The 121,896-nt window shown below is 36.8% G+C and overlaps 5 protein-coding genes and 1 long non-coding RNA gene across 16 annotated transcripts; 3 read left to right on the top strand and 3 right to left on the bottom strand.

The window, feature by feature from the left end:
• Nucleotides 1–21,588: 21,588 nt before the first annotated feature.
• LOC121734621 lies at nucleotides 21,589–37,351 on the bottom strand. The gene is made up of 3 exons (XR_006036765.1): nucleotides 37,279–37,351; nucleotides 27,773–27,774; nucleotides 21,589–21,599 (listed from the first exon to the last, which is right to left on the bottom strand). It is a non-coding gene; the product is annotated as an uncharacterized LOC121734621 (long non-coding RNA).
• On the top strand, nucleotides 32,454–42,394 carry LOC121734619. 8 transcript variants are annotated; one of them, XM_042125206.1, is made up of 7 exons: nucleotides 32,454–32,568; nucleotides 35,292–35,409; nucleotides 35,818–36,054; nucleotides 37,669–37,911; nucleotides 38,666–38,824; nucleotides 40,102–40,332; nucleotides 42,097–42,394. In XM_042125206.1, exons 2-7 carry the CDS (start codon nucleotides 35,319–35,321, stop codon nucleotides 42,108–42,110), a joined length of 975 nt encoding a protein of 324 aa, XP_041981140.1. In that variant the 5' UTR covers nucleotides 32,454–32,568; nucleotides 35,292–35,318; the 3' UTR covers nucleotides 42,111–42,394. The 8 variants fall into 8 exon arrangements, with proteins under 8 accessions (XP_041981140.1, XP_041981141.1, XP_041981138.1 ...); XM_042125207.1 differs by having other exon boundaries at nucleotides 40,102–40,207; nucleotides 42,097–42,392; XM_042125204.1 differs by lacking the exon at nucleotides 42,097–42,394 and adding an exon at nucleotides 40,649–40,745.
• Nucleotides 42,395–47,846: 5,452 nt separating this feature from the next.
• On the top strand, nucleotides 47,847–51,073 carry LOC121734579. Its single transcript, XM_042125155.1, has 3 exons — nucleotides 47,847–48,070; nucleotides 48,154–48,363; nucleotides 50,472–51,073. Exons 1-3 carry the CDS (start codon nucleotides 47,955–47,957, stop codon nucleotides 50,788–50,790), a joined length of 645 nt encoding a protein of 214 aa, XP_041981089.1. The 5' UTR covers nucleotides 47,847–47,954; the 3' UTR covers nucleotides 50,791–51,073.
• Nucleotides 50,804–62,274, bottom strand: LOC121734578 (serine/threonine-protein phosphatase PP1-beta catalytic subunit). 2 transcript variants are annotated; one of them, XM_042125153.1, is made up of 8 exons: nucleotides 62,188–62,266; nucleotides 61,733–61,798; nucleotides 61,089–61,220; nucleotides 58,888–59,103; nucleotides 57,227–57,418; nucleotides 53,049–53,200; nucleotides 52,428–52,562; nucleotides 50,804–52,213 (listed from the first exon to the last, which is right to left on the bottom strand). In XM_042125153.1, exons 1-8 carry the CDS (start codon nucleotides 62,234–62,236, stop codon nucleotides 52,115–52,117), a joined length of 1,041 nt encoding a protein of 346 aa, XP_041981087.1. In that variant the 5' UTR covers nucleotides 62,237–62,266; the 3' UTR covers nucleotides 50,804–52,114. The 2 variants fall into 2 exon arrangements, with proteins under 2 accessions (XP_041981087.1, XP_041981088.1); XM_042125154.1 differs by lacking the exon at nucleotides 61,733–61,798 and having other exon boundaries at nucleotides 62,188–62,274.
• A 1,011-nt stretch (nucleotides 62,275–63,285) lies between these two features.
• LOC121734577 (nuclear factor related to kappa-B-binding protein) lies at nucleotides 63,286–84,791 on the top strand. 3 transcript variants are annotated; one of them, XM_042125151.1, is made up of 24 exons: nucleotides 63,286–64,032; nucleotides 64,132–64,422; nucleotides 64,868–64,981; nucleotides 65,160–65,527; nucleotides 65,688–65,806; nucleotides 65,905–66,156; nucleotides 66,508–66,620; nucleotides 67,653–67,768; nucleotides 73,149–73,265; nucleotides 73,824–74,015; nucleotides 74,401–74,547; nucleotides 74,662–74,749; nucleotides 75,097–75,717; nucleotides 75,972–76,073; nucleotides 76,499–76,591; nucleotides 77,078–77,177; nucleotides 77,699–77,760; nucleotides 77,992–78,915; nucleotides 79,505–79,627; nucleotides 80,411–80,489; nucleotides 80,800–80,855; nucleotides 81,119–81,169; nucleotides 83,149–83,284; nucleotides 83,322–84,791. In XM_042125151.1, the coding sequence occupies exons 1-23, from the start codon at nucleotides 63,595–63,597 to the stop codon at nucleotides 83,272–83,274; spliced, it is 4,692 nt and encodes a 1,563-aa protein (XP_041981085.1). In that variant the 5' UTR covers nucleotides 63,286–63,594; the 3' UTR covers nucleotides 83,275–83,284; nucleotides 83,322–84,791. The 3 variants fall into 3 exon arrangements, with proteins under 3 accessions (XP_041981085.1, XP_041981084.1, XP_041981086.1); XM_042125150.1 differs by having other exon boundaries at nucleotides 83,149–84,791; XM_042125152.1 differs by lacking the exon at nucleotides 81,119–81,169 and having other exon boundaries at nucleotides 83,149–84,791.
• Nucleotides 84,792–89,475: 4,684 nt separating this feature from the next.
• Nucleotides 89,476–97,181, bottom strand: LOC121734908. The gene is made up of 3 exons (XM_042125538.1): nucleotides 95,855–97,181; nucleotides 91,311–91,439; nucleotides 89,476–90,220 (listed from the first exon to the last, which is right to left on the bottom strand). Exons 1-3 carry the CDS (start codon nucleotides 96,869–96,871, stop codon nucleotides 90,146–90,148), a joined length of 1,221 nt encoding a protein of 406 aa, XP_041981472.1. The 5' UTR covers nucleotides 96,872–97,181; the 3' UTR covers nucleotides 89,476–90,145.
• Nucleotides 97,182–121,896: the final 24,715 nt, after the last annotated feature.

The raw sequence follows: 121,896 nt of genomic DNA, 5'->3' as shown, positions 1-121,896 counted from the left end.
TATCAAACAAATGTAGAGTCCATGAAATATTCATTCTTTAATGTGATGCATAAAAATACATCATTCTCAAAGATCGTACAAAACAGGTGCTACTCAACGAAACAAATGCAATTTGTAAGTGTTGATTTAATTGAAATAATTTATACATTCTTTATACGAATAAAAGTCACAATAAATATAAGCAGATGGCTCTTTCAATCTGGTAATTGGAACGCGCCAACTTATAAACGCATTGATTTATAGGTGTATATGATATCTCTATCGCAATTTCCTCGCAGGAAGCCACCGGAAGTGGTGGAATAGAGTCGTCAATATTGACATCTTCCGGGCAGCAATAAGCGCCCTGCTGACTGTTGTGGTGGAGCTGTCAACCATCAATTAATGAGCCATATACTGAGTAGACCACCTACGCTGTCCACGCGTGCGACAGATGGACACACGTCGGGGTAAGAAAGTTTTAGGAAAAGAGAAACCGGAATGCTTTGTCTTTAGGCTGCCTTCACATTAAGTCGAGTGGCTGCCGCACTACTTGCGACTTAATGTAAAGGCAGCCTTATGTATATAAATATATGGCCTACAATATATGATCCTTTAATATCAATACACAAATGAGAGGCCTCAGGAAGGACAGTCTATTGAAAAGAGTGCGAATGTCATATTTGTATGAATAACGGAAAAAGACAATTTTCTAACAGCTGTTCTACACAATTTGTTTTTTTTTGGCGATTGGCAGATGATAACATGAAACAAGAAAATGTACAATGTTTAATTTTACTACTTGGCTTACCTTAGAGTGAATGAAGTACCTAAGCTTCACTTACCCCGTCGGATCCTATATTAATAACAACTTATGCTATAAAGGATGGAATTAGTGGATTATTGAGCGAGGATTTCGACCACCGCGTTGTGGATGAGTCAGCAGAGTCTAATGGTCATTTAGTAGGGACATGATTAATAATCTTTATCATAACTCGCCCGAATCGAGCGCCCTGATAGCTCTATGATGAGAGGTGATTTTGAGGTACGTTTGGGGCGCTTTACAATTTGTAGCATTAATCACGAGGTAAAAAGACAATAACACGACTTATTCGGTTAGCATGTCCGTCGCAGTATTTATTAATGCCCTATTTATTTTAATAATACAACGTTAATGCAGTTTCTTAGTTTAGAAACTAATGTAATAGGTTTGAACAAGGAATTTTTCGAACCTATTAAGCAACAAAATTATATTCTCACAAAATTCCAATGTCATCGGTTTAAAATTTGATGACAAAATCGTTCGTTCATTTCCTATCAAACTACAAAATAGTTTGATAGGAAACGAACTGGATCGAAGAGGAACGAAACTGTATTATTGTTGCTTTAAAATAGTAAAATTGGGGTACAGTTAACCATTAGACATTTGAATTTGTAGTATATGGCCGAAGCAACTTCAATACTCAACAACCTATTGCCTAACCTAACCTGGCATGCTATTCACTTTACACAATTTCAGTAAATTGACTAGTCATTCTTATTTCAGTATAATTTTATCTAAGCGTATGGGCATATACCTAACTAACTACCGCACTCAGAGTGGAACATTAATTACTTAAATATAATTAATTTAAAATTTTGACATAAGTCCCATACATTATATGCCAAACTCTTCATTAAATTGAAGCTTAATCATAATTAAATGTATCTGAGTACGGCGGTTAGGTTATGAAGCGTTGAATTAAAAGTTACAGCTAGTATTTTCGCATTTTTTTACTTTTTACTTTAAAAGAAAAAACTTAACCAATGGAATAAACACAACGTCCAGTAATTGTCCATTCTCAAACTACATTGAAAGGAGATGGGATTGCCCCGGGGGTCCGCTGTCCGTGACAAACAAACTATTAGTGAACTTTACTTGTGTCTAGGTTGTCCTTTTGTTTAAAATTGATCGTTGTATCGTCTATATTGATCATTTTATTTAATACTTAATAACGTTAAGTATTTAATGCTCTACATAATGTTCTGTTCAATTAAGTATTTGACTGAGTAGATAGCTAAGCTTCTTATTGGTCTTTCAGGGTTATGTATAAATTGAATAATTATACCTATAGGAGACAATAATAAGGCCATGCTTTGAAAGCCATCTCTAAGCATTTTAGTAAAAAACCTTACATGTTTCTTGTTCACATTGAAATATTTTGTACTATTTATTAACCATAAAAAATAACAGCATTTAACAATTAAAAACATGTCATCCGTGTTTGTACACTAATCCTAATCCACATTTCTTTGAAAGTCGGAAGTTTCGCGTAGCGCGGCCATGTTTTAATTGGGACCATTATTGCCACCGGAATGGTGACCACTAAATGGATTTGGCCGGTGTATGGAATGTCCCATTGTCGTGTTGTCTGCCAGACACAGTGTCGCTGCTCAATGCGTGAAATTCGTTGGTGGCATTTCGGATGAATGCAATGATGTCCAAGCGATGTTATGAATGAAAAAATAAGAAATTAAAAAAAAACGAACATTTTCAGCTATGAGCGAGCTAATGATGATAAACAATGGCTAAGAACATTTTCGATCATGTCAGTTTAATAACAAAAAACTGACTGACAAGCACAGGCAGACAGGCTGCAGACACGTCCAAATTATAAGAAATTCAAACAAGTAAAATATTGTATTGCCTGTCCTTGAGAGTATTTTATGGCATGTTTCCGAAACCTTGTAATATTTAATTCATAGATTCTATTGAAGCCTTCGAGCTGGCTCGCATCGAGCCGGCTCGATGGAATTAAATAATATATCGATTTAGAGTAAAACTAGCGAGCAATGAATGTGGATGTTAAAGTGGCCGTGGTTTTTGCTCTACGTGATTGCTCGATCGAGCAAAACCGTATGTGAGTACTTAGCAGGCTCGTGTTTAATTATATAGGTATACCTACATATATTTTAAATTGTAATAATATAGATTGTATTTAGATAAGAAATAGCACTGATTTTATCTATTGTCAAGTACTTGTACAATATTTAAAGATAATAAATAATAATGATAAGGACGATTTAATGTCTATCTGTTGGTATTGTTCGATAACAATAAATTATTATCGACGTGATTAAAGCCTTATTATTATTACTGGCCCTATCAGCTAACTGCTACTATATCACGCTGTTCTAGGATTATTAGGAATAAACAGTCATTACTGTAGGTACCTATATGTGGTCCTACTTACCTACCTTGGTAGGGACATACATACATTTGATTGACATAAAAAGAATAAGCCTGTTTAGTAGACATTTGTAAAACGAATAACGAATATGATAGATATATTTAATTAAATAAATAAATAAAAAATAAAATATTTGCTAGTTTGTTCCTTTTCATTTCCACATCTTTACTATTATTATAAAAGCGAAAGTATGTCCTTCTATGTGTCTGTCTCTTCAAACCTTCTTTCATGAAATTATATAGATATAATACTTAAATTACCGAAATGGTACAGGATAATTTTAACCCCGAAAATGATAAGCGGTTCTTGCGCGATCAACTGTTATTTCAGTGCATCAAATTTGCAACATTTAGTTTTAAGTAAACCTAATCGCTCACAGTATCTTTCACTACTTATAAGCCTAAAATCGATTATTCCACGTATCGAATACAAAATAACTTACGTTTCTCGTAATATTTGAGACCACATAATGGTCAATCAGTTCTGATTCTCCTGAGGCGTTCATTCATAACTCTACAATAGATATTTTGCTTCACGCCGTAGTAGATCATAACGCAACTACTACCCGTGAAATTGGCAGACGGAAGTTTGTGCGGAGTCATTCATATTCATTCATTCATAAATCCAACATTCGCAGGTAGTATGTCATGAAATTGTATAATTTTTATTTGACTATTACTCATTATGCATATAGCTGGTATAAAGCCAAGTCAAATTATTATTTTAGGAGTTCGGACACTTTATCTGTCATAAAGAGATTAAAATAAAATCATCCGAGATACACAGACCATGTAATAAAAAGATTATTGTTTTGTAAACTTTAAGAGATCAATTTAACGCAAAAACACTACGAGAATCGTCTATAAAGTTTAATAGCTACTTTTTGGACAAGAAATTATGCAATAAACTTTAAATATTTTTATTTATATATTGTTACAGTAGGTTCATGTTGATTTCATATCAGTCATGTTTCAAAGTTGGCGGTGAACCATAATCAATATAATATTAATCTCTTTTATTTTGTATCAAACAGTTCACAGTCTTTTTGCTTTAGGTATACTGAAACCATTTTACGTTGTTCATACATCACAGTCCTTTAAAAAGTTTAAAAAAGTCAAGAATGGACTTCGGGAAACACCATAATCAAAATGATTCCACACATTTCGTTTTTCGCATACGCATTAAAACTAATAATAATAGTCAGTCTGGCCCCGTGCTAAGTAGGTACCTGAAGGACTTGTGTTACAGGTATCAGACAACGGAAATATATTTAATACTTTTATACTATACATATATTTAAGATTTTTATTATATTATACACATATTTAATACACCATCCATGACCCAGGAACTTTGAAAACTTTTTGTTCCCTCGGCGGGATTCGAACCCGTGATCCCCGGCTTGAGCTACCAAAAGCCCACCAACTGAGCCACAGAGAACGTCAAACTCTTTGTATACTTTTCACGAAAAGTTTGAATTATGCAGGTATGTCAAAATTTTCATTTAATTAAAGTTAAATAATGATCTCAGTGTGGCCGCAAGTAACGGTCAACATAAGCCAATCCAGATGTATTCCCCAAAAAAATGACTCATTCATTCTCACTTGTCTTGTCGGCAATTGTCTATACTATAGACTCTATAGTAACAATTCGTAGTACTTTAAGAAAAAAGTCCTTAAGTCAGGTAGTCCGGATGCGAATGTAAGTCCAGGCCGTTTCCCACGCTGGACACTCATTACTTTTATGAAGTGACGAACCCAACACTTGTGTCCTTTTGTTCTTTAAGATAAAGCTATTGTTGACAAAAGTGCACATGTTCAAATACTTTATTTGAATACGTTTTGGGTTTTTACCACTCTAAAGATACAATAAATTAGTTTTAAACAAAATGTTTGAGACAAAATCAGGGAAGGCATACTTCGTCGTTAACTAATATGGAAACTCGAGCAAACTATAGACATTAAGTTTCTTGCGGTTAAAAACAGCCACCCACGCCAAACTTTGAATTTTGGTTACAATATGTCACATTTCAAAATACTCTAGAACCACTGACCTCCATTATACAAGTTGTATAATGGAGGTCAGTGTCTAGAACTTAGAATGTACATAATATATGTTTTTGAAGTGAAAATTTCTTTAGCGGCGTTGAGCACTTTTGTGGGATGGGTAAAAACTGTGAAACTCACGTCAGATTCTCGTGCTGATCGAAAAACTGATCGATTTTTTTAAAATCGATTTTAATAAAAAATGGGTTAAAAAACTAATGCACAACGTTAATAATCAAGTTTTCACTTCAGCCGGCACTCCCGGAGTGCAACCCGTAGTTTTTTGTATATATATGCAGCAAAGTTGTTACCTACGATTTACGATTATGGCAAAGTTGCCATAAGGAGAATGTTCAGAATGTATTCTCAAATTGTAAAACTACCTCCGCAAATAGCAATACAAATTCGCCTAAAATAGCTTTTGGTCCAATTTTATAATAATTACAGTTTACACGTAAAAATTTACATAAAGTTATTAAACAATTGTTTTAATCATTAATTCATAATCTGTATGTATCGTTGAATAGAGATTATAATCGAGGCCAACCACATAATAAGAATTTTGCATCAAGAGTGGGTTTAAAAATATTATTGAAAACGGAAATAGTATAATAGTGTGTACGGAAATACTGCCCATACTTTTGTAACAACAGAAGTATGCTTGATGAATGAACTGACCACCCATTGAGTCGAATAAGTAGTGTATACTGTACGGCTACGAGAAAGTATTGAACATATTTAACGATATCTTAGCTAAACATCGGTACAGTGAAAAAATACGTTTAGTTTGCTTTGTATCAAGTAGTTTACTTTGCAAGAATGAGTTTGGTGTTGTTCTGAAAAGAAATATTAAAAGAAACTTACCTATTTGGCACAGTTGGGCAACAAACTTGTGAGTTATAATATTGTTAATAATTTTATGTAGCTAAATTGTAGAACACAGTTTGGATATTTACATTAGTTGGGACTTGGGACGTTTGTCTAATGTCTTTAGTCTTTACCCACTTGCCTCGTCATACAAAACTTCATGGCGCCTCACAATTCCAATCACAGATTTCATTCATCACACCTTCAAATCCAAGCATTATGGCCAGGCGTTACTCTGTAAAGGCGGTTATTATAAATCTTTGTATAAACCTCTATAAAGGTAAACAGTGGTTTTTTGTATACATGTTTGGGATAGCACTGACAGACAGACAAAGCGACAATGCCGGAGGTCCATGAATGGACCGCACACTCGGTACACGAGTGCTATAAATAATGGTCTACTCAAATTTGTCAGGAACAAAAATAACGCTACTGAACGATCCAAGTATCTAAGATGAGAAGAAACCTTTACTACTTATAGTACGAGAAGTAACCGCAAAGTGAATAAAACAATTATGCTTCATATTCAAAAATGGCAAAATTTTTATGTGTGAGTAACGTTGTATACTGGATTATAATAAAATAAATTCCATACAGTTTACTTTTCTAACTTATCAGACATGGATTGAAATGTTTTTTTTATTAACCATTGGTATTCCTTTCTAATACTTGAAACGTTATTGAAACTTGAGATTGCGCGTTTTATTTTTTTAAATCTTTGTCAGTCACTATTTGTGGAGTAACATGGACGCTATGTCACTAAGACTGGCCATAGACGGAGCGCAAGTCGGGACTGACTGTGGTAGTCTGGTAGAGCGATCGCGTTGAAATTTGCAACGACCGCTCAAGAACTGCTCGAGCGGTCCGTGTATTGCGGATATTAATTCAGTAGGAAAACTGCAGATCGCCGTGCAACGACCGCATTTTGCAGTCGGTTTCGACTGCAATGAGCACTTCATTCTTTAACTTATTCGATTCAAAGACAAAGGCTGAAATATTCTCGTAGCAGTGCTACGAACGTCTACGAAACGAGGCGTCTACGAAGTTTTTATCCATGTACGTCTCTGCCCATAATAAATTTGTAACTTCTAATAAATTTAGGAAGAGTGTTGTCGTGGACTCGTGTTATAAGAATACTAAGATACGAAAAAAGTATTTTATACTATTGCACTACAATAATAAAAAAATTATGATGTGTTTTGTCTTCCTGCTTAGTATTAATGAATTGCCTCTAAAGTGATTTGTATGTTTTTGTAATACGCAGAAAAGACACTGAGAAGTTTTTAACGCGTACAATGTATTTACTTTTTATATATACGAATATTAACCTTCGATAGACGAATCGCTATACAACAAATTTGCACGAAAATATAACTGTTCCGGAAGGTACACAGCCATATACAAAAACTAGTATCACTAATATTTCATAAATAGTAATAGTACATAAAAAATCAGCAGATGCAGCAGCCGATGATCACACCCACTCCTAAACGATGACTTCCCCGCCCACAGAGGGCGCTATACAAACTCGTCTATTGTACTTTTTGTATCTACTACATTTTTATAGAAACCACAGTCGTAAAAGTGATAATGGCCTTTTTTATAAAATTCCTAAAATTAAATTGCGAATAAGCTGTAGGATGAAATGTAATAAAGTGCACATAAATAATCGAAAATTAAAACGATAGTATGTAATAAAAACCTTTTATATCTCATATTAAAGTATTTTTAATACATACAACAAAAGTTTTGTGTTTATCTATAACTATTAAAAAAACATAAGAGTTATTTTACGTCAACGTTCGTCATTATATAATAAGAGATATTATAATGCATTAAGATAGACAATCGTCGAAGTAAGTATATAATCGTATATAATTATATATATGTAACAATCTGCTGATTGCTCGCTATCACACTGTAGGCACCTACTACACCCCACCCGAGACAAAAGACTGTCGTTTCTATTCGCAGCTACGTAGTATAGCGAAAATCTGGAGATACTTTATTCTTGCAAATATAGAAAATAGTTAACGTCATGAAACATAAAATCATGGTCACGTCCTACATTATTTCTATTGCAATAAAAGTGCGTATTATTTATAAGAGGTGTAAGGAAAGGACTATTTAGTTTAGTTTCAATGGTATGAATTTCTCATTTATTTTTGTTGTAGGTTCAAACAATTTACCAGTTACTATAATTATAGTTATTACTTTGTCATTGCTTCTCATTCATTGTAATGAATCATACCTAAAGAAATAAAGGAGTAAACCTTGATGATTGTCTGAAAAAGCTATTAGGTTCTCATTACCACAACTTCAAACGGCGTATCTGAAAATGTTGCGTATACTCTAACATCTGATCTTACAAAATCCCTGAAAATCCGCCTCGAGTAAATTGAAATCGGAAAGAGAAGGCATGCTCATTGTCTTTTGTTTCTCGTCACGGGTGCGACAGAGATAGGTATAGCTAAGTGAGAGCTCAATAACGAGGCTGCCAAGGGTATGTTTCAGGCTGTAGGCAATATGGGGAGATTTATGTAGAGGCTACAGAGCGTTAGACTTATTTTGCTTTGGAGCTGCTAATTTGGATCCTATGTGGCTGTAATAAGGATTCACCAGAGGTAGAATATCACTGAATGGTATGTATGTACGGGGAATACTTACGACGCTGATGCCACATCTCTGTCGTTCGCACCTTATTACTTTCTCGTAACTAGGAGGGAGGCTCTTTATTGCATTGAAAAGTTGAAAATGGTTTTGCATTTGCATTTACATTTTGTATTACATTTTCATTTTATAGCTTATTTGCTAATGCTATCATAAGAAGTATGCCAAATACCAATGATAAAGGTTGTTTATCAAAGGGAAGCGTGTATAATAGAGATTTGAATCAGAAGTTTCGAAATGTTAATGTCTAAGAGGTAGGTAAAGCTGATAGGCATGTAGTAAAGGGACCCCATGCCATTGAAACATATATTTTCTTCTTTACAAGCTTAATAGTGGGACTGGATTTTAAAATTATGTTCAGAATAAAATCGTACGTTTCATACCTAGCCTTACTCATTTTTAAAGAGGAACAAATTTATTTATTTATTCATTTCTATTATAATACCATACACAAATATTGTTTTAAATCAAATAGCACCCTCGAGCCGTCCTCCTCCGTCCTACCGGGTAATCCCCGAGCATCTATAACAAATTTAATATTTACTCTCACTGACTTATCCTTATAAATCGTCGACAATATTAAAACCACCATTACACTTTGATTGTCATGTCGCTGCCACCCCTACGCCATCACTGTGTGGCGCAAATTAAAAGAGTACGCTATTAAATGTTTAAAATATAATAATTTGTATGTTGATTATTTTTAGAATTGGAAAATGTATGATGAGAAAAGGGGATTGAATGATATCATCGAATTTAACATCTTATAACATCAAATGTAGTTTATATTCATAAAATGTACTAGACAGTTTTAATAATTCTTTACTACACTAAACTATACAAGCGTCAAAATAATTTTACAGAAAACGCCTTAGTAAAGTGTTGATTTCACAAATCTTGCAATCGGGTTGCAAAATTTTGAAATCGTCTATGTCGTAGCTTATATTTTTAAGAATCTTATCTGATGTGCTCTAAACATAACATTGGTAAGAAAATGGTATAACACTTCACGTTGCATAAACATAAAACCCTTTGTATAACAGGACGTGTGTGATCAGTCGACATTGATTTCAGGCGATTAGACCCTCAGTGTGTGTGCCGAAACTTCGAAGTCAACCTCAATCGCTATACTTTCCCAACTTGTACCACACAAAGCCCCAGCCCTACATAGCATGCGAGCCCATGCGCGGATTTACTGCTAAGCCGAATCTATGTCCGAGCTTGCCGCGTGTTTATTAACTTGTGTAACTCACTTTATTAACATTTTCACGCCTTATTATTGATTGAGATATACATAGGGCAGCACAATCTGTAGTTCAACTAAGACAACTTCCATGAGTTTACAACAAATTGAAAGAACCTATTTAAAAATTTTCATTTCATTTTAAAGTTTGTCAAATTAACCTAAAAAGTTTGTATGCCATTTTCTTAGCTGCGGTTACATTTTAAACGTTCAGTCTCCTATCTACCTACATAATATTTAAAATGTAACTGTTGACTCATTCTAGACATTGTCCAAAAACTTATTCCTATTCTGGTATATTTTAGTACGTTATAGGCCTGTCACAAAAAGTAACATATCCAGTAATACATGCGTACACTATTTACTTAGCAAGAATTGCGGGTATCAATTGTCGCCAGTTGTGGTAACACAATTAAGGATGGGCAGCGACAATGTCAGTCAAACTAACCGAGCCGGGGTGACACAGTAAGCCGCCTGATGGATGCCTTTAATATTGGCCTTATTTAAATTTTAAATACGAGCTATTGTTCGTCTTAGATACAGTTTTTATGTAGGAAAATGTATATAAGCGTCATTTGAGTAGAATAATAATGTTATAAATGCGAAAGTGTGTCTCTCTGTCTGTTTGCTTGTTACTTCTTGAACACTGAACCAATTTTATCGAGATATGGAGTATTTCTCAACCATTCACGCGTGATGCGATAAATGAAAGAAACTACAAACTTCACTTACGCAGATCTGGATTAAAGTTAATCTTGGGTTATAGAAGCTCTCGTTCGTTGTATTTCACGGGAGAGATCTTCGACTCACCAAAGATCTGGGTCAGTACACAACTTTTAACCTAGGTTCTTGCAAGTAGACCTAATAATATTACTTGTGTCCAAGTTAAGTAATACCATGAATAGTAAAGTCACTTCCACCACACGAACATATTGTCTGATCGCGTTATCTCAGCTAATATCTGTGTAAGTGAGACGCGAGGGTATATATTGCCCGATCACCGCCGCACCCCTGTTTTACTATTCATCGCTTTATTTAGCACCCCGCTCCGATACTAATGGACTTAAATATATTCCGGCTTGATCAGGTTTTGATTAAACTCTGACTGGGATTAGAAGAACGTGACGTTATTGAGCGGCAGTTAAGTACCCGGGTTTCTATTAATTTAGCTGTATTAAAGAAGTTTTAATACAGCATCTTTATTGTAATTTTGTCGAATTGGGCCTTTATAACTAGACTAGATAACCGCAACTCCGTCGCACCACGCGCGTTCGTTTATCGCGCGGGAACCATACTCAGGACTCAAAATATGTATCTCCTTTCAGGAAAATCGATTTAGCGGTTTGGGCGTGAAGAGGTAAGAGACAGAGAGACACACTTTTGTATGGATAGACTGGCATATTCTGTGAATGTCTCACAGAATATGCCAGTTGACCAACGACAGCGTATTTGTATTTTACTAAAAAAAAAACAAAAATACTTCAAGAAATACAGTTAATAGACACGGTAAGATTAATTATGTTGTTTCTATAAGACTAATGATCCAAAGTACGTGTGTCACAAAATTTTCTTAAAATCTTATCTCGTAGTTTAGACTAAAGTACAGATTTCTTGTTCATTTTCTTCAATTTCTACATAAAAATTAAACGTGTTATAATCTGGAGGCGAGCCAGTAAATAAGTTTATGATGTATGGTGTCATCGATTTTATTTTTAAACTATGTAGCTCTTTCTATCCGGCTCATAGCAGTCGAAATAAAACATAAAAATTCAATTAAAGATATACTCTACTTACTACTCTACTTTTAAATTATGGGCTTGGGTTACGTACTCCTAGACTCTAGAGTCCGTATTATAGCTTAACAAAGGCTTCTATAAAGCCTTCTAAAAGCTATTTAGAAGGATTTATAAAAGGCTAGATCAATAGAGTAAATAAAAAATCGGCCAAGTGCGAGTCGGACTCGCGCACGAAGGATTCCGTACCGATACAGAGCAAAAAATAGGCTAAAAATAGTGTTTTTTGTATGGGAAATTTAAATTTAAATTTTATTTTAATATTATTATTAAATATTAAAATACACATATAACAAAAGAATGTGTGAAAAATTCAAGTGCCTACCTCTTGCCATTATTGATATAGAGCGAAAATGGCCGAAAAAAATCACGATTGTTGTATAGGAGCCCCCCTTAAATATAAATTTTATTTTGTTTTCAGTGTTTGTTGTTATAGCGGCAACAAATATACACAATCTGTGAAAATTTCAGAAGTCTAGCTATATAATATAGCGGTTCTTGAGATACAGCCTGGAGACAGACAGACGGACAGACAACGAAGTCTTAGTAATAGGGTCCCGTTTTTACCCTTTGCGTACGGAACCCTAAAAAATACTTCTGTCTTTATTTCCTAAAAAGTGGTATTTTTTCTTCTGTACAGAAATATTTACTGGATAGGTTAGTTTCTATCCAACAATTATAAAAGATTTTAAGCTTAAAGTGATCACTCTATGAAATACAACTGTTTTTATGTAAACCACGTCTCAATCCCTCCTCGTAATTGGATTGCTGGTTTAACTACGCGTAAAACAATCCTAAAATCAGGAAAGTAGCAGGGTTGTTTTCGGGCTATTAATTTTGACAAAGCGCTCGGAAAAGGGTTTGGGCCGACATGTTGTGACATCATAATTCTCAACCGTTCGACTAGAACATCTGTAATTATTTTTCCGTACATTTGCATATTGTTAGAGGATTATTCGTCCGTGAAGCGATCTTGATCAGTTAGAATTTTGAGTTTTGAAGCTCCAGCTACAACTTAGAAGCTCTGACAACAGATTTGAAGCTCTGGCTACAGTTATTGAAGCTCTAACTACAGATTTGAAGCTCTAGCTACAGTTTTGCAGCTTTAGCTACAGTTTTGCAGCTCAGCTTAAAAGTCTAGTTTCTGCAGAAAGGAGCAACCGAAATCATTAAATTATGGTATAAACTATAAGTATTTATTAGTCGCACAACCATTTATTATCTAAATGTAAAATTGCATCTTTTATATTTTGAAATAGAGTTACTTAAATTTTCAGAAATATTAAGGTTTAATCATTTCTTATACACAATCATTTAACAACTTTGCCGCTTGAGTATAAAAGAACTTATCCTAGATCATCCTTCATGTCCGTTTTTGTAATTTTATTGGTAGTCATTAGATCCATAGTACGGATCTATGGAATCCATGGCTTTACAGAACATTGTAGATCGGAAGGAACACACGACATTCATCATCCAACAACAATTGAACAACAAGCATTATATTGCGTAATTTTATTAAAGATACAAAAGGATGTCACCGACAATCGGAACACCGGATGCGATCCGACTCGCCGACTCGCCGACACGACCGACAAACGATTTTTTACGCAATTTTTGCAACAAAGACGGATCTATTGGAGGTTTGTTAGCGCGGATGTTTCCACCCACAATTCTTCGGGTCATCGCTCAACATCGGAACTACCTTCGCCACAATGTAAGTAATATACAGTAGATTATAAGAGTAGCCCACTCGAATCGTGTTCGAAACACGCATGACTTAATAAGACAATATTGCCTATCGGATTCAGATTGCACGTTCGTAAAAAATATTATCTTTGATATGGCGAATTCCGTTCCAAGTACTCATCCAAGAATCTAGCATCATAATAGACCGATCAAATCAAGTGCACCAGCATATTATAGTGGTTTCAGATAACCTAAGAAGCAAAATTTTACTTCCCGAATCAGGCGTGGGCACCGAAATATCCAAACAATGGATCAAATCGCACAAGCATCTTGTCTGGACTGAGTTACTCGACTGTATGATATTCGTATTGTACCTTCCCTACAGTTATTTTGACTTTCTGACTCCTTTATGCCAACGAAATAAGGGTCACTCTACAGTCCTCGATGTACCATCACTTCGGATACAGTTGCGTATTGTGTGCACAGGTGGGAGTGTTTTGTAATAATTCGAGTGGAGATCCTAGTCTCGTTAATCATCGATCTTATTGACTTTGTGCTAAATAGGCTTATTGTAAAAGTTTGAGACTAGACGTCGTTGCGCTAATATTCGTTTATCGCGCGTGTAAAATACATTTTGCGGGACAAAAAGTCTATCCTTTTCCTTGAAAGTATCTTTGCAGAGTTAGAAACAGATAGACAAAGAGCTAACCTTTGAGATCAGTCATCGGTCACGCTTTAAGATTTTTTTTCTACATTACAGTACTTCATTATAATATTGTTTCTAAGTGAGGTACTTGAATATGCGAAGAACATTGACTAATAAATTTGATCCTTATACGATCCTACTGAGGTTTTATTCTTAATTAAGAAGAATAACGGCCATTTAAAGCATTAGACACACTGTTGACAAAGGCGTCGCAGTTACGACACTTTTATCACGAATCGTAATGCTAAACGCGCCAATTTCATAGTAAATTGCCTTGTAACCGAGTTTATTCGACCCCCAATTAACAGACGAGAGATTAAATCCCTCCAAATAATCTTATCCATTGCGGAGTTTGCATAAAGCTTCAAATTCGTCGTAGAGCACAAGTAGCGTTGTACCACGCTCAAATATTGGGGTTATAAATCTAAAGCACCCAATATAATTTAACAATAGGAACGTATTCGAACAATACGATGAGTTGTAACATTAATTTTGGACGGTAACATTACGTTAACGTCGGTAAACTTACTATATTTACTTAACATTAACGTTGTCAGCGAAAATCTATATTTTATACTCTTCTTTGTTATTGATTTACGCAATTTCTGCAAAAAAGACGGATCTTTTACTTTTTAGGGGTAAATCAAAATAAACGCGTTTCAGATTGCATCTACATCTATATCTTATATATAAAAATGGATTTTCAAATGTGTTAGTCGCGCTAAAACTCGAAAACGGCTGAACGGATTGGGCTGATTTTAGTCTTAAAATATTCGTAGAAGTCTAGGGAAGGTTTTAAAGTGACACGAAGTTCACCGGGACAGCTAGTCTTTTTATATATAATAATGGATTTCCAAATATGTTAGTCGCGCTAAAACTCGAAAACGGCTGAACGGATTAAAGTGACACGAAGTTCACCGGGACAGCTAGTATTATATAAAAATGGATTTTTAATTGTGTAAGTAAGCTAAAACTCGAAAACGGCTGAACGGATTGGGCTAATTTTAGTCTTAAAATATTTGTAGAAGTCCAGGGAAGGTTTTAAAGTGGCACGAAGTTCACTGGGACAGCTAGTTACATATACATATAATCAGTAATATTATACTAATAAATATTATTGCTTAAGATCAAATGAAGATATAAAGTAGCGCACAGCTTTTGATAAAACTGAAGGTACATTTACACGCGCTTACGGCAGTATTTACAATTTACATACATGCATAAAGCTACGCCATTTCATACTATGTTTCGTACGTGGTTGGTAAAATAGACGTGTATTGGCGTAGTTTGACTCACACATGAAAATTTGGCATTACATTGTTCATACTTCTGAGATACTTTTTATTTGGTCTCTCGTTTATACGAAAAAGTCAAAGATTCAACATTAAAAATCGCTGACCAAGTCAATGAATAGTTTGTATGACAAAAGAACGTCTTCTTTCAAGAGTTACGCCCTTCTGACCGGCCAGGACCAACAATAGAAGTAAAGGAAGGAAGTTGATCGTTGTCATTCGATTAGTATTGCATGCCGGCTCCCACAAAGACTCCTGGGGGATAATAAACAGGATTTATTAGATGAATATGGATCCTTAAAATTGATAAAAGATGGCTTATACTAAGCTAAAAATGCTGCGACTAAATAGTTTTTTTAATGGCTGCAAACAATAATATTTAACCAACATTTATTGAATCCACTTATGAGTTGTCTCTACAACAAATGAAATTGATATCGAAAACTATTTATAGGAAATGTAGGAAAAAACTTTCATAAAAAAAAATTTCAAACTCCTTAAAATTAATCTTCATAAATCTAAAAGCGGCAAATCTTTTTGTTGTAATCAGTATGAACCGGTTTTATATCACATATTCCAATCTTGTGAAATTACTCTTATAGACAAACATTACACGTTAATCGAAAATTATAAATTCTAACCAGAAAACTTAATTGTTTGTAAGCGATATGAAAAACGGTCGCTGTCACCTCCTATTACGAACGTACAGTCAACTGGGGTTCTTGGCTGTATTGAATATGCTAAATAGATGTTACGGTGTTTGATACAAAAAATATTATATTGAGGAACTTTTTTTTAAACTGTTGGTTAACGGGTAAACTAACTGCTGTCAAAAGTTAGAATAAACGTTTATCACACTTTTAATGTTAGAAAACTTTCTTGCACGTGAGATTTTAGAGCCTAGTGTGTAATGAATTACTGCACTTGTGATCGAAGCGACCATCGAGGTATGAGAATTGTGCACCAGATCTGTAAAACCAAGGCTCTCCATCCATCTATAGCGACAATGAACTGTTTTCGCTACCACCAAAAAGCTTAATTTAAAGGCATGAAGACAGTTACTAAAGATTAGATTAATCCAATTATAAATCAATCTGCAACGTATATAAGTATATAATAGTTTAGATGACTAGTAAAAAACTCTTTCATTGTATTGGCGATGATAATTTGTCACAGGGATGACTTCTAACCACCTGGTGTCCACGCGACCCTGTAAGTTCATTCCAAATAATTTTACCTTCGAGTTCTTTGAAATTGGTCCTTATGGCGTTAATAATAAGGTACTATTAAAGGCAAAATCGCTGAATGTAGTTTCCGCTTCACCTTTATCAACACGGTTGTTTAATTTACATTCTGTGCTCGCTAAAGCTCGTTTAAGATAGACGAATATGTGCAGATGTTCGGGAAAGATCTATAAAAAGAATTTTGATGACTTTATGATTGCCGAAAAATTCTTGTACGTCATTGGAAGCAACTATGTCAATACTTATTGGAAGATAATAATATATAATATCTGGGATCAAATGGAAAATACTTTTGAAATTCGAATTTGGCGAAACATACTTTCTAGTGCCTACATTAATTATAGTAGTGATCCTATTAATCATGGCGGTAATCACTAATCATTCATCATGGCACAACATAAACGCGTTTAAACGATATAAAAATATAGCCAGCCAAATTCAATACTTGAACCTAATTTTTGGAAAGAAGGTTAAAAAGGTGTGTTGTAACCACGTTGTAACTAATCTTCACAACATACATAACATTGTGAATTATAAAAGTGTGTTTATTGTTTGATCTGTTATAGTGAATGACTTTATTCAGGGCTCATTAGGTGGTTCCGCAGGGCGTAGGGAGCAGGGAGTGCCCTCAGCTAACGGCTTGGGATAAGGGATTAGGGAAGAAAACCGTGGAGACGATATTATATTTTTTGTTATAATATTTTAACGTTAAAAAAATATTTACGTTACTAAACTGGTTAAAAGTTTTTGTAACGTTTAAATGTAGTTATAATAACGATGGTATTATGCACTTTAGAAATATACGGTTACGGAGATACTGTTCAACAAAGTTTTAAATGATTTTTTAAAAAGACAGGATGATGTATACAGAAAAAAACCGAGGGTTCTCGATATAGCAATTCAAATTATGAAGGAAAGTCACCGTAAGCAACATGAAGAGCGTAAAGACTTAAATATTATTAACCTATCGACCTCTACGCCATGCGTAGCACTGTCGTAGGCCGTAGCATGTACCGACATTCTAACAACAATCACTTCCTACCATTATTATAAATGTGAAATTATGTGTCTATGTGTCTGTTTTCTTCAGTATTTTTTTCACTAATACACACAATAGAACGTATTACCTCCTCCTTTTTGGAAGTCGGTCAAAAAATTACTAAGATGTAGCTCTTACAGCGCGTAGCGGTCGGATACGCAACTAGTTTCATAATATTAGATTCGAGTTAAACAACTTTGGAAACAAAAGAAAAAAACTGTGTTGAGTCCTATGTTTATTTTGATTAGGTTATGAAAAATGGGAGGCGGAAGTGATCCATTCTGGCGGGAAACGGTGCGCCGGAAGTAGATTCGTCGACCGCGAATTTGTTGGCGCCACTGTAGCTTCACCGTATTAATCTTCAAAAATATTAGCTCATCTACATTATTGTATTGTTTTTAGTAATTCCAAAGTAGTTCCAACGTCAGTAAGTCGTCAGAGCAGTCAGTAAATTATTTCAGTCGAGTCAGTAAAATTACACTTTACTAAAACTAGAGATTTGGGGGGAACATAGAATAGCACTTTTTTAATTTGTGCCCATAACTTGTGCGCGATAACGAAAATTTTATAGTTAATAAACCATTAAAACACAATTTTAGAAAAAACATACAAAAACATAAAATTACTCTTTCACATGCCCGCCAAAAGTCCTTGTTTTTAGAGTATTAAAAAAAATAAGCAGTGTGCTGGATACGCAACGTAGCAAGTTTGAGCACAATTAATTTTACATTTTTATTCTTTTTTTGAAACACACTACAGAGGTCATACGGGATGTTTTAATTATCTGTTTAAGTAAGATCAGATTGTAGAGGGCGGCGGTGTCGCGGGTAATGGTGAGAACTGTAATTAGCACTGGGGTTCTGGGGCCCAGGGGCACGGGGGCGCGGGGCACAGGGGCGCGGGGCACAGGGCGCGAGAATTGTCTCCCCAACTATACTCGTGGGACCTATTAATTGCCGCTGTTTGTTTATGTCTGTTTGTCACTGTTAATTTAATGTACGGTAAAGGTGTTAAAATTTATATTTAAAATTTTTGTTACCATTTAAAATAATGTTTTTGTGCACACTGTATGAACATAAATAATTATGACATAGTGTGTCACGTACGTTATAGGCCTTAAAGTCATATAAAATAAAGACAGAAGTATTTTTTAGGGTTCCATACCCAAAGGGTAAAAACGTGACCCTATTACTAAGACTTCGTTGTCTGTCCGTCTGTCTGTCTGTCTGTCTGTTTGTCTGTCTGTTTGTCTGTCGCCAGGCTGTATCTCAAGAACCTTGTGTATATCTGTTGCCGCTATAACAACAAATACTAAAAACAAAATAATATTAATATTTAAGGGCTCCCATACAACAAACGTAATTTTTTTGGTCATGTTTGCTCGTAATCAATAATGATAACAGGTAGGCACTTGAAATTTCACAAAGGCCTTAAATATATTATGTGTACTTTAATAATTAATAATAATATTTAAAAAAAAAAACATTTTTTTTTGACGACCTCTGTGGCTCAGTGGTGAGCGCGTTGGTAGCTCAAGCCGGGGGTCGCGGGTACGAATCCCGCCGACGGAACAAAAAGTTTTCAATGTTCCCGGGTCTGGATGTGTATTAAATTTGTGTATGATATAATAAAAATTTTAAATATATGTATAGTATAAAAGTATTAAATATATTTCCGTTGTCTGGTACCTGTAACACAAGTCCTTTAGGTACTTAGCACGGGGCCAGACTGACGTGGTGTGAAGCGTCCATAGATATTATTATTATTATTATTATTATTATTATTATTATTTTTGGCCTATTTTTATTACCTAATCCTTATAAGTTTAGAAGTAACCGATTTTAAAATAATAAAATCTATAATAAAGTATTTGTTAATTGCTGTGTGAATCAATATTATTATGTTATATTCAAAGGTAAAATTTTATAAAGCACCCTTTAAATTTCGTATGTGTTCGCTTAATGTACACAAGTCAATTTATTTCAATTTACACGATGGGATTGTTTTGGCGGGCGAAAGCGACGTTTCCTGACTTCCGGGATGGAGCTTCCGCCACGGTCGCGACGCGTGCCGCGCCATCTTTGAATAATACCCTACAACAATTGACGTTTGCCGCTAAAAGACACCTAACCCTCATTTTATAAATTTGACCATTGGAATTACAACTCTAACTCCAAACAATAAAGTCCGCTTTAAGTTAACAGTGAAGCCATCACGTTAATGTTTAAATGAATAATAATGGTTCGTGTGATTGTTTTATCTTCGCACTAATGTTATTTTATAATTATCTGGAACATCGCCGAACACGGGGACGCGTGGCAAATGTGTTATTACCAATTTGAAAAGGTAATTTCCAGTAATCTACATCAGTGAGTGATTTTAAAAGCTTTGACTATATATAAACAACATTACTCATTCTTCCTGTCGTCGTATTGGTAGATAGTAGGTGCTTGGTGTACAGATTTTGTAGTTAGATACTTTTTTATAACTGAAATTTCATTTAGTTAGATACAATTCAATCAGACACAGCTCTGTGTTATAGAGATTTTTTCTGATGCCTATGAGTTTTAGGATTTTAGTGACTTACCAGACTGACTGCCTTATTAAGTTGTATAATCGGATTTCAATCATTAATTTTTTATATATAAATCGGTATAATATTGAGGTTATTTCTTATTGTCACAATTTGAAATAATTGCATATTAGATTCATCCTATATGTATATTGTATACCTGTATTGGATAAATCTGATGATCTATGTGATCGATAGATCCCACGAAGAATTCTATCATTCCAATTCACACGGTGTATCACACCAATTACATCGTCCATTACCGTAACAAATACAACAAACACCGCGCGCCCGCGGCGCTGCAAACATTGACGCACACACCCTGTATAGGGAACTGCATCTGTTTGCCAACACCCTGTGTTTATTCTAATATAAAATGTTATCATCCACTTTTCGTTATTATAAAGATAGAGATAGTTATAGGTTGCTGCGTCTCTTAATTTTAAGTTGAATTGGTTTTTCAAATTTATGGAAAACACAAATTTATTTAAGTTCAATTACTTTAAAAAGCTCTTTATATCTTTAAATGTGAATTGTTACACTATAATGTGCACAGTTTCGCCATAATTCCATTGGTGATGCAAACAACTTTTCTGTCTAACAAGTTGTTTAAGGGGACTTGCAGTGAGTATAACTCGAAGCGGAGAGCATTACTACAAAACTTTCGCATAACAATGTGTAATGTCGCCATTTGTATGCGCTAAGATGGCGGACCGGAAGCGGCAAACGTGTCCTGGCGGGGGGATGGCGAAACTTCGCTATTGTGGCGCCATCTACAGCTGTCCGCTCTGACGAACTTCCGGCCTCTCGTAGACAGTCTCAAACTGTCAAACTCGGCCCGGAAGCCTTGGGATTTCCTCGAGGGTCTTTCTTCATCCTATTGATAGATTTCTTGAACTGTAAAAATAGAAAAGTTGGATAAAACGAGGAAAAACTTGAATGTTGGTTTTCCACGTTGGCACATCATATAAAAATTAAGCAAACACGAACTTGTTGAAAGAATATTTGTCTAGAGGCCCCACTTTTTTGAGCCATGTTGGATAGCCAATAGCCACATTAGTTACCATAATAGAGGGGGGGGGGGGGCAAATCAATTATTTTTTTTTATAAGCTAGGTGCTTATAAAGAATAAAAAGTTAATAATTTTTAGTTGTAAAAATATTTTAAGTATTGCAAAAATTCGTTTTCTTAATTTTTAATTTTTATAGATAAAAGTATGTACTAGATAATATACTTAGTAGGGACTTCAACATGATCCAGCCCCCCCCCCCCCTCGGTACGCCCATGTCGTCATCTATCATGGACAATCATAGACTAAAGCCCTTTACACGTTTATAACCGCTTATATTGGACCATCGTGAGCCAAGTGGAGAGTTCGCAATCATGGTAGCAACTAGCAAAGGTTATTGCTTATCCATCAACGCAAAACATTAGAGTGGCCTTTACAACTCGTCCTAGAGTCGAATACATAGATATTCACTAATTGCATTACCAGCTACTGAGTCACAGTAGTTTCACAACTGAGACGATACGCCAACGATTAATGTCACGGTCACAATATCAATCTCACTTTCGCGAACCGTGAAACAGATGCTGGTAATTAAGAGGATACACCAGGGGCTAGAGAAATGAAAAAAAAGCACGTGTAATATCTATAGCTATCTCCCTTACCTCAAGCCTATACCGCAGAACGCGATAGAGACAACTGCAGAAAATCCAGAAAATCAACGATTCGTTGTCCCCTGATTCCTTCTCCAAAACTTAACCGATTTAAGTACTTTTTTCATTAAAGATTAAAAAAAGGCTTGATCTGTGTTCCTATGTTTTGCTTTTTTTTGTATAATCTAGCCAAATCTGTTTTCTGGACGTTTGAACACAGCGGAAAATCTGGCCATTTTTTTGGGTTTTTGAACGTTCATATCTTATTTAATAATTAAATTATGAAAAAAAAGAAAACATAGGGACATCGTATTAGTGGCCGTTGATATTCAGGAAAAAAATTATAACTCTACTAGCATTATCCAAGGAGGAAACAGGGGACAACGTTTGTATGGAAAAAAGGGCGGTGTGGACTCCTCTTAATTCACAAAACGAGGGAAAACGGCCTCTCCTTGAATGAATCCCTTGGTGAACTTGGTGGAACGCCAGAATGATGAATATTATGGATGGTTTTTCAACGTTAAAAATTCCTAGTAGGGTTCCGTGCCCAAAGGGTAAAGGCGGGACCCTATTACTCAGACTGCGCTAGTAGTCCGTTTGTCTTATACTAGGCTATAATCTAAAGAACCACGATAGCTCTTTCTGTTGCCGCTACAAAAATAAACACTAAAATTAACTGTACAAAAACGCTTCTTCTTGCCTTATAAAAAATTATACGGAACCCTTCGTGCGTGACAACTCGCACTAGGCCGATTTTATTTTGCAGATTGTTTCATGCTTACTTGGGCGGGGCTGTGCGTCAGAGATTTTCAATTTTTCACTGACAGTCGCGAAAACCACAGCGAAAACATCAATCAATAATAATGAATATACGTAGTCTTTACAGGATTCTTTTTTTTGTAAACAGTTCTTTCCCTCTTTCAAAATAACTCTAAACTCGTATTATATCACAGATTACTAAGTAGTTAATAGACACGTCAAGACATACGCTTACAAGGACTAAAATCCTTAACCCAATTATACAAATTCTTCCTTTTTTCCATAAGAAATTCACGAGCGAATCAAAGGAAATTGAAACGTATCGAAACATACAAAGCCGGTCGCATCATTTTAACCATTTTACGTGGGCGAGCTCTATTCGTAGCAAGGCCGGGCGATATAGTATTACAGTTTCGACGGCTAATAACGCTTGACCTCCAAACTATCAACTATTTACCCTTCGACATGTGCGCTCGTGGGTGTCTGAAGGAGGGTCACGTTATACTGGTCTTGTATATTATGTCTGCCTACGCATCACTGGGAAATAAACAGTTTCTCAGTATCCTATTATCCGGTACGTTAGGGCTAATTACACTCGACAATGTATTTTACAGACATAACATACTACGTCTCAACTACATTGTATTCAAGATATCTGATAGAATCCATAATAATGTACCTCCTTTCTACATTCAGATCCAATCAAGAAGAAGGTTTCTTGAGAAACAAATGCAATAGCACGAGATGTTGCCTATTATATATCTCTCAATTAATTAGTTTCCGGTGCAGCAAAGAATCCAAATAATATGTGCTAACACGCCAAAAAAATGCATATTTTTAAATGTTTTAGAGATGATAATAAAATTCACCAGTTAAAATTAGGTATGTTTGTTATTACAGAATATGAACATAAATATTATGTTTTACGCAAATACATATTTTGATGAAATTCCAAACACACTACGTAGTACAATATCCGGAGAAACGTCATACTTATTTATTTCTGTGCTATATAATAACGATTTGAGTTTTTGTCCCCATCTCCGTTTGCGCCAAGTGTCAGTTCAAAATATACTCACAAACTTTCGCTTTTATAATATTAGTTTAAAATGTGATAAACACAGAAGAATTCTTCCGATCTTACGAAAAAAATGATTAAAAAATGTTTATAAATGTTTAAAATATTTAAAATATTTATTTAAACAGTTAAACCCTTAAAAATATTTTTTTCGTAAGATTGAAGTAAGCGTAAACACTTATAAACATACACTTAGCATAGAGTAAAACATAGTAATAATTATTGTAAACAGCGTAGAAGTAAACTTTAATTGAAACAAAACATTGGAGAACCACTGTATATACGTAAAATTCTTCCAAGAATAGTATTAACTCGGCGCGACGTATGACGTAAGGACGCCATGTTTTGGCAAATATAAACAAACGAAGCAGACCATACAAGTACCGAGTTCATTGATGACTCCTGAGTTTATTATGGAAGCGTGTATGAGCCAGCTTTCGTCAGAGTGGCATTAAATTAGCAATAATTGAGCAGTTTTACCAGGTGGGATTGCGTCATTTCAGAGCATTCCGGTGTTTTAGTCTGATGACAAATCCATGCTATTTTCTTGCCTTTTTGAATAATGCTATGTTTTGCCATGTATGTAGTAATATGAACTTTTATATTAGAATTACTTTTTAGATATGGTTGTGAATCTAACGAGGTATGAATGTTTCTCAGTTTTCGTATAGTTTAAGGTCTGAAAGATCTTATCAGATAAATGCTATATTTATCTAATAAGATATTTTTTAAAGATAATCAAGTAATTTATGGTATTAGTAATTTACTAATAAAATAAGAGAGACACTCACAATGCATATTTCCCAAGATGTCAGACGAACATGGCAACTTATGAATAACCTGCTGAGTGCTGCGTTAATAGTTTTGTTTGAATGAACTACGAAGACTGATAGTATATCTATTTAAGTAGTTTGAAAATAAACATTTTTGTTATGTTTTTGTTAAAATCACTAGCTTCCTAATAAATATTTTTATTCCTTTCGATGTTTCAAATATTATCTAGTGTTCCGATATCTCAATGTGTATGTTAAATGTTTAAAGTGTAAGTCTAGACTCTAAGTACCATCGAGGAAATAGATTCCTATTTCCTAGGCAGTTGACAGACCAACGTCATTTGGTCGGATCTAGTCAATTCAAAGTCTGTCGGCTGGGTTTGACGTACTACGTAGGTCTCCCATCTGCCTAGCATTCAACTTCTCTGATAGTACCTCAAGAAAAACAAAACAACAAAACCAATACAATAGTAATTCATTATAATTTATAACAACTAACAACTTGGCAATGTAGCTCTCCAAAACAAATAATACAATTAGCCAAAGCGCAAGTTTTATTAGTTACAGTACTAATATATTTATTATATTGACTGCCGATATAAATTTAATTGAAAATGCATGTAGAATAATAATAAAATATATCATTAAGTTCCTTGCTGTCATCCATGCTCTATATAATATTATATAATAAAAGATAAAGATTATCATATAATAAGTTTAATATGTTCCTACCTGGAACTCAAAATAATTATCTTCATAATTTCATCAAATTCAAGATTCACTTAACTGTAAATAAATAACAGACAGTCGACAGATACACTTTCTCATTGAAATATTATAAAATTGAATTAACAATTTAGGGCACAAATCATAATCAAGACATAAGACAAATAAATAATTATAATTCATAGGAATGTGTCCCAAATTCAATTGGAATGTAGTACAATGTAAAACCTTGTTCCAAATGTTCACCCTTTTACACGCAAAAAAGCCGAATAAAAAAGAAAAATTCAGTTTATCGTTGCGAACATGTAAAAGTGGACTCTGTTGGGCAATTTTTTTTTAGCTGACTTACTCTACTGTATGTATATTATCGTAGCGAATAAAAACATAATGATGAATTAAACAAATCCTAAGTGGTTTCTGAAAGGAGATGATTCACGCAAACGAGCTGTGTGTGACCTGATTACGGGACCTTGTAATACTTGAGTTTACGTGTTCGCAATTACTGTTGTGTACTGCCAGCGTTCTCAATGGACGCTAAAATTGTTCTATTTATCTATTCTATCTATACAAAATACTAATTGACTTATAAATGCACAGGCTTTAGATAGAAAATTGAAATTTCGCACATGTATTCTTCTTATGAGGCATCCAATAAAAGAGGACTTTGCAAATTTTACCTCCTAGGGGCAGCTCTGGATTTGTTTATAGGCAGTATAGACCATGGCCTATGGACGGCAGCGTCCTATGTCGTCATAGGGGGGCGGCCGCGTCCTAGGATGGCGGCATAGTTCGTACATAGGGGCGGCAAAATTAAAGTGGCCTATACTCATAAAAATATATCCGGCCTGGAGCAAAAGCTAGTCTAAACTCCATAGTTTTACTCTTTAAATATACAATAACGAACGAAACCGCCAAGGTCTGGTTAAATCGGTCGTCAAATCCTTTCCTTTTTAACCGTAACCTTTGCGACTAAAATGAGTTGTTATATTTAAATTGATATCGCGCCAGAGTGAAATATTGTAAGTCAATGTGTACTATCAGAGAAGTTGATTCATAGGCACATGGCGGACCTACTAATGTTGGTCGTGTTATGTCCAACCCATAAAGTTAATATACCTAGCGGAATAGAGCAACTATCTCGAGCTGTCAAACGAAACCGAAATTGGATTCATCTGTGTGTAAAAATATTATGTGTACGTATACACTTACACAAGCATGATTGAACATGATTTCTATGAGATTAAATTGTCAACGTGCGGCACGTGCCGACTGGACGTCAAAAAAAGAGTGCTGCTGTAATGTATCACACGTCTCTTTTTACCACGCAGTGTTACTGATAGTGACATCTCTCTTGCTCAGGCCTTTATTTCTCTATTCCGCTAAGTATATTAACTTTATGGTAAAACCCAGCCGACAGATCACGACTTACATTGAATTGAAATAAGCCGACCAAATGACGTAGATCCGTCAAACGCCTATGAATAAATTTCTTCGACGGTACCGTGGGCTGAGCTGCATCAATGTCAGGAAAGCCAGGGATTACTGCGGTAATTATTAGCTGAATTTATTGCACGAAATAATTATAGCTCTATATCTTGTGGATTAGAATGCTGCCCGTAAATTTCGGGACACCTATTTATACATTTTATATACGCAAAATTTTAAATCTGATAAGAATTTCAAATGCAATGCGTATAGGCTTATTGTTCTAAGACTACTAAGGCCTGTTTCACCACTTCCTGATAAGTACAGTCTATCCACAACTTAACTTGACAGATAAAGTATGGATAATCTGTCAAATAAGTTGTGGATAGCCTATCCGGCACTTTATCAAGGAGTGGTGATATAGGCCCTAAGACTATTAACTTCTATCTATCTTTTAACTGAGGTTCTAGTCAGAATATTATTTTGTATGTATTATGTAATTTAGCAAATAATAAATATACAGGGTGTAACAATACTTGTGTAGAGTTGACTATGAAAGCAGCAGCGCTAAAAAAGCAACTTTTTTTAAACTTTTGTATGGGTAAAATCCATGGGCCGTTTGCCCATACGAATAACAATGAAAATTGCTTTCTCAGCGCTGGTAGTTTCACAGTGAACTCTATATAAGGAACACATACAAACGCTAAAATATTATCACTTAGTTTTGTTACACCCTGTATTATTTCAAATAGCCCATATCCTTCTTTTTTGGAAGTTGGTTAATAAAATAGAAATCTATGAATAAATACGAATTACTGGCATCATATCCTCTCAGAAATTAAAGAATCAAAAGCAAATACACATTCTTTGCACATTAATCCCGTTATAAATAAAACATTCATTTAGGCCAAGAAAAGTATTTGGAGCATTCATGACGCGGAATTAAGGCGTCACATCCTAACCCCCTGCGTCACCGGAACACCGACGTCTCTAAATCTGCCGATTGGCGAATCGGCTAAAATTATACATTACATAAGTAATCGTCAATCGACATAGTACGTTATTAATGTGTTTGGAATATAATCAAATGTTATGTTATAAATTAATTAGTTGCTGACATCTGTCTCAATTTAAAAGATTGATTGCGATCTGTAATTAGATTTTTATAGATATGTAACGTGACTGAGTCTTATTAGAAAATATTAAAACGTGACTATGTTACACAATATTCCAATAAGTAAGTAAAATAAATAATAAAATAAAAAATGTTTTATTTCTGAGTAAATTTGAATCAATTTTTTTCAGAATGTCTACCTGATGCCTACCACCGGTTCGGGAACTACCCCGGCGAGAAGAACCGGCGTAAGAAACTCGCACGGTTCCCACTTTTTACCAAAAAAGTGAGAGAAAAATTGTTCTTTTTAAAATGAAGTTTACAATTTTGTAACTTAATATTATATACAATGTCAACATACATAATTGTAAGTCATAATATAATAATGTAGAAGTAGCCTTGCAAGAAGCCATCCTACTACCAAGATGTGCCATCTTCTATGAAATCATTGACCTTATAATAAGCTTTGGCACACAAACGCTCTTTGACTACTTTTTTAAATTTATTGATGGAAAGATTTTGAACGTTTTCTGGGATTTTATTGTAAAGGCGTATAGATTGACCTTTAAAAGATTTACTGACTTTACTAAGTCTGATCACTGGCATATCCAGCTTGTGCTTATTTCTAGTATTTCTACAGTGAATGTCACTTTTAACTTTAAATTTATTTATATTTTTTCTAACATATATTAGGTATTTCTAATATTTTTTCGCATTGCTGATGGTTACAGTCGACGACAGATCCTAGGCACATTACTTTTGTACCTTATTAATTATTATCAAGTAAAGATCTAAAATCAATCAGGTCTCTCTTTCACGCCGAGCGACAGACCTGAGACAGGTCAATAAGCTGACACTTATTAGAAGATGAACCAGACTATTGTTGTTAAATAACGAAAAATACATTACAACCATGTATTGCAACTTTTAGTGAAGTCTTACGTAATCTACGTTACAAACTATGCCCACACAATTTTTTTTCAATTCGATATTTGTTATAACGAAAACAAACTAGGGACCGACCGAACTTTCGGTTTCGGTTTCGGTTTCGGCCAGTTTCGGCCAAAAAATCTAGTTTCGGCCTTAGTTTCGGTTTCGGCCAAAATATAGCCGAAACTTTCGGCCCCGCTGAAACTCATGCGTCGTTCGGTAAACTTCGCAATTAACTCGTGCTTACTTGCCAGCGAGGCCGCAGCTCAGTTCGTCACCATCTATTTAATCGTGTTTTGAGATTATGTTTTCCAGATTAGTCCCAAATTAAAAATGTTTCCCAAACAAACGATTTAGTAAATGCTATGATAAATCGATTATAATAATAATATTGTGTGTGAACTTTATTTACTCAAGAATTTTGTATGACTGTGAGATAATAGGATACATAATATATGTATTAGGATATATCTTGCGAGATTTGTCTAGTAAATTATCTCGCCTCACTCTTTTACTTTTATCGCGTGTTCTATTTAAATATTTAAAATTAACTTTTAACTTTGGACACGCAATCTCTTAGACCGTTCCTACCATGCTAGAATCTTATCTAGCCCACCTCTCCGTAAGCTTCACAATTGCGGCCTTTGGTATATTTTTCAGTTTTAGTGGCAAAACACCTTCTGGAGCAAATAAAAATGTGACGTCAACTGCAAGTTTGCTTAGAAATTTCGTTTTGAACTTCGACCACGGTCGTGTCCATGTTTACCATAAAAATAATATACTGCAATTAATTGTGTTTTCAGTAGTACGTCGTTAATGTCTAAGGGAGGATTTCACCAATCACGTAACTTCGTTTTATAAAACTTAGTTCTCATTAAACGCGTTCCTACGGGGATGTAAATCTCGTTTTGTTTCATATGGATTTCATACTATTCTCTTAATCGCGATTAATAAATCTAAGTTTATGTGACGTAACGCGATTATTTTAGATTGTTTTATAATTTTGGAGTCTAGCTACGTTATTTTATCAACAAAAGAGCAAGAAACGCTACATAAACTACTCAAACGCATCATTTTTTCGATTTGCCATGACACTACACTGACAGGACTTTAACGGCTTTTATGAAGTTTGACCGTACAAAATTGGACGTTCTGAAGATAAAACTCAGATTTGCTGTGAACGTTATGTTAGTGAAATGCAATTTAGCGTTATTCACGTGTTTATACGTTTAGAACCGATTTAGTGTACACTAAGCGCGTTCTATTTCTTAGGTGAAATTGCACCTAAATAAAATTACTTGAAATAACTTCTGCTCTTGTTTCTTAGGGTGATCCTTAGTAATAATACATTAAAAATTTTTCTTCTATGTTTTTCGATCTGTCTTGACACTACACTGACAGGCTTAAATGTGTTTTATGAAGTTAAGACTCGAATATTGGGCGTTCAGAAGATAAAAATCGGATTTGCTGTGAACGAGTTTAGTTTATATTGGTGAAATGCAATTGATATAAACGTGTTTATAAACACGTACGTTTCTAAACGTATACGTTTAGAACCGGTTTAGTGTGCGCTAAGCGCGTTCAATTTCTTTGATGAAATCACACCTACTTGGAATCATATTAAATAATAACGGAATTTAAAGTTTCTAGGAAACATAATATTCGAGTCTATGATTAATAATATTTATTTTAAGAAATATCGCAAAAAGTAAAAAATTCTATGTGGTACTTTTTCTTTAGTTTAAAAAGTTGTGATTTATGTTAAAAATCAATAAATTTCAGTAAATAATCGTAATTTCAAATGTTTTACCAAGTTTCGGTTTCGGTTTCGGTTTCGGTTTCGGTTTCGGCCGAAACTGAGAGTAAGGCCGAAAGTTCGGTTTCGGTTTCGGCTGAAAAATCAGTTTCGGTCGGACACTAACGAAAACTATTCGGGCTGATTGCTCACAATGATTAAACTTTTATAAATGTATAACACTTTGAAATATACCATACATTATACTTGTCAACAGACGTTGAAATTTTGAATGAAACAGCAAAAAAACCTGACAAACCTACAAGAAAAAAAAAAGTTTACACTAAAATGTCGCAGTTTATACTAGAGATATAAACTGCGAAATTTTAATTTGTTTTTTGTATGCCGGATGTTTGTGTGAGAGTGAAGGTCAAGTCTGTTAGTGAAGAATGATCTCCAGAACTTTATAATTAGCATTTGATACGAATGAGAACATTTCTTATTTGAATCGTTCTGCCAAAAATTGGCGTCTTTGTTCAGTGTTTGTTGCGATCTATTTTGTTTGTACACAAAAATACTGTATAGTATAAACTCTAACTTTATTTGTAATATTTGACACATTTTTATATTTCGCTTTCAAAAAGTCAAATAAATGTTAGTTACCTATTAAACTTGTTCAAAGGTACAGAAAATATAGATTGAAATAAAATAGAATATGTATACAGTTTTACAAACAAAACAGCAATAAATATCTGTCACACTCAGAAACGAATATTAATTACTTAACTGTAATTAAATGGAGATTTTGACATAAGCACCATACTTCAAATTCTTCATTAAATTAAAGTTTAATCATCATTAAAATATATCTCTGTGCCGCCGTAAGTAAGAATAAAACTTAAGTATTAAAACTTGTCTACGCGACTGCTACGCCGTAGCCCGTAGTCTCGTAGCATTGTCTACGCCGGAGGTCTACGCTCTGCGCAATAGAGCAGGCATTAAAATATAAACTTAAAAAAATTTAACCCTGAACAAAATATATCTTTCATTTTGTAAAACTAATGAAGGAAAAATCGTTAGAATACTTTTTTAAATGGCCTTTCATAGCGCTTTAGCGTCTTAACATTTTTTACGAACCAATTAATATGACGTGTTTTTTGAGTAAATAAGTTCACTACATTGAAATAGTTGTTTATATTCACGATTTTATGTTCACTCTTAATAATTTGGATATTATAATTTATGACTTTTGTATCAAATATGGGTGTCGCTCGATATAGAGAATTCTTAGATAAAACAGCAATTGAGGAACATGAATAACAAATCATACCTTCTATGACTATATGAAAGAAAAAAAAAATTAGCATTTTCTGGCTACACAATAAAGGATGCCAACAAGAACCATGGGCCAGCAACGTGGAATATCTAGATTAACTCACTACTGGAAAGCTAGATATTCAAGCATTTACGTATGATCTAGTGTCCATAACGTCACCTAAAACATATCAAACATGTAAATAAATGTCAGTCAAAAATAGTAATTGTTTGATATCAAGTAATACTTTCCAAAATGGTTCTTAAATATAGGGTGTGGCCACGTCATAAGAAGCGGTCGCGACTACCGCGGAAAGTGAATATTTTGCATTTGTTTTGAAGGGATTAAATTTCTGTAGATATGTGTTAAGGAGGCTGCTTTTTGACTAAGCAACAACATGGTTATACTATAAAATTGTACGTTACAACCAAATATTCTATTAAACTATAGGTAATACTAGTTGAACTGGTGAATCAAAGTCGTTGTCAAACAAGGCTACCCAAAAAACGCGATCGCGCGACCGCAGTCTTCATGGCCGTATCCTACACGCGTTGGGCGGGGGCTCGGGCGGGGGCGGCCGGAGTTCCCGCCGCCCTGACGCTGGGCGCCGCAGTGCGCGCCCGCCCTGCCCCGACACTCAACGTCGGCTCGTCAGCGAAACAGCACCGCTATATAACGAATTCAATCGGTAAGAAGTGACCATAGTGCCCGTGATAGTGATAAAAGCCTCGCTCCGTAAGTCCGCTGCTAACGTAAGTTGCCTTTATGTTGGAAATATTAAAATGTGTCTGGTCTAGGCTCAATTTTCTGGCCTGAGTCTTCAATAACTATGTGCTAAAAGAAAGTTTTACATTTAAGTTTTATAGGGGTTTTATTTGGACAGGTTGTTGTATTAGTTTACAGCTTGTAGTAATAAATGATGTACGTAACAAGTATGACGTCACAGTACCTGTTATTTCACGCCAGCGGAGAAAAGATCGGTGAATCCGATACGAACGCTGAGTCTATTTCTGTCGTCGGCGCGCGCCAATTCGTCCCCGAATATTTCTGTGCCCGTTTCACAACACCTACTTTCTCAGGTGTGACATTGGCTATGACTAACTCTACTAAAATAGGTCATATTCACAAATAGTAGGAATATCGACATTGGCCTTTGTACTTGACCCTAATGTGCAGGTGTTCAAAATAAAATGTATCCTTGTTTACATAATGATACATTGTTAAAATTGTAATATTTTACTATCTTTTTAAAAATAAATCAATCAGAAAAAAAAGTCAGTAGTTATTTTAAAAAAAAAGTATATATTCAGCTACATAATATTATATTTAATGATTTTTTTGTAAAAATAACGATTTTAAACTTTCAATAAATAAATTACTTATCATATTTTGAGTAAATTATCAAGTTCATAAATATACTCTTGATATTCTACTGCTTTTCAGCTAATTGAATATTGATAGCTAAAGACACTTTTAAGTGACTTTAAAAACTCACTTTACAGTTAGCCATCATATTAAAAAACTTTGGTATATTTTCGTATATTTGTTACTGTAAATTCCTATAAGATAAGCCACATCGAGGCTTCAAATCACTTTAAATCATCTTCAATCACAACTTCAAACTTTGATCGATCGTTTGTATCGCTACCAATACAATTTAACGACGTAAAACGTTTAGCGAATACCAGAATGCCAAACACATATGTTATTCAGTGTTCTGGGTGTCCATTAGTAATATAAACATAATATTGTCTACTAATAGTAACTACTAAATTTTATAATAATAATGTACTATGTTTTGGTTTTAAAGTGGTACTGACAATATTGAAGGTACTTTAGAAAATCGTGTTTAAGGCTCTTGATATACCAAGCAAATATATACAAAAGCTTCATAAATATTACAAAACACACCTAACTACAAAAAAATTGCCTATGTTAGCTGGAATAATATTACAAATCTAGTGACACCTGATTCATTTAAATCGAATCAGTAGTTTAGGTGCAACGACGGAACGAACATACATAAATCCTATGTAGAATATTACCAAAAAATTTTTTTCTTGTTATGTCCGAATAGCTTCATGCCTGGTGATAAGTTCTAATGATTTTAATAATATGGTGAAGTTAGTACATACGTACTTTTCTTAGCTTTTAATACTTAACGAAGTATGTAACTGAAAAAGTAAATAAACAAACTACTTCTCAAATTACAACAATGTTTTCAGCAGACGGGCATTGTTTAAATTGTAATTAGATGACTGTCATGTGAGGTTACTCAGGCTACCCCAAACGAACTCATTGTACGCGGATTTGCCTGTAGCTTATAAATCCTGAAAAAAAAAACCGAAAATATTTGAAAATCGTCATTAAAAGCTATCGTTACTCAGAGAAAAACGCCAAGAGTTGCGTAATTGGGTAGCGTGCGAAACAAACTCGCAACAAGGTCGACATAACCAAAATAGCAAAGATCAGACACATTGGTAGAAACGGTCGTTTTCGAGTCGCTCTCGGCGGCTTGGGCTCGTGCCAAGACCATGGGCTATTCGAATAGCCAGCAACAGAGGCGGCTATTTGCAGCGGCGAGCACGCGTCATAACACTATTTACTCTTTTGTGTTTTATCACCTGTGCAAAAAGTAATGGGCCTCTAATCCATATCCACCATGTACCATCGAAGAAATTGATTCCTAGGCAGTTGACGGACCTACGACGTTTGTCGGATTATGTCAGTTCAATGATAGCTGTGATCTGTCGGCTGGCTTCGACAGAATGTTATCAATTAATTTCAATTTCATCGATGGTACCTTCCTAATACCTTCGCAGAGCGATAAATTCATATTAAAAGGTACACAAACAAAGTGAGGCCAGTACTCCATCTATTTATCAAAGTAAGCAACTGTGCGTACAAAGATGCAAAGTACCGTAGGTTGATGTGTGTGTGTAAAAGCGTGAAAAATTTTCGAAATCAGCTCGGTAACTTTTTTTGTTGATTTGAACCGACCTCAGAAAAAAAATGTTCTGAACATATTTTATTTGATCTGAGGCTTAAACTGGCCCCAAAAATTGTCAAAATATCCAACTACACTTAACATTTTCCATCCATCAAGGTATTTCCAGCCAATATAGGACTGGCCATTCTTACACCTTTCCTTTCAATTCCTACCTGCCCTAGTAGACAAGTGGCAAGCGATTATCGTAAACGCTAACAAAATGTATGCGATTGGACATAAGCCATCGCTTCGCAAGCGAATACTAATGTTAAATCCCATACATTTTGTGGCGTTGGCGTTTACGATAATCGCTTGCGGCTTGTTTAGGCCCTGCAGGGCCTTCATAATTTCCAAGAATCAATTCACTTATCTTTCTACTGATTTATCAATCTGCAAATTTTAATTAAAACCAATTTTTACAGAAAACGAGCACGACATAGACAGTCAAAATGTTTAAAAGTCATTTAGAAATGATCGGCAGAAATGAGACGGCGTCGAAGAAAGCCAGATTTTGGCAATCCTTCGTCCGTTCTCTAAAAGGTAATATAGCATTTTTTAATTATTGTAATGTTCTCTACTATTAAATAAAATGCTTAATTAAATTAAACATCTATTATAACCGTAAATAAGGCATTAACAATACAACACCAAGCACTGGAACAGTAGCGCTGTTTGTCGAGTAGGTACCTATGTACACAAATTTCAACCACGATTTTTCTATGGGATCGCTTTACACAACTTGGAGTGAAGCTCCAATTTTCAAAGAAATGTACACAGACACGTCACCTCCAAAACATCTAAATTTATACAACTCGAAGACAAAACATTAAAAGTGTTTGCCATGGTAGAACAAGAGAACTGGAAGCCCTTTCCCAAGCAGTAGGACAGTATATAGGCTTAAAAAAAACATGCCAGCATCGCTACCTACTGACGCAATATTCCCAACAGGCTCAGAAGACATCAGGGCAGAGGAGCGCTACAGGCCGTCACGCCGCAGCGTGTTCCCCGAGCTGATGTCCACGTACCCCTACACCAAGTCTATCTACGACGACCCCATAGGCGCCGCCGAGAGGATCTCTGTCCCCGGCTACCGCTACCTGCCCGTCCACCGCGAGGTGTATGGCTACTCCCCGCGCCCCATCTACGCACACAACTACCCACGCTCCCTGGAGCGATACAGGCCAAGTTAGTTTCATAATTGTTACAACTTACAAGAAAATGTGCACTGGGCAAGCAGCTTGGTAAACTGAATCCGTAGGCTCCTTATTGAGTTTCATATTATTGAAGGATTTCCTTTTTCAAGCTGCTCGCCTAGAACATAATAGCATAATGTCAAGGCAAGGAGAAATCAAAGCTTTGAAAAATAGGAATTCCTCGCTCGCAAGCTTTTTGCATAGAGTGCAGACAGCGTAATGCTAACACGCGGACTAGAGATGTCATTTGAAAATAAACAGGTGTTGACAACATGATCTAGTTTTTTAGTTAACGCTTGGCAGGTGACGGCACAACTTGGCTTTGGCAAAACGCTGTAACCTTTCGCTGCGTCTCTCGAATACGCTATAATTATAGACCTGATAACGACAAATGATAATTTACATTACTTTTGAAGCTATGAAACATTTCATTCTGTATAAAGTTGGCCATCTGCTATGATTACCCAGTTTGCATCGTGCGACGATTTAACCCTCATCAGAAGAACCTTTCCGATGTAAATATTTGCATTTTATCTTAATTGTTTCAGCATAAGCCGGGGGAGTTTCGGACGCGAATAGTATCATATAGATTCATTCACTAATAAAGATTTATTGAATAATCAGCATCGTTAAATATTTGTCAAGTTTGTACCAGAATGTGAAACTAAGTTTTGTAACAATTTGTATACAGATTTTATAAATAAATTCTAAAGCTTATATTACGTGGAACCAGAGAGCGCTCGGAGATTTAATTCTGATGATTCGATCTACAAATTCATTTACAAGCTCTACATCTTCACATTGTCATTGACCGTGAAAGGACACCTTAGAAATTGTAGATTATGTGGTCTTTAGGAAGCATTTCACGCAGAATGCACATTCAATGTATGCTTGCTAAAGCCGATGTCCGTGCATGTAGTAAATAATAGAAATCACCTCTGATACATACCAACTTCACACTAAAATATCATCAATAATAATTTATCGACATCATGTATTAAATCTTCTTGCACTACCTGGGTACACTTTTTTAATTGTACAAACCCCAACCTTTGGAATACATTAACATTTTGAAGTCATTTTTGATCACGAGGTGAGTTCTATGAGAATATTATTTTACGAAATACTAAACTGCATTGCAACTAAAGCTTAAGATGCTACAAGCTCCTAACTAATTACTAACGTAACCCTGAGCGTCACTTTTCGATAATGTGACGAGGAATCTTGGAGACACCTTTGTAGTACTGCTTATGTCCTGTCTTGTATCACTGTACTCTTCGGTTCCCAGTCTATAAAAGAATGTCATCTACACAAAATATTTTGGTCTTAAAACAAACTCCTGTACATCGGACTTCCAAATAATAAAAATAATAAAAATGATCTATATCTATTGTTTTATCGTTCCGATGACGCGTTGATCTCTTAGGTACCATCGAAGAAATTGATTCCTAGGCAGTTGACGGACGGCTTATGTCAATTCAATGTTAGCTGTGATCTGTCGGATGGGTTTGACGCGATCAAATAACTTAGGTCCGCCATCTGCCTAGGAATCAACTTCTCTGACAGTACTATTGTTCTTCTCTACATGTCGGTATTGTTCTGACAGTCTACAACATCCCGAGGCGCGTGCGACGAGGCGTGGACCCGTTCGACGCGCACAAGGCGTGGCAGGACCACCTCGACCGGCTGGCCGCCATCGACCGCCTCTACCCCTCCCGCTACGGCCTCTACCTCCGTGACCGCGCCTACCCCATCACCGACTTCTCCGCCCCCATCACCAGCCCCATCTCGCCCAGGAGCCTCAAGGGAATCGAGTACGAGCCGGACAACAAGCCGCACTGGGGCTCAGGTAAATACTAGGATAGCTAGGTTAACCGTTCGGAGTTTACGCCGACAATACTTCGACACGGGCGATCATGTTATGATCTTCTGTCTTTTTTGTGTCTCGAAAAGACTGATCGTTGTTTGTGTAAATTTCGAATGGACTCAAGTGTAAATTCCAATTGAGTTGCAAGCTCGCTATCATTGCGTATTGGATTTTAACATGACCACCCGCCGGGGTCGACTCACTCCCAGATTCAGTTCGGTCTGAAACTCAGTGTGAGCGGCCCGCGAAATATATTTCATTTTGTAAAGACAATTAGACAATCTTGTTTTTACAAACTGAACCTACCTTATCGAGTTAATTATTGTTAAATCGTTCGTTTCGTTCTTAAAATTTGTATGATGTTTATTTGTTATGATGAAATATATTTTATTATATTGTTAAACGTATCTACGACTATACTAGTATATACCTGTATGTAACGACCGACATATCCCATATTTATAAATAGTACAAACGCAAACTAACCCAGTCATATTTTTATTAAAATATAAAAGACAAATCCGTGTTTTGATTTGTAGCTTAGTACCCTCCCACCATTATATAAGTAATCCGCCTTGATCGGACACCTAACGCTGACTCATCCGCAATCGGCGATAACAAATAGCATCGGTGCATGAACCGCATTGTACATAGCATCGGCGTCACATCATCCGTCGGGTCCCGGACCACGTCTAAGCTATTTCGCGTGGTATTGACACTGGTGTATGCCGTGAAGGACTGTCGAGGCTCTCGGACGAGTTCAGAAAGGACCCGTTTTTCGCGGAGGCCGAAAAGTGGGCCGGGTTCGATCGCTCGCTGCGAGGAAAATCCCCCACACCCGTCAAGCCGCGGATCAGTCCGCCCAGGGACTGCGAGATTGCCTTCGACGCAGACGGTAAGCTCTACCCACCGTGTAGACCCACCCGCCGTCTCTATTCTCTACCTTCGTGACTATCTATAGCCCTTTCGCCTATAAGCATATTTTCAAATTATATCATGAAACGAGCTAAAGAAAGCTAGAAAAGATTTCCGTGAAAGAGCTTATAAGGCAACTCTGTACACAGACGTATCGTACATTTCCGAGTTTATGTTGTAAATATGCATGGTGTGAATAACTATTAAAAATAATGTTTCTAATTCGACATCAAAATATATTTTGGACTATGCTACTTTTTTACATTGCCAAATTTCATTTGAATCTTTGTTACTTCTGCAAATTAAATTATGTAAGAAAGAAATAGACCTCCAAACGGCAAGTGAATTTTTTTGATTTAATTTTACAAAAACTGCATACTGAAAATCAATGTTATAATTTATAGATTTGTTAGCAAAAACGGTAAAAAGCAGTTTTAATTAAAATCGTTGAGTATATTTGTTTGTTTAATCAATATTACTGTACATAATAATATTATTTAAAATGTGAGCAGGGGGCAACTTTTTAAAATTATACTTCAGTAGAGCAGGTAGATTCGTCTTCAAAATTTACGTTTTGCTAATATTTTCCCAAACGCGTTGTGTGACCCCTGTTTCCATTTCTATTGACTTTGAAAATCAAGCAAAGTCTGTCCAAGCTTACTTTAGTTATTAATTAATAATTTCCTGTACCTAACAAAAGCAAACCTTTTTTGGCTTTTTAACACAAAATTGCTTTTATTGTAACACCTGTGAATATAATAATTTTAAGAATAACGTAACAATATTCTGAAAACGTAGATACCTACTTTTGTGCTAAGAATATTCTGTCAATCTTCCTACCTGTATTGATATTCTGGCAAAGTAATTATGTGCTGAGAATACTTAGATTACTCCTGTTTTGAAAATTTTCTGATAATGCGTTACTTTTGTGTTATGAAAATTCTGGCCATTTAAAACTGTGCTCAGAAAATTCTAGCAATGTGTGTGCTGAGAATATTCTGAAATTCAGACCGTAGAGTATTCTGGCATTGCGTTACTGTGTTGAGGATATTCTGTCAAAGTGAAACTGCGCTGAGAATATTCTCGCAATTTGATTCTGTGCTGAGAATATTCCGGCAATGTTATTCTGTGCTGAGAATATTCCGGCAATGCTATTCTGTGCTGAGAACATCTGGCCCTAGACTCTATTCCAGCAGGATGTTACTGTGTGAGAGTACTATCTATGTGTGGAGGTCTGTCAATGTGTTTCTGTGTTAGGTGCGCCGCTGTACAGTGCCGGCGGTCTGAGACGCAGGCCGTGGGCGGACATTTTCAACCCTAGCCCGTCTCTGCCGATCTCCGCGATCACTCGGGACCCCTTCTGGTACGACTGGCCGGAGTTGAAGCCCCTGGCCCGATGGGACCGCAGCCCCTCATACATTCGCGACTCGTACCTCTCGCCCGTCAAACGCACCTTCCTCTGGGACAAACACCCGATCAGACCCCTAGGTTAGTTGGCTCCTGTACTATTAGGGGAGGAGGGGGAATTGGTTCAGTATTTTTTTTTAATTGTTCGAATCGAACAAGGTTTACAGAATTGAACTGTCAAAATTATTTTTTTAGAAACTTGTATAAAGGTAAATATTTAGGAAATTATACAGTTTACATTTTTTAAAGGATTTGAAGGAATTCTATTAAGAAAATCATTTGGACTTTATATTCGTAAATTACCTATATGTACCAGACTTCTTATTTTTAAAAGGTCTCGTCTAAATTAGGTATATGTTTTTACCTAAAAATAATAATTTAATTCTGACTATGGCAGATCTAATGCTGAGTGATTTAACAGTGGATGATATAAGCAAGACTATGCCATTTATCCGTAGTCTATAAAACCAGGTATTTTCTCTATAGGTAATAAGAAACAGACCACTGTAATATTACCCTCCCTTTTTATGCATTTTGTCTCCTTTTTTAAATTTAGAGACTTGCGCCTGGGGGTTCTGTTACTCATTCATTTGTGCCATTGTCCTTTTTTTCTATTATTCTTAGGGTACATTCACACAGAATCGATACGCGAAGCGACGATTTGTGATAGCGATACAAAATTATAATGACAATTGACATCAAGCTTTACGTCATTTTGATTTTGTATTGTTTTATGCATTGTCGATTTGCACCTCATTTCGGTGTGTCTGACCCTTATTTGGTATCATGATCAGAATCATCATGTTGTTGTCCGTCAGTCTCGTAGTTAGAGCTGTAGCTAGTACAATCAGTTCATGCACCTACTAAAGTCCGGTCACGCAACAGAGAGATTCGTCTATTGACCTTATCTGCTCTCTTACATTCGCTACTTGTACTATTATCCATTCTGTGCATTCGTACAAAATTATCGCTTTTCCACGTATTTTATTTGACAATATTTTTGAGAGCGGATGAGACAAGCAGCCTGGTCAATAACCGAATTTATTTCTATTAATTGTCAACCGGACTATATTACAATGCAGCGCATTTTTAGTTAGATCCCTGTGAAAGTTTTCATCGAATGAATGGTTTCAGTTTTCACAAAGATTTTCACGCATGAAAGTCCTGTGTGCATTATATTTACCCACTATATTTTAGCTTTAAGTACTTATTACAATATACATGAGTCTACAGAATTATATCTATCAAGTACGATATATTTTACTGCCCTATAGTTTATACGATCTAAATTCTGATGAATTTACTACAGAAATAATAATGAACAACGAACATTTTGAAAGGTTTATGGTGAACATATTTTTGTAGGAGTTAACATTTGTATGGCATAAATGATTTACCAACTTACCGAGACAAGCGCGGTGTTTTTAATGCTGCCATACAAATTATTGCTATACAAATTGCTTTATCAACCAGCAGATGAATTAGTAACAAAACACGCACGTTTATCAAAAGCGTTTTCAGATAAAAGAAAATAAGTACCATCGAGGAAGTTGATTCCTATGCAATTGACAGACCAACGTTATTTGGTCGAATATGTCAATTCAATGTTAATTGTGATCTGTCAGCTGGGTTTGACGTAACGCGACCAAACTACTTAGGTCCCCGATTTGCATAGGAATCAACTTCTCTGATAGTACATCAGAATTCATTATTCATATCGATTACCTTCTTTTCAAATAAGTAAGATCTTCAAACAGTCGATTCAAAACGACACTGCCTGGACATATTTTTAACACAAAAAAAAGATATTTCTTTATTTACATAACTATTTATTTATTTTTTCAGCGGCGGCCTACTAAGAAGCCTGACACCGATTCGTGTATTTTAATCTAATAAAGTGCCTAAAAACATTTATTTTGCATCTCTATTTATGACTATGTTAAAAATATGTTATTGAACTTTTATTTTATACAAGTTGAACAAAATCTGGTAGATATTTAAAACTATCTACATTTGATTATCGTCGGGAAGACTGGACAAACATAGTCACTGCCACCAAAATGAACTTTGTTATCAGATATTTTTCGTTTTTATTATTAAAATAATTTTTATGTACTCTAAAACTACCAAAAAAAGAATAAAATATTAAAAAGCGCTCGTCTTTTATTTTCGCCAACAAGGTAGCATTAGGTACCTACTCAAATAAGATTATCTACATTCGTCTTCTTATAGACGGTAATTCTTATTTAGGTATCTGATCTTGATCACAGGGGACATGACCCCCCCTCAAAACCTAAGGTCAAAATCTATATAATACTAGCTGTCCCGGCAAAGTTTGTTTTGCTGTGTAAAGTATTTCGCCCATATTATTTTATTGAAGTGACTAAATAAGTATGGCACCATGGGCCATGGCAACGACCATCTCGGCTATCCCGTCGCACAAACAATGGTCGCCGTCAGTCTTGAGTTATAATAATTTACTATTATTTATTGAACTTATCAATATAAAAAGTAGCCAGTAGCCGATTCTCAGACCTACTGAATATGCATATAAAATTTGGTAAAAATCAGTAAAGCCGATTCGGAGGAGTACGGTAGTCGGTAACTAACATTGTGACACGAGAATTTTATAATTATATAAGAAGATAAGTACATAATATTATTTGTGACTAGCTGTCCCGGTGAACTTCGTGTCACTTTAAAACCTTCCCTGGACTTCTACGAATATTTTAAGACTAAAATCAGCCCAATCCGTTCAGCCGTTTTCGAGTTTTAGCGCGACTAACACATTTGAAAATCCATTTTTATATATAAGAAGATTCGGATAATGATGGAGGATCGACTCACGGCGCCCGTATTGCCTTTCCACGGCGCACCAGGGCGCCGCGGCGCACACTTTGGGAACCCCTGCCCTAAACAACACAAGTCTACGTAAGTAACCAATAATTGCTAAGTACCATACGCTACTGCTGATATCCCTACGCAGTATGCTGTGGGTAGGTATAACATAAAAAGATACAGTATTTGACAGAAACAGCAATAGAGCGAGATGCAATATAACGCACTGTCGTGTGGCGGATGAGACAGTAAATCGGTTCGCCGCTGTTTCGCAGTTCGCAGCGTCGGTGGACTAGAGGCGTATGTGGAAGCTTATTTGGGGTAAACTAAACATCCCCCTATCTTAATCTGACAGATCCGATGACATATTTTCAATACCCACTTGAAAACAACTTTTTTTAAACCCAATCCCCTCCTGGGCTCCCCTACTATTAATGAAAACTCAAAATCCGGATACGATATTAACAGCTCGACAAGGAAGGCTTTAAACTTTAAGGTTTGAATGAATGTGGCGAGAAAAGGAACTAACGTTGCCATCATCCAAAAACGTAATTTTTTACAGTTCTCCCTTACCAGCAGCGCCCCGTCCACGTTCATTTAAATTTTAAAGCCTTGGAGCACTTTACAATACATACTTATTTGCTTACTGCAGTGCATTTGTAGTAAACAATCCGGAGTCTTTAATTTGTTCATCAATCATCAACTTCTATATTTGGCACCTGCCAGTCTCTTATTTCTTTGAATATCATTGAAAAGCCTCGAAACAGTGGGATCGTATTTATTTCCCCATGGCCATTTATAACAGCTGTTGCCGCTATTATAACAACAAATACTAAAAACAATAATATGTAGCCGTGTTCGTTTCATTTTTTCGCAGTTTGGCAGCTGACTAGCTTGCTACATATACCTATTATTCTGTGCAGCTGACTGTCAACTTCTGGAGTGTCATGTTCTAACAATTTCTGTCAGATTATAGAACATGACACTCACACTAGCCGTGTTCGTTTCATTTTTTCGCAGTTTGGCAGCTGACTGTCAACTTCATAATTGAGTGTCATGTTCAATAAAATCCTAACAATTTCTGTCAGAAGTCAGAACTGTTAGGACGTTATTGAACATGACCAATGATGAAAAACTCAAAGCAGATATGTTACTACCGCGCGCGTTGTGAAGATTCAAATACGGCCCAATTGGGCCGTCTGTTGTTTAGTCTGCATCGAGCGCAGTCACGAACGTGCTGTGTCTTGTCTTAACTAAATAAATTGAAAATGACATCGTGCGTGTATCGAAAATGTATGTTACATGTCAATTATGACTCGAAAGTAAACAAAACACATGGAATCTCTTACCACATGTCTTGATTGCAATAAATACCTCGATTATTTACATTTTCAATTATTTTTTCGAACAATCTGGAAAAAATCGAATTTTCGTCATAGCTCAGGCGAAGAAAGAGACAGCGATAAGATTCGAAGTTTAAAAATAGAACTGTCTCTTTTATGTAAATGGTTTTTCGTATCTTTTGTTTCACTTATCTGTCAAATTTGTCAATGTTTGCAATTTTGAATTTGAAAATTGTTCGGAAGATTTATAAGCCAGAAAATTCACTCAAAATAGTATGGACGTAACATATCTGTATAAGTAGAATATCATTGAACATGACACTCAATTATGAAGTTGACAGTCAGCTGCCAAACTGCGAAAAAATGAAACGAACACGGCTATAGACACTAATTTTTAACTTTGAGCATGCGCAATGTACATTGAAAAACGAAACGAACACGACTAAAATAAAATTAATATTTAAGGTTGGCTCTCATACAACAAACGTGATTTTTTTGGCCTTTTTTGTTCGTGATCCATAATGGTAACATGTAGATGCTTGCCACAAAATCCTTTGTTATAATTATAATATTATAATATGTGCTTTAATATTTAATGCAGGCATGGGCGTACCCAGGTTGTGGGCCAGGGGGGAGGGGGGGGGGGGGGGCAAATTACCCAGATTCTGGGCCAAGGGGGGGCAAATTACGCAGATTCTGGGCCGGGGGGGGCAAATTAGATTTTTGTAAGCTAGGTGTTTATAAAGAATAAAAAATTAATAATTTTTAGTTGTAAAAATATTGCAAATGGCAAAAAATCGTTTTATTATTTTTAATTTTTATAGATGAAAGTACTAAATAATATACTTAGTAGGGACGTCAACATGATCCAGGGGGGGGGGGCAGCTGCCCCCCCCTGCCCCCCCCTCGGTACGCCCATGGGTACGCCCATGGGTACGCCCATGAATGCTGGGCTTCAAATACCGGTATTTTTTCATAACGTTATTGCTTCAAGGGCATAGTTAACGGTATGAAAATTTACCTGATACTAGAAATAACAGTAAAAATTGGAATTAATACCGGTAAATGTTATAACGGTAAATAGGATTTATAACGGTAAATATATGTTCTTTGATAACGTTACCTTTTGTAAAATAAGTACTTAATTTAATCAGTCAATTCAGTATGCAGTATGCACAAAATTAAACTAGACGTGTCTGGTGACAAGTAGGTATATATTTTAGGAAAAATGACGTCTAATGAGAATTACATGGTCAGTAGTCAACTAGTAGTAAAGTAGTTCAGTGCTCAGTATCTTTGTTCAAATATTACTAATTTATGGTTTGTATAGTAAATTATTGTATTGTCAGCACGTGCACCGTGCGCTGACTGCCGGACGGACTCTGTTGTTTTGCAGACGATGGGGCAAGGTGGTACACAAAGCACGTTGGAGATAGAGAGAATAGAGCTAGCTGCCGCCTCGCGCCGCCGCGCCGTCTGCGTTACTGTACTACATGTAAACTGGTTTGTGTGATCCACGGCGGGCAGCCACGGATATGCCGCGCCGCCAGAGCCTGCCGGGGACCTGCGGAGCGGTCTTTTTGTCCTTGGTGTGCGTTGGTAATACATATTGTAGGATTCCCTTTGTGCTATCGTTCGCGGCGAAATTGATCGGTCCGCCCCACCCCGTCATGTGCAAAGCGCCTATGATCCGACGGGCTACGCTCCTTAAAATATTCTGCGTGTACAAACCTACTTATATACACCTACATATTTTGTAAATGCTATCATATAATTTTGTGCTTCCTTTTTTAAATGTGTTGATATTTTTTAAGTACAGTCTACAAAATATATATGTATTAAACTTAGAATTATAGTAATAAATACTAGATTATTACTAGAATTCTAAGTTTAATACATATATATTTTGTAGAATAGCCAATCCCCCGAATCCGCCACAATTAAAACAAGTAAATAAATAAGTACGGACATAGGTACCTTGCATAATTTTCTGCATTCATTGACTAAACAAATTGCAGCACCATCTTGACTTGTTAAGTCAAAGTTTTTTTTAATGAAAATAAGGGGGCAAACGAGCAAACGGGTCACCTGATGGAAAGCAACTTCCGTCGCCCACGGACACTCGCAGCATCAGAAGAGCTGCAGGTGCGTTGCCAGCCTTTTAAGAGGGAATAGGAGAGAAGGGAAGGAAATAGGGAGGGGATTATGCCTCCGGTAAACTCACTCACTCGGCGAAACACAGCGCAAGCGCTGTTTCACGGCGGTTTTCTATGAGAACGTGGTATTTCTCCGGTCGAGCCAGCCCATTCGTGCCGAAGCATGGCTCCCCCACGTATATAAAAACTGGTGCTTGGAAGTCGGAAGTTGGGCTGCGAGTGAGATTTGGTGCACGACGCATACCGCATACCAGAAAATATCGTTATATTTACCGGTATTTTTATAACGATATGTTTTGGTTATGTTACTAGATATCGATAACAAAAATACCGTTATCTGGCTACCATTATGAAAATACCGGTACGTAACGATATTTTTCGGGTATTCGATAACGTTATGAAGCCCTGATTTAATACATAGCCCTGATTTAAGATATAGCCCTGCGGCAACAGATATACATAATCTGTGAAAATTTCAGAAGTCTAGCTTTAGCGGTTCTTGAGTTATTGAGTTACAGCATGGAGACAGACAGACAGACAGACAGACAGACAGACAGACAGACAGACAGACAGACAGACAGACAGACAGACGAACAGACGGATAGACAAACAGACAACGAAGTCTTAACTCTTAGTAATAGGGTCCCGTTTTTACCCTTTGGGTACGAAACCCTAAAAACTGCTCAGCGTCTTTTTTTTTTTTTGACAGACTATAATGCCTTGTATGATGTATTATTATTCATTACAAAAAAATATTACTTTGTCTATGATATTGAGCACGCGAACCATAGAGCACAAAATGTGTCAACGTCAAGTGTCAAGTGCGGAGTTTTTGGGAGAATGTGAAAGAGTGATGTTGTGTTTTTATATTATTTTCCTAAAATTGTGTTATCTGGGTTTTTAATGTGTAATATTGGTAGGATATTAACCATTAAATATTCGTTATCGTGCACAAGTGTGGGAGAGTGATGTAATAACCAGAAACGTGCTCTTTTGTGTTCCCTCCAAAACTCCATCAAAAGTTTGACTTCTTGACTGTATTGACTTTATACTTAGACTTTGACTAGACTTTAGACCTGACTGACCTGACGATAATATATAAAAAAATTGTATTAAAGAATATTGTTTTCCCGCCATAATATTATACTCGACATTGGCCATGGTTATAGCCGAAGTGCCATTATATGAAAAAAAAAGTGTCAAGTGTCAACTGTCAAATAATTCAAACGTCAAGCTCAACGGTCATTTTTGTATTTTGTTTGAATTTTTGTTTTCACGCCAAAATAAAACATAATAAACAAAGCCGTTGTAAACTTTTTATCTATTGAGATATTTTATTTACTTATACGTGTTTAAAAACAGTACAATGGGTGAACAGGTTGAAGACCAGGGAAACGAAACCAATCTTGATAACTCCGGACTAACGACGTTCGATAATCTTACAATTCTAAAGGAATTCAGTAATATAGTAAATCTTGTAAAGTAAGTATTAAGATTATCTTCAATATAAAGATAAAGCGCCTGAATACTGGTAGTAATTAACCCTATTGCTATTTTTCTTTCAGAAATGAAGATTTTCTTGAGACTGTCCCCAAATCTAAATTGAAAAGAGTTAAGTGGGTTCCAATGTTCAATTGTCTAAAACAAGGTATTCTTGATGAAATGGTGCAGGAAATAAGCTCAATGTGGGACTTTGAGAATATGTCAGCCAAATTAGAAGTTCTTGAAAAACAAAAGGAAAAGTTTTCTGAAATTAATCCAGACCAACCTGTATGGTAAGTACCACCATTGGTAATTTATAACATAGCTTTTATACAATTTGTTAAGTCACTAGTGTTTTAATGTTCTATTTTTCCCCCATTCAATGGCCATACATCAAAAGATGAAGACTTGGTTCACATGGCACAATCCTAGATTCAAAGACTTTATTAGCATCCAAGTATAGTATAAATATACAAACTCAGCACCTTGTACAGGCGGTTGCTTATAAAATAGTACTTGACAAATATTTTGTTGTAATTTGTTAACTACTTACATAAGTAACATAATATGATGTATTATTCGATTCTTAATTTCATATAATATAAACAATTACAATAGTACATGAATGAAAGTACTTAATATATTTTTATGAACATTATTCTTTAGACCTTAATCTTCTTTAGAAAAGAATTCTTCTAGCGAGTAGAAACATTTTTCAGTTAGGTAGCTTTTTAATTTTCTCGTAAATGATAATTGTTTTGTTTCATTTTTAATTGCATCTGGGAGGTGATAAAATATTTTGACTGACATGTAGTATGGGTTTTCGTTTAGCATTTTAATTCTGGAGTATGGTAAATGTAGTCTTTTGTGTCGTGTGTTAATGTCATGTACAGTATCTTTAACTTTAGTAAAGTAATCAAAATTTTTGAAAACAAATAAGCTAATATCTAATATGTAAATTGATGTAAGTATAAGTAATTTGTATTTAATGAAATATGGCCTGCAGCTGTCTCTATTTTTTATTTGTGCTATTATTCTTATGCATTTTTTTTGTAAGATAAAGAGTTCGTGGCTGTTTACGCTGTTCCCCCACAGTATGATCCCGTATCGCAGCCAGGAGTATGCATAAGCATAGTATGCTGTGAGGGAGGTTTGTGTGTCTGTGCTGCATTTAAGATGAAAAAGTGCGTATGTCAATTTTGATAATTTTGATTTGATGGTTTGAATATGTGTTTTCCAATTTAAATGAGTGTCTATGTTAATGCCAAGCAGATTGAATGTGTCTACTGTATCTAAATTAGTGTTCTCAAACGTTGTATTTATCCTGCACTTTTTTTGCATCATACGTCTTAATGAATAAATAGTGGTACATACAATGTAAATAGAACCATTCACACGTTGATTGTACTGCACGATTTGTTGCAGTAAAATTGTATGTGTTAATGGTTCTATGTCCCATAGAGGAAATTTAATCCAGTTGACAGTCCTATGTCATTTGGTTGGATCATGTCAATTCAATGTTGTGATCTGTCGGCTGGGTTTGACATAATGCGACCAAACTATGTTGCTCCCCTCATCTGCCTAGGAATCAACTTCTCTGATAGCCCATTTACATTCGCGTACGAGTCGCGAGGCGAGGTGCGAGTGTGAACAGAGGCTCATGGCTCGCCTCGTCCCTCGCGTCAGGAGCGGTTTTTGGGGTCCTTTGAGGACCTCGCGTCGCACGCGAGTGGGTGTTTACATTCGCCCTCCTGCTTTATTCTGGCTTCTACATCGTGCCACGCAGTTTGTGTTTAGTTTTAAATACGCAAAAACAAAAACGCATCGTATAATGGATTATTTGCAAGACGAAACATTTAAGTTCATAGAACTATTTCAAAAATAACGAATAATTTGGGACCCTAAACATAAATGCCACAAGAACAGCCAAAAAGTTAGCTTCCTTTTATTTAAATTAGTGACGTAGCAGTATAAGCCCAGTACGCACAAACTTGTTGCTGCTAAAACTTCGACGTCCTCCATTATTGCTAGCTCAAAGGCGACTGAACTCGGCACGGAGTGTAAACAGGCAACTTATTAACCATTGATCAACACGAGCATCGCACGAGGGACGAAGCGCGAGTGTAAAGGCCGTATGATAGTATATTGTACGTGGCACTATTTATTCGTTAAGATGTATACTGCAAAAAAACATGCAGGATTGTGCCATGTGGACCAAGCATGTTTTTAAAATGAAAAGAATGTAAAAGACCTTGCTTTTCTCCTTAATTTCTAGCATTCAAGACATAGGTAATTATTCTATTTTTTAATAGGTTTTATAGTTTTACAGCTTTTTATAAGGTTAATAAATTTTATATTACTGCTTAGATTCATACCTATATTATTTAGTTTTCTATTTCAGGAGACCGCAACTTAATGATGTCCAGGGCCAGTTAAAAGCTTCAGATGTTGCCAACTTGAGGAAACAAAAAAATTTGCTTGAATCTTTGGCTAAAGAATATGAATCGAGAGCCAATCGATTAAAGAAAAATATTACTGCCAAAAGAGGTTATTTGAAAGCAATGCAAATGGACATTCAAAAATATCACAAGAAAAATGAAGATCTTGTTAATAAACTAAATGACAAAATAACAAACCATGGAGAATTAGTTGAAATAATCATACCAAATACAACAAACATTGATGATATTGTCTGGTCGGAAAAAGAAATTAACAAGTGATAAAACAATGATCTTGAGGAAAAAATTTATATTTCAGAAAATTGTACACACTTGAGAAAATACAACATAAATTTAGTATCTAAGTATAATAATTTAAAAACTCAATATTTGAAACTAGTGTAGATGAAAATAGAGAATTATTTAAGTGTAATATGAAGTGTTCAACAAATGAGTTATTACATAAATGCTAAGTTTGCAACATATATTTGTGTACTAACTACTAGCATAGATAAAATTTTAATGAGCTCATGACACTAATATGAATTTAAAACAATGAAGTGACCTCTGAAACATATGTAATATGAATAAAATTACAAGATAATAATTATTTCACATAGCATTGTGACAATGAAAAATTCTTATGAAATTTAAAATAAACATCTTACTTTATATAGTAAAATTTATTATTGAATATCTGACATTTGTTAACATAGCTATAAAATAAAATTGTACAATGCAAAACCTGCATATAATTTTAAATATTTAATATCATTATATTATAGCAATTGCACTATTGTTGCGAGGACTACACTGCATCTACCACCATTAAGAGTTAAAGAGTGAGACTAATTGCCAAGTTAAAGCCTCAAAACGGGAGATCAATATTAATCTGCCAATTAATTTTGTCAATACTTATTCGTTATACTAATACTGTTGGCAAAATAACATAAATTTCACTGGGATTTGAGAAGGTCTCCCATACGCAATGAAGTTCTAGAACTGAAATACTTATCCGCTAGAAAGAAATCAATGTCGAGTCTTAGGCCAGCTCTTTCAGTGACCTTTTATTTAAAAAAAAACCGGGAGAAACGAAGACTGTCTCATCTGCGTTTCTAGACAATTTTAAAAAGTTCATAGGAGTTAAAATTTTGAATTTTCTGAAGCAGTCTATAATACAAAGACCTATATTATTATATACTTTACATTTATAGGCACATTAGTTAGATTAATAATAATTAATAACAAAGCAATCCATCAATCTCTAAACATAAATTATGAAATGTAGTGACACTACAAGATTACCTGCCACATCTAAATTAATCTATAATATCATCGTAACATGTGTTGATGCAAAGACAAAGAAGCTATCGTCATTAGTCATGCCGAATAAAATATGCAAATAAACGTAACAAAAAATCAACTATAACCTGAGAATTTTAAAACAGAAGGCACAATAAAATTCATAAATATTTTATAACTATTACATAGTTCTTATTCGGCTGTGTCAAATGACTACTCTAAAAGATAGTAATTACAATATAATATAATTTAATCATTTGTAGCATCCGTCTCACTGAGCTGCGCACTGAATACCAAATGCCAGTTATTTTTTCTTCGGGGGAGACCTCTGAGGTGTGCCCGGTCTCCCGCTGTTGATTCCGTTGTACTGATACTTCGCCTTCTTCTCGGATGGCTTCAAAATCTAAGAAATAATACATCATAAGTAAAAAAATAAAATTTGTGGTGTCTTTTTATATAAAATAATAATTATTAATGACTACTCGCAACTAATCATGATTCATGTATGATTCAGAGCTGGTGCTTAAAGTTTTTATGAATCATAGGTGTTAAGCATCCTGTATAAGCGCAAAAAAACTTGCAACATTTAGTTGAGAGAAAAGAGAAAAGTTGTTTACCTGGAAGGAGCACATAAGAGTTTCGTCAACGGACATCATTCCACCGGCGTTGTCGAACTCGCCGCAGTAGTTCGGCGCCGAGAATAACGTCACCAGCTGCCTCTTTGCAAAGAACTCGTAGCCGTCTTCTACCACCTAAATAATTTATTCATTAGTAAAGTTACATATCTAAATGCATGTTAGGCTTCTTACAGACGAACGGCACTCGTCAACGGCAGATACGGTAGTCGACAAGTGTCTACGGCTGCAGTTGTATCGTCGACAGTTGACGGTTGCAGTTGTATCTGACGTTGGAAAGTGCCGTTCGCCTGTAAAAGCCTTACGTAAATGTTTGCAAACCTGTAACTTCTAGAAACTTATTCGGCGAAGATAATGTTTGTGGCAATTAAAAACCGTTTTTTTAATTAACATTGCACTCAGCGAATGAATAAGCTTGTCGCATTTTTTTGTAAAGAGGCTTATCATATTATACTATTTCAAACTTACGCCTCGTCTATACTAATATACTATGTTTACCGTAGGCTCTAGGAAACACCTATAATAACCTAACACAGCAAAAGACAAATATTGCAGGTGAAAAAAGTACCTATTCTATGGACTAGTATAAAACATGAAACCAACCTGATGGGCTCGACAGATCAAGTCCAGCTCGTGTCTGTTGAGGAATTTGCTGACGACGTCGGGGCCGAACGTGAACGACACGCCGCGGTCGTTCTCGCCCCATCCCTGGACATCTTTGTCCGGATCCGACCACAGCAGATCACACAGCAAACCTGATAAAAAATGAGGTTTTTAAAAATAAAAGTAACTTTTACATACTAAAAAGTATGTTAAAGTTAGAAGACGTTCCATATATTATAATATTGTGTAACAAAACTAAGTGATAATACTTTAGGGTAGTTTAGGGTGTGTATGTGTTCCTTGGTAATAATATTTATCACTTAGTTTAACTATAATACATATTTTATATAAAAAAAATTATTATTTTTATTATTCGTAGATTATAACTTAGTTTTGTTACACCTGTAGTTAGTTTATGTTTATGGGGGATATTAGATTATCATATATATTGGATCCGAGATCATTGAGTCAATGATATTGGATAATGTAATATAGACTTAATTTCTTGTTCGTTAATATGTTTCAAATAATGTAATGTAATTATTTTTCTAATTATATACTTGGATAATCTTGCTGAAATAACAAAAAACAAGCCATATTAAAAATGACGATGTCTTTTGACAAATCGAATTCTCTGAGATCTAGTAACCCTGACGTCAATACCTTAGCGTTAGCGCTCTCCATTGGCTATTGAAACCACATATGACGTAAAATAGGATCAATGAAATATGATAATATAATACGCAGATATGATTTGATCATATCTTGGATCCTATATAATATGATCATAGAAATGATCCAATATAAATGATAATGTAATACCCCCCTAAGTGATGTGATTAAAGCAGGTGCTAATTTAATTTCTTTTTCTTTTCTTTTTTTACCATCGAGGAAATTGGCTCCTAGGCAGTTGACTGACCAACGTCACAGTATAGCAATATTAGTCCCTACAGTAACGAAACGCCTTTGATGTCGCACGATGCCGCCACCGATGACAGGTACCGAGCAGATATGCCAGGGTTGCCACGAAACGGGATATAAAATAAAAATAAAATATTGTGCTTGTAATGCAAATGTTATCATTTAATCTGTTTAATCAGCGTGTTATATTTATTATTTACATATTATGTCGTACTGCCAGATATTTACGTGAAACTTTATTTATAAATGATTTTAGTTCTCTATTTAAAAATTTAATTAACCCATCAAGCACCATAAGCTCAGCGGTGAGGGAGACACAATAGAATAAAATAGATTTCCAAGGATCCACGAATCACGATCGAAGGATTAACAATGAAGACGCATTCGAAATTTCGAATATATAAAATATCCAACAATTAATCACACGTCAGGTGTAAGAAAAGCACTTCAAAACCAGGGACGTCGGACGTACCAATTTCTTGGTACACATACCAGGTTTTGGTTCCACGTACCATGTACCAAGACTTCTTGGTTCTTGTACGCTAAAATACCAAGATTGGCCCTTGACCGACCAAAATACACTGACCATATAGAATAACCGGCTTTCAAAGAAGCATGTAAAAAACATTCCAATCAGATTTCCTTTATAATATAAAACTTTTTTATAGCAAGCAGTCTCGATAAACAGTTGTGTTGTGTGTAAAAATGTTTTTCGAAATCTCAATTTGTTTACTTCGGACTTCTTTTCCATTGTTTGGTTAAGCAAACGAACCCTCGTTTCTTATAAAAATCTTCGTTATGAATCATTTATCTATTTTTTTCAATATATTTTACATTTTATACCCGAATTATGCAGTATAATATCAAAAACATAATGCAGTTCAAAATGATATTTCTTCTGTGCGTTTGGTGCGTTCGATGATTACTGCCCTCTATTAACAGTATACGAAATTAATCATATCAAAATCAAAAATATTTTTATTTTTGATTTTGATTTGATTTTTTTACTAAATCTTTATCGAACGTCGATACTACGGTGCCTACCACCGGTTCGGGAACTAACCCGGCGAGAAGAACCGGCGTAAGAAACTCGCCTAATTAAAATATTAATTTTTTCCTCTGGGATGCGACTTTCGACACAGTTTGTCATCAGTGTTCGCAGCGCCGGAGCGGAGCACAGGCGTACCAGTTTTCTGTCTCCGATACCAGTTTTCAGCCAGCTCGATACAAGGATTTCCAAGTGGCATTCTAATATCCCTGGTTAAAACTCTTATTACGTGCGCGGTAAGGGCGGTCCAAAGGACAAAATGTTACACTTGGTGTGTGTACCTAGCTAGGTAGGTACTAATTAGTATGTAACAGGGTATTTGACAGATTTTTTATTTATTACACTTCTTACAACGTAAACAATAAAACAGAGATGCAAATAAATGCCGCCAAGACCAACACAATATTAGTGTAAACTGTGAGCCGATATTCATGAAAATTTAAATCCTTTTTGTTTTTTGAATCAGATTTACATCCGTACACTGAACATTTATTATAATTTCACATTGTTTATAAGATAAGTTATCGTTTTACAACACAAAATTCGTAGACAACGCGCCAACGTCACCCCTTTGGGCGCAGGTATACAAACACCGCGAGTTTGTGTACGCGGGCCCGCGCTGCCCGCTTACCCGCGGGTACCCCTCCGTTGCTCTGCGCAAGTACATTCGTTTCACTACTGTAGGGATATGTCATAACTTATATTGCTATATTGTGCCAACGTCATGTGGTCAGCTTATGTCAATTCAATGTTTGCTGTGATCGGTCTTATGGGTTTGACTTAACGCGACCAAATTACTTAGGTCCGCCATCTGCCTAGGAATCAACTTCTCTGATAGTACAACTAACCCTGACAGTTAAGAATTTCTATGAATCTAAAGGGTCCACTATTTACACATTAGGAGCTTTCGCAGCTACAATGCTACTAAAGTAATGAAGTTGCATTCGCCAGTTTACGCCGACTAAGGGCCAACCCACACGTACCACAACCACTACCATACCACGTGATCGGCAGGGCTCGGAACCGGTATTTTTTTAACCAGGTTAAAACGCTCTTTAACCAGATTTTTTGATAAGTGTTCGTTCGGTGCGAAATAGAGACGCGAGCGGTATTGCTTCTGAAATTAACCTGGTTAATTTCTCGCGTAAAGTAACTAGTGCAGTGATATCTTCTATCCCTTTCTACTGCACCATCTAATAGCCAATAGGCCATAACTTGTTTATGTGTGGACAATGGGTGATGGTCGTAGTGTGTGTGAGTGGGCAGGGCGTGCATAACCGCGAACGGTTCTAACCGGTATTTTGAGCAGTGAGCAATTTCATTTTGCTCTTAGAACAAAACCAGAAATAATTTCAGTCCGTTCAGAGCGGAATCGAAATGAAAACGCTCTTTTGTAAATGTATGGCGTTTCTAACGAACAGGATCGAGAAGATTAACCAGGTTTCCGAGCCCTGTAGCCTTAGCACGGCCACTAGTAGAAATGCGAAAGTATGGACAAACTGCGGACATAAACTAAAGGTGCCGTTCCGATCTTTACCGAGGCCAATCGCGGCCGACCAAAATTCAATTAAAATGCCACTTTATGACAGACTATAGTATATGTCATAGAGTAGGATATTATTTGAATTTTTAGGTTATAGTCTGTCATAAAGTGGCATTTAAATTGAATTTTTGGGAACGAAAAAAGATCGGAACGCTACCTTATGTTTATCTCCACAGTTTGTCCATACTTTCGCATTTCTACTGGTGGCCGTGCTAAGGCTACTGGTGGTCGGGCGTATATTTCGTATTGTAAATGAACTGGACCATTCACACGTACCACATTTTTCAGTCGTTGTAGACCACTTGTGCGATACCGACAACATCGCAACCACGACCGACCACATCGCAATCACAACGTTGCGTCGACGCAATGAAAGTGCGCGCACACCGCCCGCGCTTTTCCCCCCTCCGTTTCATTGATTTTCGTACGTAACCACATCGCAACCACTGGCGACAACGCAACCATTTTGGCCGGCCAATGCCGTCGACATTTTGTCGGTACCACAACGCAACTACAAAAAGCTGCAGCGACACCATTCACACGTAACCGCTGCTCGACGACATTTTGTCGTTGCGATGGGGTGTGGTTGTCCCTAAGTAGAACACTGTCTAATTGCATGAAATCAATTACATACAATAATAATATGTAACCTCTTTAAAATCTTACCTGTATCAGGGACGTCTGTGGGCCTCATTATTCTCCTAATCTGCTCCATACCCTGAAGATCAGGAGATAGACCACCATGACAACAGAAGATCTTCTCATCAATGATAGCGGCAATGGGCAGGCAATTGAAACAATCAGTGAATGTCTTCCACAGTTTTATGTTATACCGACGTTTGCATTCGTCATAGAAGCCTGCAAACAAAAAAATGAAATTTTTATGTTTTTTAGGTATCATGAATAGGTATTTAACTTTTTGAACGTCGAGTCTAAAGTGATGCCGGCTACCAGTTCCAGAACTTACCCGATTATCTTTTACCAATGGAAAATTGTTCTTTAAAAACGAGAGAACCTCAACAAAGAAATAAAAACAACTGAAGATTTAAGGCAACTGTTTCGTTACATTCTAAGTAGAACCGAGTTCAGGCCATTGTTGAGTCATTGACACGGGAGAAGTGCTCTTGAGTTGCCTACTCTCACCCTCAGTATAAAAGTATTCTTTACATACATCTTTTTAACGGAGGCCGCGTCCCAAACACGTAATATTATTCGGCCTCTCGCCAAGTACTTTGAAAGTGGCACAAACAGTTGCGAACAGAAATGTAAGAGTAAAATTGTTTTGGTTTCATCTGTTTCGTAAACGATTATTGTTTCGAGTGTTTATGTCTCTTGCTTGACTGATAAGAGTTTACAGATTACTTGATAAATAAACATCAGTCGTTAAAAAATAAAGGTAAGTACAAGTGTACAAGTTGGAAGCCTGCTACATGAAGCGGCAGCAGACGATGTGTCGTCGCGACACTACTGGTTTCTATGTAGTTCTATGAAAAGTGTCGCTAGCTGCGGAGGGTATTTCATAGAAATACATACAAAGCAGTAGTGTCGCGACAACACGTCGTCTGCGGTTGCTTCATGTTGCCCGCTGCAAACAGACACCTTAAATCTCTCTTGATTAAATTTTGTTTACAAACTAAAAATTACTCACCGCCGTACTTAGATACATTTAATTATGTCAAAATTTTGAATTAATTACATTTAAGTAATTAATGTTCCACTCTGAGTGCGGCAGTCAGTCTTTAGGCGAAATCAAGCTTTGAAAGCGTTAAAGCTAAGAAAGGATCTCCAATAATTTCGTAATAGTAAGTATACACCTACAGATTCAACATTTTAATAATAACTAATAATCCATGGACGGAAAAGGAAGCGTTGGAAGAGATCTTTATTCTTTATCATTGTATACCTTTTGTTAACACATGCGAAGCTAATACGAAACATTCGTTGAAGTCGTGACTCGTGACTACTCGTGAGCCAACCAATGCAAGGCATATTATACTGGTACTTGGTAGGTATGTAGCGCAGGATGCATCATTACGACATCTTTATTTAAATTTACTTTAATGATGCAGGCATCTTAAATGGGCACATTAAAATGATATTAAAACTTTTTAGGTAGGTACTTGAGATAAATTAAGCGCACATAAAAACAAGACATTTTCGGCCAACAAAACTGTCGCTATAAACAAAATAATGCAGACACAAAGTCAATACCTATTTATTCCTGTGAGTACAGAGCACAACAGAATATCTAAGATTTCATACAATAAGTCCAAGCAGCAAGCAAAAGCCGCATGAGATTTCAAAAACGTCCCGACTTGAATACTTACCATAAATACGATTGATGCTGGCGCACTCATGATTGCCTCGCAGCAGAAAGAAATTCTCGGGGAATTTTATTTTATACGCGAGCAGCAGGCATATGGTTTCCAGCGACTGCTTGCCGCGGTCCACGTAATCCCCCAAAAATAGATAGTTGGCTTCGGGCGGAAAGCCGCCATATTCGAATAGACGCAGCAAGTCCGTGTACTGGCCGTGTATATCACCTGAAATAACACGGGGAGTTAATCGCGTAGAAAACTTTTACGAGGGGTCGTGACCGTGAACGTTTTGTACGCGAGATTACCCACTTAGTAACATTCAGTTTCACCTGGGACCCGATTCTCGAGCGCCGAATGTCGATCGCTGGCTATACCACTCACATCATGCTGCATCACGCTAGTGAGACGGCCTGGGATCGAAACAGCATTCAAGGCTTGAGAATTGAGCCCCTTATCAGAGAACAGATGCATGTAAAAAAATACAAATCAATTCAGCTTTTACGATGTTAGCGCTGATTTATATAGATACAGTGGTGAGTGCCAGCATCACTGTATTTCGACACTATTTAGCACTTTATCAATGCTATGCACTACAGTATCAATGTAATGTTTACAAGCAGCTGTATAAAAATGTACATGAACATCAAAAATTTGATTTAAAGGTGATGGTGGACCGTGGACCCATTATTGATTGGGTTGCCTAGCCAACAAATCATGACTAAAACATTGATTTGATAAATAAATTTTCTGAAGAGACAAAATAATGGTGCAATAGGTCAGTCATGGTTTTTAGGGTTCCATACCCAAAGGGTAAAAACGGGACCATATTAATAAGACTTCGATGTCTGTCCGTCTGTCTCCAGGCTGTATCTCAAAAACTGCTATAGCTAGACTTCTGAAATTTTCACAGATTGTGTATTTCTGTTGCCTCTAAAACAACAAATACAAAAAAAAAATTAAGGTCCCATACAACTAATGTTATTTTTAGGAGAACTGTAGTTTTTGAGAATTTTTAGAATAACGAGTTATAAATCTTATCTGAGATATCATCAAAAGTTACTTATCTTCACACAATACAAGATCAATGTACCATCGGAAAAATTTATTCAATTTAGGCAGATTGTAGTTCTCCGTTTGGTCTGGGACCTACATAATGTCGGACAAAGTCAATTATTTACTGTATTTGTTAACATACAAATATAAGCTACAAGTACAACTATCTCATTCCTAAAAGTGTAAGGGTAACCGCAAATAAACAATTTCAAGCTGGCCAACTATCATACAACTTAATTGCGTAGAAGAAGCATCAGAAGAGCTGCAGGTGCGTTGCCGGCCTTTTAAGAGGGAATATGGGTAATAGGGGAAGGTAGGGAAGAGAATAGGGGAGGGTAGGGGAGGGTAGGGAAGGGAATAGGGGAGGGTAGGAAAGGGAATAGGGGAGGGTAGGGAAGGGAATAGGGGAGGGTAGGAAAGGGAATAGGGGAGGGTAGGGAAGGGAATAGGGGAGGGTAGGAAAGGGAATAGGGGAGGGTAGGGAAGAGAATAGGGGAGGGTAGGGGATTGGGCCTCCGGTAAACTCACTCACTCGGCGAAACACAGCGCAAGCGCTGTTTCATGCTGGTTTTCTTTGAGCCCGTGGTATTTCTCCAGTCGAGCCGGCCCATTCGTGCATGACTCTCCCACGTCAAAAATTTGTCGTGGGAGAGCCATGCTTTTGTCCAATTATTTAGTTGTACAATTTAGTTGGATGCAATGGGCGAGCTCTCATAAGTCGCTATAGCTATTGGTATACTATGTGATTTAGTTGGCCAACTTGAAATTGTAAGTCTGCAGTCGCTCTAAATATCATGGTGCGTAAAATAACAGTTCAAAGATAAATATTATGTAATATTATTATTGATAAATAGATACACATTGGAATGGTTTTAGGCAACTAGCAAGACAATAATATTATCATCTTCAGTGCTAGAATCATTAATCCATACTAATATTATAAATGCGAAAGTGTGTCTGTCTGTCTGTTACCTCTTCACGCCCAAACCACTGAACCAATTATGCTGAAATTTGGCATGGATATACTTTGAGTCCCGGGAAAGGACATAGGATACTTTTTGTCCCGGAAAAATGTACGGTTCCCGCGCGATAAACGAGTTTTGGCGCAATGGAGTTGCGGGTATCATCTAGTAAAATATAAGGATGTGTTTACTCACCACAAATTTTCAATGGTGCTTCAAGCTCCAATAGTATTGGTTGTTGCAAAAATATTTCCCGGGATTTGGTACAGAGGCCCCGGACCTCCGACTCTGACATCTGAACTGTCTTTCCAGGACGACATCCTCGAACTATGACAAAAACAATTTCAAATATAATATATAGACAATTATGTGTTGCTTAGTTAATAAGCAATTTTTATGCATGTTTCATGTATGTAGATTAGGGTTGTATTTTCAAAATAGTAAAAAAATATGTTTATGGTATTGTATGTACAAAGCATGCTAGTTGTAGCAATGTATCACTGGCTTTATGGATGACTAAACAGTATCAAGGGTTGTGTAATTTTGGAAGAGTTGAAAGTGTTGTAATTTGTAAAAAGGGATTTTTCTATTTCTTACAAAGTGTTTCTGTGGTAAGTTCCTAGAGGGCATCTATCACAAACATAAATGAACAGATGTATCATGAAGTGTACAGAATAACCACCAATATTTTGGAATGATGAAATGATTTTCTTACAAGAAATTTTTCACTAAGGACCACAAACTTGGGGCAATCAGAACAAACCGTATCCAAGGGTTATAAAATAAAAAGATAATGATGATGGCTAGCTCAATACAAAAATATTTGGTGGTAACCATACATTCTCCTGAAAAGATGTCTTTCAATTTCCCTTTTCTCCGTGCAGTGTCCTGTTGCAGCCTGTATACTGATGTAACCCATAAAAAGCAGCATGATAAAGTGAAATTAACATGTAAAGTAATATACAATGCGAATAAAGCATAACATTAAGCCCATGAAATTGTCATGATGGTTCTGTCATAGTAAAATGCGTATATTTGTACATTATTTTGAAATGTGATTATATTTGCGTTTTATCCACGAACGAGTCGCGTTTTAACTTTTCTTAGCGACCAATCGTAGATTCCGATAAGAATTGAGGATAATCGATTTATTTATGAGTTTCATATACCTATAAACGACACCACAATTACGCAACTGGAAAGGTTTTTACCGACAAGATTATAATTATTATGATACTTTAGAGAACGCAGATTGTAAATAATCATTTAGAATAAGGAAAAGATTGCACTTTACCTTCTAAAAGCCTGTGAATAAGACTGTCAACATTGAGTTCGTCAGCCATATTTACTACACTGAAAATAATTTACGTCAGTCGTCAAAAAAATGTCAAAGGCATTTTTTCCATAGACAAGCATGTAATTTTTTAAGAAGTATTTACTTAAAGAGCTAAAAACAAGAGAGACGCCCGTAATAAGGTAATTGACTAGTGATTGGACAGTACCAGTCATTGGACAAAGCACAAAAACACAATTATTTAAGTTGCTTTAAAAACTGTCTGTTTTTAAAGTAAGAGAACGCCTGATTTTAAAGACAAACAGGTAGTTTTCAAAGAAACCTTAATAAATACAGTGTTTTTGTGCTCTTTCCAATCACTAGTCAATAGTCATGTTCACGGTTTCACCCAAAATGTTCACCCTACTTATCACTTTTTCATAACCATACTAATATTATAAATGTGAATGTTTGTCTGTCTGTCTGTTACCTTTTCACGCCCAAACCACTGAACCAATTTTGCTGAAATTTGGTATGGGGATACTTTGAGTCCAGGGGGCCGGGAATGGACATAATATGATACTTTTTATTCCGGAAAAATGAACCGTTCCCGCAGGATAAAAGAGTTTTTGTGCAACAGAGTTGCATTGAGTATGAATTTACATTTTTTACGGAATGTTACCTGAAATTTTTAATAATCTGCATCAAGTTTAGGCCTAATATGGAAATGACCACGGCAAAAGCCATAAAATAATAGGTATATATCCCACAAGTTACAACTCACAAGTCACAACCTGAGCACTATTTACTACACAGAAAAACGACGCGAGCCTTCACAAAGCTTGGCTTTTAGCTAGTTATTAATAAAAGATACTGTGACTTGTAAGTTGTAAAATGTAAGGGTTGTAACTTTGTATATAAGTTTTGTGCCTATCGGATTAGTGGCGGACACTGGACAGCTCAGTGCTCACAGCGGTACCTAGGTACTCGGTACTCGGTAGCCGGTACCGCCCCCCGTACGGCCGTTTGCTCTTGTAGACATTATATTTTTTATCTGTAAAACATAGACAATGACGTTTGTTTTAAAATTTCCATTTTGAAATGGCAAAATGTCGCTCATCGCGGTTGTCAAGCTATTTTCTCATCGCAATGTGCCGTTCTGGCGCATACTATGTATGAAAATTTACAGATTGTCGTGTGCGTTGTATTTTATTTCAGACGATACTTGACGGCTGTTATAAACTCCATGGCTTTTATTTTCAACGAGCGATATCGGTCTCTTGTTTTGATTTTCTCGAACTTCGCTAACAAAACAACTCTAAATGATATGGAAGTGGGTGTAAAAGCAAAGAATATGTACGTTTAAAAACAGTGAAAATCGAGTGTACGTTTTACTCGAGACCTTTTGCTGTATCTTCTCTATTCACCATGGAGGAGAAAATGGATAGTGAGAACAGTTACAGCCACAGTGGGGATAGCAGCAGTTCTTCAGATAGCTCAAGTGGTAGTTCAGAATGCGACGAGGAAGTAACAGAAGCCGTTCGCATCCTGGGGCAAACCCTAGAGCTGCCCCAAGACCTGTGTGAGGATTATTCAGTATTCAGAGAATTCTTTTCTATGAAAACTTGGGAAAGCTTGGATGATAAACATAAAGAATATCTCAGAACATTACTCCCACAGTTCAAGGAGGACGACGAGGAGGAAAAAGATACTACATTAGACATGTTATTTAATTGTGAACCGTTCCATTTCTCATCTCCTTTAGATATTTTTTTCAACAACTTGAGGCAGGGCAACTATAGACCTGATATAGCAAGGATGAGAAAGTTTTTAATGAAAGCTAGAGCAAAACAACAAAAACACAAGGTAAATATTTACATTGTTTTAAAATTTAAATAATTGTCAAGTAACCTTAGTAACCTGAAGATTACTTTTAAAATTAATTTACTAAATATGTTTGTACAGATAAAATCCTATTATGCTAAAATACTACCGGAAGTACTAATATCAAGAGAAAGATTACTGGCAGTGGCGAAAGCTGTGCCTCCTGGACCTACACCATACATACCAAGTATCCCGCCAAAACCATCAGCGAAGAATAATTATAAACCCATTTATGTAAGAGCGAGACAGAGGTATTTTGATGAGCTCAGTGCTATATGGAGTGAAGTAGGGTGTGATGAGTCTGAAGATGAGAACTACCCTGAAGGTGCACCAGAAAATACAGCTAAAAAGAGGAAGCTGAATTCTGGACAAGTAAGTTTCACATGTAAATAAATTCTGCTACCATTTAGATCACTTTGTTAAAACTAGATACTTTTATATATTACTACTATATTATTAAGTTAAACAAGATCACAGTATTATAAATTACTCCTGGCTAGTTTAAGATAAAGCTTGTAACATCTGCATAAGCTAATTTATATGTATGATTATTTATTATTTTCATTTTATAAATTACAAAAGTGCCTGTAGGCCATATGATAAAACTAGAACACTTATTTACTTCTTTTATTCTCCCAATAATGAATATGTGTTATTACACCATGCTCTCCTTTACGTATGACACTTACTTTGCCCTTGTCCAACTGACAAATAATTCAGATGTATTCAAATAACTGCATGCGAACATTTATGCTTGACTGTGACATGCAGCAAGTTTTTTTGTTGTGTCTGAGTGTGTCTAACATATTTCTTACAGAATATGGAAACAGTATCTGGTACTCTAGGAGCTTTAGACTCTGCACATCCATCTTCAATAGCGTGCTTGAAAAGTGTTCTAGCTACCCACAGAGCAAGGAGGCAGTATAAAGAGGTATTATATGTTTTACATTGGCTTCAAAATAAAACTCTGCTCATAAATCATATGCTATTTAATCGCAAACAAAATTACAATACAATAATTAATTGAAACAAGTTACATGTCTTACCAACAATATAACAAATTTAAGTACGTATTTTTGTCTGTCAGTGCTCTCTCATGTCATTTACAGAACCATCCAGAGCTAAACACGACTGGTATAACGTTGGAAGAAATAAAACAAAGGGTGTCATTAATGAATGGTACCAAAAAGCTAATGTTTGGTGGGCAAAAGGTTGAAACGCCCATCCACAAAATCAAAAAGGTGGCCAAAGGTGGTAACCAAAAACTAAAAGATCTGAAATCAGCAATAAAGAAGGTTAAAGAAGAAGATAATGCTGACAAAACACCTCTACTGCCAAATATCAAAATAAAGAGCGAACCAGATGCATCAGATTCTGAGCATTCATCCGTGTTGGATCCAGTCTCAAGTCCAAAACAGAAGAAGATACTAGACCAAAGTGAAATTAAACAAGAAGTGTCAGACAGTAAATTCTTAGGGTATGTTAATATAAAAACCTTCTACTACATACATGCTGTGAGATATTATAGTATTGTGTTTTGTCCTTGTCGGTCAAAGGAATTTTCCAATGTGTCAGACAAGGAAAAACAGACTGAGCTGAGAACATAAAAGTACCTATATATTGCACTTAATTTACAGTGACAGTGACTTGGATAGACCAATCAAGGAAGAGCCCCAGGACTGTATGGTTCCAAATCCATTCAACTCTAAAATTTGTCAGCCAGTACCTATTAAATTGGAAGACCTTGATGGAATTGGTAAGATAAATCATTAAAATTCTTATTTATTCTTATATATTGGCCTGTGCATTTTATAGATGAATGGAAGACAATAAAACGTAACTTTTGTGTAACAGATATGATGGCGCTACCTGTGGAGTTAGTAGACGAATCGGGCGACGTGATGGCTGTGAATAAACCGGAAGTGAAGTCGGAGCCGACCATAGAGGATGAGGCGTTGACGGAGACGACTCACGCCAACTTCCTGTCTCTGGTTCGCGCGCTGTTCCCGGCTAGAGCGGCGCACAGAGCGTCGAAACAGCAGTTGCACGCGCGGTGCGCTGCGGTCATGCGGTCGCCGATAGCACCCTTGAATACTTGGTATAATTGTAAGTACTTGCATCTATAATAATCTTTAACTAGAATACTATTGTTTCTATGGAAATGAATTGCAGTCTGTGTCCTGAAAAATTAAATTACTTAAAAATTAAGACAATTTAACCGGTTAATGTTTTGGTGAGTCTAAACTCTAAACGGTGAAGAAGCAAAAATTACATCTATGATCTTAATTGTTATGCTTTGTTGTCTTACATAATGAAAATAAAATAAAGGCTCTCTCTATGGCAACTGAACAAGGTATGATGTTGTTGCACAAATCGCGTTAAAAAGAGAGCCCAGTTTATAGTCTAAGAAAACACTAAGAAGAATATTAATAAAACTGTGATCACTTTTTATTTCAGTGTCGGATGACTGGTGTGGGGAGTTGAATTCGGCGCTGGAATTCCTAGCTGGAGACAGAGGGCCGCACCCCGATGATTATGTACCCTACCTACAGTACATACCTAGTACACAGGTCAGTATTACTTTATTATTGTAATAGTTTTAACAAACATATAAATGCATTCTAGTACTTCTTACTTAACTTCATTCAATGAATGTTAAGCAATCATTAATCTCTCTAAGTGTGGCCGTATTAAGTATTATTGTAAATAGTTATCTACAGTTTTTGCTTTAGCCTATTTGTGTTTCCTTTTTAACTCAAACTCAATCCTTCAAGAATTATGTCATTTGTTGTTATTCTGTTAAAAAAAAGTATTGTTATGGCGGATTTACACGGGTGACCAGAGCCGCACGATTTATGCCGCATGGCGATAATCGACCGTCTAAATGGCAATTCGACTACGCCGCATGCGGCTAAAGTCGCAAGCCCCAAAGTCGTGCGGCCAGTGGCCGGATGCGGCAGGTGACTAAAATCGACCGTGCAAACGCTCAGTCGCAAGCGATCGCTTGCTGCGAATACTACTGTCAACTGGTGACTTGCCGGGTGACTAAAATCGACCCGTTAGTCACCCGTGTAAATGGGGTGGCGATTCGACTGGTGACTTGCCGGGTGACTAAAATCGACCCGTTAGTCACCCGTGTAAATCGACCATTACGTGATAGGGTTCAAAGGATTTGGAGAGAAAGACCTGCTGACTCTTTTGAAGAACACTAAGCACTTACAATGTCCTAGGTCATAGCCAATTCTTAGGTTTCACTGGTATCACTCTTGATCGTTTTCACCCCTAAGTCGCCTCGAAGATAGCTCAAACTGAACTGATTCACTGGCTCGCCTCCCTGCGCCTATTTATATGGGCCAAGGCGAGTCCCAGACTCGCGACTCGCGTAAACAACTGTTGAAAGTTTCTGGAAGTCTAACGCCATCTAGTATCGAGTAAGGGTTTTATGTGGTCTTTGTTCCCCGAATGGGCTTGTTTCCCCGCTGGTTGACGCTAGATGGCAGTGTGTGTCCGTAACAATTACATATAACGTAATTTTTTATGGTTGAGTCGAGTGGAGGAAATTCTTGAGGACACTAATGATATGGGTGTAAATGTATTCTCAGATGTACCAGTGGATAGGCGCGGGTCGCGACTGTGACGCGATATTAGGGCGGCTCTGTGAGCGGTGGTTGCGGGCCGCGTCGCCGACGCCCGCGTCCAGAGAGCCGCCGCCATCGAGGTTAGTAAAGCATTATTCTTGTACTATCAGAGAAGTTGATTTATAGGCAGTTGGCGGACCTACGTCATTTGGTCAGACTATGTCAATTTCATGTTAGTTTTGATTTGTAGCATGGGTTTGAAATAACACGACCGATCTTTATCTGCCATCTGCCTATTAATCAACTTCTCTGATAGTACTTACAAATGTCTTAAAATCGAATGAAGGTAAGAAATTTAAAAATTTGAATTCTCTTCCTTCAGTCCAGCCGAATAAACATAAGAATGTATACTTAGATGAAAAGTTACATGTATAATTCATAAGAATCATAAACAAATTGCGAACAAATACGCAATTTGTATCATTTATCAGTAAATGAACAAAGCAATGATAGTCATGTAAGTCGTGTAAGTAAAACGTAAGCCTATAAATTTCCTTAGTAGTACCAGAGACCAGCCATACATAGACTGTTGAGTCCCATACAAAATTGCGTGTACGAGAAAAGCAAGCTTAATCTAGATGGCGCCATCATCGATTTACTTTGCAGAATTTATTCCTTATTAGCAACACGATCGAAAAGTATAATAAAAAATCGAATCCCGCCAATCCCGGATTTTTCAAAGTTATAGAACTCAAAAGTTCCACGCGTTAGGGATTTGGTATATATATATAATAGCATATTTATTAAAAATTCTAATTATATAAAAATTATATAAATAGCTTTCATGGTAATTTCTTTAGATATATACATGTGATATTCAGTTTAATGAGAGTAATTAGAAGTTGAAATTTTTTCAAAAATGGCTTAACAGACGTGCCAATAAAAAAATAAATATGGCTGGACACACGGACGTAAAAAAAGTACTTTTTTTACGTCCGTGGCTGGACAGTAATTGAATGAATTTAACAACTATTTTTAATAATAATTAAAATGTGGAAGTAGGTATTAAAAACTATTACAATTTCTTATACATATTATTCGTTAAACTGTAATGAATTATGCTACTGAACAAAGTTTAAATCCAATAATATCCATAAATGAAAGTTGTTCAATTGAAATCAATAGCATAATATGCTATTGATTTCAATTGTTGAAGAAAAAAGAAACTCCGAGAGTAAAATATATAAAATATATTATAATTTATTCTCGGTGATTCTAGAAACTTCTACGGAATTTACTTCTGTGGAAGATGGTAGAAGTGTTTAATTGCAAATACAATAATATAAATTCTATAATAAGCTTTATAATAATAAATAATATATAATAATAAATAAAACAGAATTATTTACAATCTTGCTTTAATTAAATCGGTCAATTTTTAAGATAGCTAAAAACATTAATCTGATTATTTAACTTCCGTTACGGTTATCATAGTAAAACAGTTTTTTACTATAATAACCGAAAACGCAAACAAAAAAATACACAATTATTTTAATCGTTACAACTTTATTTTAAAATATCAATAAATTCATGGAAATATCTGTATATTTCTTACCTACTCTGTGTAGGCACTGAGGTACGGTAACTTATTGGTATTCTTAAATGCTTGAGTATGGTCGGGTTAAGGTTCTTACTTCACATAATTGTTCAATATCGTATTGAATGTTAAACTTAAAAAATTTGCCTAGAATTATAACAAATTATACAACTCAAACTATTCAAATTTAACAGTGGCCCACGTGATGTTCAATCATTTTGAAATTCGCGCTCACCGACAAAATAATGTAAAGTCGTCGTTAAGGTTTATCCTAAAATTTTTTTGTTGTGGCCCGCGACATCTAGATCAAAACATGTTTGTGGCCCGTGTGAAAAAAAGGTTGGGAACCACTGCTATTATAGCAGTGGTTCCCAACCTTTTTACTGCCGCGTAAAACTCGGTACTCAACTACTCATAAATGCAGTAAAAGTGTTTCTTACTGCATTTATGTGTAGTTTCCTGTACTGACGGCATTTAAATGAGATGATTCGATGTAATAAAAATCCTACACCATAATATATACGCCGTATTTTAACAGGTTACTGCATTTATGAGTAGGAACATGAACTGAAATAACTCTTCAATACTATTTACTGCACAGTAATATTACAATTATACTGCGTTTATCTTATGTCAATGCCGCTTTCACGTTGAACTTTACCAAATGAGTAAAAATAATTTAAAGGACATAAGGAAAACAAATAATTACTGGAATTTCTTAATTTAAGAAATCACAGACTCAATCAATTGTTAACACATTGAAAGTCAAATACGTAAAAACAAAACAAAACAATCTCTCTTCTCGAGATGTTATATATTATTGTACTTTCAGCATCTTAATTTCCTAACAGTTTTTCTGAAATAATCACAATATCAAATAATGTAAAGTCGTCGTTAAGGTTTATCCTAAAATTTTTTTGTTGCGGCCCGCGACACCAAGATCAAAACATGTTTGTGGCCCGTGTGAAAAAAAGGTTGGGAAAGTCAAATACGTAAAAACAAAACAAAACAATCTCTCTTCTCGAGATGTTATACTTTCAGCATCTTAATTTCCTAACAGTTTTTCTGAAATAATCACAGCTTTAGCTACTACTACTATTTAAAAAAATAACGGACTTACTATTTTAAATCTAATCTATTTAAGTCTTACTATTTTTAACACATGTCTTTGCACTCTAGTGGCTGTAAAAATATAATAAAAAGCATTTATAGGTCTACCAGGATCTGATGGCAAAAAGTGAGAAAAGAAATTGTCTCTAGCATTACCGGGGTATATATGGGAGCGCCCCTTAAATTTTTATTTTATCTTAATATTATTATTAAATATTAAAGTATACATATAACAAAAGAATGTATAAAAAACTCAAGTCCATACCTTTTGCCACTTTTGATATAGAGCGATTAATATCTAAGGGATATAAATAAAATTAATATCCCTTAGATATTAATTTTATTTTGTTTTCGGTATATTTTGTTGTTATAGTAGCAACAGAATATAATATATACAATCTGTAAAAATTTCAGAAGTCTAGCTATAGCGATTCTTGAGATACAGCCTGGAGACAGACAGACGGCTACGTTGGGCCGGAACCCTTGATCAAGCATATTTTTTAAAATTCTGCTATCAAAATTTGCCATCAGATTCTGGATAGGCCTACTATACAAAAGTAAGTTATCAATATACCTAGATAAATATATCAGTTAAAAATTAAAATTTCAAAAATGCTTACAACATTTTTTTTTAAATATTTATTGTCTGTAAATATTTGAGATGTAAAGCCCGGGCACACATTCATGTCTGCTGATAGTTTCCACCACCAAGTGGAATTGTCATTGCAACGCATGAAGAAAGTCTATGATTTTAATTCAGTTTAATCAACAACATGTACTTAGATTTTTTGAAGGTTAAAAATATATCTGAATGGTATATTTCAGAGCCCACTCCAAAATTACAAATGAAAGGAATACCAGAAGCCACTAAGAATGCAATTACTTATCCAAAAGTAACTTCCTCTAATGCCCGAAATTATGAGACGGTTTTGGTATAATTTGCCGGTAATACTAAAACTAATTCATTTACATTTTAAATAAATATTTACAGACTATAATAAGTACTTATTTTCAATGTTTAAAAAATTGTTGTAAGCACTTTTTGAATTTTTTTTTTAACTACATAATATTTAGGTATAAGTACGGTATTTGATTTATTGATCTCACATTGATAACTTACTTTTGTAAATGCTTTTTATTATATTTTTACAGCCACTACAGTGTAAAGACCTGTGTTCAAAATAGTAAGACTTAAATAGATTAGATTTAAGATAGACTTACGCCCGTTATTTTTGAGTTCACGTCATTAAAATAATAAACGTATTTAAGGTAAACCAATGCGCACACATACTATAAATGCCGTTTTTGTCATTTAGTGCGTTTGTAACATGTTGCAGTTAAAACAACACTTCGGTGAACCTTAATATGTATGCAGTATAATTGTAAAGTACTGCACGACCATGACCATGGAAACAATTTTTTTTGTGCTTAAGTGACCTTACTGCATGTATACTATGTGCAAGACTAAATTAATAATTTTAGAAATATAACAAGAATGACGTAATTGGCACATACTGCATATTTGTTATGTTGCTTATTCAGTAAGAATGGGTTTTCACGTAAAATTACGTTTTTGAGTACTCTTACTGCGGTTATACTAAGTAAATAAATCTTAAATCTGCTCTTTACTGCATTTATGTTATTATGGTTTGGCTTTTGTAATAACGATAGGAAAAAATGGGATAATATAGAGCTTAACGTCAGCATCTCGAATATCTAAAACAACCATAAACGCAGTAAGTGGTACTTACTGCGTTTATGAATTGTGCGGCTAATAGCAGCTAGCTTCTCTCTTTTTGTCTAAACATACTAGGCTGAATTACGCCGGCATAATTTCCGTGGCCGAAATTACGTTCAGCCGCATCCGTCTGATACGACACACTATAAATTATGCGAAGAGCCCAAATTACGCGGCGGAATTTTAAAATTCTCAGATGTAATGTGTGCGTTAACACTTTGGAGTTAAGGTTGGATTCGGTTTTGAAAAACATTACTGCCGAATCGCTGCCGAACTTTACGCTCGACTCGGCTCGACGGAAGTTCGGCTCGCGACGGAATTTCGGCACAGTGTGTCATCCATCGCGTTCTGTCCGTATTTTGTATGCGTTTGAAACACGGCGTAAACCCGGCGGAACTTACGCCAGCGTAATTCAGCCTAGTGTGTTTCTAAGACACTTTAGTTCGCACTCTCAGAGGTTGCAGGTTCGATCCCGGGTGGAGGCGTGTACCAATGAGACATTTTCTGATCCCAGGCACTACAATATTTGAAGAGATGGTTACTTCGCTCAGAAAATACTTTATAAATCATCCACAATATATTATGCAAAGGCCTAATTAGCTTGGCGCACCCAATGCACAGAATATTTTCGAAGAAACAGAACTTTTATATGTTACTATTATTAATTATTAAAATTATAAATTATCATGTAACTTTAAAAAAATATTTATGGCTTTACAAAAAGCCAAAACCTTTGTTCAACCATGTTCAACAAAATTTCAATGATTTAAATAAATGCCTTTCTCGATCAGCGACATCTCTGGGTTATTTCGTAGCTTGCAAGGAGTTTTAAAAAGAATCTACTAGATGGCACATGTATTTTTATGCGTTAAAGGCATGTTAAGGCCAATTTGATACACCCAACGCCATCTATCATTCAGATGAGAACTAAAATTGCAATCACGCTAGTTTGTATGGGCTTTGATACTCTTTATATATTTATTCCTCTATGGTAGTACTTACGTTTTACTTTTGACTCATCATACGGAAATAAAGTGTGTGTATTTATTAGTAAATATATTATTTTCAAATGCAGACATCCTACGAATTGGGTAGTGAGACAGCCGACAAATGCTGAAATTGCGGAATTCAGAGCACAAGAAAGGAGGAGATTTAGTACACCCTCGAAACCGTTCACTTACGTTTTATTTGGGTAAGTTAAATGTTTTATCATTTCGGTATTCGTAATTACCAAAATGTAATCAATGTAACATATGACTGTAATAAAAAAAGTTTCTTGAATATTACCATTTTACATTGTTAATATGTATTTATTTGCACCTGATTACAGTAATACTATGAATTATCAATTTCTATGCAGTGTATTTATTAGATTTTTGTCTATCTGATTTTAATAAGTGAGGTAAACAATCTAATAAAACTATCTACATTTTTATGCAGAATCTATATAAAAATGTGTATTACAGATGGTATATCCAGGACTATACCTAAGGAAAGAACATGATACATGAGAACAATAGATTTTATAACTATAAGGCTGCGTTTCCACCAGAGATGTGTTGCGAAGAATGTGTTTTTAAGATCTAATAGTATAGCCGCGCTGAGCGATGTCACGGCAAGCTCACGTCAATGAAGCGATTCTATTAGTCCTCAAAAACACATTCCTCCCAAGTCGCAACACATTTCTGGTGGAAACGCAGCCTTACATTTTTTATTAGGCTAGTCATAAATTTATGTTTTTTTTCCTCAGTTACCGGTCATCGGTCGGCGCGGTGGGCGGGGCGCGGGGTGGGGCTGCGGGCTCGCGTGCGAGCGGTGCGGGCGCGGCGCTAGTGTCGCCGCAGCGTCCGCGTGCAGTTGCTTTTGTACCGCTGCTGCGAGACGCCGTAGCACGATTACCCAACGGAGAAGGCACCACACGACACGTTGTTACGTTACTCAAGTTAGTATACTATATTAGAATAAATTTAAGATTGATTAAGTTTTACATTCAATGGGGGCGAGGCGGGCGCGGCGCTAGTGTCGCCGCAGCGTTCACGCGCGGTTGCGTTCGTGCCGCTGTTGCGAGACGCCGTAGCACGATTACCGAATGGCAAAGGCACGACGCGACATGTTGTTACACTTCTCAAATTAGTACACTATCCATAATATAAATACAACCATCCACCATCAAAATCCATCAAAATACATTCCTAAGCACTAATCTCTAAATCTCTAATCTCTAATCTTTATATGAAAAATTTTGGCTATAGCCCTACCAATAATATAGTTTCTTATCTATAGCCTGATTGTTTGGTCCATGGCTAAAATTATACATGTCTTTACAGAATGTCCCAGTGGATAGTTCCGTGTAGCGAGCAAGTGTTAACGACTGCGGTAACCAACGTTTTGGAAAAACTCGCGGCGGTCAAGCGTGATCCGTTCGTCAAATATGACCAAAGGACATCAATTTGGACCTACCTTCACAGGCACAAGTAAGTGATTCTTTTAACGTTGTAGTTTAAAAGCGATTTCTATTTATATCTACATTCATTGCTATTATTAATGCGAAACTGTGTTTATCAAATGTTTCTGTTTTTTAATTGCAGGAGTGAAGAGGATTGGCTGAAGAGTACGGCGCGAAGTCGTGCGAACAAATCAAACAGCGTATCTTCAACGCCATCAGTTCAAACACCGGTGCGTTTTAATATTTTCTTTAATGTTAAAAAAACCTGTATGATTTTTTTTACTTGTGTTAAAAATGTATGTATCGTTATTTTTTACCATGAAATTCAAGCTTTTCTTATAAAATACGCTTTATGTTAAGACATATTTTTTGACATCATAAGTTCAATGCTTTAATTAAGTATTCCATTAGATACAGTGAAGACAGAGGCTTTCCACTCATAAATCTTACTACCAAATAATACAATTGCTAAGTGCGAAACTCAATTTATTTCGATCTTAGGTCTTATAATGTAACTAGTTTACACTGGTTACATTATAAGACCTAAGGTCGAAATAGATAATAACAATATTTTTAGATGGACGTGGACGTCAGTAATCCCGAAGAAGTATTGGAGAACGCGTCAGACAGCGACGTAGACGTGGACGACACGAGCGCTCCCACGTCAACCGCGCATCTTTCCTCGGCCCAGCTGCTCATGCAAGCCACCCAGGCCACTTCCACCCCGGTGCACATAACCAAGACCAAAGGCAAACTCATCCCCACAGCAAAACCCAAGGCCACCCCGCAGAAACCTCAACCGAAAATGCCCAGTCTCGTTCAAACGAAAACCAGTCCACAAGTAAAGCCAGTCAGTCAAGCGAACACAGTCCAAAGCCCGAAGCCAACTCAGACGCAACCGAAGCAAGCGAGCCTACTCCAGTCACCGAAATCGAATCCGACACCGCCAAAACCGGCCCCGAAGACTGTGCCAACTAAGAGTATAGTCAAACCGAGTATACAGTCTCCGAAGCAAGCGCCCAAGCAGAATATTGTAGTGCAAGGTGTTAAGCAGAATGTGACGTCGCTTGCTAAGCAGATTAGTGAGTCGTTAATAACGCAAATGTCGACGACGCTGCCCTCTATAGTAATAGCGCCGCAGCGGTCTCCGCTCACCAAACAGAAGTCTGTCAGCAAAATTGAGACACCACAGTCAACGGTATGTAAAACATCCATACTAATATTTACCTTACGTTTTGCGTGCTTTCTCGACAGTACAGACAGATAATTGGTGACATGTTATGAGGTTAATTAATAGCAATATTATTTAACCTCATAACATGTCACCAATTATTGTATTCTAGCATTTGAATCTGGTAATACAATCGTAAATATTAAAAAAACACTACTACTTATAATGATGATAATAATCATTTTCATCTTTTCCTTTAATAAATCTAATGCATGTTTTAGGTATCAACAATTACATCGGCACAGCAAAATGCAGCTGTGGCGTCAATACTTCAATCCAATATTACCACAACCTTACATCAAACAACTACCTCTGCAACCAAGGTAACTTGTCACTATCTCCCATACTAATATAAAGATGTATACAGTGTATACAAAATTAAAGACTCTATTGTGCTTATCTTATCAGATAAGCACAATAGAGTCTTTAATTTTGTTAGAAAAGATGCTTGGTTATGACATCAAGTAACTGTAAAGTATGTAGTCAGTATGCAGTGTGGATCGGTTATGTGTCAAATAACTGCTACATGAAAAAATATGCTACAAGTCCTAAATCTCTTTTAAGATGTTATGTTTTAGCATAAACTTAAAGTAATTATTAAAACGTAAGTGAAGTCATTACAACCACATTAGCTTAAACAACTCGGCATATCCCAGACTTGTATAAAGGCAATAGCTGATCTCACTTAAAGACTTAAATACACAGGAAACATTAAGTTTATTGTACTCATTTTTAACCTCGTTTTTAGCTGACGCCCGTGACGCGATCCTTGCTAATACGACCGTCTGCTGTACAAACAACAACGACGAGCGTTGTTAATGTTGTTACAACACCCGCACAGGTATATTTTGTTGATTAAAAAACTTAGTTTTTTTTTAACTATATACAAGCTCATGCAGACATTGACTCTGAAGTTAGCAACGAATAAAGATCTATGATTGGCTGTTATAATCCGTCCTGGCTGAATGTCATTGAGCGGCAGTGGAGCAGTCTGTGCCATTATCATAAAACATCTTATAACACTGGAATGCCGCGAGGCGTAACTATAGGTCTACCAGGATCTGATGGCAAAAGTGAGGAAAAAAATTGATTCTAGCAATACCGGGGTAATTGGAATAAAACATTTTGATCCTTTTTTTCCCTTAGCGGCTAATTATGTGTGTGAAACATGCAAATATAACAATTTAGCCAATGATAAAGGATATTTTTTGAAAATTTGCATTCCGAATTTGCCATTCGTTTTAATAATTTTTTTAAGAGGACAGGTTGATGCAATGTAGTCAAGTCTAGTGAGTTCTACTAACATTTGATAAAATTACATTTGTAGGTACCTTCTACACCCAGACGGAGTGTGGTTAGGGTGTTAAGTCCCGCGACTCCGTCATCAGGAAAATCTCTTATATCTCCCAGAGCGCTCCTACATCAAAGTAAGTAGTATTATATTTTACAAGAAATACCAAGTAACAATACAAAAACACTTTATTGCACACCAAAAAATACAAAATAAACACAATATTACATAAAAAAACATGTATAATGATTAATGATGCACAAAAGGCGAACTTATTGCTAATAAGCAATCTCTTCCAGTCAACCTTTTGTTTATCGAATTATCTATAAGAGATAGAGAAGATTGTGTAGGTGTACAAATGTCATCATTGATACCGAGCAAAAAATGTTTGAAAAATCACGTTTGTTGTATGGAAGCCCCCTTAAATATTTAATTTATTTTGGTTTTAGTACTTGTTGTTATAGCGGCAACAGGGTAAGTTTATCACATTTAACTTAAAAAATGATATACAAACAAAAATGCTTATATAGGAAATGATGTTTTAACTTATTTTTAAAAATATTTATCGAATTAGCGCGACGAATTTCCAGTGGCAGTGAGTTCCAAAGTACTGCAGCACGAGTTAGTAGTTTGTTTTAATGATTCCTTTTGTTACAGGCACACCCGCTACAAAGAAACGCACCTTACCCAGTTCTGTGTCAGAATCTATCATAGTCCAGGTGGGTTCAGAAGCTACCATGTTTCCATGTTCATAATATAAAGCAATAATTAGAAATACCTTGGTTGGAAGCCTTCGGTAATTTTTTTCGTTTTGATTTTGTGAGAAAACATTAAAATATGTTCGTTATAAATAATTATTTTAATTATTATTGACAGTAATAGGACATAACAAAAACATAAAAAATAACATATACTTACACATTGTAACTTATATAATAATATTTTTACAGACAACCGCGACGGCAAGTAGCACGAGCACAGAAGTAAGCTTGAGCGGTACAAGCGTGGCGACGTCGCGCACCGTGCATCTTGGCCCGCAGCTGCAGCTGTCCTCCCTGTCGCAGCTGCAACAGATTCAGCAGCTGGTGCGGCTCCCCAGCGGCCAAACAGTCCAGCTTGCCTCCCCACACACGCTCCAGGCGCTCAAGGTCACGCCGCAGAAGACGCAACCTCGACCGCTCACCAAATCCGTCCTACCGTCCACCGTCCAAATCGCCGGCCAGACGGTCCAAATCGGCGGTCAAACGGTCCAGCTGGCCGGTCAGACGGTCCAGTTAGGACACACAGTGAAGCTACCTGGTGGTCAAAGCGTCCAAGTGGCTAGCCCCTCTCTGTCGTCCAGCGTGCAGCTGCCGAGCGGCCAGACGGTCCAGATCGGCGGAAACGTCCAGACTGTCCAACTCGGCCAGAACGTTCAACTGTCCGGTCAGAATATGGGCCAGACAGTTCAATTATCCGGTCAGAATATGGGCCAGACAGTTCAATTATCCGGTCAGAATATGGGCCAGACGGTGCAGTTGACCGGTCAGAACGTGGGCCAGACGGTTCAATTGTCCAGTCAGAATATGGGTCAGACGGTTCAACTGTCCAGTCAAAACATGGGTCAGTCGGTTCAACTGTCTAGCCAAAACATGGGCCAGACGGTCCAACTGTCCAGTCAAAGCATGGGCCAAACAGTCCAGATCGGTGGCCAAACTGTACAACTACCGAGCGGACAGACGATACAACTGGCTAACGGCCAAACCTTGCAACTGGCTAACGGTCAGACGATACAGCTGGCTAACCAGACACCCAAGTCAGTGTCGCAGGTCGTCCGCGCGCCCGGGGACAAATCCGTGCAGCCGATAATGGCTAAGCTGCTAAGTAATGCACAGGTAATATACACATAGATATGTTTACTTACTTATACCGAACTTATCGAGTAAATTTTGTATAACAAAATTTACTCAAGGTAAAGACTTATTGACAAGACAAGGTAGTCTTCTCAATAAGCTGCTTAACAGTTCCGTATTATTTATTTATTTAACTATTTGCTGCACATACACATGATTTACGTGAAATACAATATATACACAGAAAAAAAGACGACACTGCTTATCCCTAAAAGAAATTTCTTCCAACAGTCTTACGCTATGGGGAGAATTTTAATGAAAAATATCAGATAATTATAAATTTTATTAAGTTATGAAATAAGTGAAGCACAAGGTTACGGCTATTTTGGTCTGGTATCAGTGGCGTAACTATAGGGTGGCAGGGCTGGCAAAATGCCACGGGCCGCCCACCCAAAAGGACCCCGGCCCAAGGGGCCGTGAGATCAGTAAATTATACATTGTTTTATTATTAACGTGACGATTTTTACTGCTAGGGCGCCATCAATTTGCCACGGGCCCCGGATGTTGTAGTTACGCCGCTTTCTGGTATTTACTGTCTAGTAATTTTAATGCCTATATTATGTATCAACAGACACAGATGATCTCGCTAGACAGCGGTGGCGCGGCGGGGCGGGCGCGCGGCGTGCGAGTGCTGGCGCCGGCGCGGCCCGTACTACTGGCGGCTGGGAAACCGCTGCAGAATATTATATTGCAGGTACAGTGTCTATAAACCATAAAGTTAATATACCTAGCGGAATAGAGCAACAATCTCGAGCTGTCAAACGAAACCGAAATTGGTTTCATTTGTGTGTAAAAATATGTGTACATATACACTTACACAAGCATGATTGAACATGATTTAGCTATGAGATTAAATTGTCAACGTGCGGCACGTGCCGACTGGACGTCAAAAAAAGAGTGCTGCTGTCATATATCACCTCTCTCTTGCTCAGGCCTTTGTTTCTCTATTCCGCTTGGTATATTAACTTTATGCTATAAACAGTCTTATCGCCTCCATAGTCCAGTGGTTTAGAGCGCGGCTCTTGACTCGGAGGTCGTGGGTTCGATTCCCGCGTTGGAAACATGTTATTTCCAAGTTTGGCTTAGAACAATACGGGCTGATCACCTGATTGTCTGACAAGTAAGATGCGTTGGATGGACATGTAAAAATTCGGTCCTGCGCCTGATCTCTCGCCAGTCGTGTCGGTCTTCCGTCCCTCTGGGTTATGGGAGTAAAGTAATAGAGAGTGCTCTTGTGTACTGCGCATACACTTGGGCACTATAAAATTATTCGTTTTAGCCTTAGGTACAGTGAAAGCCACAAAATATTATCCATATTCTAGAATCTAGAATTATATTATTGGTGCAGGTATAGGCGCCACATCAAACATAAAAAAATACAGCTCTTTTAGCAAGTATTCCAACATTGCAATTTCTTTTTTTTATGCCACATCGTAAGATTATGATTACAGTTCATAATTACGTAATTATTTCACAGCAAAGCGACGGAACGGCTATTCGTGTAACGTCATCAGGAGGCACTGCCACATCACAAACTTTAGTCCTAAGTAATATTGGTGAGTCAAATGTTATCATTTATAAGTCACTAGCTGACCCGACAAACGTTGTTTTGCCGTATAAATTATTTCTAGTATCAATATAAAAAGTAGATAAAAACCTATTCTTAGGCCTAGCAAATGTAGCTACATACAAAATTTCATTAAAATTGGTTAAGCCGTTTTGAAGGAGTTCACACACAAACACTATGTACGAGAATTTTATATATTAGATGTTGTCTTGTCGCACGACTAAGACGAATCAAAACAATGTCAGAATCTTAAATTATAAAAAACAACAAATATTTATCTTGCTACAATTTGCTTACAGGAGGTCAGGGAGTAGCCACGTCAACGTCCTCAGCGCCAGTGTTAAAGTTACAACAGGTAAATAAAACTGACACGATTTTAATATCTTTATTTATTGTTTGTGATGTTTTAAAAATTATTTTTGTCGTCAGTAAATAAAATACAAGTTGTTAAAAAATTACATGTTTCTAAATTCAATCCAGTGCTAAAATGAGTGTTTTTAGCCTAACTTACGTCTTACGCCTATGTTTATTGTAAAAAAATATACGTATTATTTTTTTACAATAAACATAGGTGTAAGGTAAAAATGTGATAAATCCAAAGAAATGTTATTACCACAGGTGAATCAATTACACCAAGTAAAATTGCCGCAAGGAATTAAGTTACAACAGGTGAAGCATGTTTGAACATTACGCATGGCAGTTGTAGGCTGCACTCGAGCAAAGTGCCTTAACGCTAACAATAAGCTTTTTAAAAAATAATACTAAATAGTCTTTAAGCACAGATTAATCAAGTGTTGTTCATAATTGCATGAATTTACGAATATCTTATGCATGTGTGCATTTATGCACTAATAAGTTTATATATTACTATAATATAAAATCGGTTTACGGGCTATTGGCACAGTCGAAAGAAGGCGCACCCAATAATGCTTGATTATCAAATTTTGCTTGCACTTTAATATAGATCATATTATTATTAGTATCAATTACCTGCGTAATATAATGAATGCCTTTATCCAAGAGACCAATATCAAATAATTGGCAATCCAAGGGATCAATATCAAATAATTTGTAATGATTCCGTAATTAAGCTTAGGCCAAACCTACGCGACCAGGCGACTGCGAAGCGGAGCGTCTAGTTGTCAAATGTGTGTTTTATATACAAAAAACACATATATTTTTTTTATGAAATAAGGGGGCAAACGGGTCACCTGATGGAAAGCAACTTCCGTCGCCCATGGACACTCGCAGCATCAGAAGAGCTGCAAGTGCGTTGCCGGCCTTTTAAGAGGGAATAGGGTAATAGGGGAGGGTAGGGAAGGGAAGGGAATATTTGAGGGTAGGGAAGGGAATAGAGTAGGGGTTAGGGGATTGGGCCTCACTCACTCGGCGAAACACAGCGCAAGCGCTGTTTCACGCCGGTTTTCTGTGAGAACGTGGTATTTATCCGGTCGAGCCGGCCCATTCGTGCCGAAGCTTGGCTCTCCCACGTATAAATTTGACAACTTGACGCTCCGCTTGGCTTTTTGTTTATTTCATTTACGTAATATATCTAGCACACTTAAATTGATAGGTCTTTTGTAAACGTCTATTTATATAAAAGCGTGGGGGTGTTTAAATACCAAGCCCTATTATGTATCTCTTGACCTAGATCTGATAATCTAGATTCTAGAGAGTTACTGTATCAATCTTGTATCTTTAATTTTCACCCTATAAACAAAATTTTAATTAAAAAATGTAGGTGTCTAGCTGATACTGCTATTTTAATACAATACTAAAATAATAATTATATTCACTGCCTTGACGCCTCTAAACTGTCGGCAAACTGTCAGTAGTATGGGAGAATTTCGCATACGCTTTGTCTCGCTCTAACATTAGCTTAAATTAATTGCGTCCTTGTCGCTATTGTTTGGCGAGGAACTGCGAAACCGTCGTTACACAGACGCGAGCGTTAGAGCGAGATAAAGCGTATGCGAAATTCTGCCATATTACTGACAGTTTGCTGACAGTTTTCGCTGCCGCATGCGAATGCGTCGGTGGAATAGAGGCGTTAATCCATTTTGTAAAGTTGCAGTTTCTTATTGTTTTTCTAAAACAGTTTAATAAAGCTTTATGCTTTAATATAACCAGCCTATAAACAAATTTTGGATCGTTGTGCTATTCTTGAGCGTCGAAAGCCAGTTTCTGAATACTTGGCATACTTATAAGACTGCTCGGTCTATAATGCGCTTCAGATTGACCTTTATGAATTGTTTTTTAAAAGTTCAAACATCAAATTGAAACCATCGCCAGTTGTTAATAGAACCGCACTACTCTGCAGCGGAAGTCGTAACTATGTTACTTTACATGGCACTCTAGTACGATGGACTACTCTAGTAATAGAGGAAATTGATTCCTAGGCAGTTGACGGACCTACGTCATGTGGTCGGCTTATGTCAATTCAGTGTTAGCTGTGATCGGTCGGATGGGTTTGACTTAACGCGACCAAATTATTTAGGTCCGACATCTGCCTAGGAATCAATTTCTCTGATAGTACTATGGGAGGTGAACGCGTAGTTTGGTTCACCTTTAGGATGGTTTTCTCATGAAATGTCAAACCATCGACATTGACATTGGAATAAGGAACTCACGTATTTCTATGTGTGCAGGCGGTGTCGAGCGCGGGCACGGGCGTGCGTTCCGTACTGATGGACGGGCAGCAGCTGAAGTTGGTGGGCGGGCGGCACGTGCTCGCGCGCCTGCTGCGACCCGCCGCGCCGCAGCCGCCCCAGTAGTCACGTGACCAGAATTGAAGTACGACAGCGACTGCAGTCACGTGGTAACAGTGAAGTATGACAGCAACAGTATTTACGTGACCGGCGTGAAGTACGACAGCAATAGTAGTCACGTGACCGGCGTGAAGTACGACAGTGTACAATAGTTACGTGACCACAGTAAAGTAGTCGTACTTTACTGTGGTCACGTGCCGCCGACTGCCCCCGACACATACCGTCGCCTGCCGTCGACTACCGCAGACGCATGCCGCCGACACCTGCCGTTTGTCTGTAAGCGCTCTAAACTGCGTCCCGCATCACCGCAGCCGTCGTAGTATTCACGTGATAAATGTGAAGTACGACCGATTTTAAGTTGTGATGTAAGTTCTGCTGCGACCTCCTGCTGTAGTTACGTGACAAGTAACAGACACATTTGACGTCGTTATGTCAGCTCTAAGTTATGTAACTAAAGAGTAAGAAAGAACGATGCGGTAGGGTATTAGAAACATCGTAATAATTTGTTACCTACTTGTGTCGCCGCAAAGCAGTTGTAGAACGCGATGCGTTATGACGTTGCGACCGTCGCGCCGCAATGCAGCTGTTACATGTCACGTGACGTCACGTGATTATGAACAGTGTACTAAAAGTTCACTTTTGTACGTACAAAGACGCTGCGAGGGTACTAGTGTGAATACGATACGTATTCACAGTGAAGCTGTTAACACTATTGCCAGAAGTTGTAGTAGCCAAAACCTTTATTTATCTGGCAACTGTGTATTGTAAATATATATTAAACAATGTAGAAATAATGAGAGATTATGATCTTTTATTAAATGTAGAGCCAGAAATCTTCACATTCAAGTTATTTCTATGATTTCATGAACTGATACAAAGTTATTTTCTTAAACTAAAAATTATTAAGGGCTTGAAATGGTTTTAACCGGAAATACAGAATATGAAGGTTTCTTGTTCAAATAGTATTTTGTAAATATTATAATATAGCTATATTTAAAATTTAAATATAGAATTTTAAGGTACTTTATAGGTTGTTTAAAGGGACGGATTAGATATTTCTCGGTATTTGGACGACAAAAAGTATTCATTTGACATTTTTTGGTGTTGTTAAATTTTTACCTAATTGTAAATTAGAACAACATAGTTGTATTTGGAAGAAAGTTATATTCATTTTAATATAAATGTTGGATATGTTTTCGTGTAATATTGACGATCTTTTTGTGAAAAAGTAGCATTTTTAGAATCATCAAAATAAAAATATGAGAAAGTATGTATATTGCGTTAAAATTGAAGTCACAGTATTAGACTTTGTGTATTTTGGACTGATTTTCTGTCTGTGACTTTCGCGTGTGTATATGTGTCCCTTATATTGAGTTGACTGTGAAAATAGGAGCGCTCTGAGAGTTGGGGCTGTAATTTTATCTTTTATGTTTCTATGAAAAATGCTCCAACTTCATGGATTTCCCTATACAGTAATATAAAAAGTATCTCTTTCAGCGCTGCTACTTTTACAGTGGACACATACAGAGTACACACCCTAAAGTATTATCACTTAGTTTTGTTACGTGCTCTGTAAGGGTGAAGCCAAACGAGCGTAATTTGTGAGTGCGACTCACATCGCAGAATTTCGGCTGGCAGAAATTCTGCTGCATTCAGTTTCATAGAAAATGTGTACCTCATTCACACGAGCGTAATTTTGTGAGTCATGATTTGTATGAAAAAATATTTACGCGACCGAAATTCTGCGACTCACGACTCACTAAGTTACGCTCGTTTGGCCTCACCCTAAGTGATATTTTTTCTCAACTAAGAACCTCAGTTCTTTTAATTTTCTAAAATAAAATGAGCTGCCTACCGTGATTGTAAATAAATGTAGACTTAATAACAGGTAAAGATAGTTAATATTGAATCACTTTTGAATATCTTGCATATTACAAATCTCACCGTAGTCAAAGTTTTAGTAATATACTTGTAAATAATATGGCATCTCATTTTAAGTTCGAAGAAGAAGAATAATCGTATTCTGATCTAAATATAAGGGTACGCTTACACTAGTTATAAAAACAAAAGTAGATGTATGTGACCGTACCAAGCGCGATTTTAAAATTATTATAATAATAATATGGAGCATTGTTCTAGTTTAAAACTTTAAACTAAAGGAAGTTTGCTAGATTTTAGCAAATAGTGTAAATAAGACGTGTCAATAACGTTTAGATCGTTTTGTTATTTAATTCTGCTGCAATATATTATTAAGTGTCAATTAAATATATTTATATTACCTTGTAATATATTTGATGTCTTTTAACACTTGTAAAGAGGAAAATAAATGTCGGTGGGAAAAAAGGTTTTTATTTATGTACAATGTACATGGGTGTTTTAGCGTACAAAATAATCACACTGCCATAGCCCGGCCGCACATTGTCCGACTTCTGATCAGAAACAGTTGAATTTCGCCGGACCGCCACCCCGCACACTATCCGAAATATCCTTCCGGCGAGTTCGAGCTCACTCGGCTCAGTACAAAATGTGAGAGACAGCGCGGACGTTCAACTGTTTCTGATCAGAAATTTCGGACAATGTGCGGCCGGGCTTAAACTAACAGACACAGAAGCTAACTTAGTCTATCAATATATGTGCGATATATTTTATATGATATAAAACTTTCTAGCATGGCGAGAGATTTTGTAATGTGTTTGAGTATTTAGCTGAATATGGAATATTGTTATTTTGGGTGTGTTACATAATTTTAACCTTAGTGTGCGTTGCATAAAGTTAATATACCTAGCGGAATAGAGAAACAAAGGCCTGAGCAAGAGAGATGTCACTATCAGTAACACTGCGTGGTAAAAAGAGACGTGTGATACATGACAGCAACACTCTTTTTTTGACGTCCAGTCGGCACGTGCCGCACGTTGACAATTTAATCTCATAGAATTCATTTTCAATCATACTTGTGTAAGTGTATACGTACACATATTTTTCACACAGATGAAAACCAATTTTGGTTTCGTTTGACAGCTTGAGATTGTTGCTCTATTCCGCTAGGTATATTAACTTTATGGTTACATAAGAGGCGTTGTTATACTTAGTTAAGGTTATCGTCAAATATGGCGTCCATTATGAACTTTTACTAGGGATTTGACAGTTCATTTGTCATTTTGTTATGGTTAAAGTTATAGTGAAACCCATCCTTAGGGTGTTAATAAAAACTAAAAATTAGTACTAGTTTAATTTTTCCAACGAATACTAGGACAGTGAGAAAGTGTCCTAGTCCTATAGGCTATATGTTATATTGTGTATGTTACGGAGTCTGGACGTGAATGATTTAGAAATTGATTTTTGTAACATTTTCAACGAAGACAAAAGAAACTATAGCTATGGCGTTTTCACAGGTAGATAGGAGCGCGATAAATATTCTTGTTCGCAAGTAACGTCTGACAAAGTGCTCAATTTTTCCATCATTCTCGTCCCAGCTTTACATGATGTTTCTTTAATATTTCTATTGATTAACAATGTTGTATCTAGTTACAAAAACATATTTTCAGATTTAATACATTTCTATCTAACTGACTCTAAATATTCTAGGGATTAGGTGTCAAGTAGGTAGGTACATTCAGCTAAATACACAAACATCTGAAACATTAGAATTGAAATATCCCCTCCCAATAACTGGCAATTCCTTACAATTTCATAACATGACGGTTCCCTTTAGTCACATTTGATATCTAACTACCTAGCGCCCAACATTTGCCTTACAACGGCTGATATAATATATCTTAGAGCTGTCTATTCTTAATTTTACCGGCATTTAACATTGTTCTGTTCATACCTATCCAATTTGATCTAAACGTAAACAAGGGAAAGTGTTTTTTTTTAGTAATTTAAATTAGTAGCGTTATAGTGGCCAATGATCGCTTTGTTTACGTTGAAATTAAATTAAATGTAAGTGTAGAAAGTTACTAAAAAATTAAGCATAGACAACCCTACTCACACTCCTCTAATACTGATTGGAATACACAAAAACATAGTGCCGTTAACAAATAAATACTAATCGTAACGAAATCCTATCAGTCTTATGTCTATTTTAAAAATAATACGAAATGGAATGTAACATCGAACACCGATTCCATAATCTAAAGAAACACACGACACAACGTAGGGGACGCTGGCAACACCCGATCCGACGTCGAGACACGTATTATGAGGACTAGGTACAAGCCTTCCTAGCCAAAAACACTTGCAGTCTCTGAAAATAAATGTTGGGCTAGTAACGACTATAAAAAGCGAATTCTTTGAGAAAAAATGTTTTGGGAATTTAATACGATCAATGCATGAAAATTGGATCTCAGTCAGCGCAGACTGAACGGAGCGCAGCGAAACTTTAAAATTATTAGGCTAAAGTGCGATTATGCACTTTTGTTTAATAATTTTAAAGATTCCGTCTGCGCTGACCCTCACGGTTTTTTATTTGCTTTCAAAATATGCAACGTTTTATACGCAAGATTTCAAACGTTTTATACGTTAAGTCTATATAAGAACTTGTACAATATATTTTGTGTTTGGTAGAGGCTCTAGTTTACGCAGCCAAGTCCCGACAATATCTCCATCGAATTGCATATTTTTTGGCCAGGTCTTTTAAATCATTAATCTCAATACTTTAGTCTTAACACGCCATGACTTCGGATCGAGAAGTTTCCAGCTTTAATACTGACAGTACAATCGAAACCTTCAGAGATATGATATACGCGGCCGACTACTCGCCCAGTGATGTAATTACTAATACATTATATTCTGTTCGCAAACAATATTCTGTTCGCGCAATTCCTAGCCCAGGGGCTCACAAACTTTGCACCGCCGTGGAAAGCTAAGAGGGGCGCCGTGAGTCGATCCTCCATTGTTATCCAAAACCTAACTATGATCATTAAAGGTGTTTTTTTCTTTAGCTAGGTAGTGAATAGGGCGCCGCGGTGTGACAAAATATTGTGACGAGTAAAGATTGGGAACCTCTGTCCTAGCCGTAACACCAGTCACCACGCAACTATAATACGACAGAATATCTGTATTTCGACTTTTCAACTTTATTTCTTGGGAATAAGGTTGAAAAGTGATAACTGTGTTTGACTGTACATTGGGCTGCGTTCACACTTCACAGTAAACTGTCTTATGATATCTGCGTACCGTAGCCTAATAATGCACTTAATTTTCTTTACAGAGAAAACTTGAAATTGTTGTGTCTTGAAAGTGTACAGTCATTTTGGGTAACTTTGAATTGCAGTTTCAAATTAAACCGCAATCCAAAGTTACCCAAAATGAGCGTACTTTTATTAATGTAACGTGTTTGGGATTTGACAACCTATTTTTGTATTTTTGCTTCCAAGAAGCAAAGTCTGCAATTTCTTGGGATCGATAGTTGATAATAATTAATAATAATCCATCCATCATCCATGCTGTAATAATTAATATTGAATAATGAATATAGTAAATACACCACCAGGCTACTATTCAGTACATCCAACTAGTCCTAGTCCTTTAGAATAACAAATCTACGATAAAGCTGTAGGACAATTTGTAAGTAAAAATAACTTGTAGATATTCTTTAACAAAAATACGTTTTGAATCTATTATAAGATACACGGTGATTACAAAATATATAACTACACAAATATCGTATCTCTGAAGCCCAATTCGCGATTATTTTTATAGCATTCTGTCTCGTTCGCACGTAATCGAGTCGCGCACGTGCGAGTGGGACGACGATAGAAATAATCGCAATTTGGCCCCCTGAACTGCGTGAGAAGCCTTACCTTTCGTATTTACAAACAATAGGCACTGAAAGTTTGAAATATGATCTCCGATCACATATGTGATCGAAGAATATGATCAATGTAAGAACACGCTTCTCCGATTTCGAACTACATGCTGCTAAATTATATGTTACGAATGCCTTAAGTAATGCCCATGTTGACTGTATGTATGTGTCATATTAAACCTTACATCTAAACACCAGTAACAGTACCTAAGTATTAGTAACTGTTAACATCAGAGGATCTTTCTATACACAATAGTATGATCGAATTGTTTCAAAATATCAATCAGCCTAGAAATACATTATACATAGAAGGAAAGTAGCGATAAAATTAATCAAATTTTTATCGGCCTGCAGCAATGAGTTTCTAAAATACAGTAACATAGAATATCATTGGCCTGCAGGGTCAGGTACTAAGGTTGCCGGATGTAGAGCGAATCGTCAAAGCTTATGTAAAATAAGCAAATGTTCAAAGTTTGATAACGAACTTTGTTATTTATTTTTTGACCTAATTTTGGAAACTCTGTTTTATTTATTAAAAAATATTATTAGTAAAAAAAGGGTCTTAAATATAAACTCTAAACATTTTAGAATTAGAACTCTGATTAGAATTTATAAACAAGTCAGAACGTACGTTCAACGCTTCTCTGTTTATTTAGATCGTTTATCACTTTGGTTACATGTAGCAATTAGCATATTATTATGTTAACGTACTATCTTTACACGTGGTCTTATATGCAATTTGCAAGACTTTTTAGCAAAGTGTTTTATGACACTTAGATCAGAGGTTCTCAATATTTATTTTATTTAAGTATTGCAATAATATAAATTGTAGATTTTACCAAATAAGTTTTGCGCGACTCGACACTGCGTAATGTGTTGTTATATAAAACTGAAATCTTTCTTATGTGTGTGTATAACCCAACTAGTATAGAGCCATCTACAAGTGATAGACCATACATATACACTCTGGTATATGGGTATTATTTGATCTTTGGTATTGGGCACTTATGTGGATGTATTGGGTTCACATGAGGCATTCGCGGCGTTTGAGCAAGCTACAAGCGGCCCTCACTCCTCAGTCTCCTCGGCGTTTTCCGCCGTCAGCAGATTCGTGTTGTCGTCAACCTGCATGTCTGCTGCCGTCTGGAACAAGAGGAATACATGATAATGGTCAGCCCTGGATTTTTGTATCTAGACAGTATAAGCCATCTATGAGCGGCATCGTCCCATGGCGTCCTAGGGGGGGCGGTAGCCTATACTCTTAAAAAATATGTACCTACATCCGGCCCTGTAATGAGCCATGAGCCATGCTTCGGGATAAACGGACCGGCTTGACTACAAAGTGAAGTGTGTGCCAACTGCCACTGTGACTAGTAGCCGTAGAACAGAGTTCCTGCGGGCTTAGCATAGTAACAGTAGAAATGCGAACGATATCAATTATCAACACTGACAGATTTTAAGAACAATAACTGGTAGATTTCCTTTATTAATCTATTCTAAGTTTTAACGTAGGAGAACCAATTTCTATAGTGACTAAACGGCTAGGTACCTATATACATGCAGCGAAGGACATTGCCTGCAACTATGTTCACGTTCGTCAGTTCGTCTACTCTAGACGTTTCTGCTTAGTAGTTTGAAAGGCTAAAAAGTGACCCGTCAGCTCTGATAAGGGTCCTATCTCGTCTGTCTCAGTAATCTCAACGGCTCGAGTCCTGACCCTCGGGTCAGAATGTTGCGATGAACTCCGAAATAAATGTTACCAGCGAGGACAACATCTAATCGCCTGATTGTTGAACTAGAACGAATGTTTCGTACTAACAAACTGATAATACAATATTTTTCATATGCTATACCTACTTCCATATAAAGTTACCTATTTCCTGGATTATTTGGCGCATTACTTTTTAAGAAATATCAAATATTATATACCTAAAAGTCTTTGGCTTCTTATAGCATCCCCATGTCGTAAAAGAATCAAATGCCTGAACATTCGCCCTAGAAACTTTTTAAACTTTAATATTTCCTAACTTTAACCTAACATTATTATTTCCGGACCAATGCGACCTGCAAACCTTCAAGATTCCCTCTTAAAAGGCCGCCAACACATCTGCAGCTCTTCTGATGTTGCGAGTGCCCATGGGCGACGGTAGTTGCTTTCCATCAGGTAACACGTTTGCTCGTTTGCCCCCTTATTTTATAAAAAAAATAATGATAAAAGAAATGTCCAACTTACACCAAGTTGCGCAGCGGCGCTAGTCCTCTTCCTCCGTCTGACGGCCAGGGCCAGCAGCAGCACCAGCGCCACCGACGACAGCGCCGCCACCAGCAGCGGCAGCAGCAGGTTGTCGCCGGGGGAGTAACCCTGGACAGAAACATATTTCATCAGTAAGTCATGGTTGCTACTTGTTGCAGTACACAAAGGTTGTCTAGCGGAAACTGCTGCAGCAGTATTAGACCGCCTTTTTGTATGTACTATCAGAGAAGTTGATTCCTAGGAGGAACTAAGTAATTTGGTCGCGTTACGTGATACGTCAAACCCATCCGATCACAGCTAACATTGAATTGACATAAGACGGCCAAAGTTCGTAAGTCCGTCAACTGCCTAGGAATTAATTTCCTCGATGGTACAAATATGATTGAATTCCACCCCTTTGGCTTTGAAAACATCCGTTTCCATTACCATTAACATTTCAGGAATTAGGAAAACTTTGTAGTTTTCCACTGCGAACTAAAGTTTTCCACAATATCCGCACTACATTTCAGCCGACGTTATATTAATAATACAATACAGTTCAGCGTGATATTAATTAAAATAATAATTAATAGGTGCGTTGCAATATTCTAGCCTTTAAATTTTCCAACACCGGAAAACAATAGCATATCCCCCGGGCTTTACTGCGTCAACTCGATATTTCAATTTTAAACTACAATGCTTCTAATTTAATACTTGTTTACAACAAAATCGAGTAGGTATCAAATAATAATATTACTTATGTTTTTATTTATGGCGTTGCGAAAATTTGCGGCTTATCATGACCACAAATAGTTTTATTAAGGCAATAGAATTTCTTAGATTCTAAGAATAAAGAACATCGGATTTCCTTTGTCAACCAGCCACTTTATCTTATCAACTAGCTGTTGCCCGCGACTTCGTCCGCGTGGACTTTAGTTTATAGTTGTTCCCGTACATCGATTGAATCGCTTACGCGCAAATCAGAAAAGTATATTGTGTGAGAACCGCACATTTTTCCGGGACAAAAAACATTCCTTGTCCCAGATTTAAATTAGTATCCCCAATCTCCATGTCAAATTTCCTCAAAATAGATTAAATAGTTTAGGCGAGAATGATAAAAGTTTATTGTGCGGGAACCGTACATTTTCCGGGACAAAATTAGTATTCCTTGTCCTTTCCCGAGACTCAAAGTATCTCGATACCAAATTCCATCAAAATAGATTGAATAGTTTACGAACAAATCATAAAAGTATTTTGTGCAGTAGCCGTACATTTTTCCGGGACAAAACGTATCCTATATTCTTTTTTGGGACTCAAAGTATCTTTATACCAAATTTCAGCAAAATAGGTCCAGCCGTTTACGCTTGATGTCGTGAGTCGTGACCACGCGAAATATAACGTTCCGCGCGGCTTCGCCCGCGTAAATTAGGTATTTCTAATATAGTCCACAAAAAAAGATCCTTCACGTGGTCTACTTCTTATCTGATCCAAATAACAGAAAAAATGCTCTAGTAGTTCGTGAGATAAGCCCTTTCAAATAATTTCCCCCGTTTTTTACACATTTTCCTCTATTTCTTGGCTCCTATTAGTCTTAGCGTTATAAAATATAGCCTATAGCCTTTCTCGAAAACTGGGCTATCTAACACTAAATATTTTTTTTTTAAATCGGACCAGTAGTTCCTGAGATTAGCGCGTTTAAATAAGCCCTTTCAAATAATTTCCCCCGTTTTTTCCACATTTCCCTTTATTTCTTCGCTCCTATTAGTGTTAGCGTGATCAAATGTAATCTATAGCCTTTCTCGAAAACTGGGATATCTAACACTAAATATTTTTTTTTTAAATCGGACCAGTAGTTCCTGAGGTTAGCGCGTTTAAATAAGCCCTTTCAAATAATTTTCCCCGTTTTTTCCACATTTTCCTGTATTTCTTAGCTCCTTTTAGTCTTAGAGTAATAAAATATAGCCTATAGCCTTTCTCAATAACTGGGCTATCTAACACTGAAAGAATTTTTCAAATCGGACCAGTGGTTCCTGAGATTAGCGCGTTCATATAAGCCCTTTCAAATAATTTCCCCCCGTTTTTTCCACATTTTCCTCTATTTCCTTGTTCCTATTAGTCTTAGCGAGATAAAATATAGCTATAGCCTTCCTCGATAAATGGACTATCTAACACTGAAAGAATTTTTCAAATCGGACCAGTAGTTCCTGAGATTAGCGCGTTCAAACAAACAAACTAACAAACTCTTCCGCTTTATAATATTAAAGTATAGATTCAAATAATTTCCCCCCGTTTTTTCCACATTTTCCTCTGTTTCCTTGTTCCTATTAGTCTTAGCGAGATAAAATATAGCCTATAGCCTTCCTCGATAAATGGACTATCTAACACTGAAAGAATTTTTCAAATTGGATCAGTAGTTCCTGAGATTAGCGCGTTCAAACAAACAAACTAACAAACTCTTCCGCTTTATAATATTAAGTATAGATTCTTCCGTAGAAAGAAACCCTTTCTATCGTGGCGATGCTAAGCGCGATTTTTGTTGAGGAAGAAAATTATATTGCTTATGTAAAACACACATGGGTAATTCCATAACATAAACATAAGCAATATTAGATATTTAAATTGCGTACCTACATGATCTCACGAGATCAGGAAAAACGTGACTTTAAATAAGTAGGCGCTGCGATAACCTCACACAATATTGTGTTTGCATTGTTATCACCAATGACGTTTTGACAGATAGTACCGGCATTATTAATTATTAAATATTATTATTACTGTCTATATCCGTAAGGCACGATACAGGGTGTACCTTGTACAGGATGCCTCAGAAATATCGCCACGGTGAGAGTGTGGCGATAACCAGCATGATGTGGTACTACAAGGTGTAGAAATCTCGACGGAAAATCGATGAGAATGCGATGTAAGTAAAAGTAAAACAAACAACCCCACAGCCTTACCACGAACTTTTTTCTATTTATAAGGTCCAAAACCGTTGTATTAAATAAAAAAGAAATAAACTTTCACAAGCAACTACGAAGCCACATGTCCGCTAGAATACATAATAAGACTCGTCAAACTTATAAAAACACCCTTCTTTTGACAACGATCAATGTTCGTAGTCCGTAGAATATGCGTAATATTTGGTCTGAGGCGTAATATTATATAGAACTTAATCTAAAGTTAAATATTGGATAAACATAGAGAACCATGAATCAGAATTCATCAGATCCGTTTATTCCGGAGTTAAAGCAAATTAGAGTTGCTGCATACTCTACAAAAGCCAACATTCTAATAATTTAGATTGTAGACAGTATCATTCAACTCAAACTTAACATTCTCGCAAGTTGCAAGCAATTAATCACAATACCTGAATTTTAACTACGAGCAAAATTACTAATTGTGTTAAATGAAAAGTTTGCACGTTCAAACAAAACAAACATAATTAAAGTTTATTTACATTTAGTTCGCCCTTGAACTTGGGTAGAGTCACTGTGTATTTAATTACATAATGCTTAGAAAAAAATCATCAAAACTTCCAAGTCATTTTCACAAAAACAATGGAATGGAGCTGTTGCTATGTACTTAAGTGTACTCGTAAGATTTTTTGTTTGCTACCACCAGTTTCAAGTTGCATTAGTAGAGTTAACTTACTAAGATTCCTTATATTCATTAATAAAATAATGATAGAGGCACCAATAATTAAAATTATGCATCGGTTAGTCCCTCTAAATAACTGAATATGTAGAGCGAAAAGACAAAATTGATTGTTACAGAAAAACGAGAGATAACATAGCGACTACTGAAAGTATCTTATATTAAGTAATTGTAATGTAATTCCTTTAGATATTTCCACTATGATCTTACGGAGGGTAATGAGATAATGTTATTAAAGTAAAAAATTAAATGTCAATGACGTTTTCTGATTAATTTGTAGGTGTGCACTGTGGGCGCTTGAGATTATGAGTAATGGCCTCTTAAGTAACCATTTAACTGATTGTAAAACATAAATTACTTGTAAAACTACACGTTATTTAACAAACTTTTGACGTCTTCCGGACTAATGACCTACCTGCAGAATTATAATGAGCTTAGATTTTTCCTAATCTCTTTGTTAAGCTTGAGTGGGTTAGACTTATTTTAATACGAATGGAAAACTTTTCTTTGTGTTGAGCACCAATAATTTATCTTTTAGTGCCATTTTAAGCATCTGTAATTTTATATTGCAATGCAAAATAACTAATCAAAGATTAGCCAAAACTCTCTTCGTTGTTAAAATTATGCTACGGCCTACGTGTAGGTATGTCTAACGAGACAATGTAGTCAAAATACGCTCAAATACAAGGAAACAGCATCGTAATAACTAATTAATTCTCTCCGAACTAATGAGCTAATAACACTTACGATAGCGTATTTCATTAGCTGATAATAATTGAACCCAATCAAATATTGTATAAGGCGATATTTCATAATACGTATAAGTTAGAAATGGTTACGAGCGCGATCACGCAATGCGCTCACGTAAACACAAACATTACGTAACTCACCGTCCACTGGAAGTACGACGAGGTGTCGACGAAAGGCCAGCGCGCGCCGTACCAGCCACCGTCCGTCGTCTTGGAGACCGTCACCTCGTCGGCGTCCGACGGCCCCTCGGGCTTCAGCGGCGGCAGCGAGAACACCTCGTCGACCTCGAGAGACTCCTTGAAGTCGTCGTCGTCGTCGACCGACAGGATCGCGTCCTTCAGGTCCTTCAGTTTGGACACCTCGTTCGTCCTCGTGTTCTCGGTGACCGGCCTCGGCGTCGTCGCTTTCGTCGTAATCAGAACGTCCTCGAACACTTTGCCAGCGGTCGGGGGAACGCGCTCCGACGGCTTAAAGGCACGGGAGTAGTATCTAAATATATTACGTATGGTCACCGGCTCCGGGGTGACGGTGGGTCTGATGATGATGTCGCTCTCCCACGGCTTCATCGACATGTAGTGGTCGAGCAGGCGCACGCTGCCCGACGGGGTGCCCACGACGGGAATCCTCCCGACGTCCTCCGTCGTCGGCCGCTGCGTCGTCGACGTGGTCGTCACCTTCCAGACCCTCAGCGACGGAATGATCCATGGCGTCGTCGACGTCCCCGTGTTAACCGTCGTCGTAGTCGACGCGACCGTGGTCGTCGTCGGGGCGGCCGTGCTCGGCTCGACGGTCGGTTTCACCGTGGGTGCCTCTGTGAAACTCTTCAGCTCCTTTTTCCTCGACCGGATGATCTCCCGGCCGGCGGTGTTGAACGAGGTCGTCGTTAGCTCGTGCTGGTCGTGCAGACTCCGCCGGGCGTACAGTGCTCCATTTAGGACGTACAGGGGAACGGACGCGAACGATAGAGCTACGATTATCCCTAGCACGACCAGCAGCAAGTATTTGATGGCCGACCGTCTCTTCGAGCGGCGGACGTGAATCGAGGGGCTGTAGTCCCGGCCCTTGCCCTTCAGTCCGCTGTTACTGAGGACCTCCTCGGTCTGAGGCAGGATAGTGTACTGCAGGCTGTTCTCCCCGTGCCGCACCGTCTTGTACATGATAGTGGTCGAAGTCACAAAAGAAACACTACGTGGGGCCGTCACTCGAACACTTCACATGCTCCCGCAGTTCGTGGTTCCCGGAGGGCTCGGAGTCGCGTGTGATGGTGGCCACGGGCTTTGTGCAACTTTGATGTATGTGGCTGCGCCGCGCGGGGCGCATGCGCGACAACATTGAGCGGCTGCGCGGTTCCCTGCTGTCCTGTCCTTCCGGTGAATCGGCCCGCTTTTAGGTTATAGTTTTACGCCGGCTCCTATTATACATCCTGTGTCACATCGGTGATGGGAACTCGAGTCTGCGGCGCTAAAGATAGCGCATCTGTCCTTTAGTTACTAATTCATGTGGAAATTTTCTGGCAAAGGAAGTAGGGAATCGGTTTGAGATGAAACATCTGAGCGATTACTTCTTACTACCTGGCTGTTATTAATAAAGTTGCGTCGTAATATGTGCATGAATCTTTAACTCCTTCCCTGTGTGGAACCTTGAAACACAGATTAGTAAATAGGGAAATTATAAAACAAAGAGTAATTTAGTTTCCCTATTGTAACAAACTAATATTACGAAACTGCTATGAACAATGTTTGTAGGCTACGGGAGGAGGAATAATAAAATTCTGGATGTACGAGTAAAGTCACGGTATATTAACGGAAGACCACAAATAAGTACACTTCAGAAAAAACTAAAATAGACTGCCAAAATCCGCCGACAATTCTCTTTTATATCATACCACGAAAAAACAGTTGAATTTCGAGGCGTCGCTTCGCCATAGACAAAACATAACTTAGTTTCTTTTTTACATTTCTTAAAGGTGCAGTACGGTGGAGGTCGCGTCGCCAACATTCCCCACCCCAGTGCTGGAACAGCACTCCTAGCCCATAGGTACACGTGCGACGCGGGCCGCAGAGCGTCTTAGAATTCCAGCCCTAGTGCGAATGTCCACCACTCTGACGCGCTCATCCTTCCCTGGCATGACCGCCTCTACTGTTCCCCGCAACCAACAGTTTCGCGGAGAATTCGGGTCCGCGATAAAAACAAAATCCCCTACTTTCAGAGGTGTCTCTTCCTGGGTCCACTTGCTCCTAGGGATCAGCTGCGGCAGCATCTCCTTTACCCAGCGAGACCAAAACATATCGGCAAGGCGTTGCGCTATACGCCATTGCTTACGTAAAAATAAATCGGAGTCGTCGAACTCCCCTAACACCGGTAAATTTGACGACGAACCTAAAAGAAAATGATTAGGCGTGAGGGCCTCCTCCGACCCTGGCTCCACGCTCACATGCGTTAACGGACGACCGTTCACTATCTGTTCGACCTCAGCCATCAGTGTGAGTAGAACTTCCTCACGGGGGGTGCGCTCATTTAATATGACTTTAAGTGAACTTTTGACAGTTCGAATGAGGCGCTCCCATGCCCCACCCCAATGCGGACTGGAGGGAGGTATAAAGGTCCAGGTTGTGCCGTAATTAATCGCGGTCGACTGTAATGTGTTGGGATTTAAATTTTGAATAGATTTACGAATTTCGGTATCGGCGCCTCGCAAATTCGTACCGTTATCAGAATACAAGTGTAGCGGCCATCCTCGTCTAGCCGCCATCCTACGGAGAGCCATTATCAAAGAGTCCGTTGTTAAAGACGATACGATTTCAATATGAATGGCTCTGACAGTTAAACAAGTAAATAATACGCCGTATCGCTTTTCCCTTCTTCTACCGATTGCAATTTCGATAGGACCGAATAAATCGAGCCCGCAGTAACTAAACGGTCTTTGGTGATGCGCCAAGCGTGCCTCCGGAAGGTCACCCATTCTGGGTGGTTTGGGTTGCGCTTTCCTAATCCTACAAAGCATACATTCGATAGCTACACGCCTCACGGTCGGCCTAATATGCAGAATCCAATATTTTTGCTTCAAATCGTTGACTACTGTCTCATGGTTACCATGGGCAGCGCGAACATGAAAATGTTTGACAATAAGGCGCGCGACGTGGTGCCTGCCGTCGAGTATGACGGGATGTTTCACACTAACCGGGACGTCACATGCCGCGTCGATGCGGCCACCGGCGCGCAGGATTCCATGCTCGTCGAGAAACGGAGACAAGGTAAGTAACCTACTTTTCTTATTTATATAATTATTATTTTTCAGACTATGTACATCTTCGGGAAAACTCTGTAACTGCGCATATTTAACTAACAGCTGTTCAGCCTTAGACATTAAGTCACCGTCGATAGTACCGGTAAGCTTCTTACATTTAATATCTACAAACGAAAAAACTATACAAGTAGACCTAAGTAACCGTAGCCACGATGAGAAACGCAGCGGATCTGGCACAGCAGGTAGATTGTTTTCGACTATGTGGACTGTATTTACAAACTCTAGATCTACCTTATTGACCCTCGGTACCAAGAAATCTGCTGGCCATAACGACTCATCGCTATACAAAAAATTCGGGCCACGGAACCACTCGCTATCGACGTTAAAAACGGAAAAATCACAAGAATCTCTTGTGGCCAGATCTGCGACATTTAATTTGGTGGGTACATACCTCCACTCGTTAATACTAGTTAGTTCATCTATCTCCCCTAGACGATGTGCAATAAAAGCTTATAACAGCGCGCGTCGTTCCGAATCCAATGTAGAACCGTACTAGAATCACACCAAAAATATCTATTTACAGGTTTCATAGTGTGCTCCTTTCCTATAGTGTCGGCGAGCCGAGCCGCGAGAAGCGCAGCTTGTAGTTCCAAGCGTGGCACCGACGTAAGTTTTAAGGGAGCCACTCGACACTTACTGGCAATAAACGCAACGCGAATATTATTATTAGACATCCAGCGCCAGTAAGCGACAGCACACATAGCCTTAGTAGACGCGTCGCAAAATAAATGCAATTCTAAATTATTGTAACCGCCCGAAACATAAGTACACGCGTCAGCTGTTCGTGTCCTTGACCCGGGCGACAGCGGTCGACACACAGGAGCGCGCGCGGGCGCTCGCGGGGAAGCGAGGGGCGCGCGGGGGAGGGCACTCGCTATTCGGTGCATCGAGTACATTGCCGCTAGGACTATTTACACTTTGAAAGTAACGCGGCAAACTAATTACATTTATTATTTTATTCTCGACTTTAATTACACTATTCACAGCGCGCGGAAACGACTTTGGAATCTTCCTACTATTGCTACTATTTACATTTAAAGTAAGTTCGCTAGCCGAGCGGACAACAGGTTCATCGTAGATGAGCAGCGCCGAGTGGGACACATCAGGTAAGCTGGACACAAACCCATGAATACACCAACCTAGTGGGGTCAGTGTCGCGTAAGGCTCGTTAGGTCTGCCCCTAATAATTTTAAGCGGCAACAACAAATGATAATTATCCTGACCTATCAAAATATCAGGTTTACACATTCCGGTAGCAAAATTATTATGAACTTGACTTAAATGTTTAAATTTACAGAAATCTACAGACGTTAAGTTTTGCACCGGTAACTTTAACTCTTCTATGCTGCGCGCGGTAAATTCGAACTTTTGTCCGTCTGCATTCGAGATACACGACCGTACCACCGTACTGTTACATTCTAGCGCGGTGTTATTCCACGCGCCACATACACGTAATGTTTGTTTATCTCCACATAAACCTAACCTATTTGTCAATTCACTACTTATTAATGATACACTAGAGCCATCGTCTAACATGGCTATACAACTTATTGCACCATTAGGGCCGTGAATATTTACACGGACGACTTTTAACAGACATTGCGATGTACTGCAGGTATTTACATTGGACACATTTTGTTCCTGCGACGTACTGCTTGTATTTACACTATGTACACTTTGTTCAGATCTACAGGTGTTTATATTTTCGACATCTTGTACCTGAGACCCTACATTAGACAACTGTGCAGTACTTACATTATGCTGCGGTGAGGTGAAGTGCAACAACCTGTGGTGCGACTGGTTGCAGCCGTCGACGTCACACGCTGCTGCTGGGCAGGTCTCCCGGTTGTGGCGGCCGTTCAGACACTTGTAGCACAAACCTTGACGTTTCACAAATTCCCACCTGTATTTGCGCAGCGACTTACAAAACTTTTTACACTCCGTTAAACTATGTACACCTATATTACAATATTTACACTTAGACCTACTATTATTACCTACTTTGCTGTGTACAAACATCACGTTTTTAGAGTCATTAGACACACACTTACGGTTCTTAAAATAGTCATTTGACACACAGAGGGACACTGAGGTTTTGGACACCTTGAGGGCCTCTTCACTGAGGAAATTAGAGAGAATTTCGAGTCGACACACGGAACTATTTACACTTAGGTATTATGGGATAACTGTAGTCACTCCACTTGGACAATAGTATGGGGGGCAATTTAGACAACACTAGGGACGTAATGTTCACTCCGCGTAGGTACTCCTCCTGGGACAGACACCTGACTGCAGCCACATAGTTCTTCACCTTGATGGAGAAGCTGACGATGTCTCGGTGGTACTCCGGGCCCACGGGGTGCAGCTTCCGTATCTCGTTGAGTATCCTAGGCAGGATGACATCCGGCTGGCCGAACTGCAGCTCCAGCGTTGACATGACGGCCTCGGGGTCGGCGGCGCTGATGAGGAGGGCGGTGACGGACTCTCGGGCCGCTCCTCTGAGACACTTTCGCAGGCGCCACATGTTCTCCTTGGCGGTAAACTGGCAGACTTCCGTCGACTCCTCGTACGCCTGTTTGAAAGCGAGCCACTCCATCGGGTCGCCGAAGTATGCAGGTAGCTCCTTCGGGGTACACAATCGGCTGACCATTCCCGCGTTCACGGCATTAGTAGTAGCGGCCACAGTTACTTCCTTTAGCGCTTCTGCTAACTTACTGAAGCCCGATTGTGTATTCGCATCGATTGGCGACAAACGCGCGACTTCGATCGGCTCGGCGCGGGCGGCGGCGGCGGCCGGCCCGCTCCGCGCATGCGCGGTGGACAAGATGGCGTCGTCGACGCTTCGATGAAAATAATTATTTTTACTATCTACACAATTATTTACAATATCGACATTTTGTTCGCCGTTTTCTAGCCATTCTTCGACTTTGTTTGATAGCGACGAGCATTCTGAGCTTGCACTTCTGTGTGAATATTGCTCTTCAAGTGCGGCAATTTTCGCCGCCATTTTTCGTTCTATGACTTCTTGTTTTAATTTAGCAAATTTTTCTGCGGCTTCCAGTTGCGCCTCAGCTGCCTCCAGCTCGATGAGCCTCTTTTGTGCCTCGAACTCGATATTTCTGGACATTTTGGACGACTTGCTGTGAGTCTTCCGTTCGGACTTTATGGATCCACGGCAGACAGGCTCCGACCTGTGACTGTTGCCGCGGTCCCCGGTAGTTCGTACATCCCCATAAGGTTCCTCCCGTGCCGACTGACTCTGCAACATCCTCTGCCTCGCGCCACGAGTTAGTACCATATCGTGTGACGGAGGATTGGACATCGCGTGCTGGTTAGACGATGAAAAAGTAGACGATGCGGCTCGAAGACCAGCCTTTGTAGGCTACGGGAGGAGGAATAATAAAATTCTGGATGTACGAGTAAAGTCACGGTATATTAACGGAAGACCACAAATAAGTACACTTCAGAAAAAACTAAAATAGACTGCCAAAATCCGCCGACAATTCTCTTTTATATCATACCACGAAAAAACAGTTGAATTTCGAGGCGTCGCTTCGCCATAGACAAAACATAACTTAGTTTCTTTTTTACATTTCTTAAAGGTGCAGTACGGTGGAGGTCGCGTCGCCAACAATGTTGGAGACAGAAGTTTCTTTCTACTTAGGTTTATTTTAATTGTCGGTCAGTTCTAAAGTTATTTGATAAGATCATAGGAATAGGATCTACGATAGGAGTTTAAGTTAGTTTAAATCTTTAATGACGCGATGAATTCGCTGTTACATAAGCTTCTGTTAAAATCTTAGAAACTATAATATAGTTCCTAGTTCTCGAATAAGCTGCTAATGGACCATCTTAAATCCAATTAAGAGTCGTGCCAGTAATAGCACATAAATCGCTCCAATCGAGCGTCGCCGCTGGCGATTCTAACGTTGGGGCGTAAAAAATCCTAAAAGAAGCACATAACGAGTTGTCCGGTCGAGCGACCCATGCGAATACTAATCTCTGACCTTGGACAGAATCACGTTTCCTTTCGAAATGGGTCCGTGAATGTATTTTTAGCAAAAGTAAAAAACAAACAAAAAGGGATCGCTCCAGTTTTTGTGCGATGATAGACGCTGTTCCGCGTCCTTTGTGTTACGAAACCAAACACTCCATTAATTCGGAGTTTATTTAAAATATTATCTGATAATCCACTTCCACAAATTCACACAAAAATTGATTCATAGCGAACCTGCGTAATTTGAAAGGGTCAACTTGACATAACCAGACAAAACAATGTGGTATTATGCAAAATAATTTCTCTGATGTTACAATTTGAGCTTACTTTTGCTATAGCAATAGGGCTAAATTTCAGGGCTTAGGCATTTTATAGAGCACAATATAATAGTGCTCTATATTCATGTTGTTACAAGCTGAGCTTACTATTGCTATAGCAATAGGGCTACATTTCAGGGCTTAGGCCTTTTGTAGAGCAGAATATAATAATAATATTAGTGCTCTATATTTATTTATAGCCTAAGCTCTAGTGCCTAAAAGCTCGACCGTCGCATAACAAACTTCAGTTTTGGTCATAATAAATAGAAATTATAAAATTGAATCAAGCTAATTAACTTAATATATTTTAATAAGCATTCCCCAGGAACCAAAGTGTTAATAAATAGAGTTTCAGTGTTTGCCTGCTCAAATTGGATTCTCCTATGTTTGGTCAAAAACTACAAAGGCTGATTAAATTCCTTTGGGCTCTTACGCAAAAGTCAAAATCATAATCAAACCTGGAAGCACTACTTTGAACAACATAAATGCCGTATAATGTTATAAAAGTGAAAAAAAAAAACATTTAAAAAAAAAAATATTTTAGGCGTTGATTATGTTCATATTTAAGTGTAATGACTAATCAGACTTTAATTATTAAACGTTCGTTGTTTGTACCATAGAGGAAATTGATTCCTAGGCAGTTGACGGACCTACGTCATGTGGTCGGCTTATGTCAATTCAATATTAGCTGTGATAAGCCTGATCGCGACCAAATTACTTGGTCCGAAATCTGCCTAGGAATCAACTTCTCTGATAGTACATGAGATTAGCACAAAGGGTGGGAGGGCTCGGTACAATGACATCGACGCTATTTTAGTTTGGAATCGGGCCAGCTCGGCCCACCACTCACCAGTTATGGACATTTCAAAACTCCTGTAGGAAGACAAAATGCTTTACAGCTTACATCAAGGTCGGTTTTGTTATAAAATACGCGAATGTACAATGACTGTCGTGTTTTGAATTTTGGGATTCGATTTTCAGTTCCATTGTTCCATTCCAAGCTTACTGTGAGGACCGAGGACCAGGCCGTTTACATGTTTTTAATCTTCTAATGTATTTTTTTCTAAATACAAAGGCAACATCGGTAAACAACTAGACCAGGGGTCACCAAATGGCGGACCGCGGTCCGCATCCAGACGGCCCGACCCATTGTGTGCGGACCAAGCATGTTCGAAGATGATCTTCGTTCATCTTAAGTAGGATTTCCCCGGATTTGTCCTAGTTTGAAGGGCGTCCGGGGTGCGTCCGGCCGGTTTTTTGAAAAGCGTCGGGGTGAAATCCAAACATTTTTGATGAGAGAAATTTAACATTTAAGTCATGCTGCAATAAACGAAAGATAAAAAACTCGCTAAGCATACACACGGTTTCTTGCACGGACTTGAGTTAGTCAGATTTTTACAAATTCTTGTTGGAAAAGCAAAAATTGGCAAGATATTATCGTAAATACTATTTAAGAGGTGTCCGGGGAAATAACCACATTTCGGCCAAATGTCCGGGAATTTTGTCGTGCCTGACCGGCAAAGGGAATTTGGGTGATGGCAACCCTAATCTTAAGACTTCAACATCTCCAGGATTTAATGTCAATAATCTCAATATCTATAGCTTGAACCAATATTTCACTCCAAACTTCAGAGAGATAATTGGCTACAAAAATGGTTACTTTTCTCATTGATATCTAAATAAATACCTATGTAATTTCCGTAAGTACCTTTGTTTAATATATTTTTTTTATATAAAATGTATGGACCGCGAAGGTCATTTCAAGTCTTAAAACGACCCCGAGCGAAACTAATTGGTGACCCCTGAACTAGACAATAGACATATTGCTAATAGACGAAAATCTTTCAATAAAGCACTAAAGTTACTGTGAAACGATTATGAAAAACTGATACGAATATGTCTAACTGCGCTACCGATTTCGAACAGAGGGCTTAGCACAAGTTTTTATGGTCATCAAATAAAAATAAAAACAGGGAGCTGGTTTTGTACGTATATTGCAAATTGCAAAAGCTTAATTTTTAAAGTTGAATATTTGTATGTTATTAGAAACAGGTTTTACACAATGTTACATAATGGGCAAAGTGTGTTCGCATTATGTATGTTTAGTATGTCACGTATTCGCAAAGTATATAAAATGGGTTCACCTTGAAGGTTCATAGCACATCCTGCGCCTGAGCAAACAGACAAAACCGCGCATCAATATTAGCTTCAAGCTTTTGTCATCTGTCAACAGATAATATTAACTCTGAAGTTTTTTTGATGATTTCTGGTCACGTGGACTAATTAGAGAATCAACGTTACTCACGCATGTCTCTCGGCACAGCTATTCAGAGATATTTAATTATTAATTTATTACCTAAATATGTTTCTGTCATACTCCACATCAAATTAAAGTTCAATAAATTGTGATTATAAACATTACTAGCTGTCCCGGCAAATGTTGTTTTGTCATATATATTTTTTTTGTATGAAAAATAGATGTTGGCTGATTCTCAGACCTACTCGACATGCTCACAAAATTTCATGAGAATCGGTCAAGCCGTTTCGGAGTAGTATGGCAACGAAAACTGTGACACGAGAATTTTATATATACATAATCTGGGTGCACGGGAGTGCCCCCGCCAAGATGAGCCAAGCGTATACATAATAGTCCTTACGTTTATGACCTTTTTGTTTAAAAATGGTTCATCTTCTTAGAAAATTAATATAATATTACCATTGGATTTCTTTTGTTTAGCATTTTAAAATAATTTTCACACGATTTCCATCGATGCTTTTCACTAGGATAATGTTTTTTAATATTAGTATCAACTGCAGGTGTTACTGAAAGTTTTAAAATAACAAGAACATCGCAAAACATTCATGAACAGAAATATATTCATGTAAGAAATTGGCTCCAAGAAAAGTCAATCCCCTTATCGTATCCCTATTTGCGTCTACAAAAAGTTTCGTTATGTAAGTTTATATTACGTTTGACACCACAATCCTATTTATCTAACATGTTTCTCGTTTCTACACCACAGTCCCTTAGGGTTGAGATAGGGCTTATCTTATCAGGGGACTTTTAGCCTCAGATAATGATATTTCGGATTGTAACACCCTGGTTGGGTCTTAAGATAAGTATAAGTTGCCACAACATATATTGTTACGTTCAAATCTTTTAAAATTGATAACGAATTATGAAAGTGAGATTTATAAGTAGAGTAACGAAAATGTTAGGTACATGAAAGTTATGACTGAGTTATGACAATACGAGATGGCCGTCGTTTGTGCAGAAACTCACTTTTTTTTTTAATGAAATAAAGGGGCAAGCGAGCAAACGGGTCACCTGATGGAAAGCAACTTCCGTCGCCCATGGACACTCGCAGCATCAGAAGAGCTGCAGGTGCGTTGCCGGCCTTCTAAGGGGTAATAGGGGAGGGTAGGGAAGGGAATAGGGGAGGGTACGGAAGGGAATAGGGGAGGGTAGGGGATTGGGCCTCCGGTAAACTCACTTACTCGGCGAAACACAGCGGAAGCGCTGTTTCACGCCGGTTTTCTGTGAGGACGTGGTATTTCTCCGGTCGAGCCGGCCCATTCATGCCGAAGCATGGCTCTCCCACATATCGCAGTATCGTGTAACCGTACATTTTTCTGAAATAAAAACAATAATATTATGCCCTTCCCCGAATCTTATGCCATGCCATAAAATCTAACATGGCATACATCTTTTCTAAATTTAAACCTAGGTTTGAAATCTCTAAAACTTGGAGAAGGGAGAGTAACAACAGATTTTAATTAAGTATTAAAAAATTATGTGAGGTTTTAGAAGACAACTACTAGAACTTTATGACATTTTAAAGTAAAAAAAATCAATTGCAAACTTAGGTTTTCCATTTTCTATAGATGGAAAACCTATGTTACCTGGAAGACAATTTCCCATCACGATCTTATCCATAGATCAAGAAACAGAAAAACCACCGCGTAGACAGTGTGTCGTGTGCGTTATTTATATCTCGGTGGTCGGTGCATCGGCCGCTCCTGACCCTGCCTGGCCCAATGCCACCAGATATCGGCACCGAGCCAGCAGTCAGCACCACCTTCCGCATTACACCAGGATGGAGCATGATGACTTGTTGATTGTTGGAGCGGGAGGTTTAGGGAAGATTGGAATGATGATCATGCTATCAGTGCTAACATCTGATGGCTAGCTGATTATTGGAAGTGCGATGAAGGGTAAGAGAAGAAAATAGATTACTGGCTGGTGTTGTTGAAGTGAATAAATAAAAGTCTTGAGGATATTCATCCGGCTTATTGTAGCGGCTTATTGTAGCTGTAGCGTGGCTTGGTAATTTCGTAACATGCATTCTGATGGACTTTGGGCATAAGAAGAAGTCAAACCTTGTCTTACTTAAGGACTAAAATTTTCGATAGTATCTAAAATCTTACTTCTTGCCTTGGTATAATTTTACCATCTTTTTCGGCATGAGCATTTACAGAACAGTATAAATCGCCCAAAAGAGGTTTTAAATCATTTTCAACACGGTATTGACAACTTAGACAAGCATCTGGCAAATTTTGCGTTAGATTATGGTTCCCATACCCCATTGATCTCCATCAAACTCTCATTCTTGGCAACTGCTACAAGAGATGGAAAGTACTTTTAGAACTTGGTCTTTTAGAAACTTCAGAAAGTTTATTTTAGAAACTTCAAAGCCTACTTCAGTTCGTGTGACTATCTAGGTACTTTGCATCCGGGATAAACTTTTGTTAGTTCTTTAAAAAGCTTCGATAGAGCAAAGCGTCGAGAGGGCAGCGGAAGTTGTTCGATAGAGCATCCAAGCTTTTCAACTATGTGCTGAAGTTTGCCAAATGCAGGCGTTTCAGTTTTAGGAAAAATCCCACGTATATCTACCCTCCTACCCAGGTATCTTTTTATAGATTTTCCGTTCGTCAACAAATAACGACTACCTACTAAAACCAAACTACATAGTGCCTTTATACCCCTTACGATAACTAAACAAGGTCTGTTTGTCTTTTTCTGGCAATTTAGAAAAGACACTTTGTAAAAGACAGTGGACTGTGCAACTGAAATTGTTATATTTTAAAAATGCCTTTATTATTAAGGGGGATTGTTTTAAATACATTTAAGTTCAATCCTTTCACATATTATCCAATTCATTAATTAGTGCTATAATGGTAAATTAATTGACAGAATAGTTGGCATTGGCGTAGGTTCGGTCGATGACCGCGCACGTGCGAGCTAGACCTAGCTACAATCTAGACTATAGGCTTTGTGCATTACCGCCTACGTTCTAGACTAGTTTACCTCTGACAGTGTCTTTATGTTAATTACATAAAGCTGACTTTTGTGGAACTTTTGTAAAATGACTTTGGTGCGTTCTTGTTTTGTTGTTATTTGCGCGACAATATAATGCGATTATACTTACTTTCATTTTCTTTGTCGTTGGTGCATGGAAGAAATATGGAATTAGTGTTAAAATCGAAATTATTTATTTTACTAAAACATTGATTGTTCATTGGAGTCCATAATCATAATATTATATTACTGCGGACTAATAAATAAATAATTAAGTAAATAAAAATTGTTTTACATACTTACATATTTCTAAATTCATTTGTAATAATTAATAAAATATACTTTCAGAATGTTGGTGCCACTGGTGCCACACAACTATTAAGACATAACAGCAGCTATTACGACCTTAATTAAGAGCCCATATGACCCTAACTTGACTACATACTTTAACCTAGATCTCAAAATCTGTAAGGTCTAGAAAACTGATTTTTTGACACATGTAACTTCAGTTCATAAAGATTAAATGCTCAAGACGAAAACACGATTACTCAAAAAATGCTCGATAGTTTCTTTTTTACAAAAAACCTTGTTTTAGACACATTTTTGCTTGGATCTTCGAAGTTTGCTGTCTTTTCTTTAATATTTTTTAATATCTAAAAAGGTATTGATAAAACCTAAATTTGCTCAAAACACTTTTTTCATAATCATTATAGTTCGTCTTTTATTCAAGTAAAACTAACTCGGCGATGATTTCGCGCCGTCCTTTTTCACCTGGCATATGAAAGACGGGCGTGAGTGTGAAGAGAGAAGGACGATGTTTGATTTTTAGAGTCAGGTGAGCTCTTAACAATAAGTTACACATTTTGACGCAATATTTAAGTAGTGCGCGGCCTATAATATGTATCTAGCCCTTTAACCACGTGTTCATTGCCCATAGACCATTGTCCATTAACCACTTAAAAAACTTTGGCTTACTTCAACGTCACTACATAACTGTAATAATGAGGTCGGATTATGTTAATATTATTAGTATCGGCCGCGGTGAAGCTGTGGCCCATATGTGAGCGTTCCCACGCCTGCACCATGTGGCGCGGACCAACGTAGCGAGAACTATGGGGACAGTTAGTGATCGAAGGGGACAGTATACATATTATACAACAATAATTTAGGTTTAGGTTTAAAGAATTTATTCTCAGAAGACATACAGTCACTTATATATACATACAGTAACTTAAAACTAAAGTTATTTTTTTTTTACAATGGTCATATTACAGTAATATATAGATACACAGTAGTATAAGTTGTTTTAATAATATTTTGTGTTGCACCAACAATATATTTCATATTTGCTTTAAGGGGGTGACTAACCCTAAAGTGTCGATTTTATTATTCATTTTTATACTTGAAAATAAGCCCCGATTGTTTCATTTTCTAAAATTAGATACTACATTATATTTCCGAGAATTCAATCTGAGCAAAAACACAATATCTTAAAATTTTATCGATAGAAAAAAATCACAAAGATGCATCTAATTTTCACAAATTTTTCATTTATTGCCATAACCGTGCATTAAACTAAGTTAATATTTTAACACATTGTATAAAATTCTATCATTGAGTGATCGACCTAGCGGATTTTTAAAATGTTGTATATTTATCGAGATATATATAAAACTAATTTGGCGATGAATCCGCGTCGTTCTTTCTCACCTGGCATATGAAAGACGGGTGTCAGTGTGAAGAGAGAAGGACGATGTTTGATTTTTGGGGTTAGTCGCCCTCTTAAGTCAGTTTAATTACTATTATTTTATAAAAATATTAAACTAGCGGGCTCGACGCGATGGCATCGTCCCGTCAGATCTATTGTGTTATTTACAAATAGAATTAATAAAATCTGTTCAGGTGTACCATTATATTACATTTGCTTACACAATATTATTACGTTTAGCAGATTCACTCTATGGTTAAGGTTATATAGAATTGAGTGAATGTGTTGTAATACTTTTTTCTTATATATGTTAAATGAGCTACCATTTTTAACATCTACAGGCAATTTGTTGTACAGTTGTGCTCCCTCAAAACTCATGGTTTTCTTGCCATAATTAGTACGAACTTTGGGTAATACAAGTAAGCCTGGTCGGCGATTACTGCGACTAGAGATTTGTGATTTCTTTATAAAATTTAGGTTAATATTTACTTTTTTATCGAGAATTTTTCTTATAATTATACATGTGTTATATATGTATAGTTGATTAATATTAAGGATTTTAGTTTCATTGTAAATTGTTTTTGTTGATGTCATATATGGGAAGTTGAAAAGAAGTTTTATTATTTTATTTTGTGTTCGCTGTAATTCATTTAGCTTTGTTTTTGTAGCACTACCCCAGATCTCTATTAAATATAAAAGGTGTGATTTTACTAAGGAATTATATATCATAAAACGTGTCTGTTGGGGAATACAGCTTTTTAAATTACGCAAAGAACAAACTAGTGACGAGAGTTTCTTGTTATATGATCTATTTGGTCATCCCATGTTAAATTATTTTTTAATCTTAGGCCTAAATATTTTTCTTTTGCTTTTTGTTCTATGGCTATATTGTTGATGGTTAAAGGTGCATGTGAATGGATTATTTTATTCTTTACTTTGAAAATTATGTAGCTGGTTTTGTCTATATTAATACTTAGTAAATTGCATTGGAACCATTCTGTTAGTATGTTCAAGTCTGCTTGTGCTTGCGCAATTAAGTCGTTTATATTTAATCCAAAATAGAATAAGCATGTGTCGTCAGCGTATAGGGTTATGTGACCCTTAAGATCTTGTTTTGTAATATTGTTTATGTAGATTAGAAACAATAGTGGTCCCAAAACTGATCCCTGGGGGACTCCAGGTTATTAGTCCAAGGACTTAGGTTGTGTTTGTGTGTAGCACCGCCAAAAGAGAAAATATTGTTTTCTGATTTGTATAATGCATTTAACGTCATACATTTTCAATACAAAGAAGAAAAGAAGTTACTCTTTCAGCGCCGCTACTTTCACAGTGAACTCTATACTTATATGAAACTCATACACACCCTAAAGTATTAATATCAGTTAGTTTTGTTACACGCTTTATGCTGTATGCACTATGCAGTCGATTTTTTCCATTGTCACATTATTTTTGTACGGAGTTGCGGAATAATTGTTTCGAAGCTGTATTTAAATAGGATGAAACTTATGCCGTATAGAATCAAATGACGAAATTTACCATAGAATTTTTCAGAAAATAAAATAAAAATACCGACTTAGTGGCGCATTTTTGTACGGCACTGCGGGCTTTCTTATTATTTTTCATGTGCCTATCGATGGTAAAAATGCCGTACAGAATCATATGACCAAAATGTACTCACCCTACAATCTACATGCACTTTTGAATTCTTACCAGCACTCAGTTGGACAGCTTACAAGTGACGGTACAGTGCTAAATCTTATTATTTTATGCTCTAATATCGTCCTATATCGTCAGGTGGTTCATATGAACCATCCATTTTCGACACGGGTCTGTAGTCTATAATGATGGTCCGAATGTTCTTACCTACAGGTTATACCTTACAATACAGACACTAATTGCGTCAACCTTTCCTTAGAAATCTACATTTATCCCTTTTACGAGAACACCCATAAAATCAAGTCCAGAGCTCAAGATATTCTGGTCAGTTCCATGCGGGGGTCTCCTAGGGCTTCAGACCGGTGGTGTGGCATAATTGATGGACAATTGATTAATGAAATACGTAATGAGGAAAAGCGTTCGCCGGTTTTGAGATTTATCGACACCAATTATGGTGACTCACCATCAGCCCGCAATGCTGCGAAATACCACCTGCCATCATGGAAACAGGACTTTATATTTCCACACAGGACTTTATTTATCCACAATGGATGATACTTAGAAAGAAAGTTCTTCCGATCGAACGAGGTTTTTTACTGAGTTAGTCAAAACCTCTGTCGTCATTTCAGTCGAATCGTTTAAACTTCGAGTACGATTCAAGAATTATGTGCGCTCAGCGCTGTTTGATCCGCTACAAATTACAAGGTATTAAAAATTTCGCTAACATCTACTAAAACTTTTAACACATTGTAATTTGTAAGCGTTACTTTATTGTAAAAATCTTCTCGTTTAATAATACAAAGAACATACTACTTAAATCTAATTTGGATAAAAGTGTGTCTGTCTAGACTCTAGATCTCCTATTACGTAGTATATGACATTCTCTTTGGATCTCCTATAATAAGTCCCCGGGAAGATCATAGGATAGTTTTTATAACGGAACTGTGGTTTTTTTTTGTAGGTATGGCCAACTAATGATATTATATGAAAAGTAGTGAAAAGCGCAAAGAATACTTAATATTATTATGTAGAATGTCATTGGGTACCGGGTACGGCACTTTTTTTCGAGTCATCAAAAGAGTTCGTTCGATAAATGAATTTAAAATACCAATGATGACGTTCGGAAATCGTTTCGAACTTTGCGTAAGAAAAATGTTTCCACGTTTCGAAAATGTTTTGCCATTAGGGCAAATGTACCGTGATAGGTCGAAATGGAATTACAGCTTGAGCGGACGAAATGACGATGCGAAATTTACTGAAAATCATTTAGGAAATGGTAGATTTATAGTTTTATATCTTATCATTGACCAGGCCAAACATTTATTTTCTTTTACTTTACAATTTAAGTACATACTTAATATTATTATTATAAAAGTGTCTAAATTTTGCGTAAAACGAAATCTAAATATTTACAAGTTACAAGTAACGAGGATTGTAAAGTGTTTTCATCGGTCTTTAAAAACTTTATGAAATATATTTTATAATTTATTGTATAGGCATTAGGCACCTTATACAAAATGTAAAAAAACTATGTGATACCTACTTTAAGAGGATACACCAGGGGCTAGAGAAATGAAAAAAAAGTACGTGTAATATCTATAGCTGTCTCCCTTACCTCAAGCCTATACCGCAGAACGCGATAGAGACAACTGCAGAAAATCCAGAAAATCAACGATTCGTTGTCCCCTGATTCCTTCTCAAAAACTTAACCGAGTACTTTTTTCATTAAAGATTAAAAAAAGGCTTGAGCTGTGTTCCTATGTTTTGCTTTTTTTGTATAATCTAGCCAAATCTGTTTTCTGGACGTTTGAACACAGCGGAGAATCTGGCCATTTTTTTGGGTTTTTGAACGTTCATATCTTATTTAATAATTAAATTATGAAAAAAAAGAAAACATAGGGACATTGTATTAGTGGCCGTAGATATTCAGGAAAAAAATTATAACTCTACTAGCATTATCCAGGGAGGAAACAGGGGACAACGTTTGTATGGAAAAAAGGGCGGTGTGGACTCCTCTTAAGGTATGTTCGGAATTCGCTCTGAAAGTAGAAGCTCTGAAAGAGCAAACTACATTTTTTTTGCTTGTTTTACAAACATTTAAGAAGTAGGTAATTATTTCACCCATAAACAATGAAACCCATGTGGCTTCTCTTCTATTAAACGTATTATAGTTTTTTAAACAACTGTCTAAAAGCTCTTATATTTATGTTGACTGTGGCACTTGACGCATGCATGTGTGACACCTGACCTGACGCACTTGTGCTACCACGGAGAGCTAGGGATGGGACATATATCGATATTTTGTGTCGATGAAAATGTAATTAATTAATGACAAGAGAATAAAGTTTATATCGATATTTTGTTTCGACGAAAAAAGAATTAATGCAATTAATGACAACTGACAAGAGATTTAATTTTATATCGATAAAATGAAAAAAAATTACGAGAATTACGAGTAAAATTAGTTTGCACTACAATAATAGAGAATTGGTTTGAATTAAAGGAGTGTAATGTTTGATCAAAAGTATGTGCTGTTTGGTAAAATCAAAAGGTTGTAAGATTTGACTGAACTGCTTAATCTATAACCTAGCTACTTTATTAACATAATTTGTAACAGAAAAAAGAAATCAATAAGATATCTTTAGGTTTGTGACATGAAAAAAAAATAAAAAAACCTTAACTAATATAAGAAATGAGATACGGAAATACATAGTATTATTAGGAAGAAAGTTTTGCGATAAGAGCAGGTACAGCCCTAAAATGTTTTGTCTTTCATCTGAGTGGGGTTGAGCTGGCGACAAAAAATTTCGTCCTCAAATAATAATGGTGACAAAAGAAAAAATGCCCGAAGCCCCGCAAGGGCACATCTGATTTTAGGGGATTTCTTGCCCTTTGAGAATCCTTTTATAGAACCAAGTTTAATTATCCGTAAAAGTTTCGGCTTGATATTACATACATAAGTATAATAATAATAATAATAATTCTTTATTTGCACATTAAAAACATAGCAATAAAAATAATATAAAAATAAAGGATTTGCGCAAATTGGCGGTCTCACCGCTACAAACGGTTTTTTCCAGACAACCAAGTATGTACAAGTTTTAGATCAAAAACATTTAGAACGTGCGATTTTTGTTTTATCTCAATCTTTTCTGGTTTTAAGAAGTTCTAGACATAATATGGTACGAGAATTGTCCTAGTTTACATTAAATTAAGGGCAAAGTGCTAACCAACTTATATCTCGAAGTCATCCTATTATTGACACTTTAGATTTTTGTTGGAAAACACTTGGAATGCCCATAGGCCATAACATTAATTATTTAATATGATCTAAGGTATCTATGGACGCTTCACACCACGTCGGTCTGGCCCTGGCGTGGTAAGTACCTGATAGACTTGTGTCCCGGGTATTTAAGATTTTCATTATACGTTACATATATTTAACGAGCTTTCGCTCCGAACGAACGAACATTGAATTTTTTTGTTCCATCAGCGGGATTCGAACCCGCGACCCCCGGCTTAAATGCTGCCAACACGCTCAACCACTGAGGTCGTCAATAGCAGTGTGACCTCACAGTGCTAATAATAATTAGTTGTTTGACCATAATATGCGTTTATCCCCACCCATAATCCAGGTATTATTTCTAGTATTACATAATACATTACTGCTTTTCCTACATAAGCATTTTTTATATTTCGTAAGCGCGATTGGGGACCGCGCTCACGTTTCGCAGGCGGATCTCTTTGATTATATCTGTACGTGGCTTGGCTTTCCGCCTGAATGTGTCTTTCATACTTTTTAAAAGTATTTGCTTTCTTGGTAACTTTTATGTATTCTGACTGTACTGCTACTTAAACTTGTAGAGTCAGCGACTTTGTTTGTGATATAATACGCGATTTACTCATAGATATTATGATCAAAAATATTCCTTCGGACTGCCATTGTTGATTCATAGATAGAGAAGCTTAGTAAAGCTAAACAGACTTTTAGTAATAAGTTATACCTTAGCCTTTAGAGCATTTATTACTTTATTACAATTTACAAACTTATTTAAATACATAATTAACTTTATGTCCGTCGTGACATATTTTTCTAGAAATGCAATTAAATAGAAAAGCTTTTTGTTCTTTGTTTATTTTAAGACAATAGTTCAAAGCTACTGTTTTGTTTATTAAAGCTCAAAAATATTCTTTTGTTTCGTTTCGAGGAAGCATCGGCGATCAGAGGTCGAGCTTGGCATGTAAAATGTGCTGGCGGTTTTTGTAGACGAAACCGAAGACGTCTACGATTTATTGTCTCTGGTCCTTTGTCTTTTGTTTTATTTTCATCTATTGGCTATTTCATTTTAACCTTTAAGCAATGCTTTTAAATGAAGAGCGTTAACGTTGATAACTTACATGCATATTTTTCTTTTGCAAAAAATACCTCCTTAGCTCTACATATTATTTTAAATGTTTACGAAGATTCATCATCAGTGGTGAAAACGAGGCCTAGTCTTGAAACACAATTACAAAAACATTGCTAACAAATATCAAGATAACTTAGTGTCAAAATTTGTCCTTAAAACCAAACAAAGCAAACCTTATTTTTCCACTCCTTCACAAAATATAAGACTTGACTGAAAAGCTTAGCGAAGCTAAACAGCATACTTAATTTAATTTTGATGAACATATTCCTTCTTTGTACATCAGTCAGCTAAAGCTATATTATTATAGCTAGTGCTATGCAAATGTATGACGTAGCTGCCTTGAGGTGTACAATGCACTTTTAGATCGACAGACGCGTCAAACTTACCGCAATAGGGACGGGAGGTAAAACTATCGATAGTTTTAAATTTATGAATTCCGGATAAAAACTGAGCTACCTACATAACTGTAAAATATACAAAATGTAATTAATAAATAATTACCTTTTTATTACCTACTACTATTCTAAGCAAATAAAGTACTTAAGTATATTCTTGGACTACATAAAAAAATTTGAATATCGTCTCATATATCTTACTAATTATTATGCTAATGGTAATGCACAGCATAATGCAGTCATGTTTAGCGAATTTATTTTATCTCACAAACGAGAACTACTTAATTAAAATATCCCAATCACATATAGAGGAAAAACACCAGTAACATCCCATGTCCTTGAAATATTTAAATATCGGTGCGAGTTTATTCGCTTCACGTTCATTTATCGATAATATTTGAATAGATTGGGATGCGAGTGGCAGCTCTTTAGTACACCGCAAGTTCTAAGGCCGGTCACGCACTTACCTAAATGCGTCCCAGTGTATTGTGTACCACATACGTATGACTTTAAAGAACTCGAGAGCTCTGTTTGATGTAATATAGGATGAGTTTTTTCTCAAAAGTCAAAACAGAGATATAGCTTTTCCAAAAATATACTGTGAGGAATAATTTGAAAATCGAACAAAATTTGGGCTAATTTTTGACAAGGGTAATGATTTAGAGAACCTAAAGATAATCTGTGTTGAAACTTGAATTTTCAAGTCTTAACACAGATTATCTTTAGGTTCTCTAAATCTTTATTATTATACTATGGTATTCAAAAAAAAGTATGTAAATTATTTACTTTTTACCTCTAGAAAATTAAAATTAGTATTCTAAAAAGTGAATAACTTACTTTTTAGAATACGTTTATCGCACCAGAGTCTTAATGCTGAATACCTTGCTTATTTTTTGTTCATTTGGCAATTGGCGCCTAAATAAAATAATCACTATTAAAGCTAGATTTTGTTATTGATAACGGAAAACTAAAGTATAGTATAATATATTATCACCCCAAAGGTCATTTTAAAAGTCGCTAATCTATCAGGCCATACCGGTTGCCTGGGACTTCACCTATCTTTTTTCATCAAAACGTTTTAAATTATGTACTTTGATTACTAACATAAAACATGAATTACACGTCACATGGATGGCGAAGCTTACTTTATAATAAGATCCAACAGGAAAAAGGCAAAAAATGTTTTTATTTATAAGCACGAACATTTTTACTTCAATAAAAAAAGTTATTTTTACTATATACTTACATAATTAATATAAGAATAAAAAACACTACATATACGTGCGTCAATGATTGACAGGACCTAAAAAAATTTAAAAAAACTATTTTGTTGTCTTGTCGTAGAAGTAAATAAACACATTATAATATCAAGTAACGTTATAAATAATATCTAGTCTGCTACTACCTCCTTGTAATGTGTTTCATAATGTTTTGTATATTGAAAGTTATGATATTTTATAAACTGGCATGATTAATATTGAACAGTGGAGTCCGTGACATTTCGATGTTTATCGTCTGTGACATGTCATATTTATAATAATCCTATTATTTATTATCGATAACTATGATTCCTATACATCACTATTAAATATTAATGCGAGCTTTTGAATTATTTAGCATATTGTGTATAATTTGTCACAGTAATAGTTTGACAATTAATATCGACTTATGTAACATCACTAGTACTGTAAAATACACGTCAAATGTCAATACACCAAATTTCTAAATAATAGTTTTTTTAATTTTGTACCGTACAGTAGATAAGTGCTATTTTCATAAATAAATAATATGCCTTTTATTAATTTATCTATTTATATGGAGGCACGGTAGCGTTCTCGCCAAGATGAGCCTGACTTACAGCGTATCGTAGTTTATAAATATTTAAAATAATGTTAGTTTTGTTCACGGACTTAAAAATATTTATGACAATCTTAGTCACGAATCCAGTAATCCCAACATACATCTATTATAAGCTGGCTGAAATTCATACAAAATATTTTCTGGTTATTTATAAAATAATTCTTATTGCCTCTCACATAAAGGTCCTCTCAGAAGTTAAATAGCATACCGAAGAGTCCGAAGACGTTTCCCATTAGTTCGCGTAGGCCGTAGGCAATAAGGATATAATCGAAGTCGATTGTAAAACGATTCTTATTCCAAGGACTCGCGCCACGAGCCTTCACCAGCGCATGCTAATCCGAGCGCCTTGCTGAATACTTCATGTTACTATCGAGACGTGAGTGTACTAGCACTAGGACAGTCAGGTTGTTGCTCTGGGACCTAAAATATTATTATACTATCCTTTAGCCGGCCCCCAGACGAACAATTGTATTGTCAATATCACGCTTCAATTTTTAACAGTTTATTAGACAATTAGATTGAAGGCGCGCAATGTTAAATATCGACCCTAAACGGTCATTAATATTGCTCGTCTAGGGGCCCGCTTAGATTTCGTACGCTCTCTCTCTCTTGCAATATAGGAGATAGAGCAATAAAGACAGATCTTCACTTTTGTATCAGATCTGAGAGTCTCCAGCGTATCGTTACACATTTAATCAGATTAAAACTACTCGATGCCCTAAGCAATCCATGCCCGTGGCCTGTGGGCCCCCATATCCGTATGACAACTAGAATCGGTCCTTGAAACTTTACTCTTCTGACGTGATGCCCTAGGAAATTGCTTAAATTGATTAGGGGTTAATCCGTCACTGCATTTAATGTCGAACCATACAAATGAGAAACTATTTCAATTAAATACATTATAATTTATTCAGGGTGTTTCGAAAGTCGAACCTAAGTCAAGATTGAAGATCTTAACAAAAACTTCAGGGTGTGTAAATTGCAATGTGTCCTCACTCCTCCCTGACAAAGTACCAATGCTGATTCCTGAATGAGTTACTGTATACACGCCCTAATACATTAATTATGGTCCAGTCAACTTAGGCTTAAATTAGGTATGAACCTCGGAATTCGAGATACCTAGCTGTAAGTCTGTAAATATGTGTATATTGGCACCCTAAATGTCTCAAAACCTACATATGGTAGGGTGTGCGCAACTGTTAAATTTTAAGGTCAAAAGGTCACAAAAATCGGTTTTTGCACTTTTGTTCGTAAATATTTCATTTCCTGTTATGTGTAAACTGTAAATTACCTATACAATGCAACAAAACCTAAGGGTTTGTTACACCATATTAGGTATATACTTGGCGCCTGTTGGCCATGTAAAAACCCAAACAATAAAGCTACAGTCAGAACCCTGGCAATACCTTTAACATAGTTTCAGATCTTCACACAAAAGTCACTGTCGACGACACCTTAAATTCTGTTCGAGACATACATAATGATTTCCTCGTACGTTATTTATTGCGATGGTACATTATTAACTGTTAACGTGATTAATATTAATGGACAAAACGTTGCATGCTAATGTACAATCCATTTCAGATAAAGCATTTTTCGTTGGCACCGTAGTCCGTACATCATCCGAAAATATAATCCTTGACCTTCTCGGTTTATCTGATTTAAAAATACCGTGAACTGTGCTGCGAGCGGGCACGGCCAGCGCCGTGTATAAATAGCCGGTGTTTCACGCAATTTGTTCGGGCTGGGGGCTATTTATTTGGGGATATCGACTGTGCTGGACGCGCGGCCTTCGTCGGTTCACGAACAAGGTTTCTTTGTTTATCTGCGGAAGAGATGACAGAATAAGTACTGTAGAATAGGAAGAACTAAAAAGCTGCACACACCGTATTCGGACTCCAAACTCGGAGTGCGAAATACGGCGTTGTACTTACGACTTGCGTTGTAAATAAGTTACCTTTCAAATTAATAGCAATATCATTTTTGGAGATAGAAATAGACTCCTTAGATAAAAGCGAGAAGACAAAATTAAAAATATATTATAACGAGCTTTTTCCCGCGGCTTCGCTCGCGTTAAAAAGTATTATATACAAACTTTTTAACGCGAACTTCATCCCCTATTTAAACCCCTTGGGGTTGGAATTTATCAAAACTCTTTCTTAGCGGATGCCTAGTCATAACATCTACCTGCATGCCAAATTTCAGCCCAATCCGTCCAGTGGTTTGGGCTATGCGTTGATAGATCACTGTCAATCAGTCAGTCACCTTTGAGTTTTATTTAAACTAGCTGTTTGACCGATCGTTTAAAGATATAAGATATTATCTTTCACTTCCAGTTTCTTTTTTTCTAAATAAGTAATTATGTTTTTTTTTTAATCAAAATCAAAATATTTTTTATTCAGAGTTATTTTTTTACAAAAACAATTCTGAACGTCCGATCCTAAGGTGCCTACCACCGCGCCGCGCCGCCCGGTTCGGGAACTAGCCCGGCGAGAAGAACCGGCGTAATGTCGTATAAGAAACACGCACGGGGCCATCTTTTACTAAAAAAAGATGGAAAATTACAATTTAAAACATATATAGTGCACCAAGGCTTTAAATGAATATGTCAATAGGCGGTGCTGGTAAATTAGAGAACTGTCAAAATGACGTTTTTGTATGAAAACATCGTTAGTTCCTTTTCTCGCCACGTTAATTTAAAGCCTTGTCGAACACAATATGTAAACAAGTAGTATACGGTTTTCGATTTTAATCCTACTTCCATATAAGTTCTTCTTCCGTGGTTGAGATGTATCCGCTTCCTCTGTCGACTGTCCTGTTGGAGTTACTACATTTCCTCGTCGAGTTCTAAGCGGATATTGTACTTGCCGGCGACTGCGATTTATACTTTTATAGTAGTTATAGTACCTAGTGCTAGTGTATGTCACCGTATCGATATGAACGTTTATTATGAGAGTTTTAAAGCTTCAGTTCTAAAGGAGTTACAATTCTTATATTGATGTTTTTCATCAAACGCATAGAGATTAGAGCTGATTAGAGTAAGGTCTTGTAATTTTTGTTAAACCATCATGTTTAATTTGAAACTACCCAAATCCCAACAATGAGGTTACGATAGTTTATTAAACCATGGTTTGGCCCATAGATAAAGGTTTGCCCTTGTTGATCAAGTGATATTCCAAACGCATCACAAAATGACAAATTGTCAATACATATAACTACGAGTGTAACGTACTG

This window comes from Aricia agestis, chromosome 16 (assembly GCF_905147365.1).
Source record: "Aricia agestis chromosome 16, ilAriAges1.1, whole genome shotgun sequence".
In the NCBI taxonomy this organism is placed as follows: Eukaryota; Metazoa; Arthropoda; class Insecta; order Lepidoptera; family Lycaenidae; genus Aricia; species Aricia agestis.
This window is presented reverse-complemented; position numbering and strand designations above follow the sequence as displayed.

Bases quoted from the DNA above. Each gene is read 5' to 3' on its own strand.
- LOC121734619 (XM_042125205.1), top strand. From the start codon at position 35,319: ATGTTTAAAAGTCATTTAGAAATGATCGGCAGAAATGAGACGGCGTCG. The intron at 36,055-37,668 runs GTTAGTTTCATA...TTGTTCTGACAG, and splicing joins CCTGGAGCGATACAGGCCAA to TCTACAACATCCCGAGGCGC. The intron at 40,333-40,648 runs GTTAGTTGGCTC...TGACTATGGCAG, and splicing joins ACACCCGATCAGACCCCTAG to ATCTAATGCTGAGTGATTTA.
- LOC121734579 (XM_042125155.1), top strand. From the start codon at position 47,955: ATGGGTGAACAGGTTGAAGACCAGGGAAACGAAACCAATCTTGATAAC. The intron at 48,071-48,153 runs GTAAGTATTAAG...TTTTTCTTTCAG, and splicing joins AATATAGTAAATCTTGTAAA to AAATGAAGATTTTCTTGAGA. The intron at 48,364-50,471 runs GTAAGTACCACC...TTTCTATTTCAG, and splicing joins AATCCAGACCAACCTGTATG to GAGACCGCAACTTAATGATG.
- LOC121734578 (XM_042125153.1), bottom strand. From the start codon at position 62,236: ATGGCTGACGAACTCAATGTTGACAGTCTTATTCACAGGCTTTTAGAA. The intron at 61,799-62,187 runs GTAAAGTGCAAT...GGGTTACATCAG, and splicing joins TATTCACAGGCTTTTAGAAG to TATACAGGCTGCAACAGGAC. The intron at 59,104-61,088 runs GTGAGTAAACAC...GTGTTATTTCAG, and splicing joins AGCACCATTGAAAATTTGTG to GTGATATACACGGCCAGTAC.
- LOC121734577 (XM_042125151.1), top strand. From the start codon at position 63,595: ATGGAGGAGAAAATGGATAGTGAGAACAGTTACAGCCACAGTGGGGAT. The intron at 74,548-74,661 runs GTAAGTGATTCT...TTTTAATTGCAG, and splicing joins ACCTACCTTCACAGGCACAA to GAGTGAAGAGGATTGGCTGA. The intron at 78,916-79,504 runs GTAATATACACA...ATGTATCAACAG, and splicing joins AGCTGCTAAGTAATGCACAG to ACACAGATGATCTCGCTAGA.
- LOC121734908 (XM_042125538.1), bottom strand. From the start codon at position 96,871: ATGTACAAGACGGTGCGGCACGGGGAGAACAGCCTGCAGTACACTATC. The intron at 91,440-95,854 runs GTGAGTTACGTA...GTTTCTGTCCAG, and splicing joins CGTCGTACTTCCAGTGGACG to GGTTACTCCCCCGGCGACAA. The intron at 90,221-91,310 runs GTAAGTTGGACA...CTCTTGTTCCAG, and splicing joins GCGCCGCTGCGCAACTTGGT to ACGGCAGCAGACATGCAGGT.